At 36.2% G+C, this 144179-nt stretch overlaps 5 protein-coding genes across 6 annotated transcripts; 2 read left to right on the top strand and 3 right to left on the bottom strand.

The window, feature by feature from the left end:
- Positions 1 to 4655: 4655 nt before the first annotated feature.
- LOC130014330 (uncharacterized) lies at positions 4656 to 18456 on the bottom strand. Its single transcript, XM_056103377.1, has 10 exons — positions 18397 to 18456; positions 15950 to 16035; positions 15099 to 15247; positions 14810 to 14888; positions 10542 to 10607; positions 9624 to 9774; positions 9189 to 9283; positions 8215 to 8382; positions 6559 to 6716; positions 4656 to 5345 (listed from the first exon to the last, which is right to left on the bottom strand). Exons 2-10 carry the CDS (start codon positions 15971 to 15973, stop codon positions 4811 to 4813), a joined length of 1425 nt encoding a protein of 474 aa, XP_055959352.1. The 5' UTR covers positions 15974 to 16035; positions 18397 to 18456; the 3' UTR covers positions 4656 to 4810.
- Positions 18457 to 29129: 10673 nt separating this feature from the next.
- LOC126832215 (beta-galactosidase) lies at positions 29130 to 43098 on the top strand. The gene is made up of 17 exons (XM_050562932.2): positions 29130 to 29223; positions 30040 to 30221; positions 31668 to 31818; positions 32663 to 32723; positions 33705 to 33799; positions 34280 to 34463; positions 35012 to 35067; positions 35308 to 35432; positions 36855 to 36895; positions 37919 to 38040; positions 38490 to 38564; positions 39728 to 39814; positions 40348 to 40452; positions 40980 to 41114; positions 41288 to 41379; positions 41751 to 41868; positions 42568 to 43098. The coding sequence occupies exons 1-17, from the start codon at positions 29161 to 29163 to the stop codon at positions 42817 to 42819; spliced, it is 1944 nt and encodes a 647-aa protein (XP_050418889.1). The 5' UTR covers positions 29130 to 29160; the 3' UTR covers positions 42820 to 43098.
- Positions 43099 to 60458: 17360 nt separating this feature from the next.
- On the bottom strand, positions 60459 to 95773 carry LOC126832222 (ras-related protein Ral-A). The gene is made up of 5 exons (XM_050562944.2): positions 95628 to 95773; positions 86321 to 86486; positions 85093 to 85301; positions 74755 to 74929; positions 60459 to 66255 (listed from the first exon to the last, which is right to left on the bottom strand). Exons 2-5 carry the CDS (start codon positions 86426 to 86428, stop codon positions 66139 to 66141), a joined length of 609 nt encoding a protein of 202 aa, XP_050418901.1. The 5' UTR covers positions 86429 to 86486; positions 95628 to 95773; the 3' UTR covers positions 60459 to 66138.
- A 19-nt stretch (positions 95774 to 95792) lies between these two features.
- On the top strand, positions 95793 to 139087 carry LOC126832214 (mediator of RNA polymerase II transcription subunit 1). 2 transcript variants are annotated; one of them, XM_050562929.1, is made up of 16 exons: positions 95793 to 96070; positions 112027 to 112136; positions 114745 to 114820; positions 118783 to 118967; positions 120454 to 120482; positions 123941 to 124012; positions 124721 to 124795; positions 125409 to 125476; positions 126084 to 126170; positions 126732 to 126846; positions 127350 to 127474; positions 128305 to 128408; positions 129359 to 129551; positions 130898 to 130993; positions 132433 to 132535; positions 133521 to 139087. In XM_050562929.1, the coding sequence occupies exons 1-16, from the start codon at positions 96016 to 96018 to the stop codon at positions 137899 to 137901; spliced, it is 5874 nt and encodes a 1957-aa protein (XP_050418886.1). In that variant the 5' UTR covers positions 95793 to 96015; the 3' UTR covers positions 137902 to 139087. The 2 variants fall into 2 exon arrangements, with proteins under 2 accessions (XP_050418886.1, XP_050418888.1); XM_050562931.1 differs by lacking the exon at positions 133521 to 139087 and having other exon boundaries at positions 132433 to 132539.
- On the bottom strand, positions 103271 to 107362 carry LOC126832219 (uncharacterized). Its single transcript, XM_050562940.2, has 2 exons — positions 106679 to 107362; positions 103271 to 104974 (listed from the first exon to the last, which is right to left on the bottom strand). The coding sequence occupies exons 1-2, from the start codon at positions 107066 to 107068 to the stop codon at positions 104138 to 104140; spliced, it is 1227 nt and encodes a 408-aa protein (XP_050418897.1). The 5' UTR covers positions 107069 to 107362; the 3' UTR covers positions 103271 to 104137.
- Positions 139088 to 144179: the final 5092 nt, after the last annotated feature.

The following is a 144179-nucleotide window of genomic DNA, read 5'->3' as shown; positions in this document are numbered from 1 at the left end:
TGGGCTCTAAAAAACGTAAGAATATAAACCTATGACCTATGCTGAAATCCCCCCCCCTCCCCGGGTTACAGAGATTTAAAGACATGATATACACTGTAATTACAATACTCTGTAGGGGAGATTATAATTCATTGTGCTATACTGTGATTATTCTCAAAGCAATAAATCACATGCTACACCACAAACAAGTCCTAGCACGAAATAATGTTAATATACCTAGAACTTTCTACACCAAGTCTATTGCATCCAGATTTACAGAGCGCGTTAAAGATATACTCCTGTAAGAGAAACTATGTCATTTCGGGATTAACATATCGTATTCATGATCAACCTCCTATTTATAAAACTATGGTTTATCCGAACTACAGAGTAAACTCAGACCTAAGAACTAAAACACACTACATGTTGTCTCTATCCTGGCCTAGAAGTGAAGGTTGAGCGTACGTACTTCTAAGAAGTCTGCATGCTGTCTGATCCCGACCTCAAAGCCGAGGAAACTAGAGTTCCTCTAGGACCGCTCTATGATGTCTAAAGAAACTTAAGTCTCGCTCTTTCTTATAAGGAGGATAAGTGCGTGAGTTATAGAATGACACCCGAGAAATTGGCCAGGAACTTCCTTTATCTGAATGGTCAGCTACACAGAGGCTATCCTGGATTTAAACACGATAAACAAGAAGGGGCGGAAGACTGGTGTCCACTGTTCTAAAGCTTGGGATACCATATTTGGATTACTAGGTTATGATGTCATTTCCGATTTAAATCAACGCGGTATATATATAAATAGCCCAGGTCTCGTTGTCACTTGTACTAACTAACGACGACTTCAATATATTAACAGAACACCATTTAAATAACCTCTAGAGTATATATAGTATTACATCACGCCCCTATGCAATGCGTTAGATAAACAATGCATGCATTAAATACAATACAATATAAATACTTTCTGACTGACATTTTTCATAATTGCCAATCCATGTTGCGAACAATCTTTAAATAATCACTAATAATAGTTACTAAAAACTTCTAGCTAGTGTGTCCTTTAAAAAGTCCTACTTCTAAAATATCATTACACCCATATACATGCTACCACGATATAAATACAACGATTCACTTCATTGTTTATAACACTAAATAATTTTAATGTCGTATTCCGAATTGTTCTGTTTCTTCCACTTTAAATTTGATGATCCGTTAATACTTGAACTACAAATTCCTCGCAAGAACCACATCAGCTTGCATGCCGGAATTCCTCTGAATGCTTCTTCTTTGTTGTGCGTTACGAGGGACTACATTAATTCCCAGTCATATCACGTTTAACTATATTTCTTTACCCTTAATTCATAATCTTTATTTTAATATTAATTGGATACAATTAGAACCTAATCCTTAATGCTATTTACTTTTATCTGAATAAACTATTAGCAGTAGATTGCTTAATCTATCCCTTTACTATAAATTAGCATTATTACTACTTATCACCTAGAGGCATTAATAACTTTGGAACTCATTAGTATTCGTCTTTACTTACTGACAGTGACAGTTTTACATCATTAATAAGCCTAAACACATATACGAATCGTCTACAATATCCAGATTTGGTACCGGAATATCCTTGTATCTGTCTTTCGTTAAGGCTATACCCTTCTTAACATTAGATCTATCAGATAGAGTTGGTATACACTTTCAACGTGTAACACTTAAGACCTGCAGAAGAGCACCCTCTCGTCTAACTCGCTTGCTTCAATCGTCAAATGCATACTTTTGAGGCATATGGCAATACCGTATATTTCTAAATAACAGAGGTACTGCATCTTAGCATTTTAAACTGATTTTTTTCTTGAAATTATTTCTTTCCGAATTCAAACAGCATTTTCATTTACTTATCGAATAACTTCTTGAAATAAACGGGATTAATATTTATTTCAAGACAAAATTGTACTCATGGCTCTTAATTGCCCAAATAACATAACCTTAAGTTATTATTGTATTCCTTAACTTCAACAGGTATAACTATTGGCAAATAAGTTCTCGACCTTTTCGTTCACATTAAGTATGGTTTAATGGGATATCCGAGAATTCAAATTGAGATTGACAGCTAAACACACATTCGACACCAAATTTCAATTTCCCCTTTTACCATGCTATGTCTCCCGCTTTTAACTGATACGTTTACCTTATTCTCCTTTATACATTTTTTAACAAAACAACACGAATATCTGGTAGCAGGTTGCAGCTACCATTGCATTTAAGCTACCCGGTAAATTGCAAGGCACGCTGTTTCCCTTTGAACATTCAATTAGAACCTAATACAAGCCAACTCGCGAATTTAAAAGGGCCATTCAGTTCTAAATTTTCCTTGTGCATTTTTCTCTATCGTTAACCCTAAACGCATTTATCGCGAATTACACAGGTTTATACCTTATCCTTACTTAAACACCATGGATATACAGGTAATTGCAATCATGTGCAAACAAATATCAAGTCTTCACTCTCGCTTAAGACTTCGAAATGTAAATACGACCTGAACAATTTTCATGAAGTTTAATGTCAACCGTGCAAAATCTCCATTTCCGAACTTCCTTTCTACCTACCGGAGACATGAAATGAAATGGGCTTTAAAGTTCTACTGTTCTGCTCTGAACCGGGCTAATGAAGACAGGCATACACCATACAGTATGCTATGAGGGAAATTTTGCCCGGGCAGCGGCACTATAGCCTGCTCTTATATCGAATTCCAACTGCCAAGGGATCTTTCACGTGCATGCCAATGTGTACACGGGACCTCGGTTTTTCGTCCCATCATAACGACTAGACAGCTGTCCTTGTCAGGCCCTCCGTCCTGCATCACGGACAAGGGGAACCCACGCCGGAAAATCTGGATGAATTTTCTCGGCCAATGCAGGGATCGAACACCTGACCTACAGGCTAGCGAGCCAGCGTCTTACCCACTTAGCCACAGTGATCCCCATCAATGATAGTAGAAAGCATATATTATGTCGGACTGAAAATATAGAAAGTATATAGTAGAGAATTGTGTGCTGAAAATATAGAAAGTATATAGTAGAGAAGGGGGTTGGAGGTCCGTCATTGAATCAACTGGCGGGGTTTCGATTCCCCGGCTGTACGTGACAAGGAGTAGGGTCGCCTGTCCAACCTCGTGGGTTTTTCTTCGGGCTATCCGGTTTCCTCCCACTACTAAAGACCCCTACCGCATGCGAATTATTGAAATAAAATTGAAACATAATATATTAGTCCCGAAATGACCTAGTTTGTGTCGAGTGGACGTTAAACCTCTCTCTCTCTCCCTTTCTCTCTCTCTCTCTCTCTCTCTCTCGTCAATATCGGGTGGTAGACAAAACAGAAATCGATCTCTAGATGGAAGATGCTCTTACGAGCAAGGCGGGGGACAAACCCGTATGATGTTCACAATATTTGAGAGATGCAATTTGTAGTGAAGTTGTCAAACATCCATATTGTACGACATGTGCAATGTTAATGAAATAGATATACCTTTTAAATTATTCCACTTTAAATAGTGTACTCGGGCCTATATTTGGTTCGTGTTGGGATGCTATGTTTTATTTTTCATTCCATGGTCGGGATAATAAAGGTGCGAAAACATAGTACACATGCACTGTAATGCACGAGCATTTTGGGAGTACTGATACCACTTCTCATTGAAGGATGATATCATTGCTAAACCACTATTGTAAGACTACTGAAGAATGTTTGCTCTTTAAATTAATAATAGCATTATATTATATTTTTAACTAATTATTTGTATCAAATTATGGAGAAGTCATATCTCACACACTCAAATAAATGAGTGATGTGGTTGACACATTAAAAGATTTATAAAACCAAGACATGGCTGGTTCTATGGTGGACAATTCCTAACCAACCATTATAATTAATTACGTCACATTTGACCAATTAGACAATTGAAAACCGAAATCCAAGGGTAGAAAACCAACAGATCCCACCCGGTTTGTCAGAACAGCCATCAAAATCTATATACAAGTTATTAAGAACGAGGAACATTGATGCAAAGTGGTTTTTATAAGAAAGTTTGAGAAACGACCTAACCTGTAGTTACATTTACGATCACGAAGGAAACACGACAAAGAAGTCCGGTATTACTACACTGTCTGAATTCACGTGTATTGTCACGTAGTGTGATTGATTAATAAACAAGTTCAATTAATCAGCTAATTGTTATCTTGTTAGGGTGTTGCGGTGGCTCGATGAGTAAGGTGTTGACAGTGCTAACTAGCAGGACTAGGGTTCGCTCTCCGTGTCGGCCGAGAAAGTTCCCCGTGATTTCCCCGTGTCAGTGGTACAGAGTCTAGTCGTTCGGGGCCGCGGTGGATCAGCGGGTAAGGTGCTGGCTGCTAACCAGAAAGTTCCTCAGACGACGACAAATTGGCAGTTGGAATTCCAAATAGGCCATACTGCCGCTGCCCGGGCATAATTTTCCACATATAGCACACTGCTTTCCGTATGCCAATCTTCATTAGCCCGACTGGAGCAGAAAAGTAGGACGTTAAACCCCATTTTATTCAATTTGTTATCTTAGTTGTTCCGATAATCTGTTTTTTTTTCGCAAAAGTGATAACATGAGGAAAGAAAACGAAGAAAATATTTCTCAAATCAATGGTTGATAAAAAAAATTCTAATCAGTTGAAGACAAAGGAACATGTCATGTATATGATTGTAGTTAAATAAAACCAAATATTGGGAGTCAAATCCACAAATTATACTGGATTTTCAGGAATTACGTCCCTGTTGATTTTGTGCTACAAGTGAACTATAAATATGCTGCTAAAGTCAGTGATTTTGGTGTTTGTTGCTCCGATCTATTTTCCCCACATTCCTCGAGGATAGTTTTACTTGTGGGTCGATTATATTTACGTTTCACTTTTTTATCGACTGCGATATTCACATCCAAGGTGTCCATTCGTTGAATATAATCAACGTAACTCTTTCTACGGATAATTATCGGTTCATGAAACCGGATAATGTTACCCGCATACTTCGCTTCTTGCGATTTGGTCAGATCAGTTAAAGCCGCGGATTCACGATAATCCAAATCAGCTTCGTATTGGTTCCTATCCTTTTCTGCTTTTATGGAATCCGTCTGATTTTTCTTTAGTGTCGCTAAAAGTTTCTCCTTTCGGATCTCCCCTGTTTTCTGGGCATATGATTTGAGGAGATGGCCCTGTGGAAATTTCTGCTGTTTATGAAGGTGTGGTTTAAGTATACCGGATATGACGTTTGATTTATAATCATCCCACGTGGCCTTGTCTCGATATGATTCCAGTAATACCGAGTCTGACGGGTACCTGAAAATATATATATTGTATACACCAGTGACCAATAGAGATATCAAGGTGGGTTCACAGACATTCAAAACATCTTTAAAAAATTGTCACAGATCCATGGAACATAAGGTCGTGTCACCTATTTCAAATACTTTAATGGGACCGTCCAGATTATACTAAAGGCTCAGAAATAAAAGTCAGAGTACATATGAAATTTAAACGCCACAATATAGAGCAATTGTGTACTTACCTTGTCTTAACATTTCAGCTCAAAATATTGAGTCTATTGGTTGACGTGAACCTTAGAAGTCTATACAGTGCATGCCCCACGTGCTGTACTTGATACCGTAAGGTAAATTTCACCTACACATTATTTTTATAAAATACAAGTCTGGGCCCCGTTTCTCGAAATCTTAACTAAAGATAAAATCCAAATTTTAGTAGATACTTCAATTTTGATTGGCTAAGCACTAAAATCAATCTAATATTATACAATCAAATTACTAAAATTTGGATTTTATCTTACTTAAAATTTCGTGAAACAGGCCCCTGGTTTTATCCATACACCGCATAATACAGCTTGGGACGTCGGTCTCGATTTACATATGAAAACTGACCGGTTTAAGTTGTTTCAAAACGTATTGAGTTAGTTGCTCGGCCCTAAGTTAGAGGATTTTAAGGGCTTTTAACACAAAATTAAGCAGTTTTATCCTCCAAAATATAATCGAGATTGGCCCTTTAACATGTGTGCTTATTTGTATAGATGATCCATCATGGCGAGTTTGATCTGTGCTCATTTGTATAGAGAATCCATCATGGCGAATTAGATCTGTGCCTATTTTTATAGAGGATCCATAATGGCGAGTAAGACGCTGGCTAACCAACCCCTGGATTCACTCCTGGTGTTGACTAAGAAAGTTCTCAGGAATTTTCGGTGTAGTTTCCCCTTGTCAGTGGTGCAGGATGGAGGGCCTGTCACGGAACAGTGTCTGACTGTCCGGATGGGTGAACACATTGGCGTACAAGTAAAACAACCAACCGCTTGACAGCTCTAAACTAACAGTAGGCGCTCATGCATAAACCATGGAATTTCATATAAGACTATAGGCCGTAGCGCCATTGTCCGAGCCAAATATCCCTCAAAGCACACGGGCGTATGTCTGTCTGCATTATCCCAGTCGGAGCAGAAATTTAGGACGTTAAACCCCATTTCATTTTAATGTGTTAAACTTACTTATTTCTGGTGGTGATGTTTTTAATGTGTTCAACGGCTTCCGACGAGGCAAAATGAAATAAATCAGATTTTTTAATCTTGAGAATCCTGGCACCATAGCTAACGAGAAGGTGATAACTGTTAGCTTCGTGCTCTTCGTTTATAATAGAATGGATGTCCTGTAATACAAAGGCCTATAATACAAACATGGACCCGTAATATAAACATAGACCTATCCTACAGACATAGGCCTATAATACAAACACGAGCCTGTAGTTGTTTTTTTGTAAGTTGAACGATATGTGATCACTTTCAGTTTACTGGCATAATCGAAGGTTCAGAGCTCTTTAAAAACACCTCATCTTATATACATTGATAAAAAGCGCACGTAGCTAATAATGGCGTATCCTAGATAATTTAAAGGAATTGTAAATCCACTATCCACAAGAACAATTACATATTGCATGTCGGTGAAAAAGTTTTAGAGCTGTTGTTAGAACAGTGGTGCCTGCACAGGCGAGCAAGGGATGGGGCCCGGGTTCCATCCCCGAGAAATCGGACGTCTTTCGGCCAGTTACCATCCAACACTATCAGAGCAGCAATACGCAACTCAGAATACAGTGTACTAAGTACTATAGATACAAGAACATATCAGGTTGTAGAATACTTACAAATATACCATGTGGATGTAGAATACTTATTAATATACTAATATATCATCAGGATGTAGAATACTTACAAATATATCATCAGGATGTAGAATACTTACAAATATATCATCAGGATGTAGAATACTTACAAATATATCATCAGGATGTAGAATACTTACAAATATATCATCAGGATGTAGAATACTTACAAATATATCATCAGGATGTAGAATACTTACAAATATATCATCAGGATGTAGAATACTTACAAATATATCATCAGGATGTAGAATACTTACAAATAATACTTACAAATATATCATCAGGATGTAGAATACTTACAAATATATCATCAGGATGTAGAACACTTACAAATATATCATCAGGATGTAGAATACTTACAAATATATCATCAGGATGTAGAATACTTACAAATATATCATCAGGATGTAGAATACTTACAAATATATCATCAGGATGTAGAATACTTACTGAAGGGGGGGGGGGGGTCGCCATCCAAGCTGTGAATTTATGAGATCAAGTTTTTCTAGGCCAGCTTTTTGCGTAGATTCCGAATCTGGGTGGTGATCAGGCGTTTGAGGGGGCGTTTTCGAGATATATGGGGGTCCAATGTCTACAATTGGGGGGCAATGTCATTATGTTATGGGGGGGGGGATAGCATTTCTCTGATTTACTGTGTTTTTGATTTACATTTCCAGATCTCTTGAGAAGTACCTTTATAATTTAATATATTGAATGACGAAATAGGTACTGAACGAAAAGGCTAACGAGAAACCACTTTTAAACTTGTAAGGTCAATTTTGAACCACACAATGGGAATCTTATAAACCATATTTACAGATGTTTCATTTGCAAGCTCTAAGAAAATCATCATTTAAATCGACGTGAGCTCACCCCCCCCTTCAGCCAAAGGACTAATCAGGAAATATACCATCAGGATGTAGAATACTTACAAATATATCATCTGGATGTAAAATACTTACAAATACATCATCAAAATACTTACAAATATATCATCAGGATGTAGAGTTCCAATATTCAGATAAATAACATCAGTCTTTCCTTTCTCCAGTTCGGCAGCCATCAGGGAAGAAAGTGTTTTTGGTCCCAGAATATATTCCATGTCTTTCTTCCGTTCATTTTCATCCAATTCCTCAATAAACGTTTCTTTTCTCTACAAACATATAGCAACAATTTATAGCAATATATACCAAAATACACCAATATAAATACCAATATACACCAATATAAATACCAATATAAATACCAATATATACCAATATAAATACCAACATATAGAAGCTACCAAAATAGCCATTACCATTTTACCAATATCGAGATATATTTAATAAGTCGTCACCGTCATCTGTAAAACTTGGGGCGTGTTCAGGTATTTGAGCCGGGGGCGTGGGTGTGTTTGTGTGTGTGTGTGTGTGTGTGGGGGGGGGGGGCGGTTGGGTGGAGGTATGTCTGGTTCCGTCCAGATTAGCTTGGGATGTTGGGGATTAAACAAGAATTCTATAAAATCAGAAGCCCTGAGACAATATTTTTGGTCATTTAGGTACATACAGCTGGAGTAAGACCAAAACAACGGCGGCGTTTGTTTGTTTGACGTTGCCTTGATGAATGTGGTAGGAGAAAAATAATAACGACCTGGTTCTATATTCGTTATTCACTAATGGCGACATGTATTTTTCATGTTTCTCGAAATGACCTAATGCTAACACGAATATAACTATAAATACTGACAGAATTACGCACCTTTACTTGAATAGTGTACGACAATGACTTAATATATCCAGAAAAAAAGGCTTTAATTAGCTTGGAAATTATTTGACGGGGAATGGTTGATTTGGGTGTAAATTGGCTTAAATTAGCTGGAAACTCATTGGGAACATGTTATTATCGACAGAAAAATCCTGAATAATATAATCAGTTCCAAGGGTGGATTAAATCACCTGATAATAGGTAACAACTAACCTTGCCAGTTTCAGCGTATTCTAAAGCCATAGATTCCAGTAACTTCTCTTTGTCATCTTTATCTTCTATATTAACATCATCAGCATTAACACCACCTGCAATAAACATATAATTAACACCACATATAGCAAACATATCATTAACACCACCTACAGTAAACATATCATTAACACCACCCACAGTAAACATATCATTAACACCACCCACAGTAAACATATCATTAACACTACCAACAGTAAAACATATTTTAATATCATCAGCAGTAACACTGAGTGATCATAGTAGCCTGTAACACTACGGACAATAATAGACAACGATGGGATCGTTCAACAATAATACTAAGGAGAGGGATATCCTCTAGATGACCAAATATAGCGATAGATGTCAGGCTTATTTAGAAAGTGAAACCTGAATAACGAAAGAATCTCTTCTTACTTCTATTTTTAACTTTTGGTGTCAGATCTCGATATATCTTTAATAGTTCTTCAGACAGGAAGACAGCGGATTGTCGTTTCTTCATTAAACTTCTTTTGTCTTCTGTCTCTTCATCTTTTAGGGATAAACATCGTATAATCTGAGCTTTACCCTGAAATACCAACACCAATCTTTTATACTAGTTAAAGTAACCTGAAATAATCCTCAACCTAACCCAAACTCTAGAATAATACTTAAAGAGTTAATTACACCAACGTGCTATTTTAATATAGGCCTAAAATTAAACTCAGTGAAATAATTACCCCAATGTACTACTTTAATATAGGCCTAAAATAATGCTTTAATTAAATTAAATTAGTCATTTATATAGAGCGATTTATCGAGGATGCCTGCTCAAATGCGCTTAGTCGCAAGCTCTCGTGAAAAGAATAGTCTTCATGACACCAGCGTACTAATTTTATATAGGTCTGGGGCAGCAGACTGGTACAAGAAATAAACAATGGAATGGTCTGTACAACGGAATGGTCTGTACAGTGGAATGGAGTTTAATATCTCAGTCTTTTTGAGACTAACATATGGTGATTTTCATTTGAATGGTTTCGTTGAGCAGTCATCGAGGAGGGATAGGTGAATTTGGCCAGACAGTGGCGTTTCCATCTGTTTGTATTCAAATTCCATCTACCAAGGGTTCTTTTACGTACAGACCAACGTGTACGAGGAATGACCTTCTTGTTTGGTCCTATCCTAACGGACTAAACACACAGGCGCCACCCCTGGCAGCTTACAAACTAAGGCCTCAAGTTCCGGGAACTCAGGACACCCTAGTAAAGAAGCCACTGCTCGACCACCGCACACATAAATATATTTACATATAAAGACGAAAATGACGTGTAATAATAATATTAAAATGGTGCTAACCTCCATGCAGACATAAACCCAATTATCTCGTCGACTGTCCTTCACAATCAATTTATTTATCGAATACTGTAAAACAAATATATATGTAAATGTTATGGGCCATACTATTCCAGATAATGACACTTTCAATTAACTTACTGAAATTCAATTGAATATAAACTGAATAAAAAATGTTAATACCTAATCTATTTGACAAGTTGCCATGGCAACCACTTGCCGGAGTAAAATTTCACTGATGTGTAGTTTAGGGTAGGTCCTCTCAAACCCATTATGAATCAATTTGGGACAGGTCCACTGTGAAACACTGTAGATCGGTTTAGAGCAGGCCTTCTGTGTCTCACTGCCGATCAGTATGGAAAGTGTCACACTGGGGTTCAAGTTGGATTGGGCCCATTACAAATCAGTTTGAAATATATCCTTTGAAACCTCCGACAGTAGTTTTGAGCCTCCCCTTACAGATCAGTTTGCAACGGCCCCCCCTACGGTTCAGGTTGGAGCAGACCCCCTAGAGATCAGTTTGAAGCAGACACCCTACAGATCAAACCGGAGCAGGTCCACTACAGATCAGTTTAGAGCGACCCCCTATAGATCAGGTTGGAGCAGACACCCTACAGATGAGGTCGGAGCAAGCCCCCTACAGATCATTTTTTTGTGATCCACTGCAGATAATAGAATATCCAGTGTGGGTCAGTTTGGAGAAGGTCATTCGTGATTTCGGTCAAAACACATCCTCGGTATCCCCAGTGTTCTACTTCACTATACCCTGGGTTAATCCATAGGGTTTCCACGATTTCAAATTATCTGCCCTGGCCTTGATTGTAGATAAGGTCCACGAACCAACCAAGAAACAGTTTACAAAACAGTCGTTTCGTCTTCGATTTTATAAGGGTAATTAGTCAAATTCATGTCCATTTACTGAATGATTTATGTAAAAAATGTATATATTTCTAATTCATTTATACTTAATTGTATTATCAAAATCTGTAGTATGTTTCACTGATTTCAAATATGTATAACATCTATAAGTTTGACTTTTGTTATTATTATTACTATTCGTTCTTTATCTGAAATGTTTCATTCTGTTATGTTTATTATTATTGAACTTATACTTGGCAATTTGGTCCGGTTTTTATGAATTTCATCTATCTATACTATTCAAAAAAAGTAGGGGATATTTGATTTTGGGGGCATAATACTAAAATATGCAAATGACTACGAAAAAAGTCACTATAGAACCTAACAGAAGAAACATTTCCAGTTACATGTGACGCCCAAACGCACCAATAGCTACCGCATGGAATGCAGGTGATGCTTGGGATCATCATGGGGGTCCAACCCAAGATTTGCACGACTCTGACTTTGAATGTTACAGTCATTGTGGCATTGAATTCCAGGGTGGAAACATCAGTTTAATTGTTTTAGGGACCAGAAAACAAATATTGATATGCGTCGGCTTACCCTAAATGAAAGGTTACGTGCCCTTGGCATGCTACAGATCGGCAAAACACAGGCGGTTGTGGCGCGGACGATGAATGTTTCTCAGTCTGTCATAAGCAGGCTATGGTCCAGATACCGTGATACACAATCTGTACAGGACAGACCACGCTCAGGTCGACCAAGGGCGACAACTCAAGCCCAGGATCGATTTATCCGTACCTTGGCCTTGAGAAATCGTGTCATCACAGCAAATCAGATCAGCGCTCGTCTTCAAACAGACACTGGTGTGAGAGTGAGTGGCCAGACGATTCGGAATCGACTGCATAGGGGTCACCTTCGCGCCCGACGTCCTCGCGTGATCCCTTGTTTGAGAGATCATCACATTCAGGCAAGACGTCGTTGGTGTAGGGATCGTCAACACTGGGATAATCGACGCTGGAGCAATGTGATGTTTTCAGATGAGTCAAGGTTCACTGTTGATTTTTTGGACAGACGTAGGAGGGTGTGGCGTCGTCGAAACGAGCGCTTCCAAGACGTTAACGTCATCAGACATGATCGATTTGGGGGTGGTTCTGTTATGGTGTGGGGAGGCATCACTGTTGCTGGAAGAACGGCTTTACATGTTGTTGCAGGGCGTGTTACAGGCCAGTACTACCGGGACAACATCTTGGCAGTCCATGTTGTGCCGTTCGCACGACGTCATGGCCGCCGTTTCATCTTCCAGGATGACAACGCAAGATGTCACAGGGCCAGGATCGTTACAGGTTACCTCCAACAACAGAACATCACCATATTACCTTGGCCAGCACTGAGTACCGACCTCTCCCCCATCGAGTATGTCTGGGACATGCTTGGACAGAGGTTACGTCAACGTCAACAACGTCCTGCCAATGTCCAAGAACTTGCTGCTGCGTTGCAACAGGAATGGGACAATCTGGACCAAAATGACCTTAGACGTCTCATTAGGAGTATGCCACGTCGGATCAATGCTTGTTTGGCAAACAGAGGAGGATTTACCCGTTACTGACTTGGTTGTGATGCTGTGGTAACTTTGCTGTTTGACCCCGGGTATCATTTTACCCTTATAATGGTCAGTCTGTGCCTTACTTAGTCTAACGATCATTTGGAATAAATCGATGAATGTGAACTTCATTTCATTTTGTCATTTGTTTCTTCGTCAGTTTCATTAGGTGACTTTAATAACACTTAAAAATCAAATATCCCCTACTTTTTTTGAATACTATATATAAATATTTGTGACGGTCGTTTGTCTGTCTATCTATCTGTCTGTCTGTCTGTCTGTCTGTTCGGGGTTGGTGGCTACACTAGGTCTGCCCCGAGTCTGGAATTTGGGGTATAGGGGTAGCTCGGACCGGGGAGTAACATAGGCCAGGTGGCGTTAGTCTACCACTTCCGGTTTCGGAGTTATGACCCCCGAGCGAAGCCGATCTGTTCGGGGTTGGCGGCTACACTAGGTCTGCCCCGAGTCTGAAATTTGGGGTATAGGGGTAGCTCGGACCGGGGAGTAACATAGGCTACGTGGCGTTAGTCTACCACTTCCGGTTTCGGAGTTATGACCCCCGAGCGAAGTCTGTTCGGGGTTGGCGGCTACATCTGCCCCGAGTCTGAAATTTGGGGTATAGGGGTAGCTCGGACCGGGGAGTAACATAGGCCAGGTGGCGTTAGTCTACCACTTCCGGTTTCGGAGTTATGAACTCCGAGCGAAGCCGGTCTGTTTGGGGTTTGCGGCTACACTAGGTCTGCCCCGAGTCTGAAATTTGGGGTATAGGGGAAGCTCGGACTGGGGAGTAACATAGGCCAGGTGGCGTTAGTCTACCACTTCCGGTTTCGGAGTTATGACCCCCGGGCGAAGTCTGTCTGTTCGGGGTTGGCGGCTACACTAGGTCTGCCCCGAGTCTGAAATTTGGGGTATAGGGGTAGCTCGGACCGGGGAGTAACATAGGCCAGGTGGCGTTAGTCTACCACTTCCGGTTTCGGAGTTATGACCCCCCGAGCGAAGCCGGTCTGTTCGGAGTTGGCGGCTACACTGGGTCTGCCCCGAGTCTGAAATTTGGGGTATAGGGGTAGCTCGGACCGGGGAGTAACATAGGCCAGGTGGCATTAGTCTACCACTTCCGGTTTCGGAGTTATGACCCCCGAGCGAAACCGGGTATCCTGCTAGTATTATATAATTTGTTGCTAGTAAGTACGCATTTAGATTAATTAGAACATCTCTCATTTAGGCTAACCCCTAAACTTGTCCGATGAGAGTTACTCCCCTTTGCCAACTTCCTTTTCAATTAACGATGCATGGAATTGGTCGATAAAAATAGCACAATCATCAAGGGCGAATAATTGGAATTAATTTTCAATTAACGATGCATGGAATTGGTCGATAAAAATAGCACAATCATCAAGGGCGAATAATTGGAAAACGTGTCTCCCCCATACATTAACCCAGGGGTTAGTAGAGTAAAACGGAATGAAACCACAGGGGATACCTAGGATGGTCAAAACAGGGAGGGAGAGAGAGAGAGAGAGAGAGAGAGAGAGAGAGAGAGAGAGAGAGAGAGAGGTTTAACGTCTACTCAACACAAACTAGGTCATTTCGGGACTAACACGTGGTTTAATTTTATTTCAATAATTGGCCTGCGAGTAGGGGTCTTTAGCAGTGGGAGGAAACCGGAGGACAGGCGACCCTACTCCTTGTCACATACAACCGGGGAATCGAAACCCCGCCAGTTGACTCAATGACAGGGTCAAACCAAGGAGTTGTACTACATTGTGAGAACGGGGTAGGCCGAGGTTGAGAAGGGGTATAGGTCACGTACCTCCTGTATCTGAGCTTGAAGACATAATTTCTCCAACGCGTCTTTACTCCACCATTTTTCAGAAAAGATCGGAAGTCGTCTGAAATAAATATTCATCTATAATAAAAACTGGATGACCGAATAATTGTTTTGGTGTAAAATCGAGTCTAACATTAGCTTAGATATAGTGTATGGAAGACCAACTTCAAGGCTAGCGAGCTAGCGTCTTACTCACTGACCCCCCACAGGTTCCCTGTGGACTATAAAGTAACAGATCTAATTAATCTAGTTTAAAATAGAGGTGTTTTACCGTAAAAATCTCTCTTTTTCTGACAGCTCCTTTTCAAATATTTGAGGACAGACTTGAGCGAATGTATCTTTATGTACGACTAATAATTCTATTGTTTCACGTGCAGTAACTGTTGCCGTTCGTGTCACTTCCTGTAGTAGCGCCAGTTCCTATAACACAAACAAATAGCATGGATGAAACAGCTAGGTTGGACAGGCGATCTTACTCCTTGTCCTGTACACTACTTGACTCAATGACAGACGTGTAATAACTCTGGAAACTGTGATGGATTTGGGTAGTTCTGGGCCCTCGGACCAATTGTTTTCCTTGGGCCCCCGACCCCATCTCGATGAAAGATACCTTAAAGGAGAAAACTACTGGTGCAGACTGGAATAACCAGACGTCAAAGACTGCCATTCAATTCAGATTCTTCGCGTATATCCCCGAACATAACTGATTTGAAATTACAGTAAAAACAGAAACCTTATATACATTCATATGATATTTTTATATGCGTTGCGACCCATTTGTATCAATTATTAGTTGCCAAAGAATAGAGATTTAGCTCCTTGAACGAAGCTTGATTCACCTTTCCCATAAACCCACGCAGGGACCATTTTTCTCCCCGGATTTAGGCCATTATATTTTAAGTGGAATGAAGATGAATTTAATTTATTTTGAAAAAAAATGCAATCGTGGTAGCTGTGTCCCTGATGCCTCTGTGCCCTCGGACAAGTCTGGAAGTAATTTTGCGAAAATGCTCATAACGACCACCTTTACCACAATACAAACAATTTCTTAAAATTCGTCCCAAATCGATTCAGATTTGAAGAACTATGTAGAATGTGGTACGATGCACCTAATCTACTCACCCCAAAAGAGTCACCTTTTTTCATCACAGCTTCAGTCTTGACGAAAGTTTCCCCTGCGCTGTCCACATCCTCTACGTTGACAAAAGCTGAACCGGAGAAAACAAAATAAAAATTATAACCGATATGTCCTTTTCTCAAGATAACTCTACCTTCTGTTACACTAAAAAATAAAACAGTAACAAAATCATCAAGATAATTCGACCTTCTGTTACACTGGAAACAAAAACAGTAACAAATTCAACACAACTCGACCGTCTGTAAAACAGCACAAACCCTAACTAATGTCAACTCAACACAAAACAAATTACAACTCTATCCATATAACTTAGAGAGAGAGAGAGAGAGAGCGAGAGAGAGAGAGAGGGAAAGAGAGAGAGAAATGGGTTTAAACGTCTTCTCGACACAACTAGGTCATTTCGGGACTAACATATGGTTTAATTTTATTTCAATAATTCGCTTGCGCATAGGGGTCTTTAGCAGTGGGAGGAAACCGGAGGACCCGGAGAAAACCCACGAGGCTGGACATGCGACCCTACTCCTTGTCACGTACAACCGGGGATTCGAAACCACGCCATTCGACTCAATGACAGACTTTATGATACAGCGCGCACGCTAACCATTCAGCCATCCACCCCCCCCCCCATATAACTTAGAACTTTTCTAGCAAATAACTGGATAATAAATATAGTCGAACCTTGGGTAGCACACTGATGCTGTAGATTGCGAGCTGTGTCAATTTCTTATTACATTTCATTAAGTTACATTAAACATTATCTCATTTTTTAATAAATTGTTTAGTGAGAATTAAAGAGTATCGCGAATGGTTTGTGGAATGCAGGTTCTTGGACTTTGATCCCACCTTTCTTTGATCAGGTCCGTAACTAAAACAAAAATGGTGTAGGGCTTCTGGGGGCGCCGATGTACCTGCACTTGACAGTCAACGGCGAAAGGCACTGTAGACGCTTTCCCCTCCTCCCCCCGAAAAAAATTGGAAAATAGGGTTTGCACCTGAGGAGAGGAACAATGAAAATGACGGAAAATTTCAATTTTGTGACTGAATTTGCGATATTGGCGTATTATGAAACTTTGATATGAACATTATAAAAATTAGAAGGAAGGATACGACTTCAGCGTACCTATAATAATTTATGAGATAAATTAAAAATTAGGAATCGAGTTAGAGTGTGACTTGTTTGAATTTTGAAGATTATCACGCCTGGTGCGGGCTTGTATCAATCTCATCCCCATCGTGAATTTGATCTAGAGAATTTTTAATCTACGGTATGCGGTCGTGGGTGCCCAACCACTCTCACTCGGCATCGTGCATTTTGTGCGGCCCGACAATCATGTCATTGTGGGCGCGACTACGGGATAAGGTATCCCACAGATCACGCCGTTTGGCGCGTTCCATCAATAAAGTTGTGGTGTTAATCGTGTGATTCATTATGAAGTGCCTCGCCATCTGGGGAGGGGCGCCTCTTATTCGACATGATTGGCGAGGCGCTGATAAAGCCAAGTGACATTCGGCTTTATGATATGGGCACGTTGGTCGTTGACTTCGTATTGCGTCCAATGGAAAGGGCCCCTTTCCTATTTGTTCTAGAGGGTTGGGTGGCAACTGCCTCACTTGATCCCCCCCCCCCGCCCCGCTAGCCACGGGCCTAGCTATGGGCTTGTTGACAGTGTATTTCTTGCCATAATATATATATATGGCCACAGATCACTAAAGATTTCTCCATTGACTTTAATGTTTACTCTCGTCTCTTAGACCGGCTCTAACTTTTTCCCAAATTTTCGTTGGGTAGAACGCTTTCTGCCACAGACGGAGCAACATGTGGCAAACTCTTGCCCAAAAGCACGTATGAGATACACAAGCTGGGAGTAGAGACTTAAAATCATGAATATTCACCAAAACCTGGCAGAAAATGTATTTTCAAACCCTTTTCTTCCATTCCACTCCAAAAAGTCAACAAAAATCGCCATGCAAAAGGAAGAAAAGGGAATGGGATAGAAAGACTAAAAATAGCTTTGGGTGACGGCATAGAAATATTTGGTGGTCTGTGTACTATATAATATCTACTGATAGAGAATCGGTTACAGACGAGTTATTTGCCCCTGAATTTGATAATCTCGATTTCGAACATGAACGTAACATATTTAAATTAACATGATAGTTAGCCTCAATTTAATGCTCTAGTTTTAAATGAGATTTTCCATGTTACAGCCGCATGTTCTCTGTCCGACTAGTTTGGTATAGTCAAAAATGCTATTTTTTATAAGTCCTAATTATAGTTTTGTTAAGATATTTTCCGTGTTACAGGCGCATGTGCCCTATCCCAGCTCGTCCGCTACAGCTCCAAGTGTTATTTTTAAAAGATATTTTCTGTGTTGCAGACTCGTCGACTACTGTCTCAAATTGTGACACATTAAAAATAATGAAGTTGTACCGTTGATATGTTGCTGCTTTACATAAATTGATTTGGATATCCTCAGTAAATTTATCGAAACCTCGCATATCTTTCATCATGGTGTGAATCTGACGACTTTCCCGTTCAGTTCTCAGCTCCGGGAGCGTATCCAGGATTCGTATGGCCCATTTCGGCATGGTCGTCGTTGCCTTCAATACAAAAATATAAAATAAATTGTTAGCTTTGTACTTTTCTCCAATAAAAATGCTCCTACCTTATGGATGAACAACAAGTAGATTATTTATTGACGAAGTTGGCCATGTAGTTAGAGTTTTATGTCACGTCAGCTCCAACCGGGCTATATTGAACCAAGCATATGGTAAATTATGAGACAGGTTAAATTATATCACATTAACAAAAACATGTAAACGCATAACAAAACAAATATCACAGGAGTGGTCAGTATTGAAGAAGCTGGTCATGTAGTAAGAGTGGTCAGTATTTAGCGCAGAAGTTGGTCATACAGTAAGGAAAATATATCCACATGAAGCACGGTGATCAGTATTTTCGACAGGGCCGGAATAAGCTTGCATTGGGGCCCGGGCTATACATGTCACTCAGGCCCTTACATTAACAGTAACCAGCGGCTGCCAGACAGGATACGCCCATATTTTGCAAGAGATGGATAAAGAATAAGCTAAAAACAAACGTGATTTTTTGTACAATCAGGGGCAATAATCCAGAAAGTTATGGCCTGAAATGTGCAAATATCAAAAGGGACAGAGATCTTTGGGATATAAAGATATGTTTTAAGTTTCATCAAAATCGGATAAAAATTGTGACCTCTAGAGGGTCCACAACCTTGATTTACCAGATGTTTACATTATTTGCGTACGTCTGGAAGTTATGGCCCGATTTTCACGAAATTCGAATTCAACAAACATTACGGTGTAACGGTGATATATTCGGACGTTTTTTTTTTTAATCGAATAATAATTATTACCTCTAGAGGGACCACAAGCTCAAAACGAGATTTTGTGTACAATCAGAGGCCATAATTCAGGAAGTTAAGATCCGATATGCGCGAATATTGAAAGGAGCCGAGATCTTTTGGTTAGAGGGTCCACAACTTTGATATACCAGATGTTTACACTATTTGCGTACGAGGGGCGGCCATTTTGTTCGTCAGTTTCGGTCCGATTTTTACGAAATTCGAACTCAGCCATCCTTATGATGTAACGGTGATATACTACTGTAAGGTTTGTTAAATCGTATAAAAATTGTGACCTCAAGGGGTCCACAAGCTAAAAATGCGATTTTTCGTACAATCAGGGTCCATAATTCAGGAAGTTATGGTCCGATATGCGCGAATATTGAAAGGAAACGAGATCTGTGGGTTATAAACATACATTTCAAGTTTAACTCTTAGAACCCGAAATGCCGCAAAACCGGCTTGACGTTGTATCGCATATACCCGAAATGTCGGTTTTGCGGCTTGGGGCGTGCCGTTTGAATCGCGGCCTTAACAATAATAATTTAGCCAATCAAAATACAGTTTACCGTTTGCTCCGGGTCTGTTGGTAACAGTGACTTCCTTCTAGATTGTTTACATTTAGATATTAGCAAATTATTCGATATAATATGTGTTCTAAACGAAAGCGCTAGCTTTTATAATGAGCGATAATGACGACGATATTAATGGTTCGGATTACGGCAATGAGAGCGACTTTGAAAGTGAATATGATTCAGATTCTGACAAAATTAAATATTGTGATTAAATGTCGTTGTTTCATCATTTCACACAATTTTAAACACATATATAATATCAAATTCACACCTAACATTTAGTCCCAATCAAAATGACGTCATTTTTCCAAATTCCTGCTGTAAAGTCAGGGTAGGGTGTGCCACACCCAAAATATTTTCAGGGTTCAAAGGGTTAAACCAAATCGGATAATAACTGTGACCTCTACAGTGTTCACAAGCTAAAAACGTGATTTTTCGTACAATCAGGGGCCATAATCCATGAAGTTACAGTCCGATACATGCCAATATTGAAAGGAACCGGGATCTTAGGGTGATAAACCTATATTTCAAGTTTCATTGAAATCGGATAAAAATTGTGACCTGTAGAGTGTTAACAAACAATTGTGGACGGACGGACGGACATAGGCGACGACAATATACGTCCACAAGAAAATGTTGGTGTATAAAAAGGGGGCACATCCTAGTCATCGTCCGTCAAACTCACACAAATGCTGTTTGTATTTCAGTATGGTAAATAGATTGATTTATTTGGCACAAACATAATACTATACAATAAATAAAATCATAAAATTATAAACTTGTAAATTAACATCAAAAGAAAAAAATAGAACTAATTTGAAGTCCCCTCTGATATTGGGGTCCTTGGCTGCAGGCCAGTCAGCACTAACGAAGAAATGAATTGTTAAACTGTTTCAATGGCATTTAGTAATTGAACTAGAGTATACAGGTCACAATTCTATGGAATACAATTACTGCTTATTACTGAGCGACGTTTCGACTAGGCTTCTCTAGTCATTATCAAGCATAGAATTGTGACCTGTATAAATGAATTGTTATTATTACATGATTAGCAGCTGGATACCCATATGTCTGTACGGTATTATTATATCAACTGAAAGAGAATCGGTTGCAGACGAGTTATTTGCCCCTGAGTTAGAGATTGGAATCAGACCAGTTATTTGATAATCTCGCTTACGAACATGGACGTAACGGACTTTACACACATACTTAGTCATAGCCTAATGTTATTTTTGAAATATTTTCCACGTTACAGGCGCCTGTGGTAATGGCTTGTGTGGCGTGTGTCAAGACCCTCATTACACGTAATGAAATGGGTTTTCTGACCGACGGGGCTTATCCCAACCGGGCTATATTGAACCATACATATGGTAAATTATGAGACAGGTTAAATTATATCACATAACAAAAGATTTATACGCATAACAAAACAAATATCACAGGGGTTTTGAAAATAAAAAAAAAATAGAACTACTCATATAAAATAGAAAATGAAATGATATATATATATACAATTAAAATTTATAATAGAATCCCGTCTCTTTTAAAACGTTTAGTGTCTTACAATATAGACCCGGTTGGGCAAATAATTGATGTAATGACCAACAACGGTAATGCTTTCATCTTACATTCTTGAGATGCTGGCATTCAATCAAAATGTACTTAACATTCTGGTTTAGGCTCTCGCTTTGGGTAATGGAAATGGGCGTATGATATACAGTGTGCTATGTGGAAAAGTTTGCCCGGACAACGGCGCTACGACCTACTCTTATATCGAATTCCCAGAGTTATTTTACGTGCACGCCAACGTGTACATGAGACATAGGTTTTTCGTATCATCTGAACGACTAGACACTGTTCTCGACCAACACAGGGATCGAACCCCGGACCCCTTGGTTAGTGAGCCAGCACCTTACCCATTAAGCTACCACACCTTCCCATTATACGTAAAAAAATAGAACTACTCATATAAAATAGAAAATGAAATGATATATATATACAATTAAAATTTATAATAGAATCCCGTCTCTTTTAAAACGTTTAGTGTCTTACAATATAGACCCGGTTGGGCAAATAATTGATGTAATGACCAACAACGGTAATGCTTTCATCTTACATTCTTGAGATGCTGGCATTCAATCAAAATGTACTTAACATTCTGGTTTAGGCTCTCGCTTTGGGTAATGAAAATGGGCGTATGATATACAGTGTGCTATGTGGAAAAGTTTGCCCGGACAACGGCGCTACGACCTACTCTTATATCGAATTCCCAGAGTTATTTTACGTGCACGCCAACGTGTACATGAGACATAGGTTTTTCGTATCATCTGAACGACTAGACACTGTTCTCGACCAACACAGGGATCGAACCCCGGACCCCTTGGTTAGTGAGCCAGCACCTTACCCATTGAGCTACAACACCTTCCCATTATACGTAAAAAAATGGCTTCAATTCTTCTGAATTACATAATCCTTATGAAGGATCAATATTTTAATCTGAAAAGGGTAAACCAGCTAGGTTTTTTTATATTCTGGGGGTTAATCTACATCAGTGATTCTCAACAAGTTTGCCACAAGATCTTCCTAGGTGTGCCGCGAAATTTTGAACGGCACACTTAGAAAATGTGCAAAACCACGTGATCCTAATTGAGCATTACTGTGTTTTTCTTTATTTATTTTGTGTCTCTGACTAGTCTGTGTCTACGGTTTTATGCCGTCTATAACTTGCCATGTTTTTATTTTGCAAAATTCAAAAATAATTCATATATATTTAGACAGGTGTGCCGTTATTTTTTCATGTGTTCCAAGGTGTGCCGTTGGTAAAACAGGTTGAGAACCACTTATCTATATACTTAAACCGACTCCGTAAAATATGAGACTGCATCGTTGACAATTTATATATTACAATAGAATCTCACCCGTTCTCTGGTGTACAGTGATTTATCAAACGATAATTTACGATTTGATCGTCTTGTTGAATATAAGGTCTGCCATTGTAATTCGGCGGCTGTTTTCACTGACTTGGTCTCACTGATACCAATAATAACCCACAATAATTTCACCATAGTTGTAGCTAATATAGCGATAAGACGAAACTTTCTGTATAGCTGAAACAAACATCATTTATAGCGATTAGGCGAAACTTTCTATAGAATAACTTCATCATAGTCGCAGCTAATATAGCGATTAGACGAAACTTTCTGTATAGCTGAAACAAACATCATTATAGCGATTAGGCGAAACTTTCTATATATAGAATAACTTCATCATAGTCGTAGCTAATATAGCGATCAGACGAAACTTTCTGTATAGCTGAAACAAACATCATTATAGCGATTAGGCGAAACTTTCTATAGAATAACTTCACCATAGTCGTTGCTAATATAGCGATTAGACATTATATAGCTGTTCAACGTAAGTTTCTATATCAGGCGATGAACGAGGCTCTGACTCATTTCAACAACTCTACGGCGTTATGTACACATTTTAAGCGACAATCATAGAGAAAGAAGTGGGGTTTAACGTCCACTCAACACAAACTAGGTCATTTCGGGACTTTAGCAGTGGGAGGAAACCGGCGGACCCGGTGAAAACCCACGAGGCTGGACAGGCGACCCTGCTCCTTGTCACGTACAACCGGGGAATCGAAACCCCGTCAGTCGACCCAATGACAGATCAGGCCGTGAACATGACTCTCTAAGTCTAATACATTTTAACATCTCTACGGCGTTATTTATACATTTTAAGCGATAATTATATTTGGAATGTGTTTAACCAAATCGTTCACTTATATGTAATACTGACTAACACTAAGCAAAATGAGTTTTAACTCAAAACAACTCTAACCTTTGACGGTTTCTCGACATCAACTGGTACAACGGGTTCTTCCTCCTTCCTTGTAAATCGACGTCGTCTTCTGGCGCGAATATCATCAGTTGTTAGGGATGAACGTGCTCGTCGTTCAGCACACATTCTCTTTAATCTCAGTGATACAATATCCACGTCAGTCATCGATCGTTCCAGATTACCCTGGAGAACATCATTAGCGATTGGCGGAGATTCAAAATTAACCAGTCTGCTTCGAGCACTGAGAACATCACGACGGGATTTACATTCTTTAGGACGGGCAGCTAGTTCACCTGCAATAGATGCTGGTCGACGTCTAGATTTACCACGAGACACTGCTAAATGACTTTGATGTGATCTTGTGGTTGAGATATCGGTGTTGGATCTGAACCAAGCCTTGTGTACAGCCGAAAGCAGATCAGAACGGGTCTGTTGGCTATAGGGAGTGGACAACATGTCTCGTCTAGATCTCTGGTCGATTTTAGAACAATGTTTAGAGTTGGTGCGTTGGGGAGAGACGGCGCCTTGTCTGGTCATATACAGAACTCGCTCTGGGTAGATCTCGGGAGACGTAATCTCTCGTATATAACCCGTGGTCGTCCTGCATGACGTCGACCCATGGAGCTCCTGACTCCGGTATCTTCTGGCACTAGCAGACCACCTGCGTCTCGTTGAAGGAGGTAAGTGATGAACTGGGGGCTTGGATCCAGATCTACTAGGATTTGGTCCTCGACAGCGGATACTGACAGACCCCTCGCTACTACAGTCATCACTATCACTGTGGAAATCCGAATCGGTAGATTGATTATCAATTGTTTTTGGCAGACTGAATTGATACGTTGAAAGAAGAAGAGGCTTTTTGGTTTTGGATACCTGAAACATGTTGGTTGGTTTCCTTGCTGTAAATAAAAACAGAAGTACGATTATTTTTAAGAGAGAGAGAGAGAGAGGGGGGGAGGTAACGTCCATTCGACACAAACTAGTTCATTTCTTGACAATAATAATAATAATAATATATTCGGTATTCATGAAGGTTTTGTGGACGGTAAAGAAAGCGTACCTAGTCGTTCGGGTGAGACAAAAAAATTGCACATTGATGTGTACGTTAAAATTTAAGAAGGGTGAGCAGAAACGCCATTGGCTGTAACCATAGCAACAAAATTCACCGAATGCTATTGTAAAAACGATAAAAGTATTGCGTTAAGGACACTTTAGACCCCATTTCGTTAAATATTTAAATATATAGAAACAGTCCAAAGCAACGTGTGTTCAAAATCTAACAAAAGGTTTCCGGACTAATTGATACTATTTAGAATCACAAATATGACCCGAAACATTACTGGAAGTGTTAGACAATACTGAGTGTTTCGTAAGGGATTTACGGGTCCTACACTCAATATCAAATATTAAAATCCTTACCTATGTTGTAAAATTAAGGTTTCTATAAATCATAACCTTGGTCATCTTGATTCATCATGACTAAATATTGTCCATCATCTTGTGTAGAACTGTCAATTATCAAGTTATAAATTATATATTTGATATTATTGGTGTCCGTGTGTCGTTATTTGTTGATTGTCAACAATAAATGTTAACTATTACCACAGCTAAACCACCACGAGCTAACATTAAAGGGACTGTCCCTAAACAACAACACACTCGCATTAAAGGTTCTGTCCCTAAACACCCACCCGCTCGCATTAAGAGGTTATCCCTAAACAACGGCACTCTCACATTAAAGGGGTAATCGCTTAACAGCGGTAAGATGGAATGTTTCATCTAAATACCATACAATTGGGATCGTTGCACTGAAATATTCTCCCTTTGTCCATAACTGCGTGTTTAATTGAAAGAAGTACCCCCATCTGGACCTTTGATTGTTGGGCACTGACATATACCCCCCCCCCCACACCACCACCACCCACCCACACAATCAATCTGTCGCATCGATAGTTTTCAACGAAATATCCCATTCTGGCACTTGGATGGTTTAAAGCTGGGATGACCAATGAAATGAAATGATGGCCAATGAAATGAAATGATGACCAATGACAAGTGGTGTCAAATGCTATAGACACAGGGTTGCTCTACTTTCAGTTTCAGTCAAAATATCGATTCGATTCAACGGAATTTCCAATCCAACGAGATATCCCCCACCCCACCCCTCCTTGTCATATAACAACAGTATCTTGATTGTAGTTAATTTTATTTGCTGTTTGGCTGGGCTGGCAAAAAAAAAAAAAGAAAAGAAAAAACAACAACAAAACATATGGCCTTTTATGTCTATATTCATCCAGTGCTGGAATGTAACTAATTTTAACCTGCTCCTTTAAATAGCCGTCGGTTGATGTAAAACACAAAAGTAAAATTTGGAATCAACCCGACATATTTGACTCAACTCTAATTTTTAAAAAAAAACAAAAAACGTATATGGTGTTGACGATGCCTTAAACTGCATGGACAAGCACCTTTAACATTGAATATATCCTCCAATAAGAGATATAGACACATGTATAGAAGGTGTTCCTACAACAATAACTATATATTTATATATTTATCAATACTTGCTATAATAATAACAATAACAGTAAACTATACAACAAGAAGAAACTCTAATATACAAATTATTCTATTGTACGGATAGTTACTATACAAAATAATATTATTGTACTTTACGGCCCACTGTCGCTTTTATTGGCCTTTGACAGATCTTTACAAATCGTATTTAATGCGTAATGACAGATTCAATGTGTATAGAAAAGTGGTCTGATACCTTACTAGAAACTTATAACGTTGTCTGGTATTCACAAATATTTTTTAAAAGACCTAATATAATGTTCACATTTTGTAGAACATAAGATACCACTTATCATGGCTGTTATTGTACATTGGTATCAATAAGATGATGAGAATATAAAAAGTAAAAAAAAAACAAAAAAAACCCCCAATATCTTGGTGTATAATATAATATTTATGGAGAGAGAGGGGTTAAACGTCCACTCGACACAAACAAGGTCATTTCGAGACTAACACACGTTCAATTTTATTTCAATAATTCCCTTGCGCGTAGGGGTCTTTAGCAGTGGGAGGAAATTGGAGGACCCGGAGAAAACCCACGAGGTTGGACAGGCGACCCTACTCCTTGTAACGTACAACCGGGGAATCGAAACCACGCCAGTTGATTCAATGACAGGCCTTGTGATACAGCGCGCAATTTTTTCTATTTAAACAACAGTATATTCGGTCAAATACAAGACGAGTCTTTAAACTCAATTTTAATGATTCTAATGCAGGTGGGGGACGCGGTGGCTCAGTGAGTAAGACGCTGACTCGCTAATCTGGATGTGTCGGGTTCATCCCGGTGTTGGCCGAGAAAGCTCCTCGGGATTTTCCGGGGTGGTTTCTTCTTGGAGATAAATGTTGCTATCTTCTGTATTATCTTTTTCAAAAGAATGTTACGGCCATAATGTTTAAGACCCATTTTTGATCCATTTTACTTACAATTTAGACCATGTTTTTGTATATCCTTAAGATACAAAAGACAGTTGGTTATGGCGCTGATTTTATTTTTGATTTGACATCAGGGGCATGAAATTAATCAAATATATCAAAATAGATAGACTTGGTGGTGATAGCGTGTGGTGGCCATCTTCACTCCATTAAATGGTCAGATTCTAATCAAAGTTAGATTTATTTTAGTCAAAGTAGGCTACATGTGGTGGTTTGGAGACTTCCCAGTGGTTGTAGAAATACAAACACTGGCGTGATCGTAACAAAACTAACATCTGAGTAGCTAGTTGTTTATCGTTGTACGATTTGAGGATTTATAATAATTTATACAATAAAATCTGCGATTTTGTTCCGTTCCAGGCAATCTACTGGTGCTTCATGAAAATTTTAAGATTAAACTGAAAACTCATTTATTTTGCACACTGAAGGAACCATAATATTCAACTGATGACATACTTATTATTTTTAACTTGCAACTGCATTCTATTTTATTTTGTGTGTAATTATAGTGTTCTTCCTATATTCTACTTGTATAATGTATATGTTTTGTAGTTTGGGAGTGACTTATCAAACTTCCCACTTTAAAATGCTATTGCATTTCTAATGATTTTAAATTTATCCTGATATTACATGTATATATGTCTTTGTAGTTTAGGAGGGACCTATGGAAGATTAGTTTTTTTGGCAAACTAAATACGTTGCCTCATTAAATAAAGTTTTTATTATTATTATTATTATTATTATTATTATTATTAGAATACCTGGTCAAACTGGAGAAAACAATATCAAAAACAACTGTTTTCAAATGGCCATCTTCACCCCCCTTTAAATAACAACTCCACCCCGCTCTGCGGCAATTTAATTAAAATACAGATCTATATTTCGTTTCGTTTTTTTATACTTTTGAACTATAATGAAATGAAATGAAATGGGGTTTAACGTCCTACTGTTCTGCTCCTATGCTGGGCTAATGAAGACGGGCATACGCCATACAGTGTGCTATGAGGGAAATTTTGCACGGGCAGCGGCACTATCGCCTACTCTTATATCGAATTCCAACTGCCAAGGGATCTTTTACGTGCATTCCAATGTATACACCACGGGACCTCGGTATTTCGTCTCATCCGAAGGACTAGACAGCTGTCCTTGTCAGGCCCTCCGTGCTGCATCACTGACAAGGGGGGGGGGGGGCCACGCCGGAAAATCTGGATGAACTTTCTCGGTCAATGCAGGGATCGAACACCCGACCTCCAGGTTAGCTAGCCAGCGAAGCTAAACGAAATAGGATCTGTGTTTTAAACAGATTGGCTCAACGACAGTGCTAATTCAAAATTTCACAAACTCTTTGATTCTGCAAGTAAAGCGCTGGCTTGCTAACTTGTGAGGGGTTCACTAGTCCGCCGCTATAAGAAATGCTATAAATATGTGTATCAATAAACCTAACCCTAACCCTACCCTACCAACCCTAATAATAGATATGGACTTATCCCGAATTAATGAGCATTCCCCGCTAACTTGGGGTCCTGGGCTCGATACTGGTGTTGGCGCAGAAAGTTCATTGAATTTTACGGCTTGTTTCCAACTGGTCATTGGTGTGGGAAGGGCGCAAGAAATAGCGTACCCCTAGTCATTCGGATGGGACAAAAAAACGAGATCCTGTCAAAGAACACTTGATAGCTGGAATTCGAAATTCCCTCATAGCACTTAATGGGTAGGAAAGTAAGGCGTTAAACCCATATAATTGCATTTATTATAATATATTCAGCAAGATACTAAAATGGAAATAGACCATGAAATACCTGCAGTTCACGATGTTTAAAAAAACCTTAAATAGAGTTACCTCCCTTGAACAAGTGCAACAGTTTGTTTTGATTTTTTGTCATGATGGAGTCGTTCGATTTGATGATGAAGATTCGATGTATTTTGTTTTTATTGTTAGTTGTGGTAAGTTAATTATCTTATTCAATAGTTATCTAAACGTCTTTCTGTGGTCGTAGATCAAACTGCCATGTATTGCATTGAGACACAAACGACACAATTCGATGGAATACAATGTATGTTTACTCAAATTACTGAGCCATGGACCGCAGGAACCTGACGGCGCTAATGCACTTTCGTCCACCTAGTACTTGCCGTGGTCCTAGAGACTTCAAATTTGCTGAGGGTGTTCCAGGGTGTTATCTATGATCTCACACCAAATTTCAGGAACACCCTCAGCAAATTTGAAGTGTCCAGGACCACGGCAAGTACTAGGTGTACGAAAGTGCATTAGCGCCGGACCAGACAATATATAATGGTGTACTATGCATATATATACGGATAGAAGGTCAGATTCCTGTGCATGGACTCCAATCGGATGGACGTTTTGACGTCTCTTTATCAAACAAATCGTACAATGATCAAATATGATTGGACATTATGAATGCAAGTAATATATGCATGGAAATACGTTCTTGTTAGGCGTTTACATATTAAAATGACCAGCCGTCGAGACTGTTCACCAAAGCCCCCCCCCCCCCCCCGCAATTATTTTTGTTGCCAGGAGATAATCCAAATCGCTTATTTCACTGTGAATTTGTAGAATTCGTAAAACAATTATTTAGATTGATAAAAACTCATGTCTATTAGGTTATAAAAAAGTAGTCTAAATACATTTGTAAAATTCATAACTTTTGGTCTCATTTCGTTAATTGAAAACCAATCTTCCTTCATGTCAATGCCCTAAGTTATTACCGGTACCTTGTATTTCTGTATTTACAGTGTTTGGTAGAGGTGAACTGTCGTAGAAATTTTACGATAGATTACGAGAACAACACTTTTTTAAAAGATGGCAAACCATTTCGTTATATATCTGGAAGCATTCACTACAATCGTTTATCACAATCTCACTGGAAGACCAGATTACTGATGATGAAATCTGCCGGACTCAATACCATTACTACGTATGTATGACATGGTTTACATCCATCTTGAATCATGGGAAGACGTAGGCCTATCACATAGACAAAGGGAGGCCTATCACAAGAGGCATGGATATCACATGACACAAAAATACCGGTAGTCAAAATGATTGTCATTACTAATAGAGGATAAAATGATGTCCATTCCTTGAAATACCAGGAGATTTAAAGACCTGCGGTGCCTCAGTGAGTAAGAGGTCCGGGGTTTGCTATCGGTTTCCCGGAGTTTCCCCTTGTCAGTGGTGCAGGACAGAGGGCATGACGAAGGCAGCTGTGTAGCTGTTAGGTTGGGACAAAAAAATGGAGGTCCTGCGTGCAAATTGTTGTACATGTAAAAGAATCCTTTAAGAGAGAGAGAGAGAAAGAGAGAGAGAGAGAGAGAGAGGGGAGAGAGAGAGGGGAGAGAAAGAGAGAGAGAGAGATAGAGAGAGAGAGAGAGAGAGAGAGAGGGGAGAGAGAGAGAGAGGGGAGAGAGAGAAAGAGAGAGAGATATATATAGAGAGAGAGGGGAGAGAAAGAGAGAGAGAGAGAGAGATAGAGAGAGAGAGAGAGAGGGGAGAGAGAGAAAGAGAGAGAGATATATATAGAGAGAGAGGGGAGAGAAAGAGAGAGAGAGAGAGATAGAGTGAGAGAGAAAGAGAGAGAGAAAGAGAGAGAGAGGGGAGAGAGAGAGAGGGGAGAGAGAGAGAAGAGAGAGAGAGGAGAGAGAGAGAGAGGGGAGAGAGAGAGAAGAGAGAGAGAGGAGAGAGAGAGAGAGGGGGGAGAGAGAGATAGAGAAGAGAGAAAGAGAGAGAGAGAGAGAGATATTAACATCCACTTGACACACACTAGATCATTTCGGAACTAAAATATGGTCCAATTCTATTTCAATAATTGGCTTGCGTGTTGGGGTCTTTAGCAGTGGGAGGAAACAGTAATAGTCAGACCTGAAGAAAACCCACAAGGTTGGACAGGCGACCCTACTTCTTGTCACGTACAAGCAGGGAATCGAAACCATGTCACTTGACAGACCTTATGAACTAAGGCAAATGCATTAGCCCTTTCAGCCACACAACACCCCTTAGAAATGAAAATCCAATAAAATGGGGTTTAACATCCTACTGTTCTGCTCCGAACTGGGCTAATGAAGACGGGCATACGCCATACAGTCTGCTATGAGGGAAATTTTGCCCGGACAGCGGCACTACGGCCTACTCTTATATCGAATTCCAACTGTCACAGGATCTTTTACTTGCACGCCAATGTGTACATGGGACCTCGGTTTTTCGTCCAATCCGTACGACTAGACAGCTGTCCTTGTCAGGCCCTCCGTCCTGCATCACTGACAAGGGGGAATCACAACGAAAAATCTGGATGAACTTTCTCGGCCAATGCAGCGTCTTACCCACACACCCTTAAATCCTTAAAATGTGTATTTGTCTGTTTCAGATATTTACCATGGAATTACCATGAGCCTAGACCTGGTGTTTATGATTTTACTGGTAATCTTGATGTTTTCCGATTTCTAGATTTGGCCAATTCATTAGATTTACTTGTTATTTTACGTGTTGGACCGTATACATGTGCTGGATGGGATTTTGTAAGTATGAAATAATCTAATTTTAGATGTGATTCACCCTTGTTCGTAGTGAAGAATGGAGAGAGAGAGAGAAATGAGATCTACCTGTTTTTTACTGTATCAGTATTTGACTGTAATTTACTTGATTCTCTAGTCACCCATTTTACTCAATCCATAGTACTCTGGATGTTTAATGTTATTGTTATTATAGAGAGGATTGGCTGGATGGTTGATGTTTATTGTTGATGTTGTTATTATTGTTATTTTAGGGAGGATTGGCTGGATGATTGATGTTTATTGTTGATGTTGTTATTGTTATTTTAGGGAGGATTGGCTGGATGATTGATGTTTATTGTTAATGTTGTTATTGTTATTTTAGGGAGGATTGGCTGGATGGTTGATGTTTATTATTGTTGTTATTATTGTTATTTTAGGGAGGATTGGCTGGATGGTTGTTTATTGTTGATGTTATTATTATTGTTATTTTAGGGAGGATTGGCTGGATGATTGATGTTTATTGTTGATGTTGTTATTGTTATTTTAGGGAGGATTGGCTGGATGGATGATGTTTATTGTTGATGTTGTTATTGTTATTATAGGGAGGATTGGCTGGATGGTTGATGTTTATTGTTGTTATTGTTATTATTGTTATTTTAGGGAGGATTGGCTGGATGATTGATGTTTATTGTTGATGTTGTTATTGTTATTTTAGGGAGGATTGGCTGGATGGTTGATGTTTATTGTTGATGTTGTTATTGTTATTATAGGGAGGATTGGCTGGATGGTTGATGTTTATTGTTGTTATTGTTATTATAGGGAGGATTGGCTGGATGGTTGATGTTTATTATTGCTGTTATTATTTTAGGGAGGATTAGCCGGCTGGTTGATGTCAACTGATAATATAACAGTTAGAACCAATGATCCAGGTAGGATACAATTCTGTTTTATTCTTGTTTATATGAACAATGTTTTGAACAACTCTCAGTTTTCTTGACAAATTATCATAATAAAATAAGCAATGAAGTTGAATATGTAGTGTATAGGTAATTAAATACAATTTAATCAAATAACTTTCTTCCAATAAAAGAAATAAATATATATATATATTCTTGTAAGTAATTCATAGTACTACAGATTCAATTGAAAAGAAACAACTTCCTGTGAGATTTTATAGGGGAGTTTGATGGCCGAATGGTTAGCATGTGCATGCTGTATCGTAAGTCTGTCATTGAGTCAACTGGCGTGGTTTCGAATCGCCGGTTGTATGTGACAAGGAGCAGGGTCGCCTGTCCAACCTTGTGGGTTTTCTCCGGGTCCTCCAGTTTCCTTCCACTGCTAAAGACCCCTACGCACAAGGGAATCATTGAAATAAAAGTTAACCATATGTTAGTCCCGAAATGATCTAGTTTGTGTTGAGTGGATGTTGACACTGCAGTCTTCTACCTTCTCAATTGATATTGACTATCAAATGTGGCCAGATGTGATATTTTATTTATAGTTTCAAACTTCTATTTGAAAGATTGAAATGATATTAGAATATGTTGTCCAGTCTTTTAATGCTATACCTGACCTGCCAGTAACCTGGATGATCAAGACAGCTAGTGTGCGTGCGGAACAGATTATTAAGCACAAAAAGTACAAAACAAAACTTGAGAAATGAAAATAAAATGTTTTTTTTTATTTCACCCACCAGGCCCATGAAGTCGGGCTTACTCCATGCAGTGTACTATAACCTATAACAGAAAGTTTGCCCGGACAGCAGTCATATGTCAGTCACATGACATACTCTTATTTCAAATTCCAACTGTCAAAGGATCTTTTACTGGCACTTCTGTGTGCACAGAGGACAACAGAAAGACTTGACAATGTTCCTGAATGTCTGTATTTTTTCACGTTTATTTTTCCAGTTTATATGACGGCTGTGTACAGCTGGTTGGATTATATCTTACCCAAAATCCATCCAGTTTTATATGAAAATGGTGGAGCAGTTATTTCTCTTCAGGTTTGTTAATGTCTGATGACTGTCAAGATAAACATATTATTATCCCAGCACATAATCAAGAGTGTATGATTTGTAGCGTTTTTGTTCTGTGGGCTGAAGTGCTTGAGAATTGGGAGATTAATGAAGTTCCCAGACAAAGATCCTTCTTGTTCATGATTTAGATAGATATAACTGTGCCACAGATCATGTTAGACAATTCTGTCACCCAACCTCCCAACATGTTAGACAACTCTGTCATCCAACTTCCCAACATGTTAGACAACTCTGGCACCCAACCTCCCAACGTATCAGACAACTCTGTCAACCAACCTCCCAATATATCAGACAACTCTGCCACCCAGCCTACTAACTCTACCACCCAGCCTCCCAACTTGTTAGATTATTATTAGATGTAAATACTACGACCAAAACTAGGTTTATATCTGGCGTATAGACGGTGAGGAAACACGAGTTCATAATATATTATAATACATTTTTCAGATAGAAAATGAATATGGTTCGTTTGGAATATGTGACCATTTGTACTTGAAGAATCTTCGAGATCGTTTCCGTCTTCATCTGGGACCGACAGTTGTTCTCTTTACCACGGATGGATCGGCTGATGTTTTGGTAGAATGTAGTAAAATAGAAGGGGTTTATGCGACAGTAGATTTCGGTTTAACTGGTATGTACACCGGGTATACGCATGATGTATTCCTTAATTTATTCTCAATCTGATTAAAATACAGATCCTGTTTCGTTTCGTTTTTTATAGTTCAAAGTTTCGTTTTATTTCTCTTTACTACACTAGGATCTGGAAGAGTTGTTATATAACCCGCATTCTGGTTGAAGTCACATTTAAGCAGGGAATCGAAACCACTACAGATGACTGAATAACAGAATTTCTGATACAGCGTGCATGTGCTAACCATTCGGCCATCCAACCCCCGCACAGAAAAAAAACCATAACAGCTGGAGTAGGATATAATAGTAGGCCGTAGTACCGCTGTATACATGTCTTCATTATCCCAGTCGGTGCTGATACATTACAAACAAATATTTTATCCTGGTTTTGTCTGAAATACCTACTATTGACATGAATCTATGTTAAATTTCTTATGATTTAGATTATCTATGTTTTTCATGTGATGCTGGAGATTGAGAAGAGAGTTTGATACTGTTGACCATCATTTTAAATATAATTATAATGATCACCATTCTCTCTCTTCGTAGATTTTCCTGAAAAAGCTTTTGCTCCTCAGAGAAAAGTGGAACCTAAAGGACCACTGGTAAGATGTTTTATTTACACATGTCCTCTCTCCACACAACTTGCCCATATCCTCTCTCCACACAACTTGCCCATGTCCTCTCTCCACACAACTTATCCATGTCCTCTCTCCATATATGGACAGCTACTAGTTTGCAAACATTCTGATGGTTTATTGATATAAAATTGAACCATATTTTAGTCTCGAAATAACCTAGTTTGTGTCAAGTGGATGTAAACATTATTTTTATTTGGTTTGCAGGTTTGTTCTGAGTTCTATGTGGAAGGTGATATTGACTATTGGGGTAGGAATTTCTCTATGTTAAATTATCGAGAAGCAGCTGAAGGCTTGGATATTATTTTAGCGTATGGTGCAAATATTAACTTGTAAGTATTAAAGATACATTCCCGCGTACAAACTGGGTGATTTGATGATATATTTGGACTAAAAACATATTCAAACTAATTAATGTCTCATAATTTTGCTTCAAATCCTTCTTAAAACATTGTAATTGCCAAGGAATACCCTGCTATAAAAATCGATCAAAAGAGGTCATGTTTGTGTCACGTGACTTGCCTCTCTCGGTACCTATAGCAACGGGGGCGAAGTCGGAGGAGAATTCATTGCATACACAAGATGATGTTGTCTTTAATCACTGACCATTTTATTACAAATATCGAATCCTAATTAAATTCTCTGATAAACCACTGCCCGCGTCTTTTTCCGTGATTTTTATCTCAGAAAGTGTTGTACGTCTAACTCTTCATAAAGTTTATCAACATGTACACCAAGCACTCAATCTTCGCATGCAGAAAGTGTTGTACGTCTAACTCTTCATAAAGTTTATCAACATGTACACCAAGCACTCAATCTTCGCATGCAACCTTCGACGTCACGCATGCAGGTATTCCTAATCATTGGGCTGTCGATTTGTCCTGTATACACTCCATGAGAGTTTTTCAGGGAATCCAGTATTTTTCTTGTAAGATTGGATATCTCTACTTTCCATATATACTAAAATTGCCATACTTTTATTGGAAATAACCACCCGATAAATACTTTTCTGGGAACCTATCTTTAAATAAATTTGTCGGTTGGGTCATTGAATGGAAGATTGACCCTAATTCCTGAAGCTAATAACTGATTTCTGGTGACCTAATTCTGAAAAAGTCTGAAGTCCTAAATATTGAAATAGCTTCCCAGCTTGGGTGGCCAAATAATCTTGTGTGCGTTTTAATCTTTTACCATGTGTTAGTCCCGAAATGATATCTTTCTCTCTCTGGTTCCCTCCCACTGCTAAAGACTCCTACACACAAGCAAATTATTGAAATAAAATTGAATGATATGGTAGTCCCGAATTGACCTAGTTTATGTGAGTTGACTGTGAAAATTACCCTGTTTATTTCACCTGAAAAAATTACCCTGTTTATTTCACCTGGAAAAATTACCCTGTTTATTTCACCTGGAAAAATTACCCCGTTTATTTCACCTGGAAAAATTACCCCGTATATTTCACCTGGAAAAATTACCCTGTTTATTTCACCTGGAAAAATGACCCTATTTATTTCACCTTGAAAGATTACCCTGTTGATTTCACCTGGAAAATAACTCAAAAATAAAGACTACTTGGTTGTACTGTTTTTAAAGCTTTTAGTTTCAAATTTATCAGTATCTTTCATTTGATTTATTTACCAAGACCTGGAAGAAGTAAAATTCAGATTGATTTGCCCATAGCAATTTGTTCTAGGTTGCCCGTATTCCAAGTCCTTGATTGACTTAATCAGATGCTGGTTGTTTATTTATTATAGGTATATGATGGCTGGTGGAACAAACTTTGCTTATTACAATGGTAAGTAAACTTGATATATTACAACAGTGGTAAGTATAACAAATATATTACAAATATACAGGTGGTAGTCATAACAGAGGTTATTATCTAACAGGTGGTAGTATTATAACAGAGGTTATTATCATACAGGTGGTTGTTATTATGGAGGTTATTATCATACAGGTGGTTATCATGGAGGTTATTATCTTACAGGTAGTAGTATTATAACGGAGGTTATTATCTTACAGGTGGTTGTTATCATGGATGTTATTATCTTACAGGTGGTTGTTATAACAGAGGTTATTATCTTACAGGTGGTTGTTATAACGGAGGTTATTATCTTACAGGTGGTTGTTATTATGGAGGTTATTATCTTACAGGTGGTTGTTGTTATGGAGGTTATTATCTTACAGGTGGTTGTTATTATGGAGGTTATTATCTTACAGGTGGTTGTTATAACAGAGGTTATTATCTTACAGGTGGTTGTTATTATGGAGGTTATTATCTTACAGGTGGTTGTTATTATGAAGGTTATTATCTTACAGGTGGTAGTATTATAATGGAGGTTATTATCTTACAGGTAGTTGTTATAATGGAGGTTATTATCTTACAGGTGGTTGTTATTATGGAGGTTATTATCTTACAGGTGGTTGTTATAATGGAGGTTATTATCTTACAGGTGGTTGTTATTATGGAGGTTATTATCTTACAGGTGGTTGTTATCATGGATGTTATTATCTTACAGGTGGTTGTTATAATGGAGGTTATTATCTTACAGGTGGTGGTATTATAATGGAGGTTATTATCTTACAGGTAGTTGTTATAATGGAGGTTATTATCTTACAGGTGGTTGTTATTATGGAGGTTATTATCTTTCAGGTGGTGGTTATAACAGAGGTTATAATCTTACAGGTGCCCGTTATAACAGAGGTTGTAATCGGACAGGTGCTCGTTATAACAGAGGTTATAATCATACAGGTGGTACTTATAATGGAGGTTATTATCTTACAGGCGGTTGTTATAACAGAGGTTATTATCTTACAGGTGGTCAATATACTGGAAGTTATTTAAATCCGGTTATAACCAGCTATGATCATGATTCACCAATAACGGAAGGTGGGAAGATAACCCCTAAATATTTGGCAATACGCAAAGTTATTCAAAAAGTGAGCAAGATTTGTATTTTACTTATTCTTTTATCTTCACTCACGGCAAAACATTAAAGAAAATGGATCTGAGAATTTGGAAATTGTTGAAAAATGAGGGGTGGCAGAAGGGAGTCGGTCAAGTTATCTAATACCTTAGATCAAAAGGTCTGTCCTTGGGTCAAGTAATGTGATTTTAGTCCTTGACAAGGTTCAACCCACTGCTAACAACCCCTTTGTGCAAAGAAAATAAAATTTACCATATGTTAGTCCCAAAATGACCTGACTTGTGCCGAGTGGACAGTAAACCCCATTTATCTCTCTCTTTTGTTAAAAAATGTTGTAACAATTACAATACAATCTGATATTTCTATATTAGTGCTAATGACTCACAAAATTAAAAAAAAAAATCAACAGTTTTAGAATTAAAAGAGATGTATCAGACAGTTATGTTTCTTTTTTTTTTTCAGTACACATCAAAGACACTTCCCCCAGTTCCACCTTCAGTACCTGTATATGCTTATGGTCAAGTCAAGTTAACACAGGTAAATAAGTCTCTAATTGTTGATATAAATATCACCAGAACAAAACTCCACGATCATATTACACCTGTGCTCAAATCCCTTCACTGGTTGCCCATAAACAGACGTGTTCAATATAAAATAATCCTCCTCACTTACAAGTACATCCGTGGTTTAGCTCCTGACTACCTGAGTGATCTTCTTCAAATCAAACGAGGAGAAAGAACAACTCAATCACCATCAAAACACAACTGTTTCGTTCCAAATACTTTGAAAATGTCCTGTGGTGATAGAGCTTTTCCAGTGGCATCACCCATCCAATGGAATAAACTCCCAGTAACATTAAAGGAAGCCAGAACATTAGAGTCCTTTAAATCATACTTGAAGACCCACTTATTTAATTCTGGATAGGGCTTTTTCAGTAGCAGCACCCATCTAGTGAAATAAACTCCCAGCAACATTTACAGGAAGCCAGAACATTAGAGTCCTTTAAATCATGCTTGAAGACCCACTTATTTAATTACGAATACCAAATGTGAAAGTGCAGCTCAGCGCTATTGCGTAAAACAGTTCTAGATGAGAGGCGCTTTATAAATTCATTATTATTAAAACTTCAACAATTTAACTCATTGCTATAAGTATATAAAATGGGTGGAAGAATCTCTGATACAGTACAGACTACAGAAACAAGCAGATCTAGGTGATATCGTAGAGGGGAAAGATGAAAGGGATCAAAAGGGGCAGCCACCTGAAACACATCCTGGATTTCCACCAAACAGTCTTGTGTTGCTAGAGGATTATTTTATTGACACGTTGATATATCTGGTCAAGAGGAGAATAAAAATAAAACAGTTTGACTATGTTTGTGCAAACTGGACTCGCACCAAATAAATTAATATGTTTAAAGTTTGTTAGCCTTTCAAATTAGTTCTATGAGTGAATATCTGCTAACATTGATATTATTTGTTAAGTGTATAGGTCATTAAAATTAGGGTCAACACCCCTGTCTTTTTCAGGGGTAAGTTAGATGACCTAGTTTGTGTGGAGTGGAGTTTAAACTCTCTTTTTCTCTCTCTGGTTCAAAGCTTTGTAGTCTTATTCAGTGTATCTAAGCAGTTCATAAAATATATGAGAGGAAAGTCTTTGCATAAATAGAACACATATTTTTTAATTATTTATTTAAACAGGGTCCAAATATCTTTGAGAGTTTGAAGATCTTATCACCGAATCCAGTCAAGTCACAATATCCAGTTAATATGGAGAAAGTTGGCCAAGTAAGATCAATATTTTCATAACTTAGTATCCTGTGCTACATTTTCCATCTGATCCATGGTAATAGTTACTTATTGTGTTAACAATTTATGTAATGGTTATATTAGTAATCAGTTCTACATTATCCATCTGATCCATGGGTTACAGTGCTATACACTGTGAACAATTTATGTAATGGTTATATGTTGTTCTGTCTGTATTTTGTTATGCAGTTTTCCTGTCTTCTTTATAAGGGGGTTTGGGTGGCCAAATCGTTTAACATGCACTTTATATCATAAGGTCTGTCAAATGGCATGGTTTCGATTCCCTGTTTGTACATGACAAAGAGTTGGGTCACCGGTCCAACCACATGGGTTTTGTCCAGTTTCTCTGGTATCCTCCCACTGCTAAAAGAACCTTGCTTGCATGCAAATTTTTAAAACAAAATTGAATCATATGGTAGTCCTAAAATGACCTAGTTTGTGTCTAGTGGATGTTAAACCACATTTCTCTCTCTATGTGTCTTGTTTAAACATTATTATGTCTGTATTTTCAGTATTATGGTTTTATTTTGTACCGACATACAAGTACTTCCAGTATATATAATGGCACTCTTCAAGTTCCTTATATAAGAGACAGGGCCCATATATTCATCAACAAGGTAACGTATATTATACATGTGTATAAATAACTAGTGTATGAATTATATTATACATGTGTATATAACATATATCATACATGTGTATATTACATATATCATACATGTGTATAAATAACTAGTGTATAAATTATTTTATACATGGGTATAAATAACCAGTGTATGAATTATATTATACATGTGTATAAATAACTAGTGTATATAATATATCATACATGTGTATAAATTACATCATAAATGTGCATAAATAACTAGTGTATATAACCTATATCATACATGTGTATAAATATCTAGTGTATATAACTTATATCATACATGTGTATAAATATCTAGTGTATATAACTTATATCATACATGTGTATAAATAACTAGTGTATATAGCTTATATCATACATGTGTATAAATAATTAGTGTTATTTAGTTTTACACAGATGGAAGTAAATAATTTTTTGAATTTAAATTGATCTCACACAACATGAATACAAATCAAAAGTATTTGAATATATATATATATATATAAATATTGACAGGAGCTGATCTGTATAATACATGGTGGTGAAACAAAGTGTCATGTGACCGTTTTTAAAGAGGGCCAGGATATGGATATTCTGGTGGAAAATCAGGGCAGACTTTATGGAGGAATGCAAATGATATTCAGTCAAAAGGTAGGAGTATAATGTATATGAGTAATTATAATTTATAGATATAAGTCTCTATCATACTATGTATATGACTGATACACAATTTATGATGATAATAGTCTCTGTCTACCAGACTATTATTGGCACGAGTTACTGTTAATCTGGATGACCTGGTCTATAATATATTTCTTTTTCAGGGATTGATTAGAAATGTAACATTAGATGGAAAAATAGTGAGAGACTGGACAATATTTCCACTGAATTTAGACTTGTTCAATCCAGGCACTCTGTAAGTTATATACAACATTTATTTGGTTCTTTTAAAAGGAAAATCATGGGAAGTTTCACGGCCACTAGTGCAATATGCCTTGCTATGGGTGTTGCTAATCATAATAAAAGATTGCATTACAGAGCTTGAGATCTAGGTTAACCATGAGCCTCTCTTAGGCCAAACAAAAAACATATTCTGGTTCTCAGACAGTCCTTACCAAAAATCTGACGCGGTTTGGGGGAGGGGGGGTCATTTTTGTGTTTTTATTTTGTCAAAGGATCACTACTTGATTAACGACTCTATTGATTCATTCAAATATATTATAAGGCGACATATAACACCAGTTATCATTGCTGTCCTAGAAACATTTATTGTTATTGATATTTCAGGTTCTATAAAACCAAAGATTCTGGACATATTCCTGGATTTTATTTTGGAAATTTTCAAATTCCATCCAAACTCGAGGAACCTCAGGACACATATATAGATGTTCAACCTTTTAGAAAGGTGAGTATAAATTTTACACCTGATCCCAGCCTGATCTCAGGTGAGTATATGTTTTACTCCTAATCACAGTCTGATACCAGGTGAGTATACATTTTAGACCTGGTCCCAGGTAAGTAGTATACTTTGTAGACCTGGTCAAAGGTAAGTATATGTTGTAAACCTGATCTCAGGTGAGTTTATATAGTAAACCTGGTCCCAGGTGAGTTTATTTAGTATACCTGGTCCCAGGTCAGTATACATTTTACACCTGGTCCCAGGTGAGTATATATATTGTATACCTGACCTGATCCCAGATGATTATACATTGTACACCTGATCTCAGGTGAGTATACATTGTGCACCTGATCGCAGGTCTATCGGCACTAATTTGACCTAAACACCATAGCTGTCATTCAGGATCTATCCAACACATGTTCTCAGAAAGTCACATAGATTTTTAAGACCATCAGTAAATTTATTCTCTGTTGTAGGTTCAGCTGTACATTAATAGTATGAATATAGAAACCTATATTGGCAAGTGACAAGAAGTAGAGTCGGCCTGTCCAACCTCGTGGGTTTTCTTCGGGTCCTCCCGTTTCCTCCCACTGCTAAAGACCCCTACGCACAAGCAAATTATTGAAATAGAATTGAACCATATATCAGTCCCGCTTTCTCTATATTGGCACACTTTATATAAGAATATTTGTTTGTATTTTCTAGGGTCAGCTGTTTATCAATGGAATAAATATAGGGAGATATTGGCCGTGGAAGGGACCACAAGTTACCCTTTATGTACCTAAATCAGTCCTGAAACCGTATCCAGGGAATAATATCGTTGTATTATTTGAATTGGATCATTCACCATGTGACTATAATGATTGTGCTGTTAAATTTGTAGATCAACCTAAACTTAATAAAACTGTTCTATCAACTCCTTGGACGAGGGATGTGGTGTTTGCTGATTATGCATGAAGAACCATAACCCAATATTTAGTGAATATATATATCGTTATGGTGGAAAATCTAAAAAAAACACATGGAAATTGTATCCATTTTGGGGGAATATTAAAATGGGTCTGTTTTTATTTTTTTATCTCCATTAAGAATTGTTTTTTTTTTGCATCATACTTCACAAATATTTGGAATACTTGATTTCAAATAATAATAATATATTTATTTCGTACTTAATTGAGTACACAATACACAAATACTTACAAAACTATGAGAAAAGTAATAAATATACAAAAAATATACATTCTCATAGTTAAATGTCTAATATGTGGACAAGTGATGAATAATTTCATTTAAATTGTTTTTATCCGTTTTACAAAACGTTTGATCCCTTAATAAATTCATATCATTTATTGCACTTACAGTTTGCATAGTAACATCATCAACATTATCGAGTGATGTTAGTTTCTGTAGTATAGTTTGGACACACAATTTACCTATGTCGTACTTATTGATATTATATCTATATGAAATTAAATTCAAGTTATTACATGCAGACGACAAACTACCATTTAAAGCTAACTGACCACATATAAAAGTAGCCTGATTCTTGCTACAAAGTACTGTGTGAATAAATTTAACAAAACGTTTCAATAACTGAACTTTTATGGGATAATCCGAACATATCAGATTTAATAAGTTACTGTGGGCATGTTGAGGTAAATTCCATAATCGTCGAATGCACTTTCTCCATGAACAATACAGCTTACCAATTGACTTATGCGAATAGTCTAACAATTGGGATCCATACAGAGGCATGCAATAAGTTTTGAACAATTTATATTTAAGAGAAGAGTAGGCATATCGAAATTCACTTAAAGTTATATTGACCCGTGATAAAAAATTATTGATACATCTATTGACTTGAGATTCTTTTGTATCGTGATCAAGTAAATTACCTAGGTGAATTTCAGATTTGACTAATTCTATATATTTTCCATTGAACAATATTCTGTCAATATTTATATCGTCATTCCTGGTTCTATCGTGATTCAGAAAAACAAGTTTACTCTTTTCTGGGTTGAAGTTTACATCATACTCTTGAGCATAATCATTGGCTATTTGCAAGAGTTTTGTCAGGGCATGACGAGATGGCGTAACAAGCGTCACATCATCTGCATAAGCCAGAGCTCCAGTATAAACGTGACCGACATGACAACCAAATTTGCTGTTTCTTAATCGAGACAACAATTCATCAAAATATATACTAAATAAAATTGGGGAAAGAACTCCACCCTGCTTAACACCATTTGAGACACAAAAAGGCTGTGTTGTACATTGAGCCCAACGGATTTGAACATTTTGAGTGGTATATAAATTTAACAATAAGCGAGCAATTAACGGGCATATACCTCTTTCGACAAGTAACTTAAAGAGCTTGATAAAATTTAAACGGTCAAAGGCCCGACTTGCGTCCAAATAACAGACAAAAACATCTGATTTCTTATTGTGATAATACCTTATAACCTCATTTAAAACAAATGAACAATGTATAGTAGAATGCTTAAGTTTGAATCCATATTGTAAGTCGGAGGAGACGAAAACATTCTTGCTTCTATGTAGTATAATCCAGTCTAAAATTTTCCCTATAATGCTACTGAGTGCAATTCCTCGGTAGTTATCAGAATTATTCAATGACTTTTTTCTATTTTTTGGAATAGATATTATTGTAGATGAGGCAAGTGATGATGGGCAGTATCCATGACAAAGGAGGGCTGTCAAAACTAACGATAAATGTACATGAAAACTATGAGGGGCATGGATAATATGGTCAGTCGAATGTCCAAAGCTACCGTCATTTTTTCCGACCTTTAGATGCTTTATGGCAAGGATGACCTCATCAACCGAGATCTTATGAGAGTCGGTGCAAGAGCACGTGTGAGAAGAGCTCGAAATGGAGGCCTCAAGTTTGTTCTGCAGTCTGATCATATCATCCATGTTGTACCCAACACTGTTATACAGCTTATTATACTTAGTGGCGAACATTTCAGAAATTTCCTCATCTCCAATAACACCATCAATATTATTAGACATAGATTTGGAACAACCTTTAATACGTTTAACCTCACCCCAGAAATCCCTTGTGTTATTGGTCACTAGAGAATTGGCCAGTTTGTTGGAGGATATCATATTTTTATTCTGTTTAACCTGCTTCAGAATAAGGTGATATTTCGACCTTGTTCGAGATCGAGTTTCTGCTATATGACCAGACCTGGGGCGATTATTGTCCTTCCAGACATTGTGCCAGAAAATAGCAGTCTGTCGTGCATCGAATACGTGATCATTCCAGCCTGGAATGGGGTTTTTACTATACTTGTTAGGACATTTACCTCTCTTAGGGATAGTTAACTTTGCAGCCTTAGTGCTAAATATGATAAGTTGATCAAAATATTTCTCAAGAGAATAAGAGTGCACTTTGCACTTAAAATTAGAACAAGTAATCGACTCAGTTGGCACATCAATATTAGTTAACATTTGATTTAATTCATTTTGATAATTTAGAATGTTCTCATTGGTAGCTGCATACCAGTTTACCATGTCAGGTTTAATGGTTTTTGTATGAGGAGCATGGTCATCATAAAAAATATCTAACGACAATCTGATTGGGCTATGATCCGAGAGGTTATCGCCGTCGTGTAGACAGTTCACATCAGAGATATAATCAGTTAAGTTCTGTGATACAAAGAAATGATCAATTATTGACCTATTACCTGTAATTTTGCTTTCGTATGTGTAGCCGAACGTATTGTTATTGCGTATAGTCATATTGACAAGCATATTGTTGTCTATAAAATCACTCAAAAGTCTAGTATTAGACGAATTAAGTCTTGAAAAATCAGTATTGAAATCACCACCAAGAATGAGATGTTCAGTATTCGTTTCACAGATTAGTTGACTGATTTCATTAAGTGTATTTTCAAATTCAACTGTATGTTCCCCGTCACAGGGCATATAAACACTACATATTAAAAATTCAATGTTTTTTAAAGATACAATGACAGCACATATCCGTTTGGATTGGAATGCCACAGGGCTTATACTACAAACAAGAGAGTTTTTCCAAAGTATTGCACATCCTCCATACGGTCTTCCGAGAAGAAACGTGTCACACTCCATTCCAGAGGTGCCATGCACACTAACATTATTAATTTTATGTTCGAATTGTATGAGTTCCCTTTGAAACAGCCAGTGTTCTTGGATTAACACGATATCATGGTTATCACTAAGGTATTTTATGTATTCAAACCTACCAATTCCATGGCCGTGTGAGTTATATGATGCTATTGACAGGGGCATTGAGAGGTTCTAGGTTGGTTTTTCCTGGCGTGGAGGGACATACTTTCTTATTCTGACGCCATTCGGCCATAAAGAGTCATCAAATAATCTTTTGAACTCTGATATTGGCACAGATAATTTAAAGGATTTGAATTTGGCTTCTGGGTTTGAAATACATGAGACACCTTTTACTGTAAAATCATGATTTGTCACGTGTTGTGATATCTGGTTTTCAGTTGTGGTATTATCAACTCGGTAGATAAATAATTCTCGCACAGGTTCTGGTGCTCCCTTAAAACTGCTCCGACTAGGAGAGGTACATTTACCGGTAATTATCTGACGTCTCTTACTGTCGTTACGTTTTTTCTGCTTCTGGGCATAGAGTGGAAGCTGGAAGCCATCATTATCACCATTATCATTGCGATGTGTATTTGCTGTGATACGGGAATCTGTGCTCACTTCTGTATTGAGAGATGCTACACTTAAACGATCAGAAGAGCGTTCTCTGGGTTTCGGAAGTCGTAGAAGAGATCTAGCTCCATTGTTATTACTGGAGGGTAAGCCTCTAGTTAATTGTTTGTTTCTACTGATCGTTTCAGTATCTGGGATGGTTGGTATACGAATAGATGCGGCATAAGATTGTTTGGGTAGAGAATCTAGTCTCGACTTAATTGATAGATTATCACAGATGGTATGATCGAGTGCTTCTTGTAAATTAGAAATCTTATTTTCAAACCTGTTGAGTCTTTCAACTATTGACAATGTGTCCAACTCTTCTGGATAACTTTTTGGTATCTTCCCGAGATCCATGGCACTAATTGTAAATTCTGGCACACTGTCAACTTTATCCAGTTTATCTAGGGCACTAAGAATATCCATCACATGAGCCTCTTTCTCGGGTCGTACAACAGAGTCTTTCCTACGAGCCTTTTCTCCAATTATGCTAACATCACTGACATTCCAAAGCTTATTCTTACTTTCTATGATATTTTCCAGTGTAAAATGACCCATTACTGCATTTTTAATGATATCCGATGTACTATTTTGAAGAGAGTAAACAATATACCCCAGCAACAAGTCAATAATCACAATTGTTTTTGGTTCATTCACTGACTCGACATCAACAGAATTCACAGCCTGATTAGACTGGTGATTGGTATTAGTTGGGTTGGTATTCGTTTTCTTGTTTGAGTTGACATGAGTAGATCTTTTTGGCAATGCACCATACCTTTGTTCAAAGCAATCTTTACATAAATTCATATCACCCTGAGTTAGGTTGGCTTCTGCTCCTTTACGCTTGAAGGGGCATGGCCCATCAGGTATTCCGTCACACTTCATTAACCCTTATTTGGTATAATATTATCATATATACAAAATCTATTTTCACAAATATTCCAGAATATAGCAGAACTACACAAAGATGGAAATATCCCTCTTTAACACATAGTTATCCTATTACATCCATAAAACTCTGATGAAATTTGAAAGTGTTCTTTGGCAAGTGGGTTAAATGTGCCGATTAGCTTTAAGTCGATCAAATCACACCTTGATGTGATTTAGGGTAATCGATATCGATAAATTTGTTGATTAGGGTAATCAATTTTGAAATCGATGTAGATAAATTCGCTGGTTGGGGTAATCAATTTGAATTACATTGATGTTAAAAATGAAAATTTGATAGACTGCATATCACTTTGTCTAATCAGTGTCTGATTTAAATACCTCTAATTTATCAATTTAACTGTATACTGACGTAGTATACTCTTATAATTATGCTGGAACACTACAGAGTAATTTCTGAATTTAGCTATGCTATATACTGACATGTTATACCCTAAGCTATTATACTGAAAAAGTATTTTTAATTTGCTATATGCTGATGCTTTTTTATACTCACGTTTGTTACTCGTATGTTTTTACTCTGTTATTTTTTATACTGATGCTTTTTTATACTCACGTTTGTTACTCGTATGTTTTTACTCTATGTTATTTTTGCTAATACACTACCATGTATGCAGTGTCTTTGTGTCTATATACTTACTGATGTTCTATACTCCAGTGAAATTTATACTGATGTTCATACCCTATTGTAATTTATACTGATGTTCTATACTCCAGTGAAATTTATACTGATGTTCAATACCCTATTGTAATTTATACTGATGTTCTATACTCCAGTGAAATTTATACTGATGTTCAATACCCTATTGTAATTTATACTGATGTTCTATACTCAGTGTAATTTATACTGATGTTCTATATTCCACTGTAATTTATACTGATGTTTTATACTTGTGTGTAATTTATACTGGTGTTTTATACCCCAGTGTAATTTATACTGATGTTCTATACCCCAGTGGAATTTATACTGATGTTCTATACTTGTGTGTAATTTATACTGGTGTTTTATACCCCAGTGTAATTTATACTGATGTTCTATACCCCAGTGTAATTTATACTGATGTTCTATACCCCAGTGTAATTTATACTGATGTTCTGCACTACTATGTAATTCATACTGATGTTCAATACCCCACAGATAGTGTAATCTATCAGCTATGGATTAATTATCTGGGTCAACTCTATCCTAGCTTTAAGTGTCAATGTTTGCTTTTACCTTTAACACTTGTGATACTTAATACATTCATGTATGTTTTTAATGTAGGTTAATAAATGTATTTTATACTGCCTTTTACTAATGAAAAATTTTGCCATCAAATTATACAACTGAGTATGTATATGTGTGAAATAGCTTTATTTAACGCCCACTTCCACCGAGGTGATATCGCAGACAATGTATAGAAAGTACTTAGAAATTATACCATGGATATTAATTAGTAGGTGTGTAATTAGCTGTAAAAGGTGTCACTTCTAGTGTTAGAGACTAATTATATAATATCCACTACACAAACCTGGATAATAGTGATGTATATCATTCAATAGTTTCTGAATACACAAACCTGGATAATAGTGATGTATATCATTCAATAGTTTCTGAATACATGAACCTGGATAATAGTGATGTATATCATTCAATAGTTATGGTTTAATCAGACACTTATTAACTACTGTCTGATTACTAACTGACTGGGAAACTTTGTTGGCCTGGTTACCAACAATTCTACCGAACTAATAAACACTAGGCATATAAAATTATATCTTAGATCTCTTTGTGGCATAGGTTTTAATTTGTAAAAGTTCTGTGTTCAAAAGTCGTAAATTTGTTTTCAAGGATCTTAAAGATACATTATGTAAGATTTAGATAAAGAGCTGACCATTCTTGCTATAATAGCTCAACAATAGATAATGTAAAATGAAAGTACCCCCGGTATTGAAAATTTCATTCAAATTACATCACTGTTTGTAATTGTGACAAGATGTGTGCATATTGCTTACCAGGGCACTGGTATATTCAGAACTTAGCGTCGCTTCTCTGCGATATCACCTCCGTGGAAGCGGACGTTAAATAAAGCTATTTCACACATACGCTTTCCCATTTTTAAATTAAATTTTTAAATGGCGAACTGTTCTAATCTAGTTAAGATCTTGAGTATCAGATGCCATTGATTACGGCCTTATTTTGTTAATAAATGTCTAGTTAATAGTTTATATAACATTTAAGGCCTAAAGGAAAACCTGCATAATGAATGAATGCATGTGCAATAAATTATAATTATTGTCTTGATCATAGTGATCGTATTTTTGTAAGATTTCAAGTTTTATATAAGCACTTCTACATTCCATTATTACTATAGCTGTTATATAACGTGCATAACTTAAATGCGGAGACGTTGAACTTATTTTTAGATTTTCTTTTTATAGCTCCACATGAAATGTGTAATGTTCTCATCTACACTCCTTTTATAACTGTTATCGATTTTATTTATTTTTATAGTTACCTTTAATAGCTCCACATGAAATGTGTAATGTCGTCATCTACATTCCTTTTATAACTATTATCGGTTTTATTTATTTTAAGATTTTCCTTACATAGCTCCACAATAAAATGTAGCTAATATTGTCGTCCGCTTGATCACATGGATAAAACGTCTGTGGACCATTTAGAGACTAAAGTTATCAACTGTATACCGTGCTTCTATTCACGTAATCAGCTTTTCCACTGTATACAGTGCTTCTGTTCACGTGACCAGTTATCCTACTGTATAAAGTGCTTCTGTCACGTGACCAGTTATCCTACCGCTTCTGTCACGTGACCAGCTATCCTACTGTATACAGCGCTTCTGTCACGTGACCAGCTATCCTACTGTATGCAGCGCTTCTGTTCACGTGATACGCCATCCTACTAATTTTCAACGATTCTCTCACAATTACGACGAGTAATGACTTCATGAAATATTGTCTTGAGACAGTGTTTAATGTCATATAGATGATGCTTTTACTCCAAAAACAATAGGCTACGCATGGACTGCTCGAGCGACTTGCTCCCTGTGAGCGTATGTTTCTGCTTTTATGGTAACGTATCTTTGGCTTCTTTTTTTTTAACATATTGTGGGTTTATTTTAGATGTTATTATTAAATTATTAAAGATTGTTTTGGTTTACTTATGTGTTGAATTTGATATTACCCAAGATATGGTGATGAAACTGTTTTTTAAAATTACCCAAAGATCAGGGGCATGTTTCACGAAATTTTAACTAAGATAAACTCTAAATTTTAGTAGTTTGATTGGTTAATATTGGATTGATTTTAGTACTTAGCCAATCAAAATTGAAGTATCTACTAAAATTTGGATTTTATCTTTAGTTAAGATTTCGAGAAACAGGGCCCAGTTGATTGTGATACAACAATCCGTTATACCCTTAGATTTAATACAACCCGGGGGGTTGGATGGCTGAATGGTTAGCGTGCGCGCGCTGTATCATAAAGTCTGTCATTGAGTCGACTGGCGTGGTTTCGAATCCCCGGTTGTACGTGGCAAGGAGTAGGGTCGCCTGTCCAACCTCGTGGGTTTTCTCCGGGTCCTCCGGTTTCCTCCCACTGCTAAAGACCCCTACGCGCAAGCGAATTATGTAAATAAAATTAAACCATATGTTAGTCCCGAAATGACCTAGTTTGTGTCGAGTGGACGTTAAACCCCATTTCTCTCTCTCTCTCTTAATACAACCCTCCAGTGGTATGCTCATCAGATTTAAAGGACAATATTGGTGTCAATCTTTTTCACATATGTGATAGAACTGGCCCCAAGTTCACAAAGCATTCTCAGACTTAAGTTAAGAATTTACTCAACTTTCAATCACTGTTTATGAGAAATATCTTTGATCCAGAAACACAAAACTTTGTATACAGTTTCTTATTGATGTATTTGATACATTAAAACAGCGATAGTTTTATAAAGGACTATATTTTAGTTAAAATAAAGCAAACAATTTTGAGTAAATTCTTAAATTAAGTCTGAGAATGTTTTGTGAACTCGAGGCCTTGTTAAACACGTTCCAAATATAATTTTAACACATCGAGCATTCCTACGATGCGCGATTTAAAAAAAAAACGGAAGTGACGAACGCAAAAGAAAAACACGAGTTATCCTTTTATATAACCGACTGAAGTGACGAGTGATAACAGATACACGGGGGAATTTCTGCTCACTAATAATTTAATTCCTTCGAACTAGTGATACTTAAACACTCGTTTTAAGTTTCATCGAATTCGGATAAAAATGGTTAAAACCTTGGTATTACATACTTTTACACTATTTGCGTAAAGGGGAGCGGCCATTTGACGGGAAATTTCGGGCATAGAACATACCCCAAAGATCAAAGATTTTTACCGTTACAGGTTTATAAGCTACACCATTTGCATAAAAGGGAGCGTCGCATGTCCAACCTCGTGGGTTTTCTCCGGGTCCTCCGGTTTCCTCCCACTGCTAAAGACCCCTACGCGCAAGCGAATTATTGAAATAAAATTAAACCGTATGTTAGTCCCGAAATGACCTAGTTTGTGTCGAGTGGACGTTAAACCCCTTCTCTCTCTCTCTCTCTCTAAAAGGGAGCGTCCATTAGAACTTTGAATTTGAACTCAGCCGTAATGGTGTAACTGTGGTATATTTGAACGGTTTTTACAGTCAATAAAAGGTCCACAAGCTACAAGTGTGATTTTTCGTACAGTCTGGGTCCATAGTCCAAGAAGTTACGGTCCGATATGCGCCAATATCGACAGGAACCGGGATCTTTGGGTTATAAACATACATTGTAAGTTTTATCAAAATCGGGTAAAAAATTTGACCTCTAGAGTGTCCACAACTTTGCCATTATTATCCATATATTTGTCCAGTTCAGCATCACAGGAAATCACCATCGTTTGAGGTGCTTAAATGGTAAATGAATTAAAAAAACATAAAATAAAATAAAACCAAGTACGAACAATCCAAACCATAAGACAGACGTTATAGGCAAAATAGTGTATTCAAGCAAAATAGTGTAATCAGCAAATGGACTGCTCCTCGTGTACAAAATACACGACAAACAGTGGTTGAGTAATTTTACTAGCCAGAAATCGCTTAGAAAACGTCTCCGACGATCTAGACCCACCGGGAGCTTCCGGGGCCTAAGCCATTATTATCCATATATTTGTCCAGTTCAGCATCACAGGAAATCACCATCGTTTGAAGTGCTTAAATGGTAAATGAATTAAAAAAACATAAAATAAAATAAAACCAAGTACGAACAATCCAAACCATAAGACAGACGTTATAGGCAAAATAGTGTATTCAAGCAAAATAGTGTAATCAGCAAATGGACTGCTCCTCGTGTACAAAATACACGACAAACAGTGGTTGAGTAATTTTACTAGCCAGAAATCGCTTAGAAAACGTCTCCGACGATCTAGACCCACCGGGAGCTTCCGGGGCCTAAGCGGCCCCTGAACTCTCGCCTGAAATCCTAGGACGGTAGCGTCTCCCCCCCCCCGAAACAAGAATCGCTTCCGCCGGCCCTGTACAGAGCGAATCTATTTTCTTGGGTAGTCGGAAAAGACAGACTCTTCGGGTTTGTTTATGACTGGAAAAGACCTAAGGGGTCGTTTATGGCTAGTAACTGGAAAAGATCTACTCTTCGCAGTTGTTTATGGCCGATACCTGGAAAAGACCTACGGGGTCGTTGATGGCTAGTAACTAGAAAAAGATCTACTCTTCGGGGTTGTTTATGGCTGATACCTGGAAAAGACCTACGGGGTTGTTTATGGCTAGTAACTGGAAAAGACCTACTCTTCGGGGCTGTTTATGGCTGATACCTGGAAAAGACTTAAGGGATCGTTTATGGCTGGTAACTGGAAAGGTTTAAAGTAGCTAAGTCTCTAACTCATTATCATCCAAAATCTTCAACATTGAAAACACGATTTATTTGTCAAATTAAATCAACATTCATGTTGTGATCTTACCGGAAAAAGATGGGCTTTTGATATCCAATATTTAAGACAAAATAAACATTTTACCATTGGTACACGAATCGTGTACCATAATGCGCTTCAGCCCCAGTTGTATCAAGAGACTCGAGGGACGAGGCTAGACACATTGCACCAAATCAAACGGTGTATGTAGACTGGAATAACCAGACGCTAGAAATTTGCACCCGCTTGAGACTACTGACTTATTTCGCCGAACATAACTGATTTGAAATTGGAGTAAAAATGGAAACCATTGAATGTAAATCAGTTTATATACATTTATATTACAGTATTATATGCGTTGCTACCCACTTTTGTCAATCTCTAGGTCCCAAATGTTAGCGATTTAGCTCCTTTAAGATACGTTCACGTCCTGTATTTTGTTCTTTTTCTTACCAGCAACTGTTCGGGGTTTTATTTTGGGAAAATTCCAGTCACCAACTCCCAAACGTATATATCTATTGATTTGGGAAGTTGGGCCGAAAATAATTCTGCAAATCGAAAGCGTGTGTCGGCGAAGACAATTACGAATCTGGAGAAATGAGACAAAATATTGAGTGAAAATTGATTTTAATCAGCAATATGATACATGTAATTTACTATTCATTGTGTTTATTGTCAAATAATTCTATAATTACAATATAAACTAGAACTGCGAAGCAGTAATGACGGGTTTCACCGGTGCCACGTTACCCTTGAACTTATGTCACTTCCGGTACCAATGAAACCGTTAAACAGGTTTCCACATAAGCATTGCACACATGAAATAAAATGGACGCAGAAACAACCAAATCCAGCAATCAATTCATTTGCTACATGTCAGTGATCCTGTCAAAATTACATTACTTCCGGTGATAATGAAAATGTTAAATTGGTTTATGAAATCAGAAATAGCATCATCACATGTTGAAAATTTTATGTAAATCCTATAATAATTGCCACATTTATAGACCAAAAACCTTGAAAAATGACTTGTAGAAAATCGCCTATTTCTCTGCAACCGTACAAGTTAGAAACCATTTTGAGGTATCTGTATGATCGAATGAGTTCATTCTATTTGTTGATTGGAATCAAATATCATAATTTTAAAAACATTACAAATCTGATTCATTTGAATAAAATATCTGTTTTGAAGGCTAAAAATACAGTTTTTGCCAAAATGACGTTACTTCCGGTGATAATGAAAATCTTAAATTACTTGTATGATATCGTAAATGGCATTATGTATCACACAGTGAAAATTTCATGAAAATCGAATAATAATTGACACTTTTATTGACAAAAAAACCTTAAAAAGTGACCTGTTGAAAATTGCCTATTTCTCCGCAACTGAACAAGTTAGAAACCATTTTGTGATATCTATATGATCGTAAGGGTTCATTGTATTAGTTGATTTGAATCAAATATCAAAATTTTAAACAAATAACAAATATGACTCATTTGAATAAATTACTGGTTTCGAAGGCTATAAATACAATTTTTGCCCAAATTACGTCATTTCCGGTGATATTGAAAATGTTAAATTGGTTTGACCTAGTTAAAATTGACATTACACATCAAATGGTGTCACTTTTATGAAAATCGAATAATAATTGACTCTTTTACAGGCAAACTAGCGTAAAAAGTGACTCATGCAAAATTGCCCATTTCTCGGCAACTGCGCATATTACAAATTAATTTTCACATACATTCTCTCCGTATAGATTATTGCTACGAGTTTATGAAAGTTACGAAGTAATATTTTAAAATATGAAAACGCTGGATGGGTTGTAAATAGCTTAATTTTACACCTTTTTTCACCTTTTAATCGAAATAGCCCGAAAACGGAATCGAAATTAAAAAAAATGGTCCCAACATTTTGTGCGCCTTTAAAGGGCGCACAATTTCAGTTATACCAGATTTGAAAAAAATAATATTTGCTTTCGAAAAATGGTACCTAACTGTCAAAATTGTAGTTTTTTGTCAATTTACGCCACTTCCGGTGCCGACAGATAACACTATTGGTAACAAAAAAAATGACAATTGAGACAACGGGGCATATGAACTTTGTTTTATACAAATCGAACAATAAATAATTAATCTAGGACTGAAAAACTGAATTAGCCAATGGGGGCCAAGGAAAATTACCGAGACAAAAAATTTTCACATTTTTGCCCAAGTCAGAGGACTCGTTATATTTGTGTAAAACACGATTAAAAAATATTCATAAATAAAAAAGTTTTTTGTAAAAATTTAAATTTTCTAAATTTAGCGCCTAATATCTGCGAAGATTTGCCGAAAATCAAAAATCAAAAGTAGCGTAGCTATGTGCCCCGTCTCCGGCTATGCCAAAATGCATCGAAAGTTAAAATCCAATGATTATTGTTAAAATTACTGCAATATTTCTAAAAACGATAGCTTCGGTGATTTCGGACATTTCGCATTGTCGCAGAACGTTCAAAATAGCTTTATCCTCTAAGTCACACCCACTTTTCCGATAAAACCGAAGAAATCGTAACGATCCGACAATCAGTTGCTGAGATCTACTCAAAACAAAAGAAGAATAATAATAATAAGAATAACTAGAACTGCGAAGCAGTAATGACGGGTTTCACCGGTGCCACGTTACCCTTGAACTTATGTCACTTCCGGTACCAATGAAACCGTTAAACAGGTTTCCACATAAGCATTGCACACATGAAATAAAATGGACGCAGAAACAACCAAATCCAGCAATCAATTCATTTGCTACATGTCAGTGATCCTGTCAAAATTACATTACTTCCGGTGATAATGAAAATGTTAAATTGGTTTATGAAATCAGAAATAGCATCATCACATGTTGAAAATTTTATGTAAATCCTATAATAATTGCCACCTTTATAGACCAAAAACCTTGAAAAATGACTTGTAGAAAATCGCCTATTTCTCTGCAACCGTACAAGTTAGAAACCATTTTGAGGTATCTGTATGATCGAATGAGTTCATTCTATTTGTTGATTGGAATCAAATATCATAATTTTAAAAACATTACAAATCTGATTCATTTGAATAAAATATCTGTTTTGAAGGCTAAAAATACAGTTTTTGCCAAAATGACGTTACTTCCGGTGATAATGAAAATCTTAAATTACTTGTATGATATCGTAAATGGCATTATGTATCACACAGTGAAAATTTCATGAAAATCGAATAATAATTGACACTTTTATTGACAAAAAAACCTTAAAAAGTGACCTGTTGAAAATTGCCTATTTCTCCGCAACTGAACAAGTTAGAAACCATTTTGTGATATCTATATGATCGTAAGGGTTCATTGTATTAGTTGATTTGAATCAAATATCAAAATTTTAAACAAATAACAAATATGACTCATTTGAATAAATTACTGGTTTCGAAGGCTATAAATACAATTTTTGCCCAAATTACGTCATTTCCGGTGATATTGAAAATGTTAAATTGGTTTGACCTAGTTAAAATTGACATTACACATCAAATGGTGTCACTTTTATGAAAATCGAATAATAATTGACTCTTTTACAGGCAAACTAGCGTAAAAAGTGACTCATGCAAAATTGCCCATTTCTCGGCAACTGCGCATATTACAAATTAATTTTCACATACATTCTCTCCGTATAGATTATTGCTACGAGTTTATGAAAGTTACGAAGTAATATTTTAAAATATGAAAACGCTGGATGGGTTGTAAATAGCTTAATTTTACACCTTTTTTCACCTTTTAATCGAAATAGCCCGAAAACGGAATCGAAATTAAAAAAAATGGTCCCAACATTTTGTGCGCCTTTAAAGGGCGCACAATTTCAGTTATACCAGATTTGAAAAAAATAATATTTGCTTTCGAAAAATGGTACCTAACTGTCAAAATTGTAGTTTTTTGTCAATTTACGCCACTTCCGGTGCCGACAGATAACACTATTGGTAACAAAAAAAATGACAATTGAGACAACGGGGCATATGAACTTTGTTTTATACAAATCGAACAATAAATAATTAATCTAGGACTGAAAAACTGAATTAGCCAATGGGGGCCAAGGAAAATTACCGAGACAAAAAATTTTCACATTTTTGCCCAAGTCAGAGGACTCGTTATATTTGTGTAAAACACGATTAAAAAATATTCATAAATAAAAAAGTTTTTTGTAAAAATATAAATTTTCTAAATTTAGCGCCTAATATCTGCGAAGATTTGCCGAAAATCAAAAATCAAAAGTAGCGTAGCTATGTGCCCCGTCTCCGGCTATGCCAAAATGCATCGAAAGTTAAAATCCAATGATTATTGTTAAAATTACTGCAATATTTCTAAAAACGATAGCTTCGGTGATTTCGGACATTTCGCATTGTCGCAGAACGTTCAAAATAGCTTTATCCTCTAAGTCACACCCACTTTTCCGATAAAACCGAAGAAATCGTAACGATCCGACAATCAGTTGCTGAGATCTACTCAAAACAAAAGAAGAATAATAATAATAAGAATAATAATTTTAACAAAAACAATAGTGTTTCACACAAGCTACGCAGTGTGAAACCCTAATAATTTTAACAAAAACAATAGTGTTTCACACAAGCTACGCAGTGTGAAACCCTAATTATTACAATTAATACAAGCAAATAGTCTTATTGCTCTGATTAAAATACAGATCTATATTTCGTTTCGTTATTTTTTATACTTTCGATGGCCAACACAAAAGCGGTATGGCCTATACTACATAAAGACCAATCTGTTTCACAGAGAATTACGAGTCTCGTATAATATCTCTGTCATAGATGACTGCCTTAACACGTGCTGTCACAGCACGCGGTGTGAATCATTGGCTGAATGGCGCGTGCATTGTTTACATAAGACATAACTGCTTCGGAGAGAATGCTGCATTTTAGTCAATTTAATACCCATTTACACTAAATCGGAAATAATTTTTACCTACAAATACGTCAAACGCCTTTAATTATTTTTCCAATATATACAAAAAATGTTTTAGAATTTAATTTGTCGCAGGAAAAAAGTTAATATTTCTAGCTCATTAAGCCGCATCAATGTCATCCTTATCAGTGATTGTCGCGGCCAAGCAAATATTCACTGCGGATCAGTGTGCATAAAGACAAGTAAAACAACATTTTAAACTATAAAAAACGAAACGAAATAGGATCTGTGTTTTAATCAGATTGATAGCCAGGGACCTGTTTCACGAAATTTTAACTAAGATAAAATCCAAATTTTAGTAATTCGATTGGATAATATTAGATTGATTTTAGTGCTTAGCCAATCGAAACTGATTTATCTACTAAAATTTGGATTTTATCTTTAGTTAAGATTTCGAGAAACAGGGCCCAGAATATAGCATCAGTAGGCTACCTCGCTATCATCAGGTGTTACTAATTCCGTATCACCCCCCTGATATACTGGGTAGTTTTGATACCAAATGATGATGAACAATATTTATGTTTAAAAGTAAATACGAATTATATAAGGCATATTGTACACTGTCGCGTGATATAAATAGGCCTAAATATTAAAATAAACACAACAACACACTTGAATGAAATGATGTTTTGAGAGAGAAGGGAGCAGCAGGGGGTGCTGAGATACCCATGATATTACACTAAGGTTTAATTCATTTAGGTTTTTTTTTTATTTGTACACTGATTAAAATTAAGATACATTATGTAAGAGTCAAATCTCCGAAATGCTGGTCTTTATTTGAAAATTTAACGGTAAAATGGATAACCGAGACTAAGTCTCGTTTGTCGAGTACCGTTGCTACGATAAACGGCAATCTATGCCACATCTTCCAACACAACACTCATAACTTGGGTCAGAAAAAAACCCAACTTCAATTAAACATACATTATGCAAGAGCTAAATCTGTCTATTGCAGGTCTTTCTTTAGGCCTGAAATGTTTTCTAAAGTATTAATTAACTTATCCAGACCATAATCAACTCTAGATGGCATCGCTAGCCTGCGATCTTAAGTGGATTGTGATTCGATTTACTGCATAACTTTCCTTCTCGATTAAACGATTAAATGGATAATCGAAACTACGCTGTTTAACGTACTGTTTTCAGCAAATTGCCTATACATTTTCTAGTTTTTTAATTATTATAGTGAGAACTGCCAACTCGTTATCGAATCTCCCATAATGTAACTAGTATTGGAAGAACTGCCTAATGCATCTTCACGATATCTGCCTTTCTTTAAAGTGAAAATATATTTTCATGTGTTCAACAACCTTCCAGATGGTTTCATGAAAGAGAGAGAAATTGGGTTTAAGGTCCACTCGAAATAAACAAAGTCATTTCAGGACTAACATATGGTACAATTTATTCAAATAATTTGCTTGCACATGCCGGGGAAAAAACCCCCGAAGATTTTGGCAGGTGATCGTATTCTTGGTCACGTACAAGCTTGGAATCGAAACCCACGCCAATTGACTCAATGACAGGACATATCTGCTCCATCCCTGCAGTTAGAAGGAAATATACATGTTTATATGGGGTTTTGTTATTCGTGTGACTTAATTCAATGATCAATCTGGGGGGGGGGGGGGTGAATGGCCGAATGGTTAGCACGCGCGCGCTGTATCATACGGTCTGCCATTGAGTCAACTGGAGGGGTTTCAATTCCCCGGTTGTACGTGGTAAGGAGTAGGGTCGCCTGTCCAACCTCGTGGGTTTTCTCCGGGTCCTCCGGTTTCCTCCCACTGTTAAAGACCCCTACGTGCAAGCGAATTATAGAAATAAAATTGAACCATGTGTTAGTCCTGAAATGACCTAGTTTGTGTCGAGTGGACGTTAAACCTCATTTCTCTCCCTCAATGATCAATCTGATTAAAACACCGATCCAATTTCGTTTCGTTTTTATAGTTCAAAATTTCGATTTTACTTGTCTTTAGTGTAGGCCATCGAAAGTATAAAAAACAAAACGAAATATAGTTCTATATTTTAATTAGATTGTTCAATGATAAAGATTAGAATAATCATTATACCCACCCCTGAATTAACCAAGTAAAAAAAACAAAACGCAAAACATGCATATGCTTAGGGCACCAGGACAAAGGCGGAGTGGGGTGCATCAAAGTTCCATTTCCATTGCCTGATTTACCATGGTGCAAATCGTGCAGCAATCCCCATAACAAGCAATGTGTGAACATGTAATAGATGAACTTAATGGTAAAATACACTGAATAATTTAACCATTTCAAAATATATAAATAAAATTTGTAAGGGTTAGTGTTGTTCATTTTGATATACACTTCAATACGATGGGCAATGGAGGAATCATAAACTTTTTAATGTTATTCTGGCCTAGAATAAAGCTGATCATCTAAACACAAATAAACAAGAATAATATAATTAATACCCCAGAGTTAATGGAAGCAATTTGATTTAAATCAGTTCAGTTGGTATAAACTGACCTTAAGATCATTTAGAGAGCTGATCACCCTTATTTACTCTATCTGAAGTCGACCTGCAGACATTTGGGTACCTTGTTTCACTCAGGTTGGGTACCCTATTTCAGGTGGGTTACCCTATTTCAGGTTGGAAACCCCATTGCAGTTGGGTACCCTATTTCAGGTTGTGTGACTTATTTCAGGTTGTGTGCTCTATTTTCAGGCAGCTATAATTAATGCATGATGTTCTAAAAGACATTGTTTTACCACAAATCTAATTACAAACCGCCAATTTAATGGACCTTTAGTCATAGTTCTAGAGGGGTTGAATTGACAAATTTATATCCATATCTCATTCAATATACATCTTGGTGTGGATGGGAAATTGATATAAAATAGAACAGTTTGTTTAAAGTTACAATTTTATATTTTCTAAGAAAGTCAAAACATAATTATTTCTATGTCTTTTGCTCAATAGGTTGTCAACTCACTATTATAGGATCATAGGTTATCTTTCTCACACTTAAAAATCTTCACAGTGGAAATAATAACACAATTACCTCCCTTGTTTTCCTATTCCCCACCATGGAATAGCTAACTTCAAACGTTTGAATTTGAAGTTGAAAATGATATTTTTGAAAATTTCTCAACTGGCAATAGTGAATTATAGTATTAATAGGATTATTCTTTGACAAGGTAGGACTGTTTATAGATACCATCTATTTTAGGGCTTTATTTTAATACATTTTAAAAATATAACTTAAAAATATGAAATTGTAACTTTAAATAAAGATCATCCAAAGTCACTTCATGGATTAAGCAAAGTTATATTTTGTAAACTATATGGTAGTATATGTAGAAATCATTCACAGTAGTGGTACATGCCATGCTCATGGTAGGGTATGCTCACTCTTTCCATAACACCTGGTTTAATTTTAATTATAGGTATTTTTTCTAATATAGGTCAATCCTAGTCCAGTTCGAGTCTATACAATCTATAAATTAAATGGCATAACTCTTTCTAAAAAAACAGAGAGAGAAAGAGAGAGAGAAATGGGGTTTAACCTCCACTTGACACAATTAGGTCATTTTGGGACTAAGATGGTTCAATTTTATTTCAATAATTTGCTTGAGCGTAGTTGTCTTTATATAGCAGTGGGAGGAAACCGAAGGATCCGAAGAAAACCCACGAGGTTGGACAGGCGACCCTACTCCTTGTCACGACAACCAGGGAATCGATATAAAACAGGGCTTCATCTAAATGATAATGATGTCATGTTATATTTTGCCAGTTGTGTAAAATTTAGATAAATAGCTCACTATTCTTGCTATAGTTCAAAAATAGACAATGAAAAATGAAGATATTGAATGTTTCAGTCAAGTTACTTTATTGCGCAAAGTTATGAGTTGTTGAAGTTTTGACAAAATGTAGCATAGATTATCTATTTTATCATGAAAAACTCGTAAATGGCCATGGTGTTCTAATCTACTTAAAATCTGAGCCAAGCCTTGGCTCAGAGAGTTGATTATGGACTGTCATGTTAATAAACATATAAATAATAACATTTGAAGCCAGAAAAAGATCCGCAATAGGCTGATTTAGCTCTTACATAATACATTTTAAATAAGAGTATTTATACTAATAACCTCACTTGAACTGTGGTATATAGCATAAATAACGGTTAGTGCTAAATGATAAGGCCAGTTCAATTTTTCATCATATGTCACGAGATGTAAACAGGGCTAGCACTAATCCCAACCCTAACCCTGGACATAGCCCAAATGCTTACCCTAACCCAAACCTACAATCTCGCCCAAAATCACGTTCCCTAACCTTATTTACATCTCAGCGACCTTGACAAAAATTGAGCTGGCCTTAAGAAATAGATTTAGCCATAAATAACTGAATATAATATTGGTCATGCAAACAGAAGTATTTTACATTATAACATGAACACTGACAGGAAATGAATATATTAATGCTGAGGCAGGTATTATTTGATTCTAGTTGATAACCTACAATCTCTTATTCTATAAAGTGGTACTTTATATACTTGAATCAATTCTTGGTGGCAATTTGACAAAATATTAGATTAACTTGTTAATAAATGGTGGCTCAAAAGTTTGAATAACTGGAAAACCAATAAATGGGAAAACAGCCGAATTGGTTCATTTCCTTCTGTAAATAATGATATAGGCCACTGAGAATGGAATTTCTATTAAAAATTTGGCCTTCAGTTTTTCTGGGAAATTTTTTTAAAAACAACACAAAGCATTTAGTTTTTCTTCTCAAAAGTTTTTAGTTCTACATTTTTAAGTTTTAAAATTTAAACAAAACATTTGCACATGTGAATTGAGTGAGTTATTTATTTATAAAGACCATGAATAACTAAGAGGTTTGGTCATTGGTATATTTTTTGAAAGAAGGCTGAGGAAGTGTAACTAGGGTTTATATATATAAGGGATCAGTACCATATTGTTGTATTTACAAATAATATTACTCAAAACTAATCTAACACGAACTAAATACAGGCTGGTTGAGCAACATAATGCTTTTAATTCTAAGAGAATATTATCATATAAAATATAATATAATTATGTACATTTACACATAGCTACAGGATATACTGGCAACCTTTATTATACCTGATATTGTATATATTTTATTATCTCCCTTGATTAAACTAAAACATTGACTATGGTATACAGAATATACTGGACATTGTTTATTATCTCCCTTGTCTAGACTAAAATACTGACTATACTAAACATACGGGACATTTTTATTATTCCTGATATTTTATATTTATTATCTCCCTTGTCTAAACTATGGACTACTCAAGTTCAAGTTCAAGAATTGAATTATCTCAATCCCAAAACTGCAGACAATCATAAAAAAAAAAAAAAAAAATCTCAACCCGTCATGACAGTTGATAACTAAAGATTCAACTCACACCACTTCCGTTGGCGGAACTGAGAGAACTGTGATGGGACTGAATTACGAATCATTTGATTACAATTCCGTCGATTCGGAACTTTCTGGATAAACAATCGAGCACCCCCTATAACACTGACTATACTTGACACTTTCATAAAACTTGAAATTCTATATAATATATTATACCTTGTCTAACCTCTTATCTTCAATTTTTTATAATTTTATAGACCAAGGGAGGTAATCATGTGTTTTGTGAAATGAGTTGGAAATGTAAAGCACTTGCGATCTTAATCTCCAACTTCGTTTCTTGTCTAATTCTTGTACAATATTACACATTAAACAATAACTTCATTATTATACAACCCTTTCAACTATCAATAAACCGTTCGGACTAATCAAGGCAACTGCAGCGTTTCAACAACAAATGAAACTACGTCTTCTGAAGAGCTCTATCAAAAGGATGTTATCCGCCCCTCCCCCATCTTCTAGAAGTTGCTCAACGACTAATGCAACTACTACTACTTTTCCTCTTGCACCAGGATTGGGATTTTTTTGGCTTCATAATATAAAATCATACAATAATACTAGGGTAGGTATGATGGGTACCGGATGAATTATAAAGCTAAGACATCGCTTTTTTTTTTTTTATATTTCGCGAGTACGACATATAGAGAAGAAATGGGTGAGTTGTCTACTGTTTTTTTTTTTTTAAATTTTTTGTATAAAAAGGAAAGTCTGCTTCTATTAAGTTTTAACAACCATTTTAAAAATAAATGATTAATTAACAAGTATCCGACACATCAGTTCAAGTTAACAAGTATAGCCTATAGGTGTCATTGACTTAACCTGTGTTAAATGATTAATTAACACATCAGTTCAAGTTAACAAGCATAGGTTTGGTGTCATTGACCTAACCTGTGTTAAATGATTAATTAACACATCAGATCAAGTTAACAAGCATAGGTGTCATTGACCTAACCTGTGTTAAATGATTAATTAACACATCAGATCAAGTTAACAAGTAAAGGCTTGGCGGTATTAACTTAACCTGTGTTAAACAATTAATTAACACATCAGATAAAGTTAACAAGTATAGGTTTGGCGTTATTAACTTAACCCGTGTTAAACGATTAATTAATGAGTATCGGACACATTAGTTCAAATGAACAAGTATAGGTTTGACCTAATTTTTTTGACCTAATTGACTTAACCATTTCATTATAACAAATCAAAATATTCTTGAAAAACTTAGAATGTTGAGTGATACGTTAAAAAATCAAACATTTTCGTCAAAAAATAAAAAGAGAAAGAAAAGAAGCAGACTGTCTTTTCGTTTTTTTTTTTTTTAAGTAAATTGATTTATCAGTAGACCAGCCCATTATAGAACACATTTGTATATATCAGCGTGCATATTAAATGGTTGTCTATTGACGATGGAGATATCTGCGTTATTATATATATATATATACATGGTATTTGCCATAAGTCAAAAAAGAATAAATTATCAGCTTTTATAATATAAAGCTACATCAACAAACAATTGCATACATTTAATATAACAAGAAAGACATTAAAAAAAAATACACAGAAAAAAAATCCCTTTAAAATGGTTCTTTAAAATAAAAATATTTTGCACTTGTAATATTGAACCACCATCTTCATTGTAATTTGAAATAAGAATTATTTTGATTCACTGACAGTATTTGTGTCCACTGATAGTTAGAGAAAGATTCCAGCAGATAACAAGTCAATCATATCAACAAATATTTTTAATTTAGGAATAATACTCTGAAATTTCATCAATCCACCAAAGATTTTTTTTTTTTTTTCATAGACGTTAAAACTGAAAAGCACCGATTCATTTTATAATTTGTTTCATAAAAAAAAATATAACAATTCCTATCCTAAAATGTTTGACGCAGGAGTCAGTATATAAAAAAAAAAACGTCTTCACACTGAAAAAGTTGGATATTTCAACCTTTTTCCAGATTCTAATCTTCATTTCTCCAAATTCTGCCACATCAGAAACATCTTCCAAAAGCTACATATATATGATGTTATAACAAAAACTGATTAGTCACTGTGATGTCATCACAGAAAATCGTGACATCATCAAATGTGATGAGCACAAAAACAGATTAGTCATCACTTTATGCTGTATAATATACAGCCATTATTACATATATAATGTTCATAGTTTGAATGATAAACACCTCTCATTGCACGATGTAGAAAAAGAAAATGGTTGAAGCCTATTATGATGTAATGATGTCCTTCCATTACAAAATAACGCATTTCGTCTTCTTACGATCTTTGTTTTTTCGCTGTTTGCCGTTATTCTGTTTACTAGCGTCCATTTTACGGGACCGAATTTCACGCATTAAATCAAAGAAAACCTGAAATAGAAAAAAAAAACCCACAATAAATAGTTTTACAAAAACTATAAATAGAAATTACTTTATGACCCAACACACGGAATTATTTGATAATAAAACCATGGCAACGAGCATGTTAACAGTAGGTACAGGAGGACCTCACCACAAGACAAACCCTAGGACAAGACATTCAGACATTGAAAATAATGAATATCAAACAGACATATCAAGAGAATATATCCAGAGTGGGGTGGCCGATGGGGGCAGCCGTAAGCATCCATTGCACTGTACAGTCCCCGGCCAACATGTATAATGAACCGGCTTCACTCAAAATGAAGACAAACTAAGAATAATGGAAACAATTGACAAAAAAAAAGGCGAAATATTTCCCAAATGTCTTATAATAGTCTACTGATTTAACAAAATCTTGTTTTGAACTTTTTAAAACTTACCGAAGAAAACTGATGAAAAACTAAATCTACAACTATAATAATTTAAAGAGGGGTTGCCAAGCAACAAAACATACACCCACCAGCAGCTCAGCTGTTTAAAGCTGTTACGCCTTTTAATATTTTAAACAAATTTCTGCAGCAAGTTCGGAAAAATAAATTTGAAAAACTTTGATTTTAAGGGCAGGGGAAGTAACTAGCAAAATAATTAAAGGCAACTCTGAATTGGATAATTTTGATGGCCGAATGGTTAGCACATGCGTGCTGTATCATAAGGTCTGGCATTGAGTCAACTGGTGTGGTTTCGATGCCTCGGTTGCAAGTGACAAGGAGTAGGGTCGCCTGTCCAACCTTGTGGGTTTTCTCCGGGTCCTCTGGTTTCCTCCCACTGCTTAAGTCCCCTACGGGCAAGCGAATTATAGAAATAAAATTGAACCATGAGTTAGTCCGGAAATAACCTAGTTTGTGTCAAGTGGACGTTAAATAAACCCTATTTCTCTCTCTCTTTTTACATGCATGCCAATGTGTACACTGGACCTCGGTTTTTTTTTCATCCCATCCAAACGACTATTCAATGGTAAGAGCCATAGCTCTACAAATCATTGATGCATAGCTCAGACTCCTTGTCAATAACAACTGTAGACAAAAACACTTCGCTAATAAACTGACCTGTATAGTGACAAATAGATGGATGAATGAACAAACCTTGGAGAGAGAGAGAGAAATGGGGTTTATCGTCCACTTAACACAAACTAGGTCATTTTGGGACTAACATATGGTTTAATTTTATTTCAATAATTCGCTTGCGCGTAGGGGTCTTTAGCAGTGGGAGGAAACCGGAGGACCCGGAGAAAACCCACGAGGCAAACCTTGGAGATGACAATATATAATTATTTGTGACCTGTGACAGAAAAATGAGTTGGCGGTTTCAAGTCATTGTTTACGATAATAATTAGGGATAGGCTTAAAAAAAAAAAAAAAAAAAAAAAAGAAATATTTAAATCTAAACATTTACCTTTTGTGTTATAACATTGAAAATATATTTTTAACACTAAACCTATATTAACTTTAGCCTTTTCAAAGCCATCAAAGGCCACAACTCTACCAGTAATTATCGGAAACGGTTGAAAATCAATACGATTCTTTGTCTCATGACCTTATAAACTTTGTATAAATTTAAAGTTAAAAGGATATTAACTTTAGTCTGTAGAGCATACCGAAGCAATTGTGGACACTGGATGAACGGACGAGCAAGGACGACGACAATATACGACCATATTTCAATTCTTGTGACTTCTGACTCGTTATGGTATCATGGGTGTAAATAAAATACATCATGTAAAAACATTAAATAAAAAAATAACTTTAAACACTATATAAAAAAAAAATGTTTTAGATGTAAAACAATATTACTCTTTACATTTCAAAATTAATAGGCCATGTCGTTATTCACATAAAAAGAGCAAATATTGCAAAAGAGCTGGTTTTATTATTTGTGTGAGGGATATACATGTACACATATTGAAACAAAGTAGGTTTTAATTTATTTGTGTGAGGGATATACATAGTGAAATAGAGCTGGTTTAATTTGTGTGAGGGATATACACATTTGTGCATTACACATTTGTGCATTATCTCATGAGAGATTTGATATACATTGTATACATGTTTTGGGGTGGGATATATACCAGTTGTGTAATATCTGCAGGAGGGTCTTGAGGGTGGGATATATACAAGTTGTGTAATATCTGCAGGAGGGTCTTGAGGGTGGGATATAATATCTGCAGGAGGGATTGGGTGGGATATATCTATCTGTGTATTATAGACATGGGTTTTTTGGGATACATGTACATGTATTAGGGGTGATGATTTTCCGTGATCGCGGAAAAAACGCGGAAATCGCGGAATTGTCCACTCAAAACGGAATTTGAAATCTCACACGGAAAAAGACGGAAAAGCCGATATTTGCTGATACTAAACACAAACTCAAAATAATTTTGCAGTTATCCAAGTATTTTATCTTTTTATTCATAAAAATCGGAAATATTGAATGATATCGCGTGGTTTTGTTACTGTCTATTTTAGTATTTCGCTACTTTCATTTCATCATTTAGGAATCATAATTTTAATCGAAACGAAAACCCGTCTTTCATGTATCCCATTATAAAATTACTCTGTAGTTTAACTTGAATTAAACATTGTAATGTATATATATGTCTTTAAAAAAACTTCTGTCACTTCATAAAAGTAAAAATCGTTTCATTTACTTCTTATTTTACTGCCGGGCTCGTGACTCGTGTTTATCCGCATTAACCACGTGACATCAGAAATATACCGTAGCCTTGTGAATCCAGCCCTTATTCTCGAAGAAACGGTAGTAACTACGAAGATGTCTGGATAAATCGCGACTACACCTAGCAGCTGAGAAACATGACTTCGTCTGCTAAAAAGATGAAACGAGCTCACAAGATGTAATTTTCTGTTATTTAATTCGGGAAACAGGTTTAAAGAATAACTAGTCATTGAACATTACAAGTCATTCACAATTCAACATTTGTTATCATTGGTTTAAAATGATCCGTTTTGTAATAAAAGGCATTTTAAGATGTTTTATTCATTTATTCATAAAATAACATTTTATCTCGAAAAAACGGAATATGGTCAGCTCTGAAACGGAAAATAACGGAATTAAAAATACTTAAAACGGAATTTGCTATTTTCTGAAACGGAAAATCATCACCCCTAATGTATATACATATACAGGATACATGTTGTGTAATATTGGCATGTAGGTGTGGGATATATATATATATATATATATCTGTTTATTACAGATATGTAGGTGTGGGATATACATGTGTAATATTGGCATGTAGGTGTGGGATATACATCTGTTTATTACAGACATGTAGGTGTGGGATATAACAACTGTGTAATATCTGACAACTGTGAAAAACAGAATGATTGTATTATGATTATGTGTGATAAAGTGGGGGTGTAAGGTTTATTTATTGATATGGTAGATAAATACAGATTGTGCTATTGCAGGGAATTTTGTTTGATGTTAATAAAGGGTAAATGTTGAACCTAGATAATGGTACTATATTCGTAGCATTTTCGTGAACTTTTGAGAGTTTTAAAATCTACATTTTGTTAGCAATTACAGTGCAATGTCTCATCACTAAATGATCAAAGGACCTGAAAATTTGCAACAGTTCTGACGAGTGTGGGAATACCCCAGACATGGGTACAAAAGAAAAAATTCTATATCTATATCAAAAGTGGGCAGATATATATGTACATCGAAAGTTATATATTTTCTTCCAAATTATTTATGAATTTTTTAAAAATATCATACATAAGGTATAATATAAGAAAACTTTATGGTGTTCAACTGTGCATTAAGGGAAAACAGGTTAGTGCACATATACTTTATTACTGAGCGAATAATAATAATAATCTGAATGCAGCGAAGTGTCGAGTTTAAATGTGCAGGAATCATCACATGTATAAATATACGTAAATATGATACATGTATATACTATATAATATTACACAAGTGACATAAATTAAATTTATTTATTATCTTCAATTCATGAAGCTATCTTAGATACAGGCCAGTATTAAAAAAACTTCAATTCATGAAGCTATCTTAGATATAGGCCAGTATTAAAAAAAAAGGAAACATTAATCTTCTATGAAATTTATGTTAACATTTCTATTAAAACCTTAGAATATCTGAACCGCACAGAATATCAACAAATAATCATGAAAACATATAATCTACGAGAAACACACAAATAGTACTTTATAATCAGCATAACTATCTAGCTACACGTTAAAGAAATGGGGGTCCTTTAAATTGTGAATCATATCATCTTTATTGTGTGGGCCTTTTACATGTATCATGTTTATTGAGTGGGCCTTTTTACACATATCATGTTTATTGCTTGGGCCTTTTTACACATATCATAATTATTGAGTGGGCCTTTAAATCGAGAATCATGTATATTGCGGGGGGGCTTTTAAACATATGTATATTGAGTGGGCCTTTAAATCGAGACTCATACGTTTAATGTGTGGGCCTTTTACACATATGTTTATTGTGTGGGCCTTTTTACACATATCATGTTTATTGAGTGGGCCTTTAAATTGAGAATCATATGTTTATTGCATGGGCCTTTTACACATATCATGTTTATTACTTGGGCCTATTACACATATGCTTATTGCATGGGCCTTTAAGTTGTACATCATGTTCATTACGTGGGCCTTTTTACACGTATATTTATTGCTTGGGCCTTTTACACAAATCATGTTTATTGTATGGGCCTTTAAATCAAGAATCCTGTTTATTGAGATGTATTTATATCTAAATTAATAATAATATGTATTTTCACCAGTTTATAAAACGGTGCATTTTTTCTTGGATTTTTTTTGTTTATCGGGTTTGGCGTCTGATTGATCACTCTGTTTTGGATCTGATGGAGGTTGTGGCAGATATTTTGACTGACGACGAGATTTTGTACGAGGTTTACCCACTTTATAAAGTTTCATCAATTTCAGCAGATCAAAAAATATCTGAAATATTACAGAAAGTTGAAGTGAGAGTATGTAATGTACATATAATTTATACCGGACACTTATTAATGAAGTGAAATGATTTTTAACATCCTACTATTCTGAAACTCACCAAGCTAATTAAGACATGAATACACCAGGCAGTGTGTGCTGTGAGAATATGTAAATTATATCCTATATTTATACTACATGTACTGAATATGTAAATTATACCCTGCATCTATACTATTGAATATGTAAATTATACCCTATGCTATATACTACTGAGTATGTAAATTATACCCTATAGTATATACTATTGTACACCCTTATATATACTATTGAATATGTATATTGTAGATCCTATATACTATTGAATATGTAAATACATGATATAGAAATTTCTGTATTTGCAACAGTCTGAATAAAGCTTATTTTCCACAACCTTACTCAGATATTCCGTTTTTTAGAGCCAAGTAATCGTAAACACAGGTATTATTTTTTTGGCCTGAATGAAATAAAACCAGGTGTTGAAAAAAAAATCTAAATGTGGTTGATACAAGGAGGTGAGAGAAGTAATAACTATTTTATACACGTACAGTGTATGTTTCGTGCCATTTTCTAAACACAACTGTTTCCTCTTGTCAATTCTAACATAAAAACACGACTGTTGCTTGGTTTGTTTTTTTTAAACATTAAATCGAGTATAGAATATTGGTCCATAACTATTCCAGAATCATTTGAAAGAAAAATATTAATGTGAGCTTCCATCATCATCACCCAAACCAAATACATCTGATACAAATTATTGTTAACAAGACTACTAAAAACATTTTCTAATTCCAAGATAAAAATCGTACTATATATACTTTTAATCCATTACTACCCATCATTATAAACAGGTTGTTTTTTTATAAGAAAGAAACATGGACGTTTTAATGATTGGCCTACAACTAGTTTAAGTTAAGTATAGGATGTAATTACTAGTGAAAGATCAGACCCAAAGTTCACAAAATATTCACATACTTAAGTTTCGTTGTTTTAATGTATTAAATACATCAATAAGGAACGGTGTGCAAAGTTTTGTGTTTCTGGATCAAAGTGATTGAAAGTTCAGTAAATTCTTAACCTTAAGTCTGAGAATGTTTTGTGAATTTGGAGCCTAATCTCGTATTACACACACTGACTGGGATACACAGAGAGATGTGCTTATAATATTAACAGGTGTAGATATCTCCCCCTCCTCTACTTCTATTATCTATATCACTCCCCCTCCTCTACTTATAATTACTTATATTTTAAACACCACACAAAAATACAACAATATAATAAGGTATAGGGTGTATGGCAGCTCCATTCTAGTACCGTACATAGATTTATATCAAATACAACAATAATTAGCTAAAGGGTGTATGGCTCTTTCATTTGGGACCTTAAAATAGACGTTAAAAGCGTGAATGAAATGGGAGAGAGAGAGAGAGAGAGAGAGAAATGGGGTTTACCGTCCACTCAACACAAACTAGGTCATTTCGGGACTAACATACGGTTCAATTAGTTATTTCAATAATTAGCTTGTGTGTAGGGGTCTGTAGCAGTGGGAGGAAACCGGAGGACCCGGGGAAAACCCACGAGGTTGGACAGGCGACCATACTCCTTGTCACGTACAACCATGTCAATTCGAAATGAAATGGGAGTTAACTGTTTAAACTAACCCAGTAGCAAAGTACATACCGGCACATTAGTGAAATATGAATGCATATAGACTGATATATATAATTAAAGATCCATTATATAAGATTTAGATAAAGAGTTGACCAATCTTGCTATAATAGCTAAAAAATAGGAAAATTTCATTCAAATTACTTTATTCTGAGCCAAGTTATCACTGTTTGTAATTTTGACAAGATGTGTGCATAGTGGTAAGCAGGGCACTAGTATATTGGGAGACTTAACCTAGCTTTCCCATTTTTAATTTAGATTTTCAAATGGCGAACCGTTCTTATTTAGTTAAAATCTTGCGTCTTTCCGATGCCATCGAGAGTTGATTATGTTTTGGTTTTGTTAATAAATGTCTAATTAATAGTTTATATAACATTTCAGGCCTAAAGAAAGATCAGCAATAGGCAGATTTAGATCTTGCATAATGTATGTTTAATGAGTAGATAGTGAAATATACTTGTTGATAAGAGAGAGAGAGAGAAATGGGGTTTAACATCCACTCGACACAAACTAGGTCATTTCGGGACTAACATATGGTTTAATTTCATTTTAATAATTCGCTTGCGCGTAGGGGTCTTTAGCAGTGGGAGGAAACCGTAGGACCCGGAGAAAACCCCTGAGGTTGGACTTGTTGATATGAATACACATCGACCGATATATATTTAATTCTTTTAGTATTATGGTTAATATCGAATTAGAGCTGTACGCACTTTAATCATTTCATCTTTTAAATGAGAAATTGTATCAGGTGTCTTAGAAAGATTACGTATACCCTGTCTACATGAATTAAACAGTTTTAGTTTAATTAACACTCGCGTGTGGCCAGGGGTTATTTTTACAGGATTTTGATACGATAAACAAGAACTCGAATTCAAGAATAAATATTTACTTTTATCTAGTTATATTGGTATGGTTTCACCAGAATTAATCTGATGGTAGGAGATGAAATATAGGCTTAAGAGTTTAAAGCGAGTTTTTACCCCACTCCATAAATATCATACCTCCAGGTGAACTCTCCCCCACATTCATATCTGGGTCTTAAATTCAACCTGTTTATGGTCTGATATGATGCAACATAAACTAGGCTAACCCGACTAGTTACTTTTAACGGAAAATAATCATTCAATTTGTCATGTATCTATTTGTCATGTATCTATGTGTTATTTGGTTTGCTGTATCTATGTCAGTTTTTAAATCCAATGTGAAAACTTGGTTATTTAGTCAAAATCATTAACACTCCAAAGTGAGAACATTTTCTAGCACCTAGTGCATTCCCTAGTGGATTGAATAGTTGCGCGACACAAATATTATTATTATTATATATATCTGTTATTATCAATATACACATTTCTATAGAGTACAACTGCCATATAAATGTGCCCAGGTGTGCTTTACAAAGGCATAGAGAACAAGACAATATTACACTTATATCATATGTATCTATGTAGTATGCGTTATGTATCAATGTATTATGTGATTTGATATATATCTATGTTTCATTTATGCATGTACAATTCAGTTTGATATAACTGTGTGTTATTACATGTATGTCTGATATATTTGTGCTATTCAGTCTAATACATGTATTTCTGTGTTATTCAGTTTGACATATCTATATGTTATGTATCTATGTGTTATTCAGTGTGAGTCTGATATATCTGTGTGTTATTCAGTTGGATATATCTATGTGTTTCTGCTTCTTTATTACACCATACAAACATCTACCTGTTTCTAAACTAAACCTTGTTAACACACCTTTCATTAACTAATATGTAATTGAAATATAACGTACCTTATCAACATTAGCCCTAGTTTTAGCAGATGTTTCGACATAATTCACTTTCCATTCTCCAGAACGTCTCGATGCTTCCTCCGAACTAACTTGACGTTTGTTGTCAAGATCCATTTTGTTGCCGACCAATAAAAACGGAATGTTTTCATCATTTTTAACACGTAATATTTGTTCTCTGAAATAAACAATGATAATCAATTCTTATAAAGACACATTCTATTGTGACTAGTTCAATGTAAAGACACATTCTATTGTAATTAGTTTATTATAAAGACACATTCTATTGTAATTATTTTATTATAAAGACACATTCTATTGTAATTAGTTTATTATAAAGATACATTCTATTGTGACTAGTTTATTGTAATTAAAGACACATTCTATTGTAATTAGTTTATTATAAAGACACATTCTATTGTAATTAGTTTATTATAAAGACACATTCTATTGCAACCAGTTTCATTCACCTACACTCAACTTGTCTCTGGACAAAATAGAATCTATAATAAAGGTCCAGTTCTTTTGAGAACTGGGTGGTTGAGTTGTCTTTAAATCATAAGGTCTGTCATTGAGTCCAATGACCTAGTATGGATCCCAGGAGTAGGGTTGCCTGCCCAACCTACCACTTACCAAAGACACAGGTATGCAAGCAAATTATTGAAATTAAATTGTACACGTATCTTTGTCCAGCTAACCAGGATTTTGCAGCATGGTTCCCACGTGTCAGAGGTTCAGGGCGGACAACCTGGCAAGGGATAACATATAGTCATTCAGATGGGACAAAAAAAACATGCTCCCGTGTACATATTGGTGTGCATGTAAAAGATCACTAGATAGCAAGATATAAGAGTGGGCAATCGTTCCACTGCCCAGAAATGTTTCATTCATAGCACATGGTACGTGTATGGTGTACGCCCATCTTGATTAGCCGAGTCAATGTAGAAAAGTAGGAAGTTAAACCCCATCTCTGTTTTTTACTGAGATGTATAATGAAGGTAAGAGAAGAACAGAAACAGGTAAAATCTTGGTTTTTGATGATAACATAAACAAACGGCTGACATTTTGTTTATAAACAACCAGGGCCATATGTTATCTTTAATATAAAAGAGTTTTAAAGCCTATAACCATGTTAAATGGTTCATACATGAACATTCCGTCTTAAAACCATTTTTGATTGAATCGTTTGTCTGGTTCAACCATTCCAAGCTAAAGGTTTCATGTGTTCCTATTTAAAACCATTTTAGATTGAATCAAATATCTGTTTCAACCATCCCAAGTTAAAGGTTTCATGCATTCCTACTTAAAACCATTTTAGATTGAATCAAGTATCTGGTTCAACTATTCAATGTTTACCTGGTAACACGTGACGTCCAGTCTTATGGCTACAGGTGTTTACTCAATGAAAAACAGATGTAGTCCAATACGACCAGTACAGAGTTACGTGTATATATGTATATAGTCAACTAATGAGAAGCCTGTTTCTATATTACTGGTATAACCTCCATGGTATAACTAAGTACCGTAGGTTCAGGGAGTTAATGGTGTATGTGTATTAGTCTACTAAATCACTAGAGTAACAGGTACAATGTATACATAGTTCACCTGAATTAGTAGAGCTACACCTATATAGTAATAAGAAGTATATTTCTAGATTGCTGGTATAACTAATACTATTCGTTCATCACAGGTCAATAACATCATAACATCCACTATAACAGTTAACAGTTTTACCTCTAGACTCAACCTCAACAGTTGAAATTGAGAGAGAGAGGGAGAGAGAGAGAGAGAGAGAGAGAAAGAGATGGGGTAATTCACTTACGCGTTGGGGTCTTTAGCAATGGGAGGAAACCAGAGGACCCAGAGAAAACTAACCAAGTTCGAAAGATGACCCTACTCCTTGTCACGTACAACAGGGGAATCGAAACCATACCAGTTTACTCAAAGACAAACACAGACCTTATGATACATGTATAGCGTGCACACGCTAACCATTCTGCAATCCAACCACCAGTTGAAATTGAAAAAGGAAATCAAGTTTGACCCACTACTAATAGAAATACATGTATGTAACCTCCAATTAAACATTTATTTTAACCTAAAACAAAGATTTTAATTTCCTATTGACTAACAGCCGATATATATTCCAGATATAAATATATTCAGATGGTCTATTGACTAACTGTAGGTTTATTTATTCCAGATATAAACCTATTCTGGCGGGGTTGGTATAACCTGTGTGCAGTAAATTTATTTATTCCAGATTTAAATTTATTCAGGGGTGGTTGGGTGGTTTAACCTGCAGTAAATTTATTTATTCCAGATAACAAGGCTGTATCTATCTTTAATCAGAGGAGGGTTGGGTGGTTGAATGGTGTAATGAACTTTAAATCATAAGGGCTGTCATTGAGTCATGTGGCATGTATTCGATACCAGGGTCTCAACAATTGCCCTGGGCCCTGATTCAAGAAATCTTAACTAAAGATAAAATCCAAATTTTAGTAGATACTTCAGTTTTGATCAAAAATCAATCTAATATTATCCAATCAAATAACTAAAATTTGGATTTTATCTTAGTTAAAATTTTGTGAATAAGGCCCCAGATTCCTAACCTTGTAGGTGAGAGAGAAAGAAATGGGGTTTAACGTCCACTCGACACAAACTAGGTCATTTCGGGACTAACATATGGTTTAATTTTATTTCAATAATTCGCTTGCATGTATGGATCTTTAGCCGTGGGAGGAAACCGGAGGACCCAGAGAAAACCCACGAGGCTGGACAGACTACCCTAGTCCTTGCCACGTACAACCGGGGATTCGAAACCACGCCAGTTGACTCAATAACAGGCCTTATGATACAGCACGCATGTGCTAACCATTCGCCCATCCAACCCCCCAACCTTGTAGGTTTTCCTCCCACTGTTAAAGACTGTTACACACAAGTGAATCATCGAAATAATATGCTAGTCTCAAAATGACTGAGTTTGTGATAAGTGGAAATGAAATGGAGTTTAACATCCTACTGATCTGCACCGACTGGGCTAATTACAGGTGGTTGTTAGCTGTATTGCCAACCTGTGAGGGAGTGTATATACATGTAGTAACGAAATGAAATAGGGTTTAACCGACTTTAACCTCCTACTCCCACTGAGCTAATGAGAGAGAGAGACAGAGTTTAATGTTCACTTGAAACAAACTAGGTCATTCCGGTACTAACATATGGTTCAATTTCATTTCAATAATTTGCTTGTGCATAGGGGTCTTTAGCAGTGGGAGGAAATCAGAGAAAACACATGAGGTTGGACAGTAGACCCTACTCCTTGTCACGTACTGCCAGGGGAGTCGAAACCCATGGCAGTTGACTCAATGACTGACCTTCTAATGTAGCACGCTAGCGCTTATCATCCAGCCACCCCCACCCCACCCCCCAGGGCTAATGAAGACAGAGGGCTTATGAAGACTCAGTGGACTTAAGCTCTCTCTCTCTCCAAGATAAATAGCCACTTTAAACTGACTGTACCACCAATAGTTTTATGTATTTTTATTTAATTATAAGTTTATCAACATGAGAATAAAACATAGATTATATACATGTATACCCTATACATCTATTTTATAAAACCTCTACCACGTGCATTACAACCAGATTACAATATAACCCTCCTGTTAGTGCTTTAAAATAGATTTTCTTATCTGCAAGTTGATTGGATTATAAATCCTGAGCTGTGTTTCATATCAACAAAATGACAGATAAGACAAGAGAACAGTGACTACTGCATTGGAGAAGACTTGATCAATCCAGCACTTTATAAACAGACTAATCGATAATTGTAGCATATTACATGATAGAGAGAATTTTAATTTTACCATGACCTTCACCCAGCACCCAATATACATGTACCGGGTACTGGTCAGCTATCACTGTAAACCAGGTATCATTTAATCTTGTGTATCTAGCACTAATTTCTTTCACATTCTTCAATATCAAATCCTTGTTTAAAAATTGGTAAAAATCATTTAAAATCCCCCCAAAATCATCTAATTTGTATTTGTGTCCAGTTTAAAGTTGATCATTCAATTTTGATAATGAGTGTCTATTTTACAAGTGTTTAATTTCTCAATCACTGTTATAAAATAAACAACCAAATTGATTATTGATGTATAATGATTAATTTTTGAACAGTGGTCAGGAAATTAAATACTTGTAAATTGGACACTCATTATCAAAATTAATCAGGCAGCTTTAAACTGGACACAAGTACAAATTCGATGATTTTTACAAATTCTTAAACAAAGATTTGATATTAAACTAATGTGAAAGAAATTAGTGCTACAATGTAGATACACAAGATTTAGTAATACCTGGTTACAGTATGTACATGTAGGATGATGGTAAGATAAGAGCTATTGGTCAGCTATGGGAGGGTAAAGTGAAAAACATAGCAAAAAGATGCCTGTTCTGCAGAAGAGAGAGAGAGAGAGAGAGAGAGAGGAGAGAGAGAGAGAGAGAGGTTTAACGAAACTCAACACAAACTAGTTCATTATGGGACTAACACATGGTTCTATTTTATTTCAATAATTCGCTTGTGTGTAGGTGTCTTTACCAGTGAGAGGAAAACCAGAGAAAACCCATGAGAACGAATAGGTGACTTACTCTACTGCTTGTCAGGTAAAAGCTGGAAAAACGTTAGGTTAAACCACTAGCCCCCCCCCCCACCTACCATTCCAGTAAGAGACAATGCTGATAGGTCCCTCAATGCAATGACTCAAATGACATTTCTTTTGTTTTGACTTTATAGAAGATAGAGAATGAATGTCAAATGAATCATGGTTTAATTATTCACTAGTTATTGTAAAACATACCTAGGATAATACATGGCAACATATTACATAACAGAAGTAAACATGTTCTTGACAGAATAAGAAGTGATATCACATGTTCTAGACAGAGAATAAGAAGTGGTATCACATGTTCTTGACATAATAAGAAGTGATATCACATGTTCTAGATAGAGAATAAGAAGTGGTATCACATGTTCTAGATATAGAATAAGAAGTGATATCACATGTTCTAGATAGAGAATGAGAAGTGTTATCACATGTTCTAGATAGAGAATAAGAAGTGGTATCACATGTTCTAGATAGGGAATAAGAAGTGGTATCACATGTTCTAGATAGAGAATAAGAAGTGGTATCACATATTCTAGATAGAGAATAAGAAGTGGTATCACATCTCAATCTAGATCACAAGGTCATCCCATCCACCATCTCCATCTTATAATTGTTAATGAACTTTCTCGGCCAATGGAAGAATCGAACACAGGGCCTCCAGGTTAGCAAGTCAGCATCTTACTCACTTAGCTTGGTGCAGAAAAGTAGGACCTTAAACTCCATTTGATTTCAGGTTGGACATATTACTTTTTTAAAAATTTAATCTAAAGCATTGTGATCAAACATTGATGATTTTCAGCATTCTGAGACCGTAAGTGGCTATCTTTTATTTTCATACACTTGTCTGATAGAACTACATGTAATCAAGCTAATCCAGTCTAACTCTAAATCCTATTACAGTCAACAATATACATGTATATCATTGGCACTCTGAATCTGAGGAATAAGAAAGCATTTCGATATTTAATCTGATGTTGGTACTACATATATTCTTTTACATTTCTGTCTGAAGTGAGATGCAAAACTCAATATTTATGTTATTTCTTTTATAATATCCTGGATACAAATCTGTACTTATTGGTAATGAGTTATCAGAAAAAACACCATTAGCTTGTGGTGTACCTCAAGGCTTTGAGTTAGGCCCTGTGTCATTTGTCTTATACACCAGTCAAGTTGCATCCATCATTACACATCAACTCTCCCACCATTCATATGCCAATGATACCCAGATAATTGATGCCATCAAGTCAACTCAACATACTAACTAATCATTCCATGTGACATTATCATGTACTCAGAAAATCATATCTTGGATGGCGTCAAGCATGTTAGAATTATACAACGACAAGACCAAAGTCATACAGAAAATTGATTCATCCATAGTGACCATTGCGGAATCTGTTATATACAAGCACAGGATAGTTTATACTCCTCGCAGTGTTTCGTTTGATTATACCTAATCCCACTTAACACTGCTGTAAAGGAAGCAAATTTCTATTCCAAATTATGACTGGTCAACAGTCCAATTAACAACTAATAGCTAACTGCGTAACAATATCATTATGCTTTAAACAGAGCTCCAAATTGGCCCAAATATGTTTACATACGTTACGTCACGACTCCCGATTTTATTATGCCCAATTAAACAGTGCATAGCAGAATATTGCAGAAAAACTAATTGCGTGATAAACGAGGCTATCAAAATGAATACAATGAAAACAATACTTTGTTGAGACGAACAACACTTTCACCGTTTTTAATATCTTAAAGATGGGTTCCCGCGTACAAACTGGGTGATTTAATGGTATATATGGACTAAAAACATATTCAAATTAATTAATTTGTCATAATTATGCTTCAAATCCATCTCAAACATTGTAATTGCGAAGGAATGCCCTGCTATTAAAATTCGATCAAACCAGGTCATGTTTACGTCACGTCTTGGAAATCAGAGGAGAATTCATTGCATACATAAGACGATGTTGTCTTTAATCGCTTACTATTTATTACAAATAACGAATCCTAATTTAATTCTCGGATTATCCACTACCTGTGTCTTTTTCCGTCATTTTTATCTCAGAAAGTGTTGCACGTCGAACTCTTCATAAAGTTTATCAACTTGTACATCAAGCGCTCAATGTTTGCGTATGACCTTTGACATCACGTGTGCAGAAATTCTTAATCGTCGGGCTGTTGATTAGGGGAATCCTTACATTTTTGTCCTGTATACGCTCCATGAGTGTTTTTCGGTGAATCTAGTATTTTTCTAGTAAAATTGGATATCTCTACTTTCCATATATACTAAAATTGCCATACTTTTATTGGAAATAACCACCCGATACATACTTTTCTGGGTACCCATCTTTAAATCACTGTCCAAAATTTTAGGGAAGACCCCAGATTAAACGAAGGCATGTCAATCATGTCATGTTGCTATAGATTAGGAAGAATAGACACACTACCTCAAAAGCTGAAGTATCGTGATATTTGATGAATTATTTTTTTTTTTTTCATTATTGTCCAACCCTAGTGTACATTACACAGTGTTTTGGGCATGCATAGTTGTATGAAATTTACGTATCATGATTATATACACTACATGTATATATTTACAACAAGAGAAGCTGAATGTACATGGTTAAATTTGGTCGAATACTGATAAGGCAATTTTAATGTGAATTAATCAGAACAGTGATCTAGAATATATGAGGCATGATTCACTAAAACAAAATATAAACATTATTTCACATTGAAATTAACTTAGACATGTACATTAACATGTGCAGTAAGGATGAGTAACACCATAGACTGTCAGAAACAAAAATTATTAAATATACCTGTCTGAAAAAAGATGGGTTGCCAGGCAACAAAACATTTTCCCAGCCCACATCAGCTAAGTTGTTAGAGCAGGCAAAATCTTTTTACTAAATTAAGTAATGCATAAATTTAAATCAGATCGAATGCCAATTTTTTTTTTATTAGAGCATTCAGAAGGTTCTGCAAAGTGAAACAAGAACTAATTAACAGAAATTGCTGAAATTCAATAGGCTTCTTTGTTTCACTAATTTAAATAATGCATATAAATTTCATACAAATCAGATAATTTTTGTTTTTAGAGTGTTCGCAAAGTTTTACCAAATAAAACAAGGACCATAACTCAAGGAGTGATAAATGGAAATTGATAAAATTCTATAGGATTCATCATCTCACTAATGTAAACAACATATATAAATTTTAACAAGCCAACAGTGAGGCTGATGTCCCCCGCCGAAATAGGAAAATAATTAGAGGACACATATAAATTTATCACAAATTATCTTTTACAAAGTATTGAACAATCAAACAGTATATCTTTACTTATAGTCTAACAATCAAAGTAGGAGAGTTATTGTTTTCCAAAGTCTCGACCAATCAAATTGCGTATCGCTCTGCTTACCCTGAGCAGAAAATGCTCATTATCAAACTTAGTCAAGGTATTACTGTAATGAAACTATACACCAAGTTTCATCAATCTCACTTAATTAGAACTAAAGTTATCGTGTCCCAAAGCATCAACCAATCAAATTGCTTATCTCTGCTTACCCTAAGCGGAAAATGCTCATCTTCGAACTCCATCAAGGCATTGACCTTATTAACACATACACCAAGTTTGAACATTCTAGCTCAATTAGGAAGAGAGTTATCGTGCCCCAAAGTATCAACCAATCAAATTGCTTATCTCTGCTTACCCTAAGCGGAAAATGCTCATCCTCGAACTCCATCAAGGCATTGACCTAATAAACACATACACCAAGTTTGAACATTCTAGCTCAATTAAAAGTTATCGTGTCCCAAAGCATCAACCAATCAAATTGCTTATCTCTGCTTACCCTAAGCGTAAAATGCTCATCTTCGAACTCCATCAAGGCATTGACCTAATCAACACATACACCAAGTTTGAACATTCTAGCCCAATTAGGAAGAGAGTTATCGTGTCCCAAAGCATCAACCAATCAAATTGCTTATCTCTGCTTACCCTAAGCGGAAAATGCTCATCTTCGAACTCCATCAAGGCATTGACCTAATAAACACATACACCAAGTTTGAACATTCTAGCTCAATTAGGAAGAGAGTTATTGTGTCCCAAAAAGTGTGACGGACAGACAGACGGACAGACAGACGGACAGACAGACAGACAGACAGACAGACAGACAGACAGACGGACGAACCCATTTTAATAGTCCCCTGCTTTCTTCGAAAGGCGGGGGACAAAAAGATTGGATGATAAAATGTCTGTAGATTGTTCACAGGAAATTGTGAACATCCCACAGGGACGAGGGGATGGCAATATATGACCACATCCCCATGTTGGTGTATAAATAGATTTGTTGAGACCTACATGTATACTACCAGAAGAAATCTCCGTTCTCAGAAAAAAAGTCTTCTTAAAATCGAAGCTTTTAAAATAAAAATTTGAAAACGTGATTCAGACGTTTTCTCTAGAATAACAGTACCACAGTCAATGAAACAATGAACAACAGTGGGTGGTTTAAAATCTCAAATCAAAAGAATTCTGATTTAAAACTATGTAAATAATTAGTGCCAAGAACGTACATGTATTGGAAACTGTTCTTCCATATGAACCTACAAGTTGTAGCTAAACCCTTCTTATCAATATCAATGTAGTCAGTAGACAGATAGTTGTAGCTAGATTAAATGAAGTCAGTAGACAGATAGTTGTAGCTAGATTAAATGTAGTCAGTAGACAGTCTATAAGTTGTAGCTAGATTAAATGTAGTCAGTTGACAGCCTATATGTTGTAGCTAGATGATAAATGTAGTGAGTAGACAGCCTATATGTTGTAGCTATATGATAAATGTAGTTAGTAGACAGCCCATAAGTTATAGCTAGATGATAAATGTAGTCAGTAGACAGCTAGTTGTAGCTAGATTAAATGTAGTCAGTAGATAGCCTATAAGTTGTAGCTAGATGATAGATGTAGTCAGTAGACAGCCTATATGTTGTAGCTATATGATAAATGTAGTTAGTAGACAGCCCATAAGTTATACATGTAGCTAGATTAAATGTAGTCAGTAGACAGCTAGTTGTAGCTAGATTTTAAATGTAGTTAGTAGACAGCTTATAAGCTGTAACTAGATTAAATGTAGTCAGTAGACAGCTAGTTGTAGCTAGATTAAATGTAGTCAGTAGACAGCCTATAAGTTGTAGCTAGATGATAAATGTAGTCAAGAAATTGTGGATGATGGATAGACCGTTGGAGAGCCAGCCAGGAAAGATGGGAATCTACGACTACATTTCATCATGGCTGAATAAAAATATGAGAATACAACGTTTGTAATAATGATCTTACCTAATATCCACGAACGACAATATTTGATTGATGGTGAATAAAAATGTGAAAACCAAGATAATGGAATAAGAAATGAAATGAAATTTAACATCCAACTGTTCTGCTCTGACTGGGATAATGACATAAAGACAGGTATACGTCATACAGTGTGCTATGAAGGAAATTTTGCCTGGCCAGCAGCACTATGGCCTACTCTTATATAGAATTCCAACTGCCAAGGGATCTTTTAAGTGCACACCAATGTGTACATGGGCCCTTGGTCTTTCGTCCCATCCAAATGACTAGACAGCTGGAATAAGAAGTTAGTAATAATGACCTTACCTAAAATCTGCTGTTGCTTGAAAAGATTCTTGTTCTGTTATAGAAAATACACAGAGAAATCCTTCACCACTACGAAAATAATTATCTCTGATGGCTGCATAGTCTTCCTGTCCGGCTGTATCTAGTATATCTATCTGTACCTCCTCTCCATCTAATATAACTTTCTTACGGTATGAATCAGCTTTAGTTGGTTCATAATCCTCCACAAACTATAATACAAACAAATACATGATTACAGGGTGTGCACAACTCAAAACACTTAAAATTCCAAGAGTTTTCCAGGAGTTATTTACCAGATTCCAGGAGTCCCTGTATAAAATTCTAACGAAAACAAGACAAGTTTTATATTTTAAAATATATAGCGAAACCACAAATGTTAATTTTCCCCGAGTTTCAAGGAGTACCGGTAATCTTGTTTTTCCAGGATTTTCCAGTACTGGAAATCACATTTTATTTTTCCAGGATTTTCAAGGAGTGTGCAAACCTTGATGAATCAGCTTTAGTTGGATTATAATCCTCAATAAACTATAATAGAAGGAAGAGAGAGAGAGAGCAAGAGAGAGAGAGAGAGAGAGAGAGAGAGAGAGAGAGAGAGAGGTTTAACGTCCACTCGACACAAACTAGGTCATTTTGGGACTAACACATGGTTTAATTTTATTTCAATAATTCGCTTGCGCGTAGGGGTCTATAGCAGTGGGAGGAAACTGGATGACCCGTAGAAAACTCACGAGGTTGGACAGATGACCTTACTACTTGTCATGTACAACCGGGGAATCAAAACAACGCCAGTTAACTCAATGACAGACTTTGTGATACAGCTTGCATGTGCTAACCATTCAGCCACCCCCCTATGAAACGAATAATGATATAAATGAAAAGAAATGGGGTCTAACGTCCTACTGCTCTGCTCTGACTGGGTTATTGACAACTGGAATTGATATAAACATCTGACGTTTTTATGAATAGCCAGATACATGTATGTGAAAGAGAGCATCTTAAAATTGAATTGAACGGATGTATTGGTGTAGATCAATGGTGATAGGTAAGATTTGGCCAATCAGATAATTAATTAAAAGTAGGTTGCCTGTCAACAACACATACACACATAGTACATATATCCAAGGGTTATTGCATACTTATTGTTTATTAGATAATTTGGACACTGGACAGCTGAACAGGCCACAATATGTGACCCGATTTCAATCAAGAGAAGATAACTCCTGCTTACCTCATCATACATAAACTGTAGCGTTAAAGCTGATTTACCCACACCACCACTTCCCACCATTATCACTTTATGTATAACGGCTGGTTGCTGCGTTTTAGCCTTCGACATCTTGTCTTTTTTTAAAAACAATATCAACTTCAATTATACACTAACAAACTGGATAATCCTGAAAAAAAGGTTAAAGATATTAAATTATGAAAGTTTTAGTCTATAATATACATGTACAGTATCTATCTACTGTATTTAGTATTACCAATAATCGATAATATATGGTACACGTATCTACATTGTTTGTATTTGGTATACATGTAGTTACTAAACCAATAGTCTATAATATACCGTACATATAATACTTGTACATCTGTAAGGTTCAAAATATGCTTTATAGAAAAATAGTGGTCTGTTTAGGTTATTTTGGCAGGGGTTCTTCCCCTTTGACCGTTTGGTAGTTCCAAAATTCTGATTGTCCACAACTCATTATAATTTTGTCACGTGATGAAAGATAAATGGCCGTCGTAGAAAGCATGGCAGAATGATTCCATAGTTCCAAATTAAATTGTCAGTTTGAAGTCGAAATACAAGGGCCTAAAATTATGGTTTGTACATACATGTATTTGATAATTGCAGAATTGAATTGTGTCCATTATAATTAGTGTCACTTAATTTTCATTGTGAATTTGATAAAAAGTCAGGCGAAATCCCTCGTCGATAATCAGTAGCAGCGTAGTCTCGATCATTGTGTCATTGAGTGCTGCAGACGTTCCATGTCAAATTTTTCTGCTGGTAGCCTCGGTTATCACAAATAGGATTTCAGTTGGGAAAGTTTTCCTTATTTACTTCTTACATGTATGACTGTTAATTTTTATATTTTCAGTCAATCGTTCAAGTGTTTGTTTGTCAGATTGTTATGATATTATGTTTCATCTAAATGAAAGAAAGTAAAAAATTGATGAATGATAGTAAAATAGTTGACATTGATGTCAGATTGTTATGATATTATGGTTCATCTAAATGAAAGAAAGTAAAAAATTGATGAATGATAGTAAAATAGTTGACATTGACTTCCCACATCAAGATTGAGCGCATAGACAAAAGCCCATATCGACCAGCAGATGTATACGTGTGTCTCTACAGATACGCCAGCTACAATATCCACATTGTTGGTATTTATTACATGTATGTATCTAGTGTAGTTATTAACCAATAGTCTATAATATACGTATCAACTGTATATTGTTGGTAGTATTATAACTATTACCTATAGTCTATAACGTAACGTTTATACTGTATCCATGTAGTTACTAACCGATAGTCTGTAATATATGGTATATATATATTATATATGTATATTATTGGTATTTAGTATAGTTACTAACCAGTAGTCTATAATATACATGTACGGTATCTACATTGTTGGTATATAGTATAGTTACATGTACATGTACATGTACTAACCAATAGTCTATAATATACGGTATCCACTGTTGGTATTTAGTATAACTGACCAATAGTGTGTAATATATGGTATCCATATATTGTTGGTATTTACTATAAATAACCAATAGTCTATAATATTAATACGGTATCCATATTGTTGGTATTTAATATAACTAACCAATAGTCTATATTATACGGTATCTACTGTTGGTATTAAGTATAACTAACCAATAGTCTACAACATACTACATCTACTGTATATTGTTGGTATTTAGTATAACTAACCAATAGTCTACAACATACTACATCTACTGTATATTGTTGGTATTTAGTATAAGTAACCAATAGTCTATAAATTGTTAAACTAGAATAATAAAACACACCTGTTATTTATCAATCTAATTTACTACAAATTTCATTCAATTTACAAACATTTATAGCATAAGATAAAATACACTTTCCTACTCCATCAGACACTCTAACTAGATACCTGTTCTATCTACTCACCACACTCATATCTCTTATACATTCTACCTATCTTGTTTTACAATTTAATTATTTGATATCTGATTATTCATTCTTTCCAGTTAATGTTGTTGTTGTTCGAAGGTAATATTGCAGACAAGTTGTCTGATTTCATTATATTTAGCAAACAAGCAGGCGACTGTGGGAGTCAACCGGAGTACCTGGAGTAATCCCATGAGGTTGAGAAAGAGTTATCCGGCCCGCCAGACCCTTCCGCTACATTTGAAATTTTTTGAGTAATTTTATCTCTTAAGTGAAATAAAAAATTGGAATTGCTTATTGCTCGGCCCAAACAGGATAGCTTGAAATTTTTGAGTAATTTTATCTCTTAAGTGAAATAAAAAATTGGAATTGCTTATTGCTCGGCCCAAACAGGATAGCTTGAAGCATCACTCAGTGACGTAGTTGCCTTATTGACGTCACTTGTGTTTGGCCCTTCACCTAAAACGTTGGCCCACCACTGTCCTATATCCAAGTCACATATACGCTGACATCAGTGATCAAAGCAGCGACCACAAGAGAGAGGTAACCACCCAGCTAGAGCTTGGAGCGTGACAATCTAGATCAGTAAATTAGAGGTGATTTTTAACGATTTTTACGAATTTTTAAACATAGATATGATATTGAATGAATGTGAAAGAAATCAGTTCTAGATACACAAGATTAAATGATACCCAGGTTACAGTGTATATTACTATGTTGGGTGATATCGCTTCGGTGGAAGTGGGCGCTAATCAAAGATATTTCACACACACACACACTATATGTATATATCATCCAAAGTCTTACATGTTGAAAACGCGAATTAGTTGTCAATTCAAATCAACATTGATGTTGTGATCTTACCGGGTAAAGGTAGGCTTCAGATATCCAATATTTAAGACAAAATAAACATTTTACCATTGGTACATGAATCGTGTACCATAGTGCATTTCAGCTTCATTTGTAACAAGTGACCAGAAAGAACAAGGCTAGACATATTCCACATCTCATATCAAACGGTCAGGCCATATTTTATCCGGAGAGCATGCGCAATAGACTGGAATAACCAGACGCTAGAAATTGCCATTCGGTTGAGACTCATGCCGCATTTCGCTGGACGTAACTGATTTGAAATTAGAGTCAAAACGGAAACAATTGAATGTAAATCAGTTTATATACAATCACATTACATTATTATATGCGTTGCGACCTATTTGGGTCAATTTCTAGGTCCCAAATATTAGCGATTTAGCTCCTTTAACCACGGCTACATTCAATCTTTTATCTACCCTGGTTTCACAAAACATTCTCAGACTTAAGAATTTATTCAAAATTGTTTGCCTTATTTTAACTTTTGTTGTTTTAATGCATCAAATACATCAATAAGAAACTACTGGTATGTACGGAGTTCTGTTTTTCTGGATGAAAGATATTTCTCATAAACAGTGATTGAAAGTTGAGTAAATTCTCAACTTAGTCTGAGAAAGCTGTGTGAAACCAGGGCCTGGCTTTTTAATTCACAGCTTTTCTTATATAAAATATTCCATATTCAAACTAAACATAAATTTGAGATAAAATCTACATACATTTACTTATTTCAATTTCAGATTGTTTCTGTTGGTCTTATGGAACCATAATCACATAAACCCAAACAATAAAAGTCAAAAATATTTTGTATCAATGATGAAAAACAGCCACAAGTGAGAAAGGGTGATTTGTGAATTAAATTACATCAACTCCCACATTCCCACATATTCTAGAAATTCTCAAACTAGGTGGAGCCCAATAATACCACATTATCAACATATACATTTATTGCAAAAACATGGAGATTTTTGGTAATATTTGATGCATATCAAATAACTCAATTGTTCCCACAACTAAAATTATTATTTGATAATTTAGAATTTATAAAACTGTAACAGGATGACAATTTAATAACCAGACTCACCATGTACATGTGCGCTGTGTGATTAACACCAGAGTAATTAATAAACTATTGCTTTCTTTAATCTCAAGTGTGGGCGGCCTTTGTAATGTGATGACCTTATTACGAAATGTTTAGTTCATTGTTATTCATATGGACAACATAATTTAAAGGGTGTATACATGTACATGTAGATCTATTCTTTGTGTCTTAAATATTTGAATATTACAATCCTATATTTTCATGGTAAGATAATAACATCAATATTGATTGAAATGGATTAAGATTGAATTCTAATTTGTGTTTTCGATTTAGAATATTATGGATAATACAGGGTATGAACTCAACGATTCAACTGACCCACAAATGATGGAATAATTCAACTAAGGCATTTCTTACAATAATAATACATATACATGTAAATAGACATGAAAATGACGTAATACAACTTACTGACAAAAACTGGACTATTATTCACTTGTAAACATCAAATAAATAGGATATACACGTAGGTCACTCCTCACTATTATTATTAAAAATAAATACTCCTTGAATTTAAATCGGGTTCAATGTCCCACTGTCCTGCTTCGACTTGGTTAATGAAAACAGGCATACAAGATGCAGTGCGCTAAGAGTGAAATTTTGCCCGGACAGTGGCACTACGGCCTACTCTTATATCAAATTCCAACCGCCAAGGGATTTTCATCTTCTATGTGCACGTCTAACATCTGCTTTCACAATAAAGAAGCAGACGAGTTAAATGTAAATCACCAAGTGACAGACTATAGCTACATGTACATGTACGATAAGCTTATTACTTTTATTTACATGTACCATGTTATTGGGTTGAGGAGGGGTGGGGGGAGGATTTCTTACAATTTTGAACACAAAATTCTATTCTAATGTTTACATTTTGATCTTGATAAGAAATAACTTACAAGTATGAAGTATGTGTACTGTACACCTCAATAGACACATGTAGATCATTATAAATACTTCACTGTTGTGGCTGTACCACGCTATATCATATACATGTACACTACCTTGCCAATCAATTTGCGGACAAATTTATTTGTTCGTCTGATTGGAGACAATGCCATATTTTTGATCAATCACTGTCATGTTTTCTTCAACAGTTTAATTAAAATCTGCGGGTTTCCAACAAAAATATCTATTTAAACATTGAAAGTCTGATAGTGAGTGATAAAACAGACAATTTCATTGGACAATTGAAACAGATAGTCAAATTGATGACATCAGAGGGGCATGTTGTCTTATCTATAGTTGTCCATTGTGATTAATATACAATCGTCATGGTAATACACAAACATGGCAAGATACATGTAATGAAATGGAAATGAAATGGGGTTCAACGTCCTACTGTTCTACTTCGACTGGGTTAATGAAGACGGGCATACGTCATACAGTGTGCTACGAGGAGAATTTTGCCTGGGCAGCGACACTATGGTTTAATCTTATATCGAATTCCAAAGGAAAACTTTAATGTGCACGCCAATGTATACATGAGACTTCATTTTTTCGTCCCATCCTTGTCAAGCCCTCCGTCTTGCACCACTGACAAGGTGGAACCACGTCGGGGAAAAGTAATGAAATAGAGTTTAACATACAGGTACATGTATGTACATTTACTACTTATCTGCTTGGGGGATTGGATGTCTGAATGGTTAGCATGTGCGCGCTGTATCATAAAGAGAGAGAAATGGGGTTTAACGTCCACTCGACACAAATTAGGTCATTTCGGGACTAACATATGGTTTAATTTTATTTACATAATTCGCGTGCGCGTAGGGGTCTTTAGCAGTGGGAGGAAACTGGAGGACCAGGTGAAAACTCACGAGGTTGGACAGGCGACCCTACTCCTTGTCACGTACAACCGGGGATTCGAAACTATGCCAGTCGACTCAATGACAGACTTTATGATTCCACGCGCGCACGCTAACCATTCAGCCATCCAACCCCCTGCTGTATCATAAGGTCGTTCAATAAGTCTACTGGCGTGGTTTCGATTCCCCAGTTTCCTCACACTGCTAAAGATTCTCTCTCTCACACTTACATGTATCTGCTTCAACAGGGTTAAATGAAAACGGCCAAACAGTGATATACATGTATATGTAAATATATGATGGAATTTCTTTTCAAAATCTCTGCATTTACACCTACTCTTCATCGAAAAAATGAAATGAAATGAAATGGGGTTTAACGTCCTACTGTTCTGCTGGGCTAAAAAAGACGGGCATACGCTATAAGGTGCGCTATGAGGGAAATTTTGCCCGGGCAGCGGCACTATGGCCTACTCTTGTATCGAATTTCAACTGTCAGGGGAGATTTTACGTATACACCGATGTATACATGGGACCTCAATTTTTTTTGTAACATCCAAACCACTAGACAGCTGTCCTTGTCATGCCGAAACCATGTCGGAAAACCCTGATGAACTTTCTCCGCCAATGCAGGGATCGAACATGCGAGATGCAACCTCCAGGTTAGCGAGTCAGCGTCTTACCCACTTAGCCACCATGGCTCCACTCTTCATTGAATTTCCACTCTCAATGACCAACTGTCAGTGGTGCTTTAACACGCCCGCCAACAAGTACAGTACCAATGTGAACCTTGATATTCCATCCCATCCAAACAACTATGTAGTATTTTTGGGGGTGATCTATTAAAATGTTCTAAATACTACTGTACATGTAATTTTACTAAGCATGTCAAATCCTTTAGTCCCCAATATTAATTACTGTTGTCATTTGAAGAATGTATACATATCTACATGTATTTGCTAAATAATCTTTTTGTACTTTATTTTCATTTCTTGATATACATGTACATGTATGATACATTGTTGCCTACATGTATATATGCATTTTGTAAATAAGAGAGAGAGAGAGAGAGAGAAAGAGAGAGAGAGAGAGAGAAAGAGAGAGAGTTGGAATTTGATATAATACTAATAGTAGGTCTTAGCACCTCTGTCGGGCAAAATTTCTCTCCACTCTAAGCACACTGTATGAACGTATGCCTGTCTTCCTTAACCCAGTTGGAGCAGAACAGTAGGACATTAAACCCCATTTCATTTCATTTCACTAAATATTTTTTATGTAATAAATATGTTTCCTCAGCAAATAAAGTCATTATTATTATTAATATACAAATGTAGTTATGACTTGTAGTGATGACAAATGGTTGACTAAAATAGACATTACTCTCCAACACATCAATCAGTATGACATTCTCCACAAGGGACATAACCCTTGTCTATTTAATACTGCAATTCATCATAAGAAAAGAATGTTATTCTAGACCCTTCATATCAGGAAATAAAAATTTATCAACAAAAATCATCTAAAATAACTCCACTTTGTATAAATTAGATAATAATCTGACATCAACCATACTGAGTCATAAAAACAACGGATTTTAAAATGTACTTTTAAATACATACACCAAATGGGGATTAACATCCTACTGTTGTGGTCCGACTGGGCTAATGAAGATGGGTATACACCATGCAGTGTGTGATGAGGGGCATTTTTCCTGACAGTGGCGTTCTTACATGTATATAGAATTCTAACTGCCAAGCATTTTTTTAAGTGCACACCAATATCTCTTGCCAGGCCCTCTGTCCTACATGTACATGACTGACAAGGGGAAACCACACTGGAAAATCCTGATGAACTTTGTCACAGGGAACAAACTCAAGACCTCCATGTTAGCAAGCCAACACCTTACTCTCTGAGCCACTGTGGCTCCCATATGTTAATGAATCCTGTTTTATTTGGTTAACATACAAGTACATTGTATTTATTTCATTATAAAAGAAATGAAATGGGTTTACCGTCCTACTGTTCTGCTCTGACGAGGCTAATGAAGATGGGCATACACCTTACAGTATGCTATAAGTATAAGGAAAAATTTGCTACTGCCTACTCTTATATATATCTAATTCCAACTGCCAGGGGATCTTTTGCGTGGACCTCTTTTTTTCTGTACTATCCGAACGATTAGACAGCAGTCCTTGTCAGACTCTCCGTCCTGTACCACTGACAAGGGGAAACCACGCCGGAAAATCCAAAGAACTGTATCGGCCAACAATGGGAGAAAAACCTCTGACGTCCAGGCTAGCGAGCCAGTGTCTTACCTATTTAGCCACCGTGGCTCCGCGAATAAATACATGTAAAAGACATTTGAAAATTTGTGTGTATGTATTAGTATATAGTCATTTCGAGACTAAAATATGGTTCAATTTTATTTCAAGAATTCTCCTGTGCGTAGGGGTCTCTAAAAGTGGGAGGAAACATGAGGCTGGACAGGTGACCCTACTCCTTGTCACGTACAACTGGGGAATTGAAACCACACCAGTTGACTCAATGACAGACCTGATGATATAAGTCTGAACGCACATACGCTAACCACTCGACACAAACCTGGTCATTTCAGGACTAACACATGGTTCAATTTTATTTCAATAACTCGCTTGCACGTACAATGTAGGGCTCTTTAACAGTGGGAGGAAACCGGAGGACCCGGAAAAAAACCCACGAAGTTGGACAGGCGACCCTACCTACCCTACTCCTTGTCACGTACCACCAGGGAATCGAAACCATGCCAGTTGACTCAATGACAGGCCTTATGATACAGTGCCCACGTGCTAACCATTCGGCCACCAAACCCCTCAACACTAAAGAGGGCAGGCCTACTTGTTGTCAAAACATTATTGAGCTTAGATGTAAAGATTATAAGAATAGGCCTACTTGTAGAAATGTCATGCTTTTATAAAACCAGTGATTGTTTCCCCGTAAAAATTGTGTTTTGTTAAGGATGTAGGTGCAAGGACAGAATTTCAGAAACTGTTTTTTTGTTACATTTATATTTACCTAAATTCAAATCTATTGATATTATAAACTAGGATTTGAATAGATCCCATTTTTTTGATGATGCAAAAATATCTTAGGTAATGAGGGGTTACAAGTTTGAGAAAATTATGTCTGATTTGAGAGGAAATTCCAGAAAGTATCCAGTTCCCCATCTCTATTCAATGTAGGCCTATGACTATGAGTGCTTGACTTCTGACATTCTTCTTATCATGTCTACTGACTCAGAACTTGTGTGGGGAGACTATTCCCATATCAACCAAACAAAAATACTGGTTAATTAAAACATTCTTGGTTATCAAAGTGTTTAAAGGCATATTTTCTGAAAATAATGATTGACCATTCCTATTATTATGACAATCGATCCAAATGTACAAAAAGTTTTCATGTCAGAATCAAACACCATCTTTATTCTTTGCCGGCCCAACCCCACATTATTAAATCTGCCTGCCTGCAAAACTCATCTTCCGAATCATGTGAAATTTTATGTTTTTGGTAATGTCTTGATAATATTGAAGATCAAACATCAATCGACCGTAATACTCACCCGTATGACTTTTTCTTGCCGTTTTCTGTATGCAACGAAAACTCTCCAAAGGTGTATAGTCACTTCTTAATTAAAATTTCATTTATGAGTCGACTTTCCCAAACTGGAAATGGCGATAACTCCACACATTGGATTCTGGGATAGATGACGTCACAGCGACCTAGGCATTGACCCCGGCTGGGGAAGTGCGTTGGTGCGAGGTAGATTCTGTTGCGTTTAATTTGCAATCATGTTCCTTGAATTTCCATTAAATTTAGAAAATAAATAGGAAATATGTTGAATAATTCTATGCAGTGCTAAAAAATGGATTAAAAAACATGCCTTTGGAGGTATTATTAGTGATACAAGCTAAAACTAGAAGCCACTGAAGCTCATTCGCGGATCAAAGATGGCAGCCGAATCGGGGGTATTCCCTGATCGTGTTATCAACAAACCCGAGCAAGGTAATTAACACCTTTTTAACACCTTCACGCCATTATTTTATACTTCATTTTACTCTGTAATTACCTGGCTTTAATGGAAATTTGTTTGTGAGATGAAAACACCTAAGGTATGGCTTCCATTTTTGTGTCGATTTCACAAATATTTTGGGAACTGAGTGACAGCCAATGAAAAACTGCTTTGAAATTATATGCTTCACGTTTATTGGGGAAATGTATAAATTATTTAGTAGTAGACAAAGGTTTGGATTAATTAATTAATATTATATTATCCAACAAGCCTATTTCGTTCTTAAATTATATGATGAATGTTTTGAAATAGTTATTATCGTAAAGCTACTTTTTCTGTTTCGTTCAACGGAATCTTTTTGGTAAACAAAATGTTTACTTTTTGATAGCCTTGAAAGGGATCTAATCTCTCGCTCTGTACCTATTTTACACAAAAATGAAGGAAAATATTGTGTGTAGAAGCTTAAAAGCTAAGTTTGCATGGGTTTTGTAAGTTAGAATTAATAGAAATAGTCAAAATATTTAAGGAGAAAGCTAGGAATATTATGTAGGTCATGGTTGTTACAAATGTTGGTTACGGTACAATATGTAAATATGTTAGCTGACAGGGGTTTAAGTTTGGGTATGATATAACAATAATTCTAGACTGATTCTAATCTTGTGAAATATTACAATAGACCAGGCGGGTCCTACATGTAACTTGGAAGACAGGGTTGATTGATGCAATTTTTATATTTTAAATTAGATTTTAAAATAGACTTGACTTTATGATGTAATTTAAATTATAGAACAGTTTCTTGAATACAGAATATCTAGAAATTTATTAATGGTAGAAAGTTGACAAGACCTTTGATTTATATTAGTTTGACATGTTGATTTGTCTCGCTTTGTGGAAGTGACTATATAGGGATCTGCACAGATACGTACATGTACGTTTATTGAGTGAGATTAATTTTGTGTTCATCAAATTAAATTAGTAAGCAAATTATAACTTCTGCTTATTGATATTTCAAAACTAAAATTCAAAAATTTAATTGTAGGCCTACGTTACGCATGTACATCACTAGATAACAAATCTTATCTCTCAACCCTCCGTGTTTCGAGATAAAGAGTTGATGCTATTAACTTCAATGTAACACATGCTGGTGCGATTCGCACCCGGCATTTGTAAACAAAATTGACAATAGTTTTAATCAAAACAACGATTGATTATTGTTATATATAATATTTCTGCCACACCCAACTACAATTAAGCATATAATCCTACCTGTAACGGGTACAAATCGTCGTTTTTAAAATCGAGGCGTTAAGCCGTTACTAAGACCGCCATCTTTTTAAACGATACGCTGTCATCATGAAGGTGGGGCTAAATATAAGGCTTTTATAACGGCCAAACAAAAGGGCAATCTAAAGCACTGTAACTGTGAATGGATTTCGATGGCGGTGAATGTCAGACAAAAACAACGCTTCATTAATTTAAACGCGAATATTTGGAGTTAGGCGACAGTTGTGCCACTACATTGGCCTCTGTAAGTTTGATTAATCATAATATAGCATAAACTTACCTTATTTTAAAGATGTTACATGCATTAATAAAGAAATTGAGTTTGCCACTTGGAACTAAAGGCATCCAATCGTAGCTAAAAACAAACACATCAGTATATCTCAACGACGTTTTTAGCTACTTTCTCGTAGCTAGTACATCACATGTACATGTAGATTTTATGTTATTATTGATTCAAATACATGTAACAGAATCAAATCCTCCTAATTTAATTCTTATTTTCTCCAAAATCATGTAACCTCATTTTAATGTCATATTATTAATTGATAAAACAAATTTTAAATCCTTGCATAACAAATGTAGATTAAAAAAAGTATATGCTATATAGACATTTACATGTACGCACACATCTTAAAAATAGCTTTTGATTTCACACATTAATTTCTCAAATTAGATGACAGCTCTGATTTATGCTGTTGTTTTTTTGTGATACCTGACATTGTGAAGAAAGAAAATTTGAGGATTAAAATTAGATACAGGATTTTATTCAAAACGAGCTGAAACTTTTCGAATATCTATTTATAATTATATGAAACAATGAATATGACTACTGCCTGGCTGATTTATGGTGACCATCACCATCTTATGTCGTATTACGTACATGTATACTTAATGTATTTACTATTTATATAAGTTACACAATTCACGGCTTTTGGATAGTGTATTTTTATATATTACACCTTACTCTGTTGAATGGCAGGTGTCTTAGTTAAAAATAAGCGAACCATGAAAATTATCCAAATGTTCATAATTGTGGTTTTTTGAAAATATTGTCAGGATTTTGACTGAATAATCAGATAAATAGAGGTTCGAAAACCAAAAACTTGTCTTGTTTATGTATTAAACTGATTTTATAGAACAGGAAATATTGTATCTAACCGGATTCAGTGGTTATTGTTATGTTAAAATTAGTCAATGAATGAAAGATTGAAAGATACATCTATAATATATGATAAACATGTACTGGTATTATATCATCCTTGCTATTTATACATGTACTGTAGAAAAGATACTGAGTAAATAACCACATGCTACATGTATTAGGAATATATTAGACACACTGTGTGACAGTGTGGTATATAAGTTCACTTATTATTCAATACATGAATTACATGCATTAATATTAAATGTAGTGACGCATTTTTAAGAATTGTGTATAGTGACATACCTTTATGCTCACAGTTTTGAAATAAAATGGGGTTTAACGTCCTACTGTTCTGCTCCGACTGGGCTAATGGAGACGGACATATGCCATGCTGTGTGCAATGAGGGAAATTTTGTCTGGACAGTGGCACTACGGCCTATTCTTACATGTGAGCTACAGTATATCGAATTCCAACTGCCAAGGTACGAGCACGCCAATGGATACACAGGACCTTGGTTTTTCATCCCATCCAAAGGACTATCACAATTTTGAACACAAATTAAGTAAATTTTCATGAAAGGTTTATTTTATAAAATGCAAATGGAGTAGATATGAAAGTAAATATTTGACAATTTCTCTTTATTCTGATAAGGTGGGGGTGGATGGCCGAATGGTTAGCATGTGCGCTCTAAATCACAAGGTCTTTCATTGAGTCAAGTGGCGTTGTTTCGATTCCCCGGTTGTACGTGACAAGGAGTAGGGTCGCCTGTCCAACCTCATGGGATTTTCTCCGAGTTCTCAGTTTCCTCCCACTGCTAAAAGACCCCTACACGCAAGCAAATTATTGAAATAAAACTGAACCATATGTTAGTCCCGAAATGACCTAGTTTGTGTCGAGGGGAGGTTGTGTGTCATAGTTAGTAGTTCCATTATATAACATGGTGTGTACATTGTACATGTATGGATCTGTGGGGGGAATAGTGTAACTTACATGTATGACTCTTCATACAGGTACATGTACCGTACAGGTATTATAACCCCAAAGGTGACTACTTATACATGTATATTATCCCAGATGTGAAAGTCTGCACATAAGGCACCTGTCACAGACTATCACACAACATATTATTCAAGAGTGGACAGAAGGTATACCTGTCACAAACTTGTAGATGTACATTGTACCTGTACCTGACCTGTCCCTACATTACATGTATCTACAGTATAATACAGGTACAGGTATACAATGTACATGTAGGTAGCCACCCACAACCCATGTTGAGGTTGAGGTACTGTACCTACATGTATACATGTACATGTACATATACAGTGTATGTCATGATAGATAAACGGTATAGCAGCTGTTTGTCTCAAAATAAAGATAGCCCCACTCCTACTTCGGGCCTAGGATAAATAAAGAATGATGGAAAATACAATCTGATTAAAGTTCAGATCTATATTTCGTTTCGTTTTTGTATACTTTCGATGGCCTTTTATTGCATGAAGATCTGACCTATTATAGTGGAAGGTCGGTTCAGAGGTCATACGAGTGTCAGGCATTTGATTAACCGATCAACGTTGATGTTTCTAGTTTGTTACCCCATAGTTCCCTGTGCACCTCGCGGTTTCATTGGTGAATCCCTCACATCATCCAGAACGTGGGTTATATAACAACTCTTCCAGATCCTAGTGTAGTAAGGACAAGTATAACGAAAAGGAAACGAAATAGGATCTATATTTTAATCTGTGGCCTGTTTCTCAAAATTTTAGATAAAATCAAAATTTTAGTAGATACTTCAATTTTGATTGGCTAAGCACTAAAATCAATCTAATATTAATATCCAATCAAATTATTAAAATTTGGATTTTTATCTTAGTTAAAATTTCGTGAAACAGGGCCCAGAGTGATAGAGTATAGTGTATTGTAGAATATTCTGACTGTACATGTATCTGCAATGTAAGTAGTATAATATAATTCTGACCCTACATGTAGCTACAATGTACTGTGAAATGTACATATAATTCTGACTGTACATATGTACATGTACAATGTGTAAAATAATTTCAACCATACTGAATGAGATATAATCATGTACTGACTGACATTACAGTCGTTCAACATGTGTACAGGCTGCAACTGGAATAAATCCTTTATCTTTCTAACATCACATGTTAGTATTGTTAGTCAGCCAAAACAACACTCAACAGTTCTAAATGTAAACAAATGTAGATATGAGATTAGAATTATTCTAACAATGTCAGTCTTTGTATAACTGTAAGTTTATGTTATAAATTATACATGTATGTTGCAGTCTGATTAAAAGACAGAGCATGTTTCGTTTCGTTTCGTTTTTTTATAGATCAAAATTTTTGTTTTACTTGTCTTTACTACACTAGGATCTGGAAGAGTTTTTGTTTTACCCGTGTTCTGGATGATGTGAGGGATAAGCCAATGAAACGATCTGTTACAGCGATTTCTTGGCGTGCTCTGCGTCGGAACTGTGGGTAAACCCCTAGAAATATCAGCACTGATGGATTAATCAATGTCTGAGGTCAGGTCAAAGGGTCAAAAGCTGCTTGTTAGACCCCTGACTACGACCTCCCAGTACAATAAGTTGCCGTTACAGACGGTTTCATTGGCTAATTCCTCACGTCAATAAGAACGCCTATTAGTATTATATACATGTACATGTGTAACAACTTTTCCAGATCCTAGTTTAGTAAAGACAAGTAAAACGAAATTTTGAACTATAAAAAACTAAACGAAATAGGATCTGTGTTTTTAATCAGATTGAGATTTATATGGTCCGTTGTTGAGTCAAGTGATGTGATTTCGATTCCCCGCTGTCCTACATGTATTTTCTCTGGCAATCTGGTTAAAACACAGATCCTATTTCGTTTCGTTTTTATAGTTTAAAATTTCGTTTTACTTGTCTTTACTACACTAGAATCTGGATGAGTTGTTATTTAACTCGAGTTCTGAATGGTGTCAGGGATAAGCCAATGAAACGGTCTGTTACGGCGAGCTTTAGGCGTGTTTTGCATGGAACTGTGGGTAATCCACTAGTAAGATCAATGCTGATTGGTTAATCAAATGTCTGACATCATAGGGTCATAAGTCGGTCTTTTGACCCCTGACGTGACCTATCGCTATAACTTGTCAGATCTTCATGTACATGTAGTGTAGGCCATCGAAAGTATAAAAACGAAACGAAATATAGATCTGTGTTTTAATCAGATTGTTCCTCCGGTTCCTCCGGTTCCTCCCACAGCTATATGTACATGTAGCTATATAGAGACCAACTAAGAACAAGCGAATTATTGAAATAAAATTATAACGTATATTAGTCTCGGAATGAATCAAGTGGATGTTAAACCCCATTTCTTTCTCTCTCATTTCATGTATACATTGTATCAAGCATTTTTAAAATAAATATTGTCATCAGGGCTCGGAATTTGTGTTTTCGATCGGAGGCCAACTTTGACCTACGATAGGCAAAACTGCCACCTTGATCCAAGGCCAAAAATTGAAAATCCAAGGCCAAGTCATGAATTATCAGCTTATTTAGAAAGTTTGAATATAATATATATATATGTAAATATGTTTATTGCAGGTCTTTTTTCTCAGATAAAATGTTGTTACAGGCCTCGAAATTAATAGCTGATTGTATATAATTTTTAGAACATTTGAGTTTATGTCAAAAAGATACTGAAATAAATAGTTTAAATAGTACATGTAAATAAACAATATGTACCAAGACTGCCAAGTACCAACTCGTTAGTTTTGTATTGTTACAGGTTCACACATTCCCGGCACTTTCTTTCCACAAAGCTAAGTCACATGACCAAATAGGCCATTCTGCTACTGACATGTTTCCGTAATGAATTCTGATTTTCATTTTATGAGACTGATTGCGATGTCAGCTGTAGAGGAATACAACGTTGATATACATACATGTAATAACAGACAGCTTTATAGATGACATTCACTAGGTTTATTAACTGCAACGTTTCAACGTAACAAGCACGTAGGTCTATAATATTGGTTTGTGCTTGTTACGTGTTCAAGTCCCAAACACCACCCTTGAGCTGTCACTCATATGGAACAACCTTACCGGTACTGTTGCAGTTGTGTTTTATTTGTGTTTTAATGTTTTAACTTTGGGATAACCTTTTAACAGAGTCATATACACTACGTGTCTGGAGTTTGAGACTAGAAACACCGAACACCGTGGAAAAACACTCTATTTCACGGTGGAATCTCGGAGAATCGCTAGCGAAACGGCAGCTTGCCAAATCACCGCGAAATAGGGTGTTTCACGGTGAATTATAGTGTTTCGCGGTGGAACACGGTGAATCGCTTGAGTGCCGATATCATCCCGATGTAAGCATGTTGACGGAAAATGTAATTTATTTAAGTTGAATACAAGATATGTTAACCGTTGGCGAGGCAGCTACGGTCGTATTTTTTTATTTCTAACACACTGTACATGTATAACGTGGTGCCACCGTGTACGGCGTATGTAAACAATGAATAACTTACAACGTATCATTTCATCTTATTGGCTGCTACCAAATCCAAACTTTGAATTATATACGATGAGATTTTACACACTACTTCATTACTCGCAGCTTTAGTTAAACTAAATCCATAAAGCACAACGCCATAAATCACTTCCGCAATGTGGTTAACCGTTAGTCACGTGGTCTGAAACGCGCGAAAACATGAGATGTTGGGTTCGACACGGGGACTATATTCTTAGCAAATCTTGACTGTCACCGGTACATAATATCAATGTATTATGACGCATTAAAACAATATGGGTGGGAAGGGGTACTGTGACAATATACATCTACTGGGTGCCCCTCATTTCATTTCGGTAGAAGCGGATATTAAATAAAGCCATTTCACACAGACGCGTACATGGCATATATTTATACAATGGCCACACGTGTGTTAATTCTCGTCATCACCCCGTTATAATTTACTTATTTTGAGTACACTTCTGAATGATTCCATTCCTTCGTACGTTCAACTTCCCGATTTTCTACTGCATATACATATCAGCAGCTCAAAAGCTATACTAGACGGTGTAAGCGCAAGTTTCGTGATTGAACCTGCATCGATATTGCATAATAAATCCATAACCGACAATTAAAGAGATGTTTTGGGTAGCATTTTATTCTTTTGGTTCCATTGTCATGATTTTTATTGAAAATCGAAAGTAAGTTAATCATGTAATACAAATGTACAACGTATACAAATCATAATATTTTACAGTCAAAATTAAATAATCATACAATATATTCTTTTGGTTCCATTGACATGATTTTTATTGAAAATCGAAATTAGGTTAAACATGTACATGTAATACATATGCACAATGTATACAAATCATAATATTTTACAGTCAAAATTTAATAATCATACATGCACTAAAAGTGAATTCATTTTTTATTGCAGTTAGTACATGTATTTACTCACATAAAGTCTTGACACTTGGTAAACAATGTATTCAAATCCATCGCAAACACCTTTTTTTTCTTCTTTTTAAAAAATATTTTGTCTACACACACACATAAAATGTTTGTTTTTTTCTATTTAAAAATTTTTTTGTCTATACACACATAAAATTCATTTTCGTCTTAGAAATTCGTTAATCTTTACGACCACGCGCTCTTGCCAGGCATGTTTTTCTTGCACTTGAGGATAATGATGTAAAACATATCTTACGACGAATGATTTCCGTCGTGTATCGAGTTCTAGCTTATTGCATCTACCCCCACCGAAATACGAATATTTCTGCCGTAAGTTGTCGGGTCCGGTCAGTTCCGGAAAAAGTCTTTGTACTATTTTAGTTGCGAAATGGCCGGCATTAAAAGCATGGAGGTGCATGGCGTTCAGATCTTCAGCAGAAATACGAAATTCCGGTGGGATATCACCAAATTTTGATGTGTCAGTTTCAGGCGTTGGCAGCGTCTGTGTGGCGGGCTGGGGACTAGGTACTGGTGGTATCTGCTGATCTTGTCCCTCGCCATGAGGGGGGAGTCTCTGTAGTATCAACAAAACAAGATTATTCATATCCTTTAATTCTTGTCGCAGTCCCTTGACTTCTAGTTGTAGTTCATGCTGCTTTTTATTCATTGTCTTCATGTACCTTTCTACTGCTGAGAGTGTTTTCTGCCTGTTCCTATTAGGTGTCCTAAAAAGCTGCCTACATGTAATTTCACAATCTTGTAAATCTGGCAGGGCTTGCAGGAGGGACTGTTCTTCAGACGTAGAGGGCGATTCGACATCTCGGGGTACTGTTACACGTACGGGCACTGGTATTCTTGATGATGCCTGGAAGACTGATTCTGGTGTTGAGCTAGTTGAATAGGAGCTCGAGGATACATTAGAAATTGACAGATCACGTGGGTCATTGGAACTGAAACTTTCTAGCGTCGTTCGACGGATAACTGATGCCATTTTCTGAAAAGACAAGAGAATAAAATATATTTATTTTTATTCATTCAACAACACTTCAATATTTTGAGGGTTAAAGAATTGGACTTTTAATATTTAATAATGACATCAGATGAAAAAAAAGACAAATAAGTTTGAACTGCTTGTCTCAGATGCACTATATAAATCTGTACTACATTGCTATTATGGAAAATGGCTGCGAGTTTTAATTTTAAAATATTTTCCAAAGTACTCGCTTGTTTTCTAAGCTGAACATGAAATTAAGAGACTTGGGTTAATTAATTTACTGATAAGAACTCTAACACTTAGCAGTAACTTTGTGTCTGACCTCAGCCATTTCTTAATTTGTCACACCATGGAATAGACACGGCACATTGACATGTCACTTGTTAATTAGACTGAAACCATTTGAATATATAAATATGATGACACGTGTGCGCATGTATATTTTTTGCATATCTGTTCATGTGTATTGTCGTAGTCGATTCCTCCATAAAACCCAAGAAACCAGTAGCTCAATTCATAAAAATGCCTGCTACTCGTATACCACACTTGGATAAATTAAAAATTGTTGAACTCCACAAGAAAGACTGGAAGTGTTCTGCTATACATAGATACCTTAACCAATCTAATGTGAATGTGTCTTTGTCCGGTGTAAAATATACGGTAACCGCATATATTGAAGGACGATTTGACAACAAGTGCGTATTGACTGAAAAAACCCACCATTTTAACAACTTGTGTTCCGATGACATAGTATTTATTGATAACGAATTTCAACAGAACCCAGCACAGTCTGCCAGGGATATCCAGAAAACACTTTCAGCACACGGCACAGACACCTCGATTAGTACAGTCAGACGCGCCATTGATTTTGCCGGTTATACATCAACGAAACCACGATATTGTCAACTAATCAGAGACCAGAATAAAGAAAAAAGGGTTGAATTCTGTAGACATTTATTAGAGACCAATGACCAGTTTGATAATGTGATATTTACAGACGAATGCTCAATACAACTACACGATAACAAAACAGTTGCATATAGACAAAAAGATCAGAGAGCACCACAACAGTGTCGCCCAAAACACCCATACAAAGTTCACTTGTGGGGGGGTATTAGTCGTAAAGGAAAAAGCCAACTTCTTATATTTGATGGTATTATGGACAGTGTTTTCTATACAGAGGAAATTTTAAAAAAAACTTTACTACCATTCATAAATAAGAGATTTCACGATGGACATCGCTTCCAACAGGATAATGATCCAAAGCACACATCCCGACTTGCAAAAACATTTATGGAGGACAATAACATTAACTGGTGGTGCACCCCCCCCGAAAGCCCAGACTTAAATCCAATCGAAATGGTGTGGAATATGCTGAAGCGCTACGTATCGAAAAAGAACCCCACCACAAAAGAAGAACTCTGTAATTACTGCCAAGACTTTTGGTACAACGTGCTTACGCGTGACATATGTAATCGCTTTATTGATCACATGTACAAGGTTGTTCCGGTTGTTGTGGTGGTGGGTGGGAAAGCCACGGCTGATATGCCTAAAAGACTTTTTGGGTCCGAACGTTCATTCGGGAAGGACAGTAATCATTTTAATCAAAAACTCCTAAACGACCCTAAAGTCAGAAAACGATTGTAATAAAATTATTAAATTGTTGTATATTTTTGTTATGTTGTTTTTGTGAAAACTATTTACCTTTCTTTTCGGTTGGGGTAAGCGACTCGTCGTTAAGGTACGCTTTGGTGTCGGGATTGTACTGGGGTTCTTTTGATGCTCATCTTTCTTCTTTTGTCCCATCTCCCTCTTTAGCCTTGACAATGTCAAGTAGTCTCCAGTCTTTATAATAACAGCGTCAGACACATCTTCGGGTTTGTTATATTGCACCTTGTACTTCCCATTCTCCGCAATCCTACCCTCTTCTAATATCCTACTTCTGGGAACAATCAGTAAGCCACCGTCGTCAAACTTAACCAGATAATGCGAGTACTCCTTGGTTTGATTTCTCCACATGATGCCGTATTGAATTAATGATAACCTGTCGTATTGAATAATCTCGAAATAAACCATTCGACTATAACCTGCCATTTATACGTACAAGGTATCGGCAAAAGTTCTTTGATTCTATTTACTCCAATTAATTTTATATAAAACAAACGATAATACTTCTCAACCACCAAGCTAAGAGACAAAGGCTTTCGACAAATCTACAGGAAGCCATGTCATTGTTTAAATTTGACCCATTCAGGTGGTTAATACAATGTAATCATCAGATTCAAGCTCTTCTATATACAAACAAAGTCTGGCTCCCTAAGAAAACATCTTGGTTTTGCTTCATTGTGACAAAATACCACGGGTAATACATAACACTTTATTAATTCAAAGAAAACAGATACATATTAAAACACAATTATCAATTTATTAAAACAACTCTTCCGTTTTGCTAGAAAATACAGAATAACTGTAACATAATTACTTATTAAACCTAATTTTACTTGCTCAAAGCCCCGAATAGAGTATCAATTGTAGCCGTGATTAAGAATTATTGCAGCTATTAACACGGATGAGTACAGATAATACGAATTAATCACTACTCAGTTATCGTTGTTTTAACTGATTGTCTTTGATGTGCTTCATGGTGAATTGTTTTAATACGTCATAATACATTGTTATCATATACCGGTGACAGTCAAGATTTGCTAAGAATATAGTCCCCGTGTCGAACCCAACAGCTCAGGTTTTCGCGCGTTTCTGACCACGTGACTAACGCATTGCGGAAGTGATTTATGGCGCTGTGCTTTATGGGGCGTTGATTTAGTTTAACTGAAGCTGCGGGTTATGAAGTAGTGTGTAAAATCTCATCGTACAAATATATAATTTAAAGTTTGGATTTGATAGCAGCCAATAATTGGTGGGTTACATCTAAGTTATAGACGAAGATGTAATGATACGTTTAAAAAATTGTAAGTTGTTTATTTTGGCATACATTTTCGCCGGCGTTATGTATGTACATGTATACAGTGCGTTGGGGAAAAAAATCCTAACCTATACAGAATGCCGGTAAATGTCTCCCCGAGATTACCTAACTCATTTGTTATTCAAATCGGCCTGTACTTTAAACATATTCCCGGGAGCATTACTATATTACAACCCCTTCAATTTACAAATGTATTATAGACAATATTAGTTCGACCCTAGCTTAAGGTAGGCTCGCAAATTCCTTGCGGGAAGCACGGCAAAGCACGATGTACTTTTACCGAAACACGGTGAATTCCTAGAGAAACACGGTGAATTCCTAGAGAAACACGGTGAATTCCTAGAGAAACACGGCGAATTCCTAGAGAAACACGGCGAATCTTAGAGAAAAATCGCCGCGGAATTAAGCGAAATTTCACCGTGAAATCTAAGAGAATTCGGAGTGTTTTTTTTCGCCGCGTCGGCGCGATTCTGGTCTCAAAAATTTGGTAGGAACTGTATGTTTATTTCCATTTATTATGGTTTTTAACTCTGCATAAGTTAGACCACTAGATATATTTTGTTATAATATTTGTGATTGGTTACATCTTGTTGTCTAATGGAGAGGGTCATTAATGGTATCAACAACAACATGGTTTCTCATTCATAGTTTTTTTTAAATGATTTAATCTTTACTTTTAAATTTTGTAGTCTTTATTTGCAATATGGAAATTAAGGGTTTAATTATGATAGTTGTTGTTTTAGCATGATTTGTACATTCCATCCCCCCCTTTAAGGGTTTCTCATTGATTAATAATAGTTTACTTAGGTATGACTTGGAATGGCTTCGGCCTTATTTTGTTAATTAGTTTATTGTTATCTGTTTGTATATAACCTTCTGTAACATGTTGATTGTATCATTGCTTGATAACGGTGAGAGTAACCTCATTGAAACGTTGCAGTTAATAAACCTAGTGAATGTCATCCATAAAGCTGTCTGTTATTATGTATCACTTTCACTAAATGCCTTTCAAAGACACCATACATACATGTATTGTATTTTATATAATTATCAATGACAATACTGTAGTCTATAGTTAAAGATACATTATGTAAGATTTAGATGATGAACTGATCGTTCTTGCTAGAATAGCTCAAAAATAGATAATGTACAATGAAAACATTGAAAATTTCATTCAAATTACTTCTGAGCCAAGTTATCACTGTTTGTAGTTTTGACAAGATGTGTGCATAGTGGTAACAAGGGCACTTGTATATTCGAGACTTAGCCTCGCTTTCCCATTTTTAAATTAAATTTTTAAATGGCAAACTGTTCTAATCTAGTTAAAATCTTGAGTATCCCATGACATGGAGAGTTGATTATGATCTTGTTATATTATGTTAAATCTAATTAATGATTTATAACATTTCAGCCCAGGCCGAAAGAAAGACCTGCAATAGACAGATTTAGATCTTGCATAATGTATGTTTTATACAATGCGACAAAGTTTTATAATTTATATGTCGTAAATCAGTATATTAACGATGATGATAAGAAAAAATTGTGATCATTTATTTAGCTGACTATCACATCACGCTCGACATTTCAATATTTTTTTTAGTTTTACACAAATATCAAAAGCATAAATGTCATAACCTTTTTGTAAACAAGAAAAGGATGATTGGTTGATTGTAGGGCTGCCGACAACCAGTATCGCAGCGCAATTTGCGATACATATTTTGTCTGTTGCTAACAAAAAATTAAAATCTAACGTTTTTGATTTGCAGTTACTGTGAATCATTAATACGCCTGTCATTTTGGATATTGACACAAGAATAATCCACATTTTGAAGACTAGAAGGCTTACTCAACACTTTCAACGTGTATAAAATGTTGAATAAAATTTTATAAACAAAACTGAATTCTCCGTGTGACATTTTCTTCTCGAACTACCCAGACACAATACTATACTATATATGAATAGGGACTATTAAACTGGAAATAGGGAATCAAGTAGTACAACTCAGGTTGCGAGACATCAAGTAATTATATCATATTCATTTTGAATGAAATAAATCCAGTGTATCCCCCACGTACATGTATTGTAAATAAAATATAGAAAAAATAAATACATGTACATATGTACATGTTAAGGTATTGTAAAATGATAAATCAAAGTAAACATTCCAGTAAAATATTATTGTTTATATTGCGTGTGTCTAGTTAATCGAGGTGCGCCCGATTGGACAAAAATAGTAATACACGATAAAAAGCAGAAGAAATTGTGTTCTAACGAAGATTTCTAACGTAACAAAAAAATAACAATTAAAATTAGTGGGGATTCGGAAGTCACTGTCAAGAATTGGCTTCAGACATAAGACCTAACTACATGTAAATATCTACATCACATTCACAAACTGTCACCAGTGCTTGTGGCAGTGCTGAAAAATCTAAGAATAGTCAGAATGGAATCTAATTATATTTGTTATGAATTAAAGTAATATCTTGTTATTTAGGTGTTTTACATTGAAACTGAAAAACTGCTAATCAATTTTTAAATTTGCTAATCAAATTTGGCAAAATTGGACTTATTGATTAGCACTTATTAGCAGTGCTGCTAATCAACTGTGAAAAATTACCGACAGCCCAGGTTGATTGGTCTTTATGCATGCGGTTTAGAATATATAAGGTGTGTCATGGAATCATGTGGTGTGGTTTCGATCTCACCGATCCATAGCCTAGGAGTAGGATCGTCTGTCTAACCTTTGATTTCTTCCACCCACTGTCAATGACCCATAGTCGAAAACAAATTATTGAAATGCAATGTACATGTACCATATAATATTAGATGTAGCTTGTGTCAAATGAACCCCTCATTATCCCAGAGCTAAATCTGCCTATTGGAAGTCAGTCTTTGGGCCCGAAATGTAATTAGTCATTTATTAAGATGGAAAGAGCTTAAGCAACTCTCGATGCCATCTTACTGTATCTGTCAGATTTTCACTGTATTTGAATCCGATTTGCTGCTCAACGCTCATTGATGATTTAATCCAAAAATGGATAATCGAGACTACATGTAGATGTATGTTTTTTTATCGTACCGACTTTAGGCCTAAAATTAAAACGCCAATACATGTATCTTAGTACAGGGTGGAGCTATTTGACTGAAATTTTCAGCACATTCCCTTTACAGTATCCAGTATATGTACATGTAAACAGTCCTATCTGTCAGTGTAATGGTTTTGGGATGAAAAGATTCACTCCCTACCCTATCAGTGAAGCCCATTATACTCTAACAGTGAAATCTGTTAATATGTACATGTACATGTATACTCCAGGATTGAGATTTTTTGAGGGTTTGTCTAGTGGTCGAACGAGTGTGCTTTAGATCATAAGGACTGTCATTGAGTCAAGTGGCGTAATTTCAACCCCAAGCTTATATGTCACAAAAGATACATGTACTAGTCAAATGGCCAACCTCATGAGTTTTCTCTGGGTCCTCCTGTTTCCTCCATCTGCTACATGTACATGTTTGAAATAAGATTTTACCATATGTTAGTCCCGAAATAACCTCATAGTTTTTGTCTGAATGTCAGCAGTCACTGATTGCATTGAATACATATGTGTACCCCAAAGTGATTTTATACTCATTTTCTTTTAAGGATATGAATAATTTACATGTACATGTACCATGTAAATGTAGGTGTATGCATGTAGATTTCCAGGTGTTACAATATGTACATATACAGTACACCATTATTACATACTCTGTATCTACAATCATATGTACATGTATATATAAACTATACATATCCTTACACGTATAACAGTGGATATATTGACACAGGCTGCATCTTCTAATATGTACACGTGTCACTGTACAAATTACATCATTTGGGGTGATTTTAGATGATATTTATGAATTTTTAAACAAAGATATGAGATTGAATGAATGTTAAAAAAATTAATGCTAAGTGCGCAAGATTAAATGATACCCAGGTTACAGTGTTTATTGACATGACAACAATTCACTTTATTATTAACATTATCAATACATGTAGTTATATTGTCTTGTATTATATATTTTCAGGTGTTGAGAAAAAGCTGCGATTGGCCACGCTAATGGAAAAACTACGAGCTCGCAACCCACAGCACAAATCCTGGGTGGATAAGAAATTATCAAGAATACCCAATATGACAGTAAGTTCCTATTTTTGTATTGTACATGTACATACATGTATGTATTAGATGAATTGGATCAACTTTAGTACATGGGAAGCTGTGGGGACTCAGTGAATGAGACGCTGGCTAACTACACCTGAATAGTGTCTAGTTGTTCTGATGGTCCAAAAAAGAAACTACACGTCTGTCCCGTGTACTTTATGACTTACAATAACATGTACATGTACATGTAACAGAATTTTTGTGACAGTTGTAATTCGAAATATGAGTAGTCCGTTGGGGATCATGGTTTTTAATCCCATCCGAATGATTAGACACCCTTGCACCATATACATGTACAAGGGGAATCCACGCAGGAAATCTCAGGGAGCTTCTCAGCCGTCACGAGAATCACACCATGGATCTTCTGGATATTAAGCCGGGGCAAGTTTAGACATTTCCAACTTTTTCAAACCTTCCCGATTTCATGGAAATTTTTAAAATAAGATTGTTGCTTCCATGGTTCCTTCTGGGATTTATAAAAATATATAATGAGGATAAACAAATATGTGCCATCTTCATTCAAACATATTTAGATCATGAGATTACATGTACATGTAAGTACATGTACGCGTACATGTAGGACGTTCAAAATCATTTCATTTCCTTTCTCTCATTGAGTCAAGTTGTGTGGTTTTGATTCAAAGCTTATACGTGACAAGGAGTACGGTAGTCTGTGCAGTGTCCAACCTCTTGGTATCTCTAGAACCTCTGGTTTCCTCCCACAGCTAAATAAAAGACCCCTACCCACAGTCAAATTATTGAGATATGTACATGTATGTAGAATTGAACTACCTGTGTACGTGTATGTTATTCCTGAAATGACGTAGTTTCAGTCGAGTGGACATTAAACCCCAACTCACCCTCTCCCGTCCCTCCCTCCCCCCCCCCAACTCACCCATCCCCCCACCCCCACCCACATCCCCCTACCACGTATCCCAAACAAATTTCTCTGAGAGTTCATGTACACATGCACATACCTTATATTATGTAATTGATGAACAGTAACTGTCTGATAGTGATAATCAATATTACATGTACATGTAAAAACAAAATGTTCTGGCGATTTTTTTTTATATTATTGGATGAAAACTGCAGCTGATAAAGTAAAAGCAGATGCCATTGTAATCAGTGGAAAAACATAACTTGGGTTATTTAATATAATACACATGCAATAATCAATAACAGCTTGAATTATTGGATGGTCGTGTAATTCATTATGTAATGATACTGGTTCAACTATTTTCTCTGTGAAATATTGATACGTTTTCTCACAGAATGGCGCCAAGGTGGCTCAGTGAGTAAGATGTATTGTTACCCTGGCTGAGAAAATTCATCAGGATTTTCCGGCGTGGTTCCCCCCCACCCTTTGTCAGTTTTGCAGGAAGGAAAGTCTGGCAAGGGACAACGTAAAGTCGTAAAAGAACCCTTGGCAGTTGAAATTCGATATACACATGTAAGAGTAGGGTGTACATTTATTTACATATATATGCAAAAATGGTCTAACTTGGAGAATTACCCACTTGTTCCTTAAAGATACATTATGTAAGATTTAGATAAAGAGCTAGTCATTCTTGCTGTACATGTAGTTCGAAAATAGATGATGCAAATGAATAATTTGAAAATTTCATTCAAATGACTCTATTGCGAGCGAAGATATTAACCTTCGAAGGTTTGTCAAAGACCTGTGCAATAATTTCAACCACCATACTGGTTGTTTGAAGCTAAGTCTCGCTCCTCCATTTTTAGCTTAATTCAAAATACATGTATGGCTGAACTGTTCTAATCTATTTAATATCGTAGGCTAGCGATGCCATCGAGAGTTGATTATCACCTGGGTCAGTTAAATGATGTCTAATTAATAATTTCAGGCCTAAAGAAAGACCTGTGATAGACAGATTTAGCTCTTGCATACCATAATGTACATGTATGTTTAATGTAGAATTGGGGGGTTGGACAACCTGATTAAAATACAGATCTATATTTCGTTTTGTTTTTTTATACTTTCGATGGCCTACACTACATGAAGATCTGACCGGTTGTAGTGATACATGTACATGTAGGTCACGTCAGGGGTCAAAAGACCGACTTATGACCCTATGATGTCAGACATTTAATTAACCAATCAGCATTGATGTTACTAGTGGATTACCCACAGTTCCGTGCAAAACACGCTTAAAGCTCGCAGTAATAGACCGTTTCATTGGCTTATCCCTGACACCATTCAGAACACGAGTTAAATAACAACTCTTCCAGATCCAAGTGTACATGTAGTAAAGACAAGTACATGTAAAACGAAATTTTGAACTATAAAAACGAAACGAAATAGGATCTGTGTTTTAACCAGATTGGGGGGTTGGATGGCCGAATGGTTAGCATGTGCGCGCTGTATCATAACTTCATAAGGCCTGTCATTGAGTCAACTGGCATGGTTTCGAATCACCAGTTGTACGTGACAAGGAGTAGGGTCACCTGCCCAACCTCATGGGTTTTCTCTGGGTCCTCAGATTTCCTCCCACTGCTGGGGTTATGGTTGATATAGTATTATATCTGTTGTTAGTAAATATTTATATTTGTATGTTTTCAGGAAAAACGCCATTTTGATACTGCTGATAAACCTCTTATACAAAAATGTTTGGATACATTACAAAAAGCAATTAAAGGTAAATTATACTACAATATATTTACACCTGTATGTACATGTATTTGTGACTGCTGGGGTCGGGTGGGGCGTTGGATGGCCAAATGGTTGGGGCCTGTGCGTGTATCATAAGGTCTGTCATTGAGTCAACTGGCCTGTCCAACCTCGTGGGTTTTCTTCAGGTCCTCCGATTTCCTCCCACTGCTACAGACCCCAACACAAAAGCGAATTATTGAAATAAAATTGAACCATATCTTAGTCCCGAAATGACCTACATGTAGTCACAATGTAGTGTGTGTGAAGTTAACGTTAATGTCCATTTCTCTCTCTCTTGTGACTGCTGTTTAGTCTATTCAAGATTGTAAACCAAGGTTGCCCAAGGTTGAAATTAGAGGAAGGAAAGTTATAATACGTTCGGTTTCATTAAACATCACTAAGGAAGTGTTTCAGGGCTCTACGCTACACAAATTGATAATTTATTATAAATCAACATTATATAATTTGTGTTATTTCACAGTAAAAACAGCTTCCTTTGACTTAGTCAGTAATGTAGGATTTCGGAGGGGGTAAATATTTGGTCTATTGTGTCTGCTATAGATTATTAGAGCTTTCATTGAATCAAGTGGCATGGGTTCGACACTTGATTCCTCCCACTGTTTAAGATCCCCTACTTGCAATTTACATAATTTTTGAATTGAAGATACATGTATACCTTTACTATGACCTTATGACGTTAAACCCTCTATACATGTATGTATGTCTCTCTATATTGTGATGGTGTATATAATATTATATTGTTGTGTAATTTTGTAAATGTTTACATTGTACATGTAATATTATTATATGTGACCCCTGCCGGCAAATGAGTCACAATGAGGAATTAAAGGGAAATTGAGTTATTGTTAGTTTCACTTTCCCTACATGTACATTCAGTACATTGTATCTCTATACTGTTCCTTCAAAATGATGTTTGGTTGGTTTGAATAGGATAAAAAAAAATGACCGATCTCTGAACCTGGTCTGGAAAGTAACTTTTGAGAAAAAGCAAGTCAATCATAATGGCGCCCAAATGTTTCATAACAAATTTATGAGTGCTAAATACGAAAATCGTAGTATTAGGCGTCGATCTGGGAATATCCGCCATCTTTCAGAATGACCTACATTCTACAGTAAGCAATTATCACCAAAATGGCAATTATTGGTGTTTTTCACTGTATATTTATGATTGTGTTGTGTTATAAATGTTTGTCATTAGCAGTTTTCTGGGGGTGCTGTATACGAAAATCATTGTTCATGATTTTACAAAAATTTACAGCAATAGGTGACGCCACTATCATAAATGCCAGTCCTGATATGCTTCATGTACACTATACATGTAGGGTAGGGAGTAGCGTACTCTTGAAACAACAGTATGCAACATACATTGTATAATGAAATATAAAGTACATGTACATGTACCTTTAACAAATTGAATAATAATAATGTATCACAAATCACTATGTTCTGTAATCAATTTGGTGGGTGGATGGCCGAATGGTTAGCATACGAATGGTTAGCGCTGTATCATACGGTCTGTCATTGAGTCAACTGGTGGGGTTTTGATTCCCCGGTTGTACACTGTACGTGACAACGAGTAGGGTCGCCGGTCCAACCCCGTGGGTTTTCTCCTGGACTCAGAGGTCGCAGTTATGCGAAAATCTGCGTATTTCACGCATTTTTTTCAAAATAAACGCAAATATTGACGGACGCTGCGTAATTTACACGCAGAAAATTTCCCTGACGTGAGAATAATTAGATTATTCTGTGTCGTAGTTTGTACAATTTATGTGCTTCACCTGGCATTTACACACCTCTACTGTGCGTAGTCTCCGTAGTTTTTTATATTTCCTCTTATTTCATTCATAAGTTCATGGCGGTAAGCCTACGTAGCTATCCTTTTGGAAGCAGTAAAGCTCATTTCATACAAGACTTGGGATTGGCTAGAACAAGATATACTGTTTACATTCAGCCAATCAAATGTTGGCTTTCATAGCGATAGTTTTCTCTTTCCGACTTACGTCCTGTCGAAGTGAAAGATAAATGACTGTGCCGTCAACCACAGACATGCTGTTAACCTCCAGTCATCATTAGACTAAATACAGTAGGCCTATCAATGAAATAAGGACGCTTAAAATAGGGTTGTTCACAAAACGACTTTACATGCTTCTATATTGAGTATTTTGAGAGGCTCTAAGTCACGCAGATGTAGAGGACAAAAATGCAAAATTTTGGAATGTCTGCGTATTTTTACGCAACTCGAAGTTGATCCACTGCGACCTCTGCTACTGGTCCTCCGGTTTCCCCCCACTGCTAAAGACCCCTATGCTCATGCGAATTATTGAAATAAAATTGAACCATGTGTTAGTCCCGAAATGACCTAGTTTGTGTGGAGTGGACGTTAAACCCCATCTCTCTCTCTCTCTCTCTCTCTCTCTCTCTCTCGCTCTTTGTAATCAATTTATTGTCCCCCGCCTTTCGAAGAAAGCAGGGGACTATTAAAATGGGTTCGTCCGTCTGTCTGTCTGTCTGTCTGTCTGTCTGTCTGTCTGTCTGTCCGTCACACTTTTTGGGACACAATAACTCTCTTCCTAATTGAGCTAGAATGTTCAAACTTGGTGTATGTGTTTATTAGGTCAATGCCTTGATGGAGTTCGAAGATGAGCATTTTCCGCTTAGGGTAAGCAGAGATAAGCAATTTGATTGGTTGATGCTTTGGGACACGATAACTCTCTTCCTAATTGGGCTAGAATGTTCAAACTTGGTGTATGTGTTGATTAGGTCAATGCCTTGATGGAGTTCGAAGATGAGCATTTTCCGCTTAGGGTAAGCAGAGATAAGCAATTTGATTGGTTGATGCTTTGGGACACGATAACTTTTAATTGAGCTAGAATGTTCAAACTTGGTGTATGTGTTTATTAGGTCAATGCCTTGATGGAGTTCGAAGATGAGCATTTTCCGCTTAGGGTAAGCAGAGATAAGCAATTTGATTGGTTGATACTTTGGGGCACGATAACTCTCTTCCTAATTGAGCTAGAATGTTCAAACTTGGTGTATGTGTTGATTAGGTCAATGCCTTGATGGAGTTCGAAGATGAGCATTTTCCGCTTAGGGTAAGCAGAGATAAGCAATTTGATTGGTTGATGCTTTGGGACCTGATAACTTTAGTTCTAATTAAAAGGGAGAGTGAGGACACTTGGTGTATAGCTTTATTATATCAATACCTTGACTAAGTCTCGATAATGAGCATTTTCTGCTTAGGGTAAGCAGAGCGATAAGCAATTTGATTGGCCGAGACTTTGGAACACATTAACTCCTTTTCTAATTGAGCTAGAATGTTCAAACTTGGTGTAGGTGTTTATTAGGTTAATGTCTTGATGGAGTTCGAAGATGAGCATTTTGTGCTTAGGTTAAGCAGAGATAAGCAATTTGATTGGTCGAGACTTTAGAACACAATAACTCTCATTCTAGTTGAGTTAGAATGTTCACACTTGGCATAGGTGGCTATTAGGTGAATGCCTTGATGGAGTGTGAAGATGAGAATTTTTTGCTTAGAGTAAGCAGGGATAAGCAATTTGATTGGTTGATGCTTTGGGACACGATAACTTTAGTTCTAATTAAGTGAGAGTGAGGACACTTGGTGTATAGCTTTATTATATCATTACCTTGACTAAGTTTGATAATGAGTATTTTCTGCTGTCATGTCATGGCTGAGTTCAATTATTAACATTGGTCGATGCTTTGGGACAAGATAACTTTGATTCTATCTGATAGAGAGTGCTCAAACTTAGTGTATAATTTGATTGCTCGATACTTTTGAAAAAAATAAATGTGCGATTAATTAATGTGTCATCTATTTATTTTGGGATTTCGGCGGGGGACATCAGCCTCACTGTTGGCTTGTTATTATTATTATTATTATTATTATTATTATTATTATTATTTCAGTGTGTAATAATCAATCTATGTTAGAGAGATTAGAATCTATAGCGAGACAGGTTGGTTTGAATTATAATACTACAAACGATGTTCAGGTATTTATATCATCCGATATGTTCTACATCGAAGTACAGTTGGATAAAGTTGTTGGGAAGGTGAAAGATGTTAAAATAGTCCATCAGGGAGATCCAGTCGTAAGTATTATTATACATATAGATATATTTTTTTTATCTCCCTTACCTTGTAACAATAACACATGACACAATTATATGGAATACAAGTTACTTGAAGAGGTTATTTCAGCGGCGTTTCGGATCTCCCGTCTTTATCATGTGCTATTTTCATCCAGTTACTAAATGCCACATAAACAATTTACCTTATAATTTTAGCAACTCGTTACGCATGAAATGCTGTTTAATGTCCTTCTGTTCTGATCAGACGGGCCTAATGAGGACAGGCATACGACATACAGTGTGCTCTGAGGGAAATTTTAATAAGACAGCAGCACTACGGCCGGTTCTTTTATCTAATTCCAACTGTCTTAATAATAACTTATATAAGATTTGAAGCCAGAAAAAGACCTGCAATAAGCAGATTTTATAATGCATCTTTAAAGATATTTGTATTACAATTCATATACTATTTGATTGAAAATTTTGGAAATTTGATAGGGTTCTTCCAGTTCAACAAATCAACAGTTTGACTAAGTTTTATATTATTATTATCAAAATTGAATGGCCAGCTTTAAACTGGACACAAGTACAAATTAGATGATATTTGTTGATTTTGAACAATTTTTACGAATTTTTAAACAAAGATTTGATATTAACCGAAAGTGAAAGAAATTAGTGCTAGATACACAAGAATAAATGATACCTGGGTTACATGTAACACAGTTATATGGGAAAATAAAACAATCACTGGTTTTATTATACACAAACACAATGTTTCGATAAGTCTCCTCTCGCTAAATGCCACTAAAGGCATATTTTTATATTATTCACATACAATTCTATACTACATGCACGTATTTGACATTGACGAGATATTATAAATTCAAACACAATAGAACTTAATATGATTAAATGTGTAGGCACATTGTATGTACATGCAAAGCCTTCAGATCTTAGATAAATTTGAAATTAACAATATTTATCCATTATTTGCTGATTTCGACCAAAAATAGCTTGTGAATGCAATACACTTTTTATTTTTATCTGTTTTCAACTGAAACTGAGCAGATGTTGATGGTTGGGCGGCGGAATGATCTAACACATAAGCTTTAGATCATAAGGTCTGTCATGGAGTGAAATGGCATGGTTTCGTCATCCAACTTGTACACGACAAGAAGTACATGTAGGGTTGTCTGCCCAACCTCCTGAGTGTTGTTCAGATCCTCCAGTCCCCCCCCCCCACCCTCCACTGCTAAAAGACCTATACGTGCAAGAAAATTATTGAAATGAAATTGAAAGATGTTAATCCCAAAATCACCTTCATGTAGTTTGTGTGGAGTGGATGTTAAACCCCATCCCTCTCTCGTATGAGATGTAATTTGTTTGCTGAGTTATTGCTCGTGACAATACATAAAAATGCTTTTTGTTATTTTGTTAAATATCTGTTATACAGCTGTCTCAGCCATAAGTTTTATAATTGCATTTATATTTTTTGATATTTTTACAGAGTTGTCCTGAATTAACAGAAATATTACAGTAAGTTCTTTTTTATCACCCAATAAAACATTCTGTGATGGATAATGGCCGAAGACTGTCCATTATGTAAATAGAAAGAACAACTGAGGGGCGTTAGCCCCAAAGTTTTTCTTTGTATTTACATAATGGACAGTCTGAGGCTATTATCAAACTTAAAACATAGCACCATAGAGATACAAATAATGGATAGTTTTCTAAAACAACAAGCCATAAAATAATGGATATATTCTTAAAACAACATGCACATGCTCATGAATGCATGTTACAAAACACTCCAATCATACAATGCAAGCATACACAGACATGGAGACGACATGTTTACAACACAGTCGAAAACAAATATTAATAATGAGAATATATTATGTGATAAGCATATGGATACTGATTACATTGGTAATGTACTCGATATGGAAGATAATAGCTGTAAAAATTGTGATGATATATTTGAACGTTTTTTATAATCGGATAAAAATTGTGACCTGCATAGGTTCCACAGGCTCAAAACACGTTTTTTTTGTTCAATCCGGGGCCATAATCCAGGACGTTACGGTCCGATATGCGCCAATATAGCAAGGAATCGAGATCTTTGGGTTATAAACACACATGTTCAGTTTCATCAAAATGGGCTAATAATTGTGACCTCTAGTGTGTACAGTCAGGGGCCATAATCCATGAAGTTACGGTCCCATGCAAGTCAATATCGAAAGGAACCGAGATCTTTGGGATACATGTATATACCTATATTTCAAGCTATGACCTGTAGAGTGTCCACAAAGATGGTGTGAAAATGTGGGCGTATAAAAACGTATCATCGATCTAGTGCCGAACATACTATATTAAACGGATAAGTGACATATAACGGACAGATTTAAGTGGAATTCCTTATGTAGACGAACACGTGAAATCAACATTCGGTCATGTGACATTTCGGTAACTATGAGGTTTTAAAGTAATTTCATGTTCTGTAATTTAATTTGTTCAGAGAATAAATTATCCCAAAATACCTGTTCATTTTTCAGATACGTGTCTATTATTGATATTTTCTTAAACAATCGTCTATTATTTATAAAACTGTCCATTATTTATTGAAAATAATGGACAGTTTCATAAAAATAATGGACAGTTTCATAAAAATAATGAACAGTTTCATAAATAATAGACGATTGTTTAAGAAAAGCGTACATTCTCCTATATACTGGTTAAAAACATCAAAGGGTGACGTCATATCTATGTTTTAAACAGTAGATATCACTTGTGATAAATTTCATAATCTAGTTCGATATCGCTTTACATGAATTTGATTGTTCAGTTAAAAAGGAACTACTTTTTTTATTTTCAAAGAGCAGTTCATTTTTTTATTAAAAGTGATTTCATTTTTTTTTATTAAAAATAAATTATTTTTATTTAATTGACCTTGATGGAAGCACAGGGACTTTTCAATGATTGAATTGCTGTCAAAAAATGATGTATCACTACTCCTTGATGTAATCAGGTTTAGTAAAAGGGAAATGTATAGAAAAGAATTATATTTATTTATCAAAAAATATCAACACTTGTCGATAAAGAAAAAAAAATTTGGCAGAGCCAAAAAAGATACCAAAAAAGACTTGTAGGAGATTCTCTATATATATCTCATTTCTGGAATCACTGGCAGCGCTAAACTGGCGTTGTTTGGGTCTTGTAGATACCGGAATCACTGGCATTGTTTGGCTCTAGTAGATTCTGGAATCACTGGCGTTGTTTGGCTCTATTAGATTCTGGAATCACTGGCGTTGTTTGGCTCTAGTGTATTCCGGAATCACTGGCGTTGTTTGGCTCTACTAGAGTTTGGTTTGGCTGTGTATTGTTTGTAGTGAAGCGCTTGGTGCTGTACTAATTCTCGGTATAAACAGGGCAACTTGGGAAGATAAAAATGTTAGTGTATCAACTAATATCTACTGAGTCCATTATTTAGCAGATAAACACTTCTTTTCCAAATTTAGAGGGGTGTTATTGTGCAAACCCCTTGTCAACTTTTAGTGGGTTTTCATCATGAAAATTTCCCTTACATTTACATCGGGTGCTAACATCAATGCAGGTGGGTTGGATGGCCGAATGGTTAGCATGTGCGCGCTGTATCATAAGGTCTGTCATTGAGTCAACTGGTGTGGTTTCGATTCCCTGGTTGTACGTGACAAGGAGTAGGGGCGTCTGAACAACCTTGTGGGTTTCCTCCCACTGCTAAAGACCCATACATGCAAGGGAATTATTAAAATATAATTTAAACTATATGTTAGTCCCGAAATGAAATAGTTTGTGTCGAGTGGATGTTAATCCCCATTTCTCTCTCTCCCTCGCTAACACCAATGCTATGGAATCATAGAGGCACTACTCTTACGCCGATGATACTCAACTCATTGGTGTGTCTAGTCCTATGCTAATCAGAAATGCCTTACAAAAAACTACTGACTGTTCGCTGGCAGTTAAACAGTGGATGAAAGCGAACAAACTAAAATTGAATGACAATAAAACAGAGGCTCTTTTAGTAGGTTCATCACAACAACTCAAGTTACTACCTGATCTTAAAATCACCATTGGTAATTCAGAAATAAATTTCTCCAAAAATGTTCGAAACCTTGGAGTGATATTTGATCCTTCTCTGACAATGGATGCTCAGGTTGATATGGTATGCCGTACATGCTACTATCATCTACGCTGTATATGCAACATCAGAAACTATCTCACTGCTGACGCTTGTAAACTACTTGTGCGATCACTAATTTTATCAAGGATTGATTATTGTAATAGTTTACTCTATGGAATCCCACAAGCACTTCTAGCCAAGATCCAAAAGGTTCTTAATACTGCAGCCTGAATAGTAACAAGGACACATAAGTTTGATCACATCCAGAATGTGCTGGCTTCTTTACATTGGTTACCTGCTGAGGCGCGAGTCAAATACAAAATACTAACATTAGTGTATAAATGTCGCAATAATGCAGCTCCTCAATACTTATCTGAACTCTTATATGACTACAACCCTATTAGATCACTTCGCTCTCAAAATAAACAGTCACTAGTTGTTCCAAGATATAATTTAAAGTCATATGGGTATAGGTCTTTCAGTTCAGCTGGTCCTAGATTATGGAACGAACTTCCACAACAGATCAAGAATCAACAAACTTTTAACCAATTTAAATCCGCACTAAAGACTTTCCTGGTTCAACAGTTTTACCAGTAGAGCCATTACAAAAAGCGTTTTGAGCATGTGTCAACATGGAGAAGACGCTATATAAAACTTCATTATTATTATTATTATTATTAAATTGCTCCCAAATCAGAGGGATATTATTGTCCAATAGATCATGAATTTCAGCCAAGCAGACTAAAAAAAATTCTGATTTGTGCTACATGTACAATCGACCACCTTACTTGTTTTATTGTTAAAGATCTAAATCATTTGTTGTTTTTGTTGACAGAAATGGACAGTTTGATGAATTTGTCACACATCTCGAAGGTCTTCAAAAAATTTATTCACTGAGTGGAGATAAGTAAGTGTAATTATATACCAGTCGCATTATTCCTATTATATTTTCATCTTTCGTGTAATTCATTCTCCATCTTCTCTTTCATTTTGGCCGAATGGTTAGCGCATGCACGCGTTGTATCATAAGCTCTGTCATTGAGTCAACTGGCGTGGTTTCTATTCCCTGGTTTTACGTGACAAGGAGTAGGTCGACTGTCCAACCTCATGGGTTTTCTCTGAGTCCTCCTGTTTCCTCCCACTGCTAAAGACCCCTACATGTAAGAGAGTTATTGTAATAAAATTGAACCATATGTTTGTCCCGAAATAACCTAGTTTGTGTCCAGTGGACATCTCTCTCTCTCTCTCTCTTTCTCTCTCTCTCTTTCTCTGATCATTTTTACTGAAACAATATTCAGTATAACGGCAGGAAGACATGTTGATATTTCACTGCCATTGTTTCTAGCTGGCTACCTGTATGTAAACAATATTACATGGTCATATGACCAAAAAACTGAAAGAATTCAACACTTCTGGTTAAGGTTAAATAATTACTAACCAATATTCGTTATCATATCAGATATCTTTCAAAGTAAGGAATCGTAGCTCCTGTAGTTGATTTCACTAAATGCACTTGTATTTTGTAGTAAATATTTTACTAATGGCCACGTACATTCTTCATAATACACTTATTATTTTGTAGTAAATCATGGCATTATCTGTTTTGTATTTTCAGGAAAATAAAAACTAAAGCATATTTGGCTTTACAGTCTATTGAGAAAGATCTCAATAGTTTAGCACAACTTCAAAGGTTTGTATATAAATATGTAAACCACTCTGATATTCATCACAGTATTCTAACCTATAAAAGAAAGTCAAATGGGTTTAACGTCCTACTGTTCTGCTCCGATTGGGGCTAATGAAGACGAGCATACACCATACAGTGTGATATGCGGAAAATTTGCCCGGGCAGAGACGCTATGGTCTACTCTTATATTGAAATCCAACCGCCAAGGGATCTTTTACGTGCACACCAATGTATACACAGGACCTCAGTTTTTCATACCATCCGAATGAATAGACAGCTGTCTTTTTCAGGCCCTCTGTCCTGCACCACTTACAAGGGGAAACCATGCCGGAAAATTCTGATGAACTTTCTCGGCCAATGCAGGGATCAAACCACCTATAATAGGGGTGTACATGTATATGAATCTTTAAGCCACCCTAGTAAAAGTTTTTATATAAGTCTATAAGCTCTTTTGTGTCTATTGCACGATTCTCACCTGTAAAAGTAAAAAAAAGAGCAGTTCTGTTGAATTATGGCAAAACTTTGAGGTCTAAGGGGAAATAATTGTGGTAAAACAGAGTTATTTCCCTTAGTTGTAGATTCGCTTGCTTCTACTTTTATCTGATTTTTGTTTCAGTTCTATTAATGGTGTGGCCAAATACATTCATAAGTCACCATTAGGTATTTTATTACCTAGAAAGGGAGGTAAGCATACGTAGTATTATTTTCAGAATGCTCAGTTGTCAGCCCGGAAGGTCCCGAACTGACAGAATTGCAATTAACACAGAATTCAGCACTGTCACAAGGGAGGTGGTGTGAGTAGAATCGTGACATAACTAAACACAACGACTATGTTTCGGCTGTCCTGGTTGGTTGAGATAATTTCTTAAGCACTCCACGCATGCATTGTAGCTCGAAATCCCTGATTTCACTTGATTATCAGTATTTTTGGGATTGGAATAATTCAATTTTGGGGCATAATTGTTTATACCCATTGTGATAAAGGAATGAACCATCGGACGGACTGATTACCGCGTAGCATTGAAGCCTACATAAAAAAAATAACCTAGAAAATTTGGGTCCAGTTTTGTACTCCTTTGATGAACGCCCCTGTGCATGGAGCCCCAGATCTATTGGTTGTTGATGACTAATAAGAAAGAGATGGTCAATCTCTGGGCCTTCCAAAACATGTCCATGTGAGTGGGGTATAGACCATACATAGTCTCTACAATTGAAATAAAAAATTATTTTGATATCCCCTTGTTTATAAAGCGGATAGCTATAGAGTATATTATTTATGTTATATTTTTAGGGTTACCCATGGAATTGATGTATTTTGTATCACCATACGATTTATTAGATAAATTAACTAAAACGGCCCATCCTTTAACAGTAGAAGGTATGTAGACTATAATCACTCTCACTGTAAACAATAGCAGAGCAGGACCAACCAAGAAGTTGTCGTGTCCTTGTAAGAAATGAAATGAAATATAATGGGATTTAACGTCCCACTGTTCTGCTTCCCGGACAGCAGTGCTCCGACCTACACTTAAAGTGAATTTAAAGTGTCAAGAGATGTTTTACATGCATGCCCAGTTTTTTGTCCCATCCAAAAGACTAGACAGCTGTCCTTGTCAGGCCCTCCATCCTGTCCCACGGACTACTTGTGACAAGGGCAAACCCTTGCTGGAAAATCCTGAGGAACTTTCTCGCCCATTGTCTTTCTCACTGAGGCACTGTGGCTCCCAATTCATTGTAAGGAGTTATAAATGTTATCGTTGTATAAGTCAGTGACAGTAATATAATGTTTATTTCAGCTATAACTCAGTATAATTTAGGTTGTTTATATAAGTCAGTAATATAATGTATATTTCAGCTGTATAATTTAAGTTGTTTATATAATGTTTATTTCAGCTATAACCGAGTATAATTTAAGTTGTTTATATAATGTTTATTTCAGCTATAACCGAGTATAATTTAGGTCAGAGAGTAACTATCTGTATGGAACCAGGTCCACCGAATAAATTACAAACCATGCCGTTAATGACAGTCAATAAAATGCCTGATGGTAAAAGGTTAGTACAATATTTATATAGCTAGACATCACACCACTAACAACTAGACATCACACCCCTAATAACTAGACATCACTCAACCAACAACTAGACATAACACAACCAACAACTAGACATCACACAACCAACAACTAGGCATCAGACAACTAACAACTAGACATCACACAACCAACAACTAGACAGCAGACATCACACAACCAACAACCAGACATCTCACAACCAACAACCAGACATCACACATCTAACAACTAGAGATCACACAACTAGACATCAGACATCACACAACCAACAACTAGACATCACATAACCAAGAACTAGACATAACACCACTAACAACTTGACATGTAGAAATATTTATTTTATAAATTGTCAGTCTATTATCTGAATTTATTGAAGAAGGTTGTCTTCTCTTTATAGGGGACATTAAACCCCATCTCTTTCTCTCTCTTTGATAGTCCGCCATTTATTACAGTTTGTATCAATTATTTCTATTCTACTTTCAGTTTACCATCATTTACTGATATTACAAATGTCAATAGTCACTTACTACCAGCCTGCTTTACACTAGTATTAAAACAAGCTATACCTGTAGCATTATCTGTTGTCCAGAAGATCCAGTCTATTACACGTATGATTAGTTCTATTTTTAGATTGTTTATACAAGTAAAAGAAATTAAAAGTGTTACATATTCAATGTGAAAAAACATCTCGATTGATTCAGTTAGTTTTATGAATGTCTGGATGTAAATGTTGAAAGGGCAAGTTGTGTAGTCGAATCTCAGTATTGTCAAGACTATTAAGAAATAAGGACTGGTGGATTATATCCGATATTGAACAGGAATTGTCCTCCTTTCTAGTCAAATTTCTTTTTGAAGTGAAATAAAATAAAATGAAATGAAATGGGGTTTTAACATCCTACTTTTCTGCACCGACTGGGCTAATGAAGAATGGTAAGCCATGCTGTGTGCTATTAGGGGAATTTTGTCCGGACAGTATAGCTGCTGCGCACTCTTCATCCTGAATGTCAAGGGTTCTTTAACCTGCTCACCAAACAATACACTGGTGGGCCTTGTTTTTTTTTGTCCCATCCAAATTACTAGACACTGACTTGCCAGCCGCTCCATTCTGCACTACTGATTTGCCAGCCCCTCCATTCTGCACTACTGACTTGCCAGCCCCTCCATTCTGCACTACTGACTTGCCAGCCCCTCCATTCTGCACTACTGACTTGCCAGCCCCTCCATCCTGCACCACTGACTTGCCAGACCCTCCATCCTGCACCACTAACTTGCCAGACCCTTCCATCCTTCACCACTGACAAGGAGACCACGCTGAAAATTCCTGGGTAACTTTCTCGGCCAACACTGAGATCGAAACTTAGATCCCCTGGATAGAGAGTCAGTGATCCACTGTGGCCCCCATCAGTAATAGAATGTGATATATGTTTGTATTTTACAGATATAGAATTTGGTAATAGTGATGATGTCAAGCCATTAATAGATCTATTGATGCAGCAATATTCTAACGGACAAATACTCAACAACCAGAAAAAACTACATGTCGTAAGTTGCCTTGTCAATAGAATGACCATATGTTAGTCTTAGAATGACCTTATTAAAGCGCAGTGAGTCTCATCTAAATTGATCACCATATGTTTTGATGAATTTTAACAAATTTTAACAATTTGCCAACAATGGTTTACATACATACATACATACAACATTTCCAGAAAACTGCTCAACCGCGCATTGGAAAATTCATCAATGACCCAAAGCTGAAACACTAGTCAAACAGGAGTCTTTCACAGTAGGCTTCACAGAAAAAGTGTGTCTTCAGTCTTAATTTGAAGATACCAATTTTGTCCAAAGCTCTAAGGTCCAGGGGGATCTGGTTCCTCAAGCAAGGACCAGCAACCGTGAAAGAGTGGTCTCCAAAGGTACGCTATCCGGATGGTGGCACCTACAGGAGATGGCTCTCAGATGACTGGAGAGATTTGGCTGGTTTGAAATAACGCTTTAAATACAGAAACTCCTTCTAAAACTGGTGTTATTGATCTATTATTTTAATATTTTCGTCAATCTGGTTAAAACGCAGATCCTGGTTGGTTTCTTTTTTTTTTTATAGTTCAAATTTCGATTAACTTGTCTTTACTACACTAGAATCTGGAAGAGTTGTTTTGTAACTAGCGTTCTGGATGAAGTGAGGGATTAGCAAATGAAACGGTATGTTACGGCGAGTTTTTGGCGTGAGCTGCACAGAACTGTGTGTACCCCTACTAGAAACATCAACACTGATTTGTTAATCAAATGTCTGACGTCATATGGTCAAAATACCGCTCTTGTGAGTTGTGACCTCTGACGCGACCTCCCACCACAACTTGTCAGATCTTCATGTAGTAGAGGTCATCGAAAGTATAAAAAAACGAAACAAAATATAGATCTGTATGTTAAGCAGATTGTATTTTCCTGGTATAACTTTGATCGTGGTCGATATATTATATGTTTTATTTCAGTCGTTACCCGACCAGCATCATGTATATTATTTAAACGGTGTAAATGGTGGTTCGTTAGATCAGCCTGGTATAATGGTGTCTACTATTCCTTTCATTCATCCAACCAACGTACCCAACATATTAAACCATTTACGTCAACAACTGTTGTTTAACACAGTCGTTAGTAATATGATTCGGCCACACTCTAAACCAGGTGAGATTTAGTCATCGATTAAACCCTATTATTGGAGCAATGGCCCGAGAAATCCCTATCTAGCCATTGCTGGATTGGCTTCTGATACTTGAGCTTTTGAGGGAGTGCGTCTATTCTTCCTGTTCAATCAAATCTATCCCAAGTACAGCAACATGTCAGCCCTTCGTTTAATCTGGGGGTCTTCCCTAAAACTTTGGACAGTGATTTAAGGTATTAAATATGGTGAAAGTATTGTTCATCTCCAAACAGTATTGTTTACATTATATTCGTTTTGAACGCCGTTTGTCACGCAATTAGTTTTTCTGCAATATTCTGCGATGCACTGGTTAATTGGGCATAATAAAATCGTGAGTCATGACGTAACGTTATGTAAACATATTTGGAGCTTTGTTTAAAATGTAACGATATTGTTACGCAGTTAGCTATTGATTGTTAATCGGATTATTGACCAGTCATAATTTGGATTAGGTATAATCAAACGAAACATGTAATTACATGTAGTTGAGTAATCGTAGACATAATGTACCTTAAAAATACATTAAAATATAAGATTTAGATAGAGATCGTCTTGTAGTTGAGTGATTGTAAGACGTAAGATTCTATCTAAATTATCCATTTTTTAAACTATTATAGCAGGAACAGTCTACTCTTTATCTAATCTCCTATAATGCATGTTGGATAGATCAAGAAAATGTATGTCAAGTTTCAATAGGTGTGTTTGAAACTAAATTCTAGGAGACACCAGAGTGACTGACACATGTTACATTGCATTTAAATGGTTAACTGGGACTTCTAAAAATGTGTGGGGGTTGGATGGCCGAATGGTTAGCATGTGTGTGCTGTATCATATGGTCTGTCATTGAGTCAACTGGCATGTTTTCGATGCGCGCTGTATCATAAGGTCTGTCATTGAGTTTACTGGCGTGGTTTTGATTCCCCGGTTGTATGTGACAAGGAGTAGGGTCGCTTGTCCAACCTCGTGGGTTTTCTCTGGGTCCTCCAGTTTCCTCCCACTGCTAAAGACCCTTACGTGCAAGCAAATTATTGAAATAATATTGAACCATATGTTAGTCCCAAAATGACCTAGTTAGTGTCGAGTGGACATTAAACCCCATTTCTCTCTCTCTCTCTCTCTCTCCCCTAAAAATGTGAAGCCTATAGAAAAATATAAAGATAGTTTCAGTGATATTTTTCTTACCGGAAAATATGTTTGATCAATGGAATACTAGTATTGTCATTCCAGATTTCCTAAAAGATTTATGGTACATTTGTCATCAACTCGGCTGATCTGACCTTAAAATTTTAAAATTAAAACAAAAAGTATCAATGCATTTTTTTATTTTCAGAATTATCTCATTCAATAGTGTGTGAACTAACCACAATCTCCATGCAGCAATTAATGGTTACCTTTGAACATCCAGCACATGATGCCATAGTTACAGGTATTTTTTTTTAAAAAAATCTCTTTTTTATGAACACGTCTAATTATAGGTAATTACAGATTATTCCTCCTTTCTTTCAAACAGCTGTATATGTTACCTGAACTGTTATCTGAAGTTAAACATCACCATATGTAGAGTATATAATTTAACACCTTCTCAAAGGAACCATACATCTTCTGTATTTTCTCTAAAATATCAAATTTATCACGACTTAATCCACGCTAATATGTACTCCAGATTGATTATTTAACATTTAATTAAAAAAACAAAATCAAAATACCAACGCTAGATAATCTCTCCGATTGGATTCAATCGGATTTAAAATAGTATTTAGATCCATGTAATTTCACTTCCACATATCTTCTTTGTAAATACTGAACCGAATTGAACTATTCCACATATCTTTGTGAATGCTGGACCGAATTGAACTATTCCACATATCTTTGTGAATACTGAATCGAATTGAACTATTCCACATATCTTTGTGAATGCTGGACCGAATTGAACTAGTCCATATATCTGCTTTGTAAATACTGAACCGAATTGAACTATTCCACACATCTTCTTTGTAAATACTGAACCGAACGGAACTATTTTTAGAATGACATTCATTTTACAGAATCATCTTTCAAAATATAGTAGTTTACAAGTGATTGTTATTGTTTAAAATCAGGCATCTGTCTGATTACTAATAGATAATACTGGAGAATAGGACTACACACAAAACTAACAAGACAAACCTCTGCAGACAAGACAAACCTCTGCAGACAGGACAAACCTGTAGACAAGACAAACCTAAACCTGCAGACAAGACAAACCTGCAGACAAATTAAGACAATAATATAAACATGTGAATGGTTCCGTGATTGGGCCTATAATGATACAGGCCTTACTCAAAATGAAAAAGAGAAACTTAATCACGAGAAATATGTAACAGAAATAACTGACTAGTAAATATATCTATAGATATAATTTGACTGGTTTTAACTGACTAGTAAATATATCTATAGATATACATGTAATTTGACTGATTTTAACTGACTAGTAAATATATCTATAGATATAATTTGACTGATTTTAACTGACTAGTAAATATATCTATAGATATTGTCGACTGTTTGGGTCAGTATGATCAGTAAGTTAGAATGTAAATAGACATAGTTTTATATTTCCTTCTGTCAGTATTTTGCTTGAAAACCACAAGAGAATCATCTTAGAAACGTAGCTCCGATTAAAATAGAAATATAGTAATTGTTTTCCATAGAACTCTGTTTTATTTAAAGGATTTAACTGAAAACTTACTTGTTTCAGTGTTCATATTTATAAGTTATATAACTATTTCCTGTAAACTTTGTTAGCCTTTGAGCAAACAATACTGTTTGGAGTCTAGTGCTTTATAAGAACCCTTATTATTTTATTATTATTATTATATTTTCTAGTTGAGATGGATTTATCAGATATAACCAGTTTAAGATGTCGTGTCAACACAAGTTCCGAACTCAGTCTCTGTACTGATGATTTCGCCTCAAAAATATTTCAAAGGTAAGATATTGTACTATCCTTTATTCTTGGTATTGTAGAGGCTGGATAATGTTCCTGTTGAGGTAGAGGCTGGATATTCTAGTCATTGTGGTAGAGGCTGGATAATCTAGTCATTTTGGTTTAATCTGGATAATATAGCAATTGAAGTAAGAGACAAATGAGAGATAAGTGTCTGTGAACATTAATCAAATTTAAACTTGTAGTCCTTACCACAAGATGTCATGTAATCCTTACCACAAGATGTCATGTTTTCCTTACAAGGGGTCATGTTTTCCTTACCACAAGATGTCATGTAATCCTTACCACAAGATGTCATGTTTTCCTTACAAGGGGTCATGTATTCCTTACAACAAGATGTCATGTTTTCCTTACCACAAGATGTCATGTATTCCTTCCTATACTATGTCATGTAGTCCTTGCTGTAAAATGTCATGTACATGTAGTCTTTGCCATAAGGCCTCTTTTGTAGTCCTTGTCATAAGACACCTTAGACTATCAGTGACAACGTATATCCAGATTTATGTTCTGCCAACATAAATAAACCATTTTGGGATGCATGGTTGAATTACACCTTTAAAACCTGACTACTTCCTGGAATCAGGGTGGGTGGCCTAACTCAGTAAAGTCGCCTGCCCAACTTCGTGGGTTTTCTCCCTGTACTTCAATTTCCTCCCACTGCTGAATACCCCTACGCACTAGCGAATAAATTGAACCGTATGTTAGTCCCTAATTGACATAGTTTGTGTCAAGTGGACGTTAAAACCTATTTCTCTTTCACTTTATTTAATTTTGATATACTTGTACTTGTACTTGTCCAGGCAAATTTCCCTCTTAGTACACTGTATGGCGTATGCCCGTCTTCATTAGCCCAGGTTAGGAGCAGAACAGTAGGACGTTAAACCCCATTTCATTTCATTTCATTTCATTTCATTTCATTGTCTGGCAACCTACTTTTTACTTTGATATACTTGTATTTACATTTCAGATGTATGTCCGTACCAGTCACAGTGAGATCCATATTAAAACACGGGAAAGACATGTTAGAGAAGGCCACAGTAGAAGCTGTAGCCGCCATGCAACCCCCAGTTTTACCCCCGGTCGTCAAACCCCGACCACCCCCTTACATACCCCCTCCTCAACAACAAATACACCCACCAGCTATACTACCAAATAACCATCCAATGGACAACTATCCAAGACCACCGCCATATTCAGACATACGCTCCAGCAATCACGAAATGGTATCTCCACCTGGCAGTGGAGGTGGCGTTGGTGATCGCGTGGAAAAGATGACTCCGTTGCTAGCCACATTGTTAGATCACGACGGTGAACAACCATCAGACATGACAGATAGTCCCATGTTGTCCAGACTTTTAGAAGAACATCCGCAACATTCGCAACCGCAGCTCCCGCAACCGCAGCTCCCCCAACCACAACCCCCTATGACTACAAAACCCCAAATTCAACAAAAACGGGTCCGCAAACGAAAGTCTGCATCCGATGTGTTTTCTGGGAGGAGTCCTAAGCATAGAATAAGTGACAGTAGCAGTGGAATGGATCGCATGGATTCCTTTGACATGGATAATTCAAGTAGCCCTTTTGACGCAGGTGGTGGAGGAGGCGGAATGGGGAGTAATTTCCAAGCATCGGGATCTCTCGGTAGTGTCATTGATCTTACTGAAGATGCATTCGGGGCAGAATCTAATCTAAAAAAATTGGCCGACAGCGTGGATAGCTTGATTCCGCGAGGAGACATGAGCCGTCAGAACAGTATCCAAGACTCTGAACTGACAGCACTGCTGGCGGAAAACGATCTCGGAGGACGGAGTGTAATTTCTAGAAGTTCACCACAGAGTTCAAAAAACGAGAAGGCCTCTATCTCTCTTGAGGGTCTCCTCAGTGAGGTGGGAGATAATGACGAGGCTCAAGACCCTATTCTTGCCAACCGACTAACGGCATCCCTACTCAGTGCCAAGCCGGGAAACCAAAGAGGAGAGCGTTACAACTCGACCCTTGATGTACACTTGCGCAACGAACTCTTCGGTGAAGAAGAGGACAAAGCTAAAACGGTACAGCAGTTGTTAAGTCATCGTGTATCGCAACATGATTTACTCGATTCAAAATATCCGCCATACGGAAAAGGCAGCCTTAAAGTGAATTCAGATATTCAAAACGAGAAAAAAGAATTTACTGGGATTTTTGAAAAGTTGGAAAATTTAAAAGGCGAGCAGTTATCTATGAAGAAGGAGAAAATTGAACTGGGTGAAATGATGCGATCGGAAGTCGGTGTTGGTAATCAAGTCATGAAATTAAAACTATCAGCATCTGGTTTGCGTTCTAACGAAAGTCGAATTTCTTCCTCTTCCCCTGCGTACTCGAGTGAACCTGTGACCAATAAGAAATCAGGATCGTGTACTTACGATTTTCGGAGTGATGAATCGGACGACGAACCGCCTCCGACGTTAGGGATCAGTTCGGAACGATTATCAATGACAGTTTATTCTCAGTCTCCCACGAGACTTCAGATATCAAACAAGTCAAAAAACTCGCACGATGCTCTGCTCAAGAAAAGTGATAAGTATAAACGAAAGGAGGCTAAGTATAGCTCAAAAGGAGAATCTGTGAAGCGCAAAAAACTGAAAGAAGAATCGAAAAAAGAACGGAAAAAGCGTAAGCTGAATGAAAGCAATCGGTATGTGCAACCAGTTAAAGAGACCCTGTATCGTTCTGTGGAGAGTGATGAACGGACCGTCACCAAATTAAAAATACGGGTGGCTAAAGAACCACCGGTGGTGACACCTATTTCTCCTGAAAAAGAAAAACCGCCAGCGGGAGAAATGTTGAGAAAACAGCTGGTGGAGAAATTTGTGGTATCGCGTCAAGATTCAAAGGAGACGACGAAAGAGCGACCAATTCAAAAATCACCCCATCGGTCAAAGTTATCCGCAAATTCTCAGGGCAGCTCAGAGAGTGGGAAATCTGATCCGAAACTTGCGAAGGCAACGATTCGTTTAAAACCTCTTCATATTCCTCATTCAGGTTCTTCAGTTACTGTTAACGCCGGACAAAAATCTGCTGGTATTACGGGAAAAACCTCAGGTGAAATCAAACTCACAAAATCTAGCAACTCGAGTAAAACACTACTTTCAGGAAACCGAACATCCTCTCCAAGTTTGAGTGCTTCAAATAAAAATAGTGGTTCAGGAACTGTGACTAATTCGGGGAAGATATCCTCACCCAATATCAGTGGTATTGGTAGGACTACTTCATCTCCTAATCTAACGGGTGCTGCAAAAACTGCTTCTCCGAATATTTCTAGTAAAAACGTTCTTTCTCCTAGTTTAAGTGCTACAGGTAAAATATCTTCACCAAGTTTATCAGGATCAGGAAAAATTAATTCACCGAGTTTAAGTGGTTCCGGTAAAATTAACTCTCCGAGTTTAAGTTCGGGAAAAACATCCTCACCTGTTTTAAGTGCTTCGGGAAAGACATCTTCTCCAAATCTGGGCAATTTAGGGAAGTCTAGTTCTTTGAATAAAACGTACAATTCTGCGAATAAAGGAAGTGGAGCAGGAAACACGAATAAATCAAGTTCCTCTAAATCAAGTTCTCTATCCAGCTCCAAATCAGCAAGTTCGCTAAACTCCTCCAGTCGTAGCGCTGGATCCAGCTCCAACAGTTCGAGTAAAAGTTCGAATTTATCCAAATCATCATCTACCTCAACAATGGGTAACCAGAACACAAGTATGTCAATGTCTGCTTATCTACCCAATGCCCCGTCTGCTAGTAAAGTTGCGCGTCTGCCTCCCATCCCAAAACTATCTTCTTCACAATCTTCATCTCAGGCATCTTCTATCTCTCACTCCTCCGCTTTACATTCCCCTCCATCCCAATCTTCATCATCAGCTTATTCCTCTTCTTCTTCTAATACTCTCACTCAATCAAACTCTGCTTCTTCTACTTCTGCTACTTCTGCTAATGAAACGGCATCGTCCAATAAGAGCAGGACGAACGTTGAACCCATGGTGCGTGGGCGACGAGGGTCTTTATCAGCCGTCATTGATAAGCTCACGAAGGCTACCGGAAGTTCTGGTTCGGTGACTGAAAATACGGAGAGTTCATCAAAGACTGGTAATTATAGCGAGGGGACGACGAATAGTCGGGATCCTCGAACTTTTAATAAAAATGAAAATAAATTAGAAAGGAATGCAAGTGTGAGCAGTGAAAAAGTTAAAAGTGATTTCCCAGATCGGAAAGCTATGCGTCCTGATTCTATTAACATTGAAAAATACAGCAACAAACCGCGGAATTTTGAAAATTCGGTTGGTAAACCACCTGTGCAGAAATCATCGCCAACAATGGCGGCACATGGCTTTAATAAAGTGACTAAGGGGGATTACACCAATGTGAATAAAAGACCAGTGAACAATATGGCCGACACATTGTCAAATCAAGGAAAATCTCGCTCGTCTTCGGAATCTGTTGCTTTATCATCCAGTCGTATTAACAATTTGCTAGCGTCGTCGAAAACGTCTCGTGTCGCTAGTCCCACTTCAATGAAATCTAGTCCCGGTATACTTAAAACAGGTTCAAATTCCCAATTTGGGCCAATTATTGATGAAAATAACTTGCAAAAAAGCAGCAAGAGCAATGACTCTATTCCCAAACGTGAACGATCTCACACACCCACGAACTCTTTGACTCGCGAAGATCCACGATTGGTTCAAAGTAGCCAATCGTTAGCTAATTCTACAACAAGTACGACTAGTAATGTTAATAAATCCGAACCAGAGAAATCGAAAAGTATTCAGCCAGTGCCGAAAACTGTGAGTCCTATACCACAAGTTTTAGATTTATCAATTTCCGAAAAAAACATTCCATCTCCTAAAATAACAAACCATGGTTCTCCTTTCGTCCCGAAATTTAATGGAGAGATTCACAAAGAGGAGAAAGAACACTTCAAAGTTCCGACCCCAAAGCCGCAAACGCCTGAAAAGGAAGCGGAAGAATTTGGCAGCCCCAAGTGTAGATCAGTGACGCCAAATAAAAACAATATGAGTCCGCGAAGTGATGCTAGTAGTCCGGAAAATAACGGTCTTGTGATAGATTGTGACGGCACGCCAACGTCAAATGACGGTCCGTCTCCAAAACCACGCACAGACAATCCATGTAGTGTTAAACTAGACCTGAGTGACGAACACGTCGCTACCGCCAAAAAAAGTTCTTTAGTAAAAACAAAATCCTCGTCCAGTTTAAAGGAAGTAACTCCACCTGATTCTGCTACAAGTCCGATCTCAAACACGAACTCTCCGTGTGAAATTGATGATGAACTAATGGACCAGGCTTTATTAGGGTTAGATGAATAACGTTCGTTGACTGTTAGTGTTGTGTTAGGTTATTGGATTAACATGTGTGTATTTATTGTGCTGTGAAATAGTTAAATTCTGTACGTGTAAAATGTAGAATGATTTTAGATTGTAAAATTTTGAGATATTTTTATTTCGTTATAAGTTTATTATGAATATTTAAAGTGATATATGAAGCTGCTGGTCTGATCTTTTTCTTGCTGTTCTTTCAATTTTTTAATATTTTATTAAGCCCCCCCCCCCCCCCCCCCTAAATAAATCAATGTTGCTCTATCTTAACTGGAATTTAAAGAGACACTAAAGATGCATTATATAAGATTTAAATAAAGAAATGGCCGTTCTGTTCTTGTGATAATAAATACAAAATTGAAATGATATCCAAATTACTTTATTCTGTACAAAGTTATTTCTGCTTGAAGTTTTGACACAACGTGGGATAGATCGTTATTCATTCTCCATTTTTAAATTAAATCCTTCAATTTAAATGGTGATCGGTTTTTAATCCTTTGAATTTCCACCATCCGATGTTCTAGAGTGTTGACTATAGGCTTATCATCTGAATAAATGTATAAATATTGGTCATATAACATTTGGAGCCCAAAATAAAAACCGACAATACGCATATTTAGCAAATGGAATAATCTATCTTACTTATATCTTGTCTTAATGTAATTAAACACAATCCTGCCTAAATAATGCCCTAATTAATATTACTGTATTTGTCTAACTTAAGATGGTGGTCTGAAATCAATGGACTGTAAACTTTAAATTGATTTCATTCTCAATTAGTTTATTTGAATAATATTTACAAAACAATATATTTTTAGATAGCGTATAACTCTATCCCGTGGAACATTTACACAAACAACCACGGCCCCTAAAGCACATGAGCCTATAGAAAGTGGTTACCAATCGATTTTTAAATTTTTTATTGTGATTTCTAATCAGTTATGCTCGGTGTGAGCAGTGCTAATCGAATATCAATTGTATTCTGTATTCCAACTTTTTACTCGATTGTCTATATTTGGCATTGAAAGAATAAAATCCCGGAATTTTCAATCGAGTAGCCCAATAGCCATACCTTTATATAGTAATCTTCATTGAATATATTTTCTCAGATAAATTATAATTATGTCAATAAATAATATGTATAAACAATGTAAATCTGATTAAAAAACCTATCCTATTTCGTTTCGTTTTTTATAGTTCAAAATTTCGTTTTACTTCTCTGTACTACACCGGGTAGACTGGACAACCTGCTCTAAATGACGTCAGGCTTGTTCCTACGTCACTGAGCTATTCTGACTTCAATATGCAAGTCAGAAAAGGAGTGGCGCAGGAGCGAGTCTGACGTATTAGAGCAGGTTATCCAGTCTATACACCGGGATCCGGAAGAGTTGTTATATAACCACAGCATAAAAAAAACCGAAACGAAATAAAGATCTGTATTTTTATCAGATTGAAATAATATGTTTAGGCCATTTGAAAAAAATATTCTGGTTCTGAGATAGTCCCTTGACACATTAACAGGATTGCATGATCTGTTTAATTAGAGTACCACCACCCATGATCATATCTTCACCCCTCCACGCAAACCAAGTACAGAAATTAGAAGTCTCAATTATCAAGTGCGCAACACTGATCAATGTTCTTGGCAGTCATAAATGATTCTGGATAATCATACATTCCTAAAAACAACTGGCGATAAATGTTTTGGCTTGAAATATGGTGTTGCGTAGACACATCTTCCTTTGTGAAAATAAAAATGAAACCGGTTTGTGAAGAAATGTCTGTGAACCAGAATATTATTTTCTTGAACTTTAGTCTTCATTCAAGTGCTATTTTGTAATAAAATATAATTTAAAGCGAATCAATAACATGCACAATCTAATTAAAACACAGATCCTATTTCGTTTCGTTTTTTATAGATCAAAATTTCGTTTTACTTGTCTTTAGTACACTAGGATCTGGAAGAGTTGTTATATAACCTTTGTTCTGGTTGGTGTGACTGATTATCCAATGAAACAGCCTGTTGCTGCGAGTTCTTGGCGTGCGATGCACGAAACTGTGGGTATCCTGCAATAAACATTAACGCCGATTGGTTAATCAAATGTCTGACGTCATAGGGTCAAAAGCCGCTCAATGACCCCTAACACGACCTCCCGCTACAACTGGTAAGACCCTCGTGTAGTAGAGGCCATCGAAAGTATATAAAAAGAAAACGAAACGAAATATAGATCTGTATTTTAATCATATTGTAACAGGACAAAGACCCCTGCTCTACTACTGTTGTTCTTGGTGGCGACGCTCTACGATGTAAGTCTAAGGCTCTGTCAATTAAAGTACGGTTGACAGGAAAGCTGACGTGCTTGTTCCTTGGACAATTGCATATCAATCGACGTCATAATTCTAAGTTAGCGACGATGACGTTGTGCTCGGGTTTCCGGTCTCTATTGTTTTTGGGTTTTTTTAAATCGAGTTATGGTCCCGGTTTCACAAAGCATTCTCAGACTTAAAGAGTTTACTCAACTTTCAATCACTTTTTTACTCAACTTTCAATCACTTTTTTACTCAACTTTCAATCACTTTTTATAAGAAATGTCATTGATCCAGAAACACAAAACATTGCACATAGTTTCGGATTGAAGTATATGATACTTTTAAACAACAAAAGCTTTAAAAACGGCAGTTAAGACCGGACCAACAATTTTGAGTAAATTCTTAACTTAATTCTGAGGATGTTTTGTGAAACCGAGACAATGTTAGCAATGAGAAGTGGTTTCATGTAAGCTTATTCTGCCTTGTGCACTACACCAATCACTGTTTATACGACGTATTCCGCTCTCTTATTAGCCCAGTCAGTGCAGAGAATTGGGATGTTAAGCCCCATTTCATTTCAACTATTTTAGTGTATATTCATTCACAGTATTTATTCAGATAGAATAAAATATAAAAATAATCACAAAATAATCACATCTGATGGATATATAAAAATAATCAAATTAACTAAAGATGCATTATGTGGGATAAAGAGCTGGCCATTCTTGTTATAATAGTTCAAAAATAGATCATGAAAAATGAAGATATTGAAAATTTCATTCAAACTACTTTATTCTGAGCGAAATTATGAGTGTTTGAAGTTTTTGACAAGAGGTAGCCGAGTGTCAAGTACCGGTGCCATTATGATAAACGAAGTCTCGATTGTCAGTCCTTTTATTGACCGACATCTATTATAAATGTTTTTATTATGGGCATTGTTTAACCCATTCAATTTCAAAGCCACCCGATGTTGTAGAAAGTTGATTATAGGCTCGCCATATGATGGTCTAGAGAGTTGATTATACATGCAGGTTTGTCATACGAAGCTCTAAAGGGTTGATTATTGACACCCCATGTGATGGTGTAGAGAGTTGATTATAGGCTCGCCATATGATGGTCTAGAGAGTTGATTATACATGTAGGCTTGTCATACGATGCTCTAGAGGGTTGATTATAGGCTCGTCATGTGATGGTCTAAAGAGTTGATTATAGGCTTGTCAACAGTCATGTGATGGTCTAAAGAGTTGATTATAGGCTTGTCAACAGTCATGTGATGGTCTAAAGAGTTGATTATAGGCTTGTCAACAGTCATGTGATGGTCTAAAGAGTTGATTATAGGCTTGTCAACAGTCATGTGATGGTCTAAAGAGTTGATTATAGGCTTGTCAACAGTCATGTGATGGTCTAAAGAGTTGATTATAGGCTTGTCAACAGTCATGTGATGGTCTAAAGAGTTGATTATAGGCTTGTCAACAATCATGTGATGGTCTAAAGAGTTGATTATAGGCTCGTCATGTGCATAAATGTCTAAATAATTGATATAGGATTTGAAGCCAGAAAAAGACCTGGAATTGTCAGATTTAGCTCTTACATATTGAATCTTCAAATCTGATAAAATAATGAAATTAGTTAAATCTTATTTAAACATACATTATACAAGAGCTAGATCTACCCATTGCAGCTCTTTTTTATGCCTTAAATGTTATATAAACTATTAGACATTAATTAACTTACCAAGACCATAATCAACTCTCGATGCCATCGGATGGCTCCGATATTATCTACATCTAAATATGTTTTTCGGTTGATGTGATTACCGGATAAAAATGGATAATCGAGACTTTGTTTATTATCGTATAAATGGCAGTAATGACAATCGAGGCTAGATTATAATTGTATGACCGATAGCAAGGGTCAGAGTGAAATAATTTGACTGAAATTTTAAACATATTCCCGTTTAATTATGTATTTTATAACTGTTAGAGCAAGAATTACCAGCTCTTTATCTAATCTGACCTAATGCCGCTCTAAATACAATATGTATAAAATACAGATCTATATTTCGTTTCGTTTTTTATACTTTCACTGGCCTACACTACATGACAACACTCGGCAAACCTACATCTAATCTCGGCTGTATGACAAAGTCCGCCATTAGAACTACTTTCAAGTTCCCGGATTACAATGGCGTTGTCCATGACGACCAATGACGTCATTGATGACGACGTATTTGAAGAATGTTTTATCTTACAAAATTTTCAAAATTTGAAGCTGTTTTTCTTTCAAGTTTATCCGATTTTCTCTAGACAAGGACAAATTTGCACTGAAAATTCTACACACTCTTCGAACGACGCAATTTAGAGAACTTTTTTCTAAACGCGGGCAAGTTTCCCTTATAAGTAAACCGGTGCCGCATCGCAAATGTATAGGCGTAAGTACATATCACTTACTGTCATACAGCCGAGGCTAGATGTAGGGTTCCGAAATCTGCAGAGGTTTGCCGAGTGTACATGACAAGTAAAACGAAATTTTTAAACTATAAAAACGAAACGAAATAGGATCTATGTTTTAACCAGATTGCTTTAAATAATGACACGTGGTCGTATAGTGGCCGGTACAGCCTCCACAAACATTATAGGTTAAAGTTAATATTCGATTGACTTTAAATTTAAACACAGTATTATAGTCTTTGAGACGAAGAAGCCTGTCCATTTGAGCGATTTCGGATAATCATTGTCATGACCCACATTCACTTTGAAAAAGCTTGTGGGCACTCTAGTGGCTAACGTTATCATCTGATTGACTACATAGTGAAATGCATTCACTGTGTTTGTATGTGATGAAACCAATTAATTTTCAACAATTTACGCTAGCACGAACAGCTAAATTTATCATAATTACCAGTAAATGTTAGCTTTATGAAGAACTAGAAGCCAGTCAAATTTACGCTAGCTCGAACAGCTAAATTTATCATAATCACCGGTAAATGTTAGCCTAATGAAGAACTAGAAGACAGTCAAATTTTGATTTTGATTAGTTACTTAATTAGCTAATAGTTTATTACTCTTGATCATTTTTATTTAGTGCGTTTTAAATTCTCCTATTACCCACAAAACATTAAATATACGACAACCCTTGTCGACTGCTCAGATAACTCAGATGCTATGGGTTTTTGTGTCATTGCATGTCAAACTATCGTTATTATTTGAGATACATTTTAGAACATGTACAAGAATTTTGCGATCGAACATTGTCAACATCTCTTTTTATACGCCCACGATTTAGCTGCTGTTGGCATATGTTTCGTTACATGGCAACCTGTATTTGTTATATTCAAGTAAACCTATAATTAAACTGCTTGCTAGGCGATACGATTTGCAGCAAAGTCAAATAAACATTTACTATGTACAGACTGTGCTCTTCGGGTTTGAATAACGATGCAGTGTGCTCTCTGTTTGGGTTTAAATAATGATTCAGTGTGCTCTGTGTTCGGGTTTGAATAACGATGCAGTGTGCTCTGTTCGGGTTTTAATAACGATACAAAGTGCTCTCTGTTCGGGTTTTGATAACGATACAAAGTGCTCTGTGTTCGGGTTTAAATAATGATGCAGTGTGCTCTGTGTTCGGGTTTGAATAACGATGCAGTGTGCTCTGTTCGGGTTTTGATAACGATACAAAGTGCTCTGTTAGTGTTTGAATAATGATGCAGTGTGCTCTGTTGGGGTTAAAAATGACATTGTGTGCGCTGGATTGAAAATATGTACAACGTTTATGTTATTTATACCAGTTATATATATATATATTATATATTCTATCGTGTATAGCTGTATTAAAGACTGGATAATCTGGCCGAGTGATTGAAGTAGGCCAGGTTATCCAGAGTATCTGTTTTTCCAAGTTCCATGAAATTTTTACTTGTAAGAATGTATTTTATATGATTACGAATATTATGTTGTACA

This window comes from Patella vulgata, chromosome 9 (genome assembly GCF_932274485.2).
Source record: "Patella vulgata chromosome 9, xgPatVulg1.2, whole genome shotgun sequence".
NCBI classification, from domain to species: Eukaryota; Metazoa; Mollusca; class Gastropoda; family Patellidae; genus Patella; species Patella vulgata.
Note: the sequence above shows the minus strand (reverse complement) of the source record. Positions and strands in the feature narration are given on the sequence as shown.

What these genes read in the sequence shown, in the direction of transcription:
- LOC130014330 (XM_056103377.1), bottom strand. Translation starts at nt 15,973, where the DNA reads ATGAAAAAAGGTGACTCTTTTGGG. An exon ending in TTCAAGCTCAGATACAGGAG is followed by an intron (nt 10,608 to 14,809) that starts GTACGTGACCTA and finishes TTTGTTTTACAG; the next exon opens with TATTCGATAAATAAATTGAT. An exon ending in TACATCCTGATGATATATTT is followed by an intron (nt 6,717 to 8,214) that starts GTAAGTATTTTG and finishes TTTGTATTACAG; the next exon opens with GACATCCATTCTATTATAAA.
- LOC126832215 (XM_050562932.2), top strand. Translation starts at nt 29,161, where the DNA reads ATGATGGAGTCGTTCGATTTGATGATGAAGATTCGATGTATTTTGTTT. An exon ending in AGTAGATTTCGGTTTAACTG is followed by an intron (nt 34,464 to 35,011) that starts GTATGTACACCG and finishes CTCTCTTCGTAG; the next exon opens with ATTTTCCTGAAAAAGCTTTT. An exon ending in AAATGATATTCAGTCAAAAG is followed by an intron (nt 41,115 to 41,287) that starts GTAGGAGTATAA and finishes TTTCTTTTTCAG; the next exon opens with GGATTGATTAGAAATGTAAC.
- LOC126832222 (XM_050562944.2), bottom strand. Translation starts at nt 86,428, where the DNA reads ATGTCGAAGGCTAAAACGCAGCAACCAGCCGTTATACATAAAGTGATA. An exon ending in CAAGCAACAGCAGATTTTAG is followed by an intron (nt 74,930 to 85,092) that starts GTAAGGTCATTA and finishes TGTTTATTTCAG; the next exon opens with AGAACAAATATTACGTGTTA. An exon ending in CTAGGGCTAATGTTGATAAG is followed by an intron (nt 66,256 to 74,754) that starts GTACGTTATATT and finishes TTTCTATTTCAG; the next exon opens with GTTTTCTTTGATTTAATGCG.
- LOC126832214 (XM_050562929.1), top strand. Translation starts at nt 96,016, where the DNA reads ATGGCAGCCGAATCGGGGGTATTCCCTGATCGTGTTATCAACAAACCC. An exon ending in ATTACAAAAAGCAATTAAAG is followed by an intron (nt 114,821 to 118,782) that starts GTAAATTATACT and finishes TTATTATTTCAG; the next exon opens with TGTGTAATAATCAATCTATG. An exon ending in TTTATTACCTAGAAAGGGAG is followed by an intron (nt 125,477 to 126,083) that starts GTAAGCATACGT and finishes TTATATTTTTAG; the next exon opens with GGTTACCCATGGAATTGATG.
- LOC126832219 (XM_050562940.2), bottom strand. Translation starts at nt 107,068, where the DNA reads ATGGCAGGTTATAGTCGAATGGTTTATTTCGAGATTATTCAATACGAC. An exon ending in TACCCCAACCGAAAAGAAAG is followed by an intron (nt 104,975 to 106,678) that starts GTAAATAGTTTT and finishes TTGTCTTTTCAG; the next exon opens with AAAATGGCATCAGTTATCCG.